The 144,179-nt window shown below is 35.4% G+C and overlaps 3 protein-coding genes and 1 long non-coding RNA gene across 4 annotated transcripts; 2 read left to right on the plus strand and 2 right to left on the minus strand.

Annotated features, from left to right (window-relative positions):
• Positions 1-48,745: 48,745 nt before the first annotated feature.
• Positions 48,746-58,822, minus strand: LOC145675980 (uncharacterized). The gene is made up of 7 exons (XM_081746807.1): positions 58,686-58,822; positions 57,301-57,443; positions 55,115-55,181; positions 54,010-54,172; positions 53,242-53,462; positions 52,210-52,369; positions 48,746-50,547 (listed from the first exon to the last, which is right to left on the minus strand). The coding sequence occupies exons 2-7, from the start codon at positions 57,318-57,320 to the stop codon at positions 50,405-50,407; spliced, it is 774 nt and encodes a 257-aa protein (XP_081602933.1). The 5' UTR covers positions 57,321-57,443; positions 58,686-58,822; the 3' UTR covers positions 48,746-50,404.
• On the minus strand, positions 57,470-64,130 carry LOC145675981 (uncharacterized). Its single transcript, XM_081746808.1, has 3 exons — positions 63,747-64,130; positions 59,122-59,288; positions 57,470-58,862 (listed from the first exon to the last, which is right to left on the minus strand). The coding sequence occupies exons 1-3, from the start codon at positions 63,883-63,885 to the stop codon at positions 58,647-58,649; spliced, it is 522 nt and encodes a 173-aa protein (XP_081602934.1). The 5' UTR covers positions 63,886-64,130; the 3' UTR covers positions 57,470-58,646.
• A 1,272-nt stretch (positions 64,131-65,402) lies between these two features.
• Positions 65,403-73,333, plus strand: LOC145675493 (uncharacterized). Its single transcript, XR_014129132.1, has 3 exons — positions 65,403-65,733; positions 69,775-69,913; positions 72,261-73,333. It is a non-coding gene; the product is annotated as an uncharacterized LOC145675493 (long non-coding RNA).
• A 10,416-nt stretch (positions 73,334-83,749) lies between these two features.
• On the plus strand, positions 83,750-102,461 carry LOC145674858 (uncharacterized). The gene is made up of 2 exons (XM_081745093.1): positions 83,750-84,198; positions 96,191-102,461. The coding sequence occupies exons 1-2, from the start codon at positions 83,834-83,836 to the stop codon at positions 97,017-97,019; spliced, it is 1,194 nt and encodes a 397-aa protein (XP_081601219.1). The 5' UTR covers positions 83,750-83,833; the 3' UTR covers positions 97,020-102,461.
• Positions 102,462-144,179: the final 41,718 nt, after the last annotated feature.

The following is a 144,179-nucleotide window of genomic DNA, read 5'->3' on the forward strand; positions in this document are numbered from 1 at the left end:
AGTTATTCATTAATAATTTTTGTTTTCTTCTTTTTGTATACGTATGCCCTTGAGAAAGGAAGAGTGGGCGAATATGTAGGTGGGTGACAAGGCCCTTGGATTGTTAAGTACCTAATTACTATTATTTAACTTTTATTATGTTCCATTTAAAACTGCCTTGAATCTCTCTTTGATATTCCATGTGTTTGTGTGTTACATTAAATCTTAGAACTGATAACTGATAAAAGACCGAAATCATGAGTGGTACATTCACCACTTTGCACTGCTCTTTTAAGCACACCTCTTTCTTTGCCACTCTTAATTTGAACATGAGGTTCATGTTCAATTATACCCGAAATAATGAAACTAATGAGAGGATAACGAAGGAGAGGAAGTTTATACTACTTATGACTGCTGATTCGCTATAAGTCCTTACGCAAACAGAGGATGTGAAGTGTGGGATCGAAATATACTGGCATTTGAACTGACAGTAGTTAACGACTGTAAAAGTCATTATATACTATTACCTCACACAGAACGGGTTCTTTTTGACCATATTCCTTTGACGTCACGAAAATTAGATTACACAACGCCACACAGGTTTCATATTCTGGCAAGTTAGTGTTACTATTATAGATTTATCAATGGTATTTCATTGTAAATGTAATAACTAATATAACATACTGGAATACTAGACTTCATATTTAATTTTCAAATACAAGGAATATTCGAGACATACATAAAGGGAAAAAACAGAAATAACCTGAACTGAGCTGACTAAGTTTTCTCTACTATATAAGCCGTGATTTAGTGCTTAACTTGGATCTGAACCACATAGACTCTTGCCGAGAATCAAGCTCGGGTCACCCACGCCAAAGACGTGTACGCTAACCATATACTCACGGGAAAGCTCTAAGCACTTCGAAATGTGAAATATAACGGGGGCTAGTACATTATTGTACTTATCGAATAAATGTTTCCGCAATATGCACATGCTTGTACTATCTTAAAACAAATTACGAGATACATGGGCTGTACTTGTGATGAATATTTAGAGTACAAGGTTACAAAGTTTTCATTCATAAAACATAACAACATACTTGAACAGGTAGTTTCTAAAACTCTATTATCTATACCTTTTACCTTCAATATATATATATATATATATATATATATATATATATATATATATAGTAATGGAAAAATTAATAAGGTTTAAGGTTTACAAGGTTTAAAAAGAAGTTCCTAGATAGGTAAGCATATATATATATATATATATATATATATATATATATACAATAAAATATATATATCAATTTAAAGAAAATTTTCATGCAGAATGCAATGGTAGTTACAGAAGCTACGTATATCTGCAACAATAGGTGATACTTTACAAAGTTCGAATCACAAATCAGCTTTTCCGAATGTTCATGTTTGACTCAGTCTAGTTACTGTGAAATCCGTGATCGACTGTTTAATCAAACTCTCAACCGTGCAATACCATTTTTCTGTCCATTCTCATAGTGCATGTGTTCAGAATTATCAAGATTGAGTGTTAAGTCGACAAACGTGTAGTGAAACTTTTTTCCAGTTCTGACATTCAACTTTAGACCCTAAAAATTCAACTGTTCTTTCATAAATGCTTGTACTGAGTACATTTTAGAAGACAATTCATCTACATCGGACATAGAATAGGGAAAAGGTGTGACATAACACACAGACAAAAGCCAGTAAAATTCGAAGATTAAGCGGGTGTGGCAAAATCAATTGTGAAATTGCGCGGATTGTAGAAGTGGGTGGGTAGATGGGTAAGATTCGGGAAGTGGACTCCATACCAAGCGGAAGAATTGGCAGATGTGGTCGAAAAGTGAAATCCTCTCCTAGACGGAAAAGTACATTGCTGCGGTTGTGTTTTGCAGACAAATTCCAGTCATAACAAGCTCTTACAGCGAGTTGGCGGGAAATATCTGGTGTAAATGTTTATTCACGTACAGTGAGAAACAAGTTCAAATTCATGGGTTGGCGTTCACACAAGGCTATCAAGAAAACATGCCTTACAAACAATACAATGCATGTGCAGTGGGTCAAGGTTCACAAGGATTGAAATAATGGTGCAAAGTACTGTTCAGTGATAAGACAAAACTAGGACATTTTTGGAAATGATTCACGTGCTATGTTGTATCGCATGTCTGGTGAAGCACTTAGTTCTGAGAGTACTGTTAAAACATCAAAGTCATGATTTAGAGATGTTCTTCTTCCAATGGAGTCGGCAGAATCCATATTTGTGATGGTTGTGTTAATGCATAAACATACAAACTGATTCTTCAGATTAATATGATACCTTCAGGAAAGGATTTATCAAACGGTGAACCCTTTATATTTTCAAGATGATTTCACCCCTTGCCTCCGTGCCAGAGTTATAAAAGGTTATATCCTGTCCTTATGGCCATGCTACATCACTTGCTTGGCCCGGTATTTAGCCAGACTTAAACCGTATTGAAAACTTATGGTGTGATTTGAACAAGAAATCAGTTAATTGAAGCAATTAATGACGTCTGACAACATTGCATTGAAGTAAGGAGACTGCAATATTTAGTTAACTCCATCCCAAAACGGTGCAATCTAGTTATCAAATCGCGTGGACCTCCAATTAAGTATTAGCAAATCTAAGTCATTTTTGTACAAACTTAATTTCCGTTAACATTCGCTGACACATTTTGTAAAGTATCACACATTGTTGCAGATATAGGTAACTTCTGTAACTTAATTTGCATTCTGCATATTATTTTCTTTAAGTAGATGTACATTTCATTGTATGTTTATACTTACTTATGTAGAAACGTCTTATTGAATATTGTAAACGCATAAAAGTATATGGCGTTTCTTATAATGTATACCTATTCAATATAAATCGCTTTAATAAATTTATCTCGTTTAACTTTTATTTCTACGTTAATTTAAAATAGAAAAAAGTATCACAGGTTAAACAATTACCTATGCCATTTAGACGTTGTTTTATATATATGTTTCGTAAAACCGCTACAGCCACTATAACGGCTTTAGTCGTATATAAAGAAGTACTAAGTTTTCGGCTTAGGCATCGAAACTGAGACTTCCACTGTCCAAATGCTCTTTCTATGATGTTTCTAGTGGATTTATGTGCCTGGTTATACCGTACCTGTGGTAAGGTGGCTGGATTTCGTACCGGGGTAAGGAGACGGGGTTCACATGGATATCCATTATCCCCTAACAGAAAACCTCTCCGTATCTCACCTCTATCTAATCTGGCCTTAATTCTAGATTCGCTCCATATGCGAGCATCATGGACACTTCCTTTCCATCGGGCCACAATATCAATTATAGTACAAGCAGCATCACATACAACCTTCAAGGAAAGAAAAAAAAGAAAGAACGAGATAAAATTTAATTTCACATTATGAAGCTAAGGTAAACTCCCAAAATAAAGAATTCCAATATTCTAACCAGACGTGGTAGACTTATCGATTCTGGTTTCCACACGCAGGCAAGGACGAAATGGAACCTACTCTTGAGATGCTAAATTTATATGAAAAGGTAATTTGCTTACTACCTCTTACAAGTCCTGATCCATGAAAATCCAATATTAAAACAGAAAGGAACATTTCTTTAACTTTGATTTCAATAAAGGGATTAGTCTAGATTCAACCTACTCTTGATAAACTAAATCCATGTCTGTCTTACTGTTCTTATATAGGGACCACAATTCACACCGGAAATGGTAGATCATTTCCGGTTGAAACATAAGAATGTAGATTAAATCTATTCTTGGAATAGAAAATTCGTTTACAAAACAAAGGTTTCTCGCTATTTGTTACGACTTTTAGTCTTTTAAATTTTTAACATCTCAGTTTATACAACCCAGGCTAACATAGACAGAGATGATGAGATAGATAACAACGGTGGAATCAAGAATGTGGGAAGAAACGGGAGAATCCCGAGGAAACCCACGCGCTTTCCCCTTTTGTTTTGTGACAATAAATATTAAATCAAAGTTGCAGTGGATTTCAAACTTCTAGTTTTATTAGTGGTAAGTGAAGAGAAAGGGGCTTATTCTTGGGATGACGTATCCATATTGAAAAAAGTTTGTCGTCACTTCTAACCGATTCGCTTTTTTTCGTACCGTCTTTACAGTGATACCCAATAGCCATTCTATAGAATTTCCACAATTTATGCACACCGAATTTTTGTAATACGTGTACTCCATCAGCTTAATGTATACCTAGGGGGAAAAAAACTGCTAATAGGATGCGAGCTCTTAGGCATTCCATTATTTTCTTTCTCTCTCTCTCCCTCTCCATATATATATATATATGTGTGTGTGTGCGTGTGTGTGTGTGTGCGAGCGCGCGTCGATGTTCGCGACTCTTTCCACGTCGATGTTCGACGCACTTAAATGGCATCGGAGGAATAACTATTCATTTCTGTGGCCTAGAAAACTACGGATTGGACACTGAAATTAACCATCATCAATTTTTACATGCCATCATTCGCAAAAACCCTTTCACCCTTTTATTTCCCGTTGTGAAAATGTGATAACATGAGTTAGGCCAAGAGTCTATTAACGAACCAAAACTCACCGACATCGATGCAGTCAGAGCTATTCGTGTAACATCGTTACATTCATTTCTAATTAGATACATATATCTAAAGTGGTTACTTTAAACTTAACCTGGACCTATGTCTACTTACAGTATGAAGAATTGTTTCCCCACCATCCTCTCCGCCATAAGGCCAAGTAATTGTTCACAACGCCTTTCTTGCAAACTAGGAGATTCCGTATCTTCGTTATTAGTATTATTGGTAACTTCTATTACAAGAATGGTAACATGACATGTTAGCTATCAACAACGTATCCTTTCCACTATATAAGAAGGAATCAATTATACACATACAAGAATATAGCGTCTCTACGTATGCATAGTTTTCCATTTTCACGAACACTCATCATCGCAAACATGTTTCTTAATACGGACTTGAGAATTCTCCAGTTTTTCCCTGCTGTAAACCGTACTGCACGTAAAACTAGCTTGTAAGGACTACCCTGTACACACTGATCCAATGGTCACATCAAATCATGTCAGACATTAACAAACGAGAACTGGTAAAGACAAGTCTACACATTTTTTAAATATCTAACAATTAACTTAAATAAACCTTAAAGAAGCTTACTAATCAATGCAAACCCAACAGAATCTAATCGATTCTAATCTAGTAATTCTAGTACAATTTACGCTTACGTACGGTATGCTACTTTCACCTAGTATACACGGTGAAACTTTACCCTATTATACGCTGCTTTTCCTTACTCCACTCTAGTGTTTCTATTTCTACCTTATATTAAGCTATTGTATGCTACTATAAACCATATTTTACACTGCCGTATTCTGTTATTCGACTTTATTCTCAACTCCTTATATGCAGCATATAGATACTACTTTTGTGTACGCTACACTAATCATTCTTCAATAATCTACTGTACTCTATGCTATTGTCAGCCTATTCTATTGTACGTTACGTCTACTATAATATTTATAATTGTTCAGGAAAGTCTTTTTAATTCTTAAAAACGTTTCAGACTGCTTAACTACTCTTAATATGCACGCCTTTCAGTACGGTACATAGATAAAGTTACAACATTAAAATTAACCCACGGTTTTCCGTTGAGTTGTCAAAAGAAACCTGATCATTTTGTACAACCTTCCTTTCTATAGGATTACACAATTAAGCTAACGGAGAGGCTAATTTGAAATACATACTTTTAATTCTTATAAACAGGTTTACTTCTCGTTGAAAAGTACCCCTTCGCATATATTCTTCTGTTATTACCGCACTTCCTATTAATATCAAGTAATTTGCGGAATTACAAACCAAAAGTTAAGAGCTATTTTATCATACCCCATATGTATCACTAGTGCACACTATTAATTTCTGCAAACAGTAAGGTAGTTCAATACGACCCAAAAAACTTTACTTTCCTTCTTTAAATAATACCCTATAACATTCTGCATTCTTATTTTCTCGACACATACCCAAAATACTGGGTACAAATTGCAAATATGGTGCAAATTGATGTGCTATAAAATTAATGGCCATGCAAAAAATACACATCACCCTTATTTTTGTTCAGTATATACAAGCAAATTGACTATATGCCTAAGTGTAGACTGATGTTTTAAAACGAATCTGAGCTACATTGCAATATTTATAATTTCTGTGTTTACTTCGCGTCAGAGAGGGTAAGCTGATGGACTATCGCAGATGTATCCGAAAGGGAGCAGACGCGAAGCGACAGTGAGTATACGCAAAAACGATTATTCATTAAGCAAACACCGATTATTCATGCCAAAAATACGCACCAATCAGTGTTAGCTGGCCACTACGACCAGAAGTTCGATCGTGCTTAAACATGTAGACACAGAAAATAAATCTCCTGACAGGAATGTCTGCTGTAAACATTGTAAGTATTGAGAATTATCTACAGTTTTACCATTTCCTATAGCACAACTAATGGATCTATCCCTTCTCTTGCAAACATAAAATAAAGGTTTTCTACACTGTGAAGAAATACTGTGCCGGTGGAAATTAATATCTAATACAATCTTCTTTCAGATGCATTCAATCACTTAAATTGTAGAATTCGGACTATTACAAACCCGCACCCAACGAACTACTTACTGCTTTAAACCTTATACAACAAATTCTTCCTTCCCATGTTAGGATAGATGTAGTAAAATGTAAACAATCACATGGTGATCATCCGTCAAATTTTACTATGCAACACCAAACATTACCGGGAATGAAAACTAGATCTGGTGCAAGGCGTGATAAGATTCTTGAATAGATAAATAACTAAACGTAACATACCCTCTAGGAAAAGTTACTCTCAATTTGCATCAAAGTCTAGTTTAGCAACTAAATCGACTGTTGGTTTTCTCAGTAGGGCCTACATGTAAACTGTGACAACTGGATTACTACTGTTCGAAGAAAGAAAAACGGAAGTGGTAGTCTCGCCTTTCAATCTCATACTTACATGTGCTATGTTTTTCATTGCTTGTATGAAATTTTCTAATATTGACATACTGGATACAGGTATCAGACTGATATTACATACTGGAGCGCGCACGTTAAATATAGGCATACCACTCGAAGTAATTGTTGAAACGTTGTAATAATTTCAAACATTTCCTATTATTGTCTTCCATAAGATTTGCGCTGGGCGACATAATATATATTACTTATTAGATGAAGGGGCCGACAGAAGTGAATTAAAAAAGGCATTTATTCCGAAGTTGGTTGTCCGCACGGTTTTCAACTTGTGTAATAAAAGGTACGAAAGTTTTAAAATCATCAATTTTTACGCTGGACGTATACCTTAAAAACTACAGTAGATAAAACACGAACCAATTTGTGCTAGGCTGTCATTAAAGAGCATAAATGCCATCTAACCGATTCAAGGTAGAAGTGCAGCACGGGGAGCCGAGTAACAATGAGGAGGTGCGTCCGTAGGGTAGGCATGTTAGCGCCGCTGGGTGGGCACTCCTTCAGAATATAAATGCTCGTTACTTTCGTACAATACAACCATGCCGTTATCTTGAGCCAAGTAGTTCCCTCCGCTTGCTAAATATTTCCATTTCTATAATCACTTATAAGAATAATAAACACAAGTTTCCACTCTATATATTATGAAGCACAAACAAATTGTACGTTCCTTCCCGGTAAGTTTTTTAGATTTTTTGCTAGAAAGCACGACCAACTTTGGAATTCAAACCGTTCAACATTACAATTATTACACGATTTGCATATACAGCTTCCGGACGTAGGCCATAAAAACACTCACGGGTACGGTGATCGTACTACGCTCGCGGAAAAGCGCTGGGGTGCATTTGTGAGGAGGCGCGACAGCGATGGTGGGTATGCGTGCAAGCAACGATAGTGAAAACACCTGGGTTTTCTCAATTCTTGAAATTTCGGTCAATGTTCCGTTAAGGGGGTCCAGTGCCTTTGACATCATTTCTTTCTATTGATTTTAGTTTGATTACATAATATAACGTTATATTAGGTTAGGTTAGGTCAGGCTAGAATAGGTTAGGTTAGGTTAGCTTAGGTCAGGTTAGACTAGGTTAGCTTAATGGGGTCCATTGTAGTTTTGGACTCCCTTAACGGAACATGGACCGAAATTTCTACGCCACTTCTAATGGTTCAACATAATAACGCTCACTTGCTAAATAAAAATCCGTCTTTTGTATACTGTGCAGAAATACTATACCGTCAGAAAATATCTACTTCAGTTCTTTTTATGTACTTACTTATTATAACCGTCCTATAGCACTTGCGATGATTTTACACCAGTAATGCTACATTTATAATAAATACATAAAATACAGCTGTGTTACTATTTAAATCAGTTGCCTGTAGAAATTGTTACTTAAAACATGTCTTTCCGTTCAGTGTTGAATTTAACACGTAAATTTTGCAAAATGTGGTGTACCTACACCTAATTTCTAAATTTTGCTACATGTGTTGTGCCTAATTTGATCACTACCTACTGGAGTACACTGTCTACCACTCCCAACAACCTCCGCAACTATTTCACAAACTTACCTGTACATTCAAAGAATGAAATCCTTTCCTGTTAATGTATTGTTCTCCTATTTCACCTCCAGGATTTTTGATAGGTATATGCGTACAATCAATAACGCCTATAACAGATGGGAAACCTGAAATTGCCCTGAATTCGTTCATCGTGTTAAGGATTTCTTGGTCTGATTCGGGAAAACGCACATATATATTACGCTTTGCCGCCAGCGCGATTGATACATTTTTAATAATTCTGGAGGCACTGGATTGCGAAAATCCGTGAAAATCTCCTATTTCGCTCTGGTCGGCACATCTTGCATAAAAACGAAGTGCAGCTAGCACTTGCAGTTCTGCCGGGATAGGCTTCCCTCTGTTATTTATGTGCTCTAAGTCTCGCCCTATCATTTCAATTATATCCATGGCTCCTCGTTTTGTGAACCTGTAGTTCATTTTGAAATCCCTGTCATTATACAGCTGAAAGGGATTTCGTCTTACCTCATAAACACGAAGCAATGGATTGTATAAACGTATCTCTTGAGCTTCCGCTATTTCACACAGCACTTCGTAACCCGCCATTTTCGATACAAGAAACCACGCTAAACTGTAGCTAAACTAGGGTTCAGGCAGCTCTAAATTAATTAGTCCCAGGTGATTAATTTCGTCTACTACTACGTCCTAATCAGAGACTCTGAATACACTTTTACTATCCACCCGTTAGTCAAACCCGTAGTATGGCCTTAGTCAGACGTCAAAACCACTCTGCATAAGGCCCAATGTACCCATGCTAAACTGTGGCTAGATTAGGGTCCTAGCTGATCTAAATTAATTAGTAACGAGTGACTAACTGAGTCCTCTACTATGTGCTAATCAGAGACTCTGAATACACTTTTGATTAAAATACCTTAGTCAAACACTTAGTATTGAGCTAATCATTGTTGAAAATGACTCTGCATACGGCCCAATAGCTTTTCTAAGAACTATGGCACTAACACAGCTCTGCAGAATGTACTAATACTCCACTTAAATTTACAATCGATAAGAAACAAGTTGGCTGAACTTGAAATTTTCTTAGATACATTTCCCTGTGATATCTTATGCATTAATGAACACTGGCTTGCAAATGAAGAAATACATTTGTATGTTCCAACAGGATATAGGTTAGCCGCTATATTCTGTAGAGATTCAATACTCCATGGTGGTGTAGGTATATATCTCAAAAATACGTTTAATATTGAATACACTGTTTTGAATTTAGAATGTTTTTGTATTGAACAGAGTTTTGAAGTAGTTGGGTTATTGCTAAAAAGCATAAAAGTAATAATTGTTTCCATATACCGAACCCCAAACTCAGATATCAATATTTTCATTGCTAATTGGGAAGTATTCTTTATTGGTGACATGAACATTGACGTTCTAACTAATTCACCGATACGAAGTCTATTCTGTGATATCCTCAGATCTCACAACTATTATTACGTTAATGATCAACCAACTAGAAAATCTGCATGCCTAGATAATGTACTTACTAACGAAGATAAGACCAGAATGACGTGTGGTGTCATACAGCCTTTGCTATCTGATCATGAAGGTTTGTGGCTTCTGATTCCTGTGACAGTATGCGTGGATTCTAACTATGTTATAACTAAAAAGTTTAGAATAATGGGGGAAGCTAACATACAAACATTACGAAGTAATCTAAGGGGAACTAACTGGGAAAACGTAGTTTTAAACGGTAAAAATATTTCTGAAGTCTTTCATAATTTCATGTGGACTTTGACTAAATATCTAGATGAATGTTGTCCTATAAAAGAAAGAACTACTTCCTACAAGCGCGTTAACAAATTGACCAGAGGAAATCCCAAATGGTTTACACCTCGCCTTCAACTGCTCCGGAATAAAGTAATGGCTCTTTATAACATAGGTAATGCTACAGGGTCAGCCAGTGACAAAGACAAATATAAAATATCAAGAAAATTGTACAGAAAAGAAATTAAAATAGCGAAAATTGCTGCGAATGAAAATTTCATAAATAATTCAAAAAATAAGTGCTCTGCGGCCTGGTCTATTATTAACAGGGAGCTAGGGAAAAAGGTTGTTGAAGACTCGATAAAGATATCCCCAAATGAATTCAATGAATATTTTGTAAATAGTGCTAAAAAACTAACTGGTAGGTACAAAAATGGCATTAGTTCACAAGTAGATTTCGCTTGCTTATTGACACAGACAAATATTAATCAACATAGTACTCATTTTCTATGGACCCCTATAAATATTAGAACTGTACTGTCAGTGGTCAATAAATTAAAAGGTTCGAATAGTGAGGATATATATATGGGTTTTCTAACAACATGCTAAAGAAGATAATAGACATAATAGTTGAACCTTTGACCTATTTATTCAATTGCGTACTTCTCGAAGGTGAATTTCCGGAGTGCCTTAAATTCACTGTTACAGTTCCGATTTACAAGAAAAATGATAAAACGGAGTTTAATAACTATCGCCCAATATCTTTGGTACCAATAGTATCTAAGGTTTTTGAGCAATGTATTATGATTCAATTGTCAAGATATTTTGAGGAAAATAAATTATTTCATAATATGCAATTTGGATTTAGACCTGGGTGTTCCACGACTAAAGCCGTGGAAAATATAGTATCAGAAGTGTTTGATAATTTGGAGAACAATCTTCATGTTGGGGTTACATTATTAGATTTGAGTAAGGCATTCGATACCGTGTCACATAGTATATTAATTGCGAAGTTACACTATTATGGTATTACTGGCTTGCAATTATCTTTAATTGCATCGTATCTTAGTAATAGAAAACAAGCTGTTCGCATTGGAAATGAACAGTCAAGTTTCATGTGTGTAAAACATGGTGTTCCACAAGGTAGTGTATTGGGCCCCTTTCTTTTTCTTGTATATATAAACGATTTTCCAAGTTTTTTGCCCAATAGTTGTGTTTTATATGCTGACGATATTACTGTTGTAAATTCAGACAAAAATATAATTGATATTCAAAGTAGGAATAGCGAAATGTTAGAGTTGTCTTCTATATGGTTTCAATGTAACGGACTTACAGTAAATCAGGATAAAACGGAAACTATGTACATTAATCTTAGTAATTCTACGAGTCATTCAGATACACGTAAATCTGTAAAACTGTTAGGAATGTACGTCGATTCAAAGTTAAATTGGAATGAACATACAGAAAATTTATGTAGAAAGTTATCCAGAGTATTGTTTTTATTGCGTAAATTAAAAACTGTAATTAGTGAGAAATCTCTTATAACATCGTACAATGCTTTTTTTCATTCACATTTGGAGTATGGAATAATATTCTGGGGTAATTCTTCTGGTGCACAGAATGTCTTCAAATGGCAAAAACAAGCAGTAAGAATAATTAAGGGATTGCCTAAAACAGCATCATGCAAGGAAGTGTTTAAGGAAATTCAAATTATGACAGTGCCTTCTTTATTTATTTATCGATGTCTCATGTATATAAAAGAAAATTTAGATAATTTTAATCACCGAAGTGATGTTCATTCCTACAATACTAGACATAAAGGCGACCTTAATATGTCCCAAGTTAGGTTAACCACTACTCAAAAGAGTTATAAGTATACAGGTATGAAATTATTTAATGTATTACCACAAAATGTACGCACAATGCCTCACGATAACTTCAAAAACTTTTGTAAATCCTTCCTTATAAGCAATTCTGTATATAGTATCTCTGAATTTGAAAAAAATCTGTTATCAAGAGTTGAAAGCAAGAAAAATGATACATAGATAAAACTTGCCTGATAGTGTGATAAAACTTGTAAATATATATAGATATATGTATGTTATATTTGACAATGTCTATTGCAACAAATGTTGTTTAATGGCAATAAAGCATATCTTATCTTATCTTATCTTATCTTATCTTCTACACAAAGTGCACTCTTACCTCGTGGATTTTAGTGGTCATCTACCACAAGTTGGTTCGTTTTATGCACTAGTTCTTGTCATACGTTCATACTTTCTGAGCCCTCCGGAAAACAATCTCCACGTACTAATGGAGTTTCTCATATACCTCATGCTTGGCTAAAAAAAAAAAAAAAAATACAAAGTTCAAACCTAACGTCAAAATGCACGAAATGTCAAAATTAGGTAGAACCGTCTGCTCGAGTAATGGCATCCTTTTTATATGCACTTACTTATTTAAACAGTCCTACAGCACTTTACGTGCAGTTTTATTATACCGATCTATACCGTAGTATAACTAGTAAAAGGAGTAAGAGTAGGAACGGGCTAGAAGCCCCGCAGGGGTTCTTTCGGTTCTGTTTTCGTCATAAAATGAGCAAGTTAAAGACCTCCTCAAATTTTTTCGTACATTTTACAATTTGTAGATTCGTATAGTAAAACTGCACCTCACTTTAATTTTACGGCCAATGTTCCGTTAAGGGGGTCCAGTGTCTTTGACACCAATTCTTTCTATTGATTTTCGTTTGATTGCATAATATAACGTTATATTAGATTCTATTAGGTTAGGTTAGGTCACTTTAGGTTAGCTTAAGAGGTCCAGTGTAGTTTTCGACCCCTTAACGGAACATGAACCAACTTTACACTAGTAATGCTACACTTCCGAACTTAAAATCAATGTATTATTTACATCAGTCATTTGCCGAATTTGATCCTCAGAAATATGTCTATTCATTCAGAGTGTTCAACATTAGATGTAAATTGGGAAAATGAGGTGTACCTGTGATAGGACACGCTGCCCCATCAGCTTTTGGGTACGTGTTGTTTTCGTAGTTTTGCATTTCGCTCACTTCGAGCGGTGTGACTGAGTGCTCCGCTCAGTCACCTTCTGAACTCCCCCAATGTTGTCTGAACTTCACTGGCAACATTGTCAACACATGATCAAGAGCAGCATTGTGAATCGACAGCAAGTGGGCAGGTTGAAGGAGAATAATAAAAGAAGAATGCAACTATGAAGAATTATTTGTAAGTGAATTAATAGAACAAGAATTGTTAAAGGACTTGTTTTGTTTTAACCTGCCGGTAAAGGTAAGAAAACTGAATGTGCTCGAAAAATAACAAGTAAGCAATATTCGTGAAGAAGCCAGCCACTGCAAGTAAACATCGCATGTCACGTACTAATGTCAACGAAAAGAATTAAAACAAATGATATGTGTATACGGTATACGACACACTAAAGCATGCTTAGCATTCGTGACATTATAGAATTCTTTTGATATTACCGTAGAAACATGCGCATATAAAAGGTAAATCTACAATATTGATACATTATTTATGTAAGCCGATATAATATTATTCATTTCAAATACCTCACTCATAACCTAATCTATTTTATTGGATACTACATATCAGTGCTACAAAAAGTAAATATAAAGTTTCTTCCGCCAGTCGATATTAGAAGAAATTAATAATTTGTAGACACTCTAAAGGATCAGTAAATATGGAACATTGTGTACGTAATGAGCGCACAATATGAACGCATTACTTTGCATTGAATTCTTTTAGTCTTAAGCTCAAATTTGGAACATATATCCCGGAAAAGAGCTTGAAATAAAATCAATCTATATTTGATATAGGCCTATATAATAGCGGAATATTACTTCAAATTATAGCTATAAAAATATCTAACAACCACGGTAGTGATATAACATCGTTACATAACTGCCTTATTTCTGAAAACTGTGCTAGCTAACATATTTGTCTGTGAAGAATGTTTGAAATATCAGTAATAAGTTGAATTCAATTTAAATAAAAGTTCGCCAGTCGCGACTATCAAGTGTCAGTCAGTTAGTCACTTTGCATTCAACTTAGTATTTCACTAGTGAATCATCTGTTCAGGCAAAGACAGAACTGAAGATAGAAACAATTACACCAAGCGGCAAGTATAATGTAATAGTTTAGTTCATCCGTAAAAAGGAAATAATTAAAAATAAATAATAAATATAAAAATAAATAAGAGATCAAGCTTCTCTAAAACAATTATTTCTGGACTTATGAAATAACATAATTTGCTACTGTCTGGACTATCATTTATTCTGAAAAGACTCAGAAATATAGTAGATTCGTAATAATAATATTCTAACTCGTAATAATAATAATTATATTATTATTATTATTATTATTATTATTATTATTATTATTATTATTATTATTATTATTATTGTGCTATAGTTTTCGTCTATTCTGCTGTACCAACCTCGAGAGTCTACGACATCCGACATTTTTAATAAGGTGTAGTCGCCCCACTTTTTGTTGTTTGGTTCGATGCTGGTTTCACTGTCCTTTTCTTACCTTTGAAATACATAAGCACGGCAGATCGCGAAAACTCGACAAGTCGCGCTGTTTCCGAAATGAAGCTCCCAGCCATTTACTCACCCTGATATATCGTCGTCCTTCCCCATTCAAGGCACAAGCACCACACTGACTAATCGAATGAGATTCTTGTCACGTTTCGCGCGCGGCTGTGTTATGCCTTGTAGCTCTTATCTCTGCACAATGATTTCGTTCAAAAAGTAGCGAGTGGTCATAATGTTTTCGCTGGTCAGTATAAGTTTTGTTGGCATCTAATTTACTAAATAATCGCTCAGGTGTTACCGTCTTCACAGGTAAAAATGAGATATAGTTGGAACATCACATAATTTTTAACATCCTAACATTATAAAGTTTAACTTCGAAACTGAAATGGGCCTCTTTCTGTTCTGGACCTCTCAATGTTGCGGGCCCTGCAGGCCCTTTAGTTGCGCCACAGCATTCTCTCTACTCAGAAGGATAGGGACAAATAGAAAAATCAAAATTCATTCTGTCCATTTTTCAAGCATCATACACTTCAGAAAAAAAAATCATATAATACTGATATGTAAGAAAATATTGGTATTGTTTGTTTTCTGTATACAAAGAACCATTTAGGTTTTTTATCTCATATTCTGGTAATAATCGAAAAAAAAATAAAAGAGCTTCATGTGATAAACGGACGAAAGAAAATTTGTCAACGCGATGCGAATGACGTTCTCTGCAACCTAATTCACGTTTTTCGTACAAAAACTCTATTCCTACCTGCAAAAAGAAAAGATTTCTGTTACCCGTCAATGGTTGAGATTTTGCCCTGCGGCTGAACAACACGGCTTGTAAAACTAGACTCTGACTGACTGCAGGTGCACGAAGAAAAAAACTGTTGGATTCCTCTCCCCGCCCACTTCAATTGTGGATATCCTGGACACATTTAAACTGAGCGGTACGATCTTTCAGTTCTTCCCAGTAGAGGTACCAGCAGTGATTGCTAAATGAAAAAGTGAGCATCTGGTGGCGAAAAGGCAAAGTGCTCGGACAAGGGGGTGGGCACAGTAACCTTAAGTTGTTCGGATTACTTCTTATAAATAGTTACAAATATTTCGTAATCACTGTTCTTCCGTTACGCATACAAGCTAAACGACTCTCACTTTATGTGTAACTCTCCTTCAAAATTAGCACCAAAAAAAAAAACTAAATGCACAAAACAGACTTATCACCATGCGGTTTCAACCATATATGAACAAAGTCTTAAGTTTAGTTATAGATCTTGTTTCATACGCATGCAAGCTAAACAACTCTCACTTCATTGTGTGCAACTTTTCTTCAACATAGCGCCCAACAAAAACTACAAACTCAAAACAGACTTATCACCACTTTTCGCCATCACTGTTCTTCCGTTGGAAACTGAAACTGTGCTACTGTGAGTGCCACCTCCAGATGAGGATGCTCTCTCATCCAGAGTAACTCCAATAGTGCTTCCGCTTTCCTCAAATGAAACTCGAGTAGCACTTCCGCTCTCATCCATTGAAACTCGAGTAGTGTTTCTGCTCTCATCCAAGGAAACTGGAGTGCTTCTGCTTCTGCCTTCTCTGAAATGAAAATTCAAAGAATTATGCATTTGTGCTATACCATTCGATTATCAACATGATATTAAGACGAGAGTCAATTTCTCACGTATTGAAAAGGAAATATCTGAGGACAACGGATGCTACAGTGCCAAGTGACATTGAAGAAAAAAACTATCCTCTGTTGCAGCAATGATACGGAAACACAACGTGAAGTGCACAATTCCCTCAACAGGTGGGAGAATAAATCACCTACGTTGTATTGCTTCCGATGATTTAATTTTGCTTCCGATACTTGTTGCTCATTTTACATTAAAAACGGTATCGTTTTGAAAATTTTGCAATTGTTTCATAAACTACTCTTCATGATACAGCAAATTTCTTTTCTCTAGCTCCAGCGCTTCAGCCTGTGCAGCTTTTTCATATACGTTTTCCGCCTATTTTGGATCATGTTTTTAACGTAACCTATACTTAATGATCTACTTTCGGTGGTCATCAATTCAAGACTGCGAATTGTTTAATACTTCGTAATTTTCCGCAAACTACTGTTCATGATATACCATGATAGCAAATTCCGTTTCTCCAGCCTTAGTGGTTCGCGCTAGGCACTTTCTAATCGGTATATTGACTGGCGGCCCTATTCCATTCAAGATGGTGACCTGGCCAAAAGTTTCTTTTTCTCCATAACTTGCTCTTCAAGACACACCTTCGCCACAAATTTCGTTTAAGTCCAACAGTTCGGCCTGCGATTTTATATCACTGAATTGTGATTCATTGGCCATAAGACTGGAATCCTCATACAACTGAAGCTAGCACATGGGAACCTCTAGATTGTTTGTTACCCCAATTTGTGATTTTAAATAAACAAACGTTGTATGTCAAATTTTCGAAAGATAATAAGACTTCCCTTGTACTTTTGGTTCATGATGACATGTATGTTGTACATTAAAATCATTTACTTTAATGCTAATTATTGCAGGAATTATAGAAAAACAAGCAAAGAGGGGCCGCGGTGGCTCAGTGGTAGAGCGTTCACCTCTGGTGCTTGGGGTCCCGGGTTCGATCACAACCTCCGCCAAGTGAACTTTGTGGTGGACAAACACCGTGCTCGTGGTTTTTCTCGGGGTACTCCCGTTTCCTCCCACTTTCTTCATTCCACCATTTCACTCATCTCTCATTATCACTGTCTCCTTTAGCCTAACCGGCATAACCGTGGAACGTAAAACTCAAAGATTTCATTTCATTTTCAACAAGCAAAGACTTGAATTGCTGCCTGACAAGAATCGAATTGTGAGGAGGACTGAACTTAGGTATCCGAATTTTAAAAGTGATTCCTGATTTGGTGAATAATCGAGCAAGCAATTATCCTAACCTTTCATAAGGAACAATATAGCTTTCAGTTTTTAAAAACATCATGCTTTTTTTTGAACATTTTCGAAAACAAAAATTTTTCTTGACGTTTTGTGAGGGACACTATTCGCTTTAAACATTTTTCATTTTTGTATAGTCTTGAAGAGCATTACTTTATTTCTCTTTTTTTCAACTATAGCACCTATGTTTTTAGGGTGTTTTGTGATAATGTATATATTCCCGAATCTCCTAAAATGTTTGTTTTATTACCACAAATACCAAAGTGGTCTTGAAAAGTGATGAAATATATAAAGAAGTTCCTGAAAATTGATTGGCTCCTCTGACCTTCGACGTTTCGGAATTTGTAATCTACGACTCCGTAATCCCAGGACGTTGGTCATAACTGCTCCAAATTTTTAAAACGTATTATCTGGGAAGTTGGAAAATGTGGCTTGGCCCTATATGCACCCGACGTCCTCTTTCGTTATAGAAAATGTACACCACGCAAAACTGAATGTTCTTTGTAAACATAATTGTTTTAGCATATTTTTATTTCCACACGTGGTTTAACAATACACTGTCGTTAGATGCAAAGGCGCACGATAAAATAATTCTAAATAATAACCGATTGGTAGCCGACTCATATATCCTCTCATGAGAAAATAGCTACCACATGATATGGAAAAATAAGCAAATTCCTTCTATTGTGGCGAGCTAGCAAAGATACAAGGCAAAATATTATTAAAACAAAAACGAATACATACTACTAAGAAACAAAAGCGAATAAAACTCACGAAGAAAGAACTAAAGCAACTAGCAGTGAACACGAAACAAAGGAGAACAAACAGAGTGCATATGGCGGCGTGGTATCTATGTAACGTCATTCTTGCAGCATTGACGAGACTTAATGTACGTAGCAGCATTTGCCTGAATCTAGATTTAAGGATGGTTCGTGATCATGAATAAAAGTTATTAAGTTGTTTATTGTTTTCCCTGAGCCTATTACATGACCTGTTTTATATTACTTGGATTTTGTTTAGAATAAACATCAACAAAATGTTCAACATGTCAAAGTAATAGGTTCGAAAAAAATGTTACTATAATGAAACATTTTTATCTATAAATAGAAACATCCTTCATTTTGAATTCAGGCAACATTCATAATGCTGCCACGTATTTGAAATGTGGCCGATCTGGCAAGGATGAAGGAGTATACACACCACGCCATATGGAATCTCTGTTCGTTCTTTTTTGTGTTCCTGTGTACTTTGCTACCTGCTTTAGTTCTACGGATATGCTTGTTTCTTGCGTTGCTTCTGCAGCGTAGTGGAATGTATTCCTTTATTTTCTACATATTTTGCCTACCAAACCCATCCTTACAACGTGGCTACAGAGAACGAACCCAGCTCATTATTCCATCACATGTGGCCATGGATCAAAGACTCCTCACGAGGATATTTTAATAAGCAACTTATCTTTCATTAATTACAACGCACCAAAACATTTGTTTTCGAAGGTCGAATGGCTTCCATACATTCCTGTATGAGACAGCTATTAACTCACAAGTGGCAACAGATATGTAGACTTTCCTTACAATTCCAGTGCTCTTTGATACCGCACATGACCCCATTCTCATTTACACTATGTTTGCAATTCAATATGGCGGCTATTAAGATGGTGACATTGCACTGGAGGTGCCATCAAACATAAGTTATCTACCCCGATTTCCAATAGTTGTGTTGGATCTGCCAATGTTTCCTTCATTAGGGATCCAAACAGCTATTCTTTACATTTTATTGCCTACCTGATTCCAAATGGTATGCATGTAGCAGTTCAATGGAATATTTGTGAAGCGAATGACCACTACTGTCCTGCTCAGCAACTAGAACTTAATTTTAACACAAAATTTCATAAAAAATCCAACTCTCATGATTTTTGTAATTTCCTCCTAAGTACACACTACAAAAATATAAAAAACAACGCCATTACACTCTCCATGTGGTTATAAAGTGCTTTCCCTGCAAATATGGATTTTCTTGCATTGGTTCAAACTTGTACGAGTATTTTTATTGTTTCATTATTTGTAAAGAATACTAGGGACGATATGAAGATTGTACTGCTTTTGAAGTGACAACTGGTTTCATTTCATAATGACTGCTGAATTTTTAACTGTTTCTTAGTGCTACTTTAAGAAAAAAAATCGCTGAATAACCGAAGCATTTGCTTCAACTGATGAGTAATCATGGAAGAAAAGTTATTTATTACCATCAAAAAGTGCTCTTTAAAACAGCCGTGTGCACCAACGCAGTTTAAACGAGCGTTCACTTAAACGCGTTCAACATTAAACTTTCAACTTTAAACGTTGCTCCCAGACTTTCGTTGCACCGTTGAAAATCGAAGTTCAGTAAACCTCGTTAGTAAAGTAAACTTCGGTCAATTTCTAAAATTGACTCTGATTGGTTGTCGTCTTTCGTCTCTAACCTTCGTTTGAACAAAGTAACAAATGAAGAAATCATACCGCGTGCACCTCGACTGAATATAACATCAAAGAATGGAATAATACTACCTGTAATAAAATAAATGAGTGATACCTGGTGTTGCAATATTGGTAGTAGATTTTAGATTAGATTGTAGCGTGTAGTTTTACTATACTCATCCATAGTTAAGTAGTAGTAATAGTAGTAGTAGGAAAGGGTTAGAAGTCCCGCAGGGGTTTGTTGGGTTTTGTTCTCGGTGCACTTTCACTATACGGATACTCAGATTGTAAAATGTATAAAAAAGTATGGGCAAGTCTTTAGTTTGCTCATTTTATGTCCAGAACAGAACCCAACTTAACCTCTGCGGGGATTCTAACCCGTTCCTACTACTACTACTTATACTATGGATACCTAGAGTAAAACTGCACGCTGTTCTCGACATAAAATGGGCAAATTCAAGACTTCTGCATTTTTTCCGTATACTTCACAATATGTGGATCCGTATAGTAAAATTGCACTATTAAGATTGCACTAAACTTATAACAAAGAACAAATATAATGTGGATCTATGTGGACCAGTGATGATTTCAGGAATTGGCCGGGGCAATTTCTCCCCGAGAACCATGAAATTCCATCGGCACCTATGCTCAATGCGGATTCCCAGTATTTTCATTACTAATACATTTCATCCCCCAGTATACTGAAATTCGCCACCACTAGAAAATATTTTTTTTAAAACCTTGTGGAATCCACTGATGGAGAAAATTGATTCAACAACATATTTCATCATGAAAATGTTATTCTAATGCCTTTTTGGCTTTTCCTTGTTGGCATTTCCGTACAATTCCCAGTTAGCATAGGTAAAGTTGAGGAGCACTACCATTTATTCTTTCCACTTATGATCTAACGTCTTCTGCATTCTTAGTTTCTCACCTGTCCACCAGCTGCATACACATTTTTAATATGCTTGCAAACTTATATGTTATAGATACAATAAGTGCAAATACCATGGAGTTTGTATTTATTCCGATTCCAAGCAGGGCACAATTTGAGGGATCGCTCGTGATTTTGTCCGAGAAAGCAGGCACATTAGCAATGGAGGTGTGTGGATAAGGAAAGAAAAGTGTGGAAAATATCTGCCTTCTGTTTTCCGGCGCAATTTCTCAAAATACATTCGTTACACGTGTAAGTAACATGCAATTATAGAAACAGCACTAAAATGTATGGTTCATAATTATACAATTATAATGCATAACAAGATTGTAGTTATCACCTACTACATATTGGTACATATCTTTTGTTCTGATTTGTTCATTACTCGAGCAGACGGTTCTACCAAATTTTGACACGTTCTTACATTTTCAGGTTAGGTTAGAGCTTTCGTTTAGCAGAGCATGCACTAAATGAAGAGCTCCATTACTGCTTGCGGATTGATTTCAGGATGGCTCAGTATCATATAAATCAAGTGTGCACGTACAGCATAAAAACTACTTATAGCGTATTCCAGAACCAAGTTGAATAATGATGGCGACAACGCATTTCCTTGTCTCAGGCCATTCTCCACCTTAAAGCTCGTGGTCAAATATTTTCCTTTACTTTGGGATTCATTTAAACATAACTTTATTAATCTAATGAGCTTTTCCGGTATTTCAAATTTTGTAAGGACGTTGTACAATATTTCTCATCTAACCGAGTCGTAGGCCTTTCTAAAATGAATAAATAGTTGCCGTATCGGGGTGTTGTATTCCTCCTTCTTTTCGAGTTTGTGGCGAATGTTAAATATTTGGTCGATGATTGAGCGATTTCGTACAAATCCGCACTGATAATTTCCAATAATTTCATCTGCGTATGGGGTCAATTTTGCTAATAGAATGTTTGATAGGATTTTATAAGACGTTGACAGAAGTGAAATGTCTCAGTCTTATTACAGTTAGTTTTGTCGTCTTTCTTGTGAATTGGAACAATAATTGATTCTTTCCACTCTTGTGGCAATTCTTCCTTGTTCCAGATAAGGAGAATTAGTTTGTGCATCTTGTTCTAAAAGTTTTCGCCTGCAGCCCTAATTAACTCAGCCGGATTTTCGTCTACACCCGATGATTTGTATTTCTTTAACTTCTTTATAGCGTCTTCTGTTCGGTTGGGTTCTGTAATATACGGTTCTGCGGTGTGTCTCCCTTACTCTACGCATTCAAGTTTTTGGCTGCATGTTAAGGAAATCATCAACGAAATCTTTAAATTTATTTAAGATGCTATATGTATCCGTGAGAAATGTCCGTCAGCTTTCTTTAATATATTAGCACGAGGTTGATAGCCTTTCTTAAATTCATTGATTCCCTTATAGATGCCCGAATATTTTATTTTATTTTTGCTATTATCTTCAAGTTTCTTAATTTAACTTTCAAAAAATTGTGTTTCTTTGTTCTAAAACTTGTGGAAGTTCCCCGTCTGATGCCTACGAAGTTTTGAGTAAGCTAGTTATTTTATTCGGGTTTTGTAGCCAACGTAATTTTGCCTGTTTTCTCTTCTCTGCCAGTTTAATACACTCCTGGACGAACCATGGTTTTTTCCTACGTATGTCTGCGTGTCCCGATTTTTCTTTTGCTGAAATTTTAATGCTATCTCTAATTTCAACCCAAGAATCCTCAAACACTAATGCACTCCGAATCTTCTAAAACCGAGAATCAATTCGAAATTTCAATCTGGTATTTCTCTCTTACCTGGTTCTCTATTTTTTTAAAATTAAATCTCTCAGTTTTCAGACATTGAATATTCGCTTTGTTCAACGGTAATCTCTTTCTTATTACCGCTGCTACCAGGAAGTGATCAGTGTCAAAATGAGCCCCTCTAAACGACTGGGCATCAATTATGTTAGATTATCTTGTTCTATCTACTAAAACGTGATCAATTTGATTGTTTCTTTTTTCTGTCTGGTAAGGTCCAAGTGTATTTATGAACGTCGCGATGTGGGAATTTAGTACTCTTCACGATTATTTTTTTGGATGTTGTAAAGTTCACGAATATAACACCGTTGTCATTACTTTCCTTATGCAGACTTTCGTTCCCTATAATCACTTTGAAAATATCAACTTGTCCTACCTTCGCATTGAAATCCCCTAATAGAATTTTCATATCGTATCGCGGGAGCTGGTCAAATATCCGTTCTATTTCTTTTATATAGTCACCCTTATCTTCTGTTGGGGCATGCACACCCATGTGCAAAATGTTTGTCGCATATCTATAACTGTCTTCTTGTAAGAATATAATTTGATAATCATTTTGCAGGGTACTTCTAATATTGATACTGTGTGTATAATCGGGAAATGTACCTTTGTGGTAAATTTCATAGGAAAAGAATTGTAAATACGAAAATTAGAATGAGTAAAACAAAATGTTGCTAAAAGGACAAGAAAGTTTTATTTTCGTTTTATTGTTTTTATTTACTGCTCTTTTGACATGAAATTTTCCACATTCATGTCTTTGCCGATTATACACATTCTAACACTATAAGAAATACCGGGCGAATTTTTTTATCAAATTATATTCCTACAAAAACATATTTATAGGCATCCGAAAATAATTTTGGACATGAATGTACATTTAAATAAATAATATCACACCACCGACCATTAAGAGTAATAAAAGAAAGTCTGTCAGTAACAAATTCAACGTGGTTAAACCCTATCTTCCCAAATTATTCTTTTCTTGATTTTTTTTAGTTTTTCGTTCACTTGGTCTATTTAGAATCCGAGTAACAGCAAGAAAGTGACAATTAACTTTTCTGGTCGTTTACCTGTGTGCAGTATACCGTCCCAAAATGGGGAAAAGGTGACATGAAAAGTACCAGTAAAGGCTAGCTACACTTTAGTACGTACTTAGAAGGAAAGAAATAGAGTGAATTTTGATGTTTGTTTTATTTAGCACTTTATATTTTATATTTTATATTTTATAGAGTGCAGGAAAGAAATATTAAGAATATGTAATTGACAAAGGAAAAAGCATTTCTAACTTACATAGAAACTGACACGCCTCATTAATAGAGGAGTAGGAACTGCAGTCATTCTGGGAGTATAATTTGTTGAAGTTGTTGGTTAGCATAACTTTATCTGATACTTGCAATCTGGATGTAAATAGAAAAGTATATTGCAATATTTGATTCTGTATCGGTATTACACACGTGTTAGATACCTTGAGTTACACACACAGAAATAAAATAAGGGACAACCTTCCATATAAGTCAACGCAAAAGTTGCGGATTTAAAAGCAATGCAATCAATGTAAGAAGTAACTATAGCTAGTATATCGATTACCGGAAACTAAAAAGGCAAAATTTGTATTGCATAGGCGCAAAAGCTACGGAGTGAGATCCACACAATATATAAAAAATACATTGCATATCATATCTAAGTATCAAATGAGTGAATGACGCCTACAGAATGAATACTGTTTACACGAAATCGAACCAAATTAATTAGAAGTTTAAATGATAAAAGTTCGTAACGAAATGAAACACTATTAGACAAATTGGTGGTCATTCAATAGCAGTGTTCGCTTTAGATTTTTGGTAACTGACGTAGACATTATAATACTTTTCGCAGTTGTTGCGTTGGCAAATACGAAATATTGCCCAATATTTCCTTGCTGTGTGTACATCTAAAATTATCCCGAACGTGGGTAATGCAAATATAAGAAGGAAATATTTTAAATATGGTTTTCTATTCACAACCGAATTGCAAGTATCATGTACAAATATGTAAATCAACAACTTCTGCAGATTATAATCCCACCATGCCTACAGTTCCCATTGCCCCATTATTGAGGCGTCTGAGTTTTATGTAAATTAAGAATATAAACTATAATATTCGTACAAATTGTATATTGTTTTTGAATATAAAAGGACCTTATATAATAAGCAAAAGAAATTAATCAAAGTTAAAACACAAAAAGGTAGAAAAAACAACTCACATTTTTGACTCGACATTTTGTTGAATTTACGCCAAATTCACCTCTTTCCATAAGCAGAAAATAAATAAATGACAGGCTGAGATACCAAAGACATCTACTAATAAAATAATTACTTTTAAATGACACAGTAGGTAAAAGAATAAAATGAAAGAGCAGACCGCTGTATTTTTGGGGCAGTGGAAAGATATGGGTTAATTGCTGATATTATTTGTTTGTGAACGAAAAGCCATTGTTCCTACTTGGTGCTTTTTATTTCCTTCCTCGTAAAAGAACGAAATATTTCCGGAATTGACAGTTCTATTCCTTGCCACCTAGCTTCATGAACTCCTGCAAGATCCATCAGTACCTGTCTAACTCACTCGTTACGAATTTTAACACGCCTGCCCTATAAAGACTTCTAATATTCCATGTTCCAAATCTCATATCCATTTTCTTTTGCTGAGGTCATACCAAGTTATCAGTCCTTGTTCGAGGTTTCTGCGAGTGTTTCTGAACAAGTGCCTTTTCTTTTTTGAAAGGATGAGATTGTTAGCCTTACCCAAACCCCCAAGCTGGAGGACCACTCCTTGCCGTCTGTCCGCGACTATTTGTTCAGTATATTCGCAAGTAGCCACTATATTTAGAGACCTCCTCGATCCACAACTAGATCCTCCTCGATCCACGTAACACAGTCAAACATATACAAAGTGATTAGAAACAATCGATTTGCGGTCCCCGGGTAAAATGTTACAAAGTACTTGTAGCATATCCCATGGGAAGGAATGCATCGAATTACCAGTCATCCTATATATATATATATATAATGATCGAAAATGACCAATGAGTGTCGAATCCAGTTTCCGGGGTCGCTGAGATGAACAATGACACATCCGATTCCATTCAAATTGAGTCCCTGCAACTTCGAGGAGTATATATACTGTGGATTCGACACTAACTTGGTCATTTTCGATCATTTACATGCATATAATATCCCTCTGCTACGTTGTACTGTCAAACTTAAATTATAAAAAGCATCTTGACCTCATCTATGTTGAAAATTTTATCAAGATCGCTTTTGAGATTCAGCAGTTGTTAAGTTACAAACATAGCCACTTTCATATATAAATATGAGTTGAGTTGATTTTGAGTTTAACGTACCGTTCTGCAGCGAGGCTATATGAGACGTGGACCTACTGATTAACGTGGAATCCGAAATACATGAGTTCCCGTCGGGAATCGAACCTGGGTCTCCTTCATTTATAATATATACAATTATTATTATTGTCCCAGATTCAAATCTAGTGAGTGATTATCCTGACTGAGGTTTTTCCATGTTCTTCTTAGATTTACCAGGCGAATACTAAGTGGAATCTTTGAACATAGAGCCTGGCCGACTTTGTCTCACGTCTGTCATTATTACTGTCTTCAACTGATAAAGCCTTCTGGTGAAAATTTGACGTAAGGATTCTATCTGGAATCTTGCAAAATTACCAGTAAGAATTGACTACACCACTATTACTGTGGTTAATTCTTACCTTTTAATTTATTACAGGAGGGAATTTAATTTAACAATGCGTTTTACAAGATGCTATTACCAACGGGCTCTATTCATAGAGAAACGTGACAATAACATGACACAACGAAACCGCGCAATTTTACAGAAATATGGTTTCCGTCAGATTGGTTATTTTCTGCTTTCTTTTCTTTGTCGAAGTGATGAAAGATTGCAGTGAACAGGATTTTTCAATTATTCCGGTTATTACTGATTTAGTTTGCTACAATATGCCAATCCGAAATTTTATAGAACATTTTCACGGTGATAGTATTGACGATAAAGAAAAAAAATATATAATGCATCCCATCAATACATTTAGATTCTGATGAAGAAAAAAAAGAGACTATGTAGTGCATTCTGCCACTGGTCTCTGTCTGTTCGAAACATCGAAAAACAGAGAGATAGAGAGAGAGAGGTACAAAAGTAGTTTTTCCATATATATACATCCTCACGGCATTGTCAAGGCTGTATATTTGTATTTTACATTTAAAGTTGCAACCGGGTGTTTCTGGCTGCCGTATACGGTAGCCCGATCATCACTCTTGTTCTTCGCGCGCAGAGTCATTCGAAGAACTGAAAACGTACTCTGTACACAAACAGTTTATGGTTGTGATCTCGGAAAGCCTAGTACTTCTGATTGTCAAGGTCAAAAAGTGGGAGAAAAAAGGATGTGTAGAATGTAAAGAGGGTGCAACAGTGACTGATACATGTAAGAAACATATTCATTTGTAGTTCGTGCACATTCCGCCTGTAGCGCTACTGTGACACAACGTATATACAACGTACCATCTCTTCTTTTACCCTGTAATCAAACGTAATAATTAGAAATCAACCACTTCCGGTGTTAACGTTCATCGTTGTTCAGTTTTGTTGAACAAATCTTGACCACTAACCCTGCTATGAAAGATGATATTCTTGCAACCGCAAAAGAAAATTATAATGCTGTGGCTCTAAATAAACTTTTTAATTGACCAAACAAAATTCACATTTATTTGATTTAATTCTGACTGTAGATAGGACCACAGGCCTTTTCAAAGAGAGGTGAGTGGCAAAGTTTTCTTGAACAAGACTGTATATGACAAACAGCAATAGATATGCACGGTTTGTATTCGATTAAGCGTCCTTAGAATATATTCTATCTCCACTCTAATCACTAGTAAATAACACTAAGTGGTAGATATCTACTACAACTTCTGGTTTCAATTTTAATTGAAAAATATTGGGTGGTCCTGTTTAGAAGTGTTTCCAATGTCACGAAGCCATCTGCAGACATGGCAGGTGGTTTGTCTTCTACTTGCATCTTTTTGGAGTACTGTTCGTACAGTCAGGAAAGAAAGTTTTCTTCAATTGACATTCTTCCCCTAATAACCCAACAAAAGAAAACTTATTACAGTACAGACTTTGACAGGTTGTCAAGTTCTAACTATTCTAAGGGTAGCAACAAAAAGATCCAAATTAAGTTATTTGTTCCTGAGTTATTTGACAAAATAAAATTTGCCAACTGTCAAATATTTTCTTTCCCATGTGTACAGCAAAAAGACTGTTTTATGATATCACGTGAATTATACCATCCACAGCTAAAGAAAAAAACTTTAAAAAAATGGGTGCTTCACAATAACGGAAAATTCACACATCTTCGCTTATCATTTACGTTTGGGCGAAGAATGCTGTGATCACATATGATCACCAGCGCTTCAGCTTAATTTATGTGCTCCATAGAAATGTTCTTGGTGGTAATGGTATAACTGTGTTAGTTTAACATGATCTTGAAGCACACAACTTCGTTTCATCACTATGACAAGGTTGTATATAAGAAAACAAAAAAACAAAAACAATTTGACCGAAGTGCGATGTATAGGCCTGTATATTAAATATTACTAAACAAAGCTTATAACGAAACACCGCATTTTGTGGACAAAAATTCCAGACTCAAGAAAAATATTTAACATTCGAGTATCTAAGATTTTTAGAACGAACGATTGAACTTTTAACTTCCACAAAGTTACAAAATCATAAAGTCAAGAGCAAGTATGGAGGTCTTGTGATCCGTGAAGAGTCGCAAGTCAGAATATATCATACCATTTTTGTCACTATTCGTTGCCAATTGCCACAGTTTTACTCCAACGAAACTTGTATTTTCAAGTTTTATAATAAAAAGTGATGGTAAATTTTGCCTATTTTATGGACTTCGTATTTGATTTTTTTTAATGGCAAATAATACTCTTGGATGAATTAACCGCAATAAAATTTTAAAATTTGCACAAGCACGATTCCCAAAATACAAGGAATCGAAAATGATTATTTCTAGCAGGATTGTGAAAAACCCACTTTTCTCTTTTAAAAAATGCACAACCGAATGTTTTTTTAAAGGCAATATTGGCTTTTATTAAATTCTGAACGTATATTTAAAGCAATATACCTACATAAAATACTATACAAGCGTTTGTGTTCTATATATAAAACTACGCGATTCGATTGTGGAGTCCAGATGATTCACCTTTTGCGCAGGTTTCTACTTAATTCTATCTTCCGCCAAGTGCACTTTGTAGTGGACAAACACACTCTGCATGCGTTTTCCCGAGGATCTTCTGTTTCTTCCTACTTTGATCGTGCCAGCATTATCATCCACTTCATAATCATTGTATTCGTTAGAATCTGTGCATAATCATTAGACATTGAATTAAACTTAAAAGTAACAGAAAGAAAGAAAAAAACACACAAGGAATCCGTAAAGAATTATCCTCATTTCCTGGGACACACTCTGCACCATTGACATTCGCTTATATTTCGATTCCCAGAAAGAAGGAAGTACACAATTTCCTAGAGTAACAAAGAGGTAGATAATTTTATGTAACACAGAATAGGAATAAAATCCTCTCTTACACTCAGGGTTAAAATCCCTGAACCAGTTCTTCTGACTGATGATTTTTTTTAGTTTCCCTGGAAACACGCGAGGCAAATACTGGGATAGTACCTCAAGTTCGGAAGTCAGATGTAAAGAATAAATTTTACTAAATGGGTCTTGTTTTTCTAAAAATAAAAGAATAAGTTTCTTGTTAAAAACTGAAAATGTTTTTTTTTTTAATTTCTAATAGGCTATTTTTTCTTACAATAAATTTTATGATAAAAAGAATTTCGTGACATTCAACAATTGTACGTCCTTTTACATACTTCGCCAGAAATGCGAGAAGAATAAGGTAGTTTCACGATCTGACTACCGTTAGTGTTGAGAAGATAGAAGTATTCTTTAGTAATTCCAATCTTCCCTCATGTCTTTCCACATGCTCATTTTGACATCTTCGCCAGTTTCTAATATTGTTTTCATTTGCTCTTAGATTACGTTTTCATTTTGTCTTTCTGTTGTAGTGGGCACAATTCAGCAGGGTGCAGTGTGTAAGTTGTGCCTTTGCATTAACCTATTATTTCAGGCATAGTATATTGTTTTGTTCACTCTTTATCTTGCCTTTCTGTTGCAGTGGGCCGAATTTAGCATGATAGAAGGTATACTACGCATGCATAATTTCCATATTTAGGTTATGTTAATTTATTACCTTTTAATTACAAGTCACGAGGTTTGGTGGATTAGTTGTACCTAAATACAAGAGAAAAATGCAAAATAGGACTTTATTTGGTGAGAGAGAAGTACAAAAACAGTTTGATCAAAGTGAAAACTTGAGTGAAATCAATCTTAGTGAACCTGAGCTTAGTGAGTGTGATAGTGAAGATGACTTCCAAAATGGACAAAGTGAAAAAAGAAATTGTGATTTCAGTTTTTTAAGGAGGAGAATGACTGTCAGTCCAGTAAAATACCCCAGTGCTTCAACAGCCAACGAGATCGTGTCGCCTGAGCAGACTATAGATTGTATCTCAGTTTCTCCCACAAACCCCACACACAGTGCATTGTGAGCCACCTTCCAATGCAAGTGGGTGCTCTGAACAAGGGCTAGTACAACCTCGTGATCCAAAGTTTGATATTGATCTTGAAGATATTTCATGGAATTGCGAAGAACAACAGGCAACATTCACATTTACTGGAAACTGTGGAAGGGATGCAACTATGAGTGGAATTCTTGCAACAGCTCCACCTGGTGACTATTAACAGTTATTTCTGACACCAGATATGATTCAGCTAATGGTGGACCAGACAAATCTTTACGCTCAGCAGTGTTTGGAATTCTTGTTGGATTCTCTTCCGCAATCTCGAGTACACAAGTGGTCTCCGACAGACTACAATGAAATGGAGAACTTCATTGCTCTTATCGGCTATATGGGAGTGGTGAATCTTCCATCGCTAGCAGACTATTGGAAAACATCCCAGCTCTACACTTTAAGTTTCCCTAGAAGCCTCATGAGTAGAAATAGATTCGAACTCTTATTGAAATTTTGGCATTTTGCTGATAATACAAATGCAGAAGAGGATAAGAGAATACATAAAATTGTGAACATATCAAACAAATTTATTAGGAACTTCAAAAATCATATACTTCTGGATAAAATATATGTATCGACGAAAGCATACCTTTCTGAGGAAGACTGAACGTTTGACAGTATATGCCTCCGAAAGCCCATAAATATGGAATTAAAGTTTCAAGCTATATAATGATAAATACTACATATGGAACTTTTCTGTCTGCACAATACAATTCAAAAATGTAGAGAAGTCTGTAGCAGAAAAAAATGTCATGCATCTTATTGAAGGTCTCTTAAACAAAGAATGGTGTCTCTTCACTGATAATTACTACACAAGCACGTCATTAGCATACCGACTACTTCAGAATAACACACACTTGGTTGGAACGTTCAGAAGTAACAGGAAATACATCCCTCAAGATATTGTGAAGCCAGATTTGAAGAAAGAGGACTTGACCAGAAAAGAAACGAACGAAGGTGTTACAATCAGCAAGTGCAAAGACAAGATGGGAAGTGTTGATACTTTCAACAAAGCACTCCACAACATCTGTCTCCGTCCAAACAAATAGGAAAGAGTAGTACTCGCAGCAATTGATCTAACTTTTGATTATCCAATTTGGGAACCCATGGTCCATAGCGAATGAATCAGGGATGCTTTGGCCAGGGATTGCGTCACTTATTGAAATTTTGCTTATGCTTATTCAGGGGCAATGCACGCTGGTGCGAATGAGTCAAAGGTATCTTGGTCATGCTATGACGTCATTGATTTGGGAGTTTTGGATCAGATGTTATGATGATTTGGTTTTTTTTTCATGGGTATAAAATTACTAAAAATTTGAATTTTATGACTTTATTACGTTATGAAATAGTACAGGTTTACGAATGCTTTTTCTTTTTCTTTCCCTTTTATGGCATAAAATTTGGATTTTGTTATCCCTTTGATGAGATGGACTAACACTGGTGCAAATGAAATCTTTACTTTACGTCCCACGTTATGCCGGTTAGGCTAAAGGAGACGGTGACGATGAGAAATGAATGAAAGTGTGGGAGAAAATTGGAGTATCCCGAGCATAATGTTGCCCACCACAAAATACTTTCGCGGGGTTTGAACCAGGGACCCCATTCAGCAGAGGTGAACGCTAGTAGTGATGGGTAAATTCCCGGGAAGATATTTTTCGGGAATATTCCCTGTGAATATTCCCGGGAAGATTCCCAAAATGGGAATTTATCCGGGAATTTATGTACAATCAGAAAGAAAATTGCATTATTTTACTATATTATGATTTTAAAGTTGAATTAATTTTTATATCACAGCATATTGTTACTGTTGTTCACAGAGGATTCTTTAAAATGTATATTCTGAACGGTACTATATTACTTTATTAACACTTTATTATATTTAGAGAGTACGCATAAATGTATATTTATTTACAATATGTTCTATCAATTAAATATGTGCAAAAAAATTATATTGTAACAGTTTAAATTTATATGTAAGTGTATTTGCTCAACTTGACTCTATTACTGATATTATAAACACATGAAATTTATAAATGTCATAAACCAATTAGATTGGATAAATGCTAGAAGATACATGTCTCACCAATTTATCAACATTTGCGCATACATATTTATGTTCACAAAAATTTGCAAGATACTTACTTATCTTTATATTTTAGCACGTAACATTGCCATACACGACCTTTCATTCTACCTATTTCTTGAAATTCCATACGTTAATTCACATGTAAAGGAAGATCGAGTACTTCTTCAGAAATTCGAGTCAGAGAGAGGAGACAGACAGACCTCTATTACTAATGGTGGTTCAGGGTTTATTAATAGTACTTCATCTCTATTTCTACATAATTCTAAATTACTTTACAAAATGATTTCTTTTTATCATTTGTAAATTAGTACTTTGCTAATTTTGGCCGTTCTTTAGCATTGGAGGCCAGCTTTTGCACCTACTTTTTTTGCGGTATTCTATTCCGATGCGGTTGTTTTATGGTTTCATACATTAAATTACGTTACCAGCATTACATTCAGACAGCATTGCGGAGCGCGCGTTAGTGAATGAAGACGGGTTAGAGTATTGTGACCAAATCGTCAACTAGGAAAAACGGGACACCTCTTATTTCTGGATGAATTGTTCTCCTAAATATATATTTTTGCTTTTCCGTTCCCTATCTCTCTCTCTCTTTCTGTATCCCCAAAAAAAGAGTAAATTTACACTTTTTAGTTTTAAAACCTATTTAAAAGGTTCTGGAATTAATTAAATAACAAGTAATTATCAGCAACTAAAAAATGAAATATTTGAAAACCATTACTAAAAATATATGAGCGCTCAAATCTATCACCGATAGGATTTACATTACTCTGAGCATCGGATTCCAACTCCTTTTATTTGCATTTTGTTACTTTTAAACATTATTTCACTTACAATTGATTTTCTTTTTACTTTTACTTACCATACCTTTCCATACTTTACATTTCCATACCTTTGTTACCCTTGAGTAGTATGTTACATCTTAATCAAATCACGGAAACACTGATGACAGCGCCTCAATGCGCCCAAACAGAGAGTAAAAACAGGTTATATTGTTCTTCATAAGACTTTCAGTCCCTTGCACTGTCGTCTGCGGAGTGGGGAGGCCTAGGAAGGAAAACAATGCAGCCACCACATCCCATATCGCAAACGTCGTAATGACGTTGCTCAGTAATTCGACATACTCCAATATAATCACATAGCTTAGAAAAAATAATATAAATTAGGAAGTTTTAGCGATTCGAAAGGTTTTTTGTACCGAATGTACGTAAATGCGGGACATTTTGGCGTCCCAGGAGAATTTTTCAGGACACAGGGAATGGTAGTGATAAACGGGACAATCCCGTTTTTACGGGACGGTTGGTCACCCTAGGTTAGAGCCCGCATGGCACGTTGTTTTCTATCTTCGTTACCAACAATTGACTTTCTTTTCTCACATAAATCACTTCCACTTACCTTTCTGTTTTGTATAAATCCACTACTAAGTTAAAAAAATATGTTCTATACTTTCTTGGCTACTTGAGCATCACTATCAACTCATTTCTTCCGTAAAACATCCTACTGTTTGCTAGTTTTGGCCTCCAATATTAAACAATTACCCTACTTTTTAGTGCAAATGGAAATGGAACTTTAAAAATTATATTATTACTTATATAAAGCACCGTCAAATAATTTTAAAATTTTTAACCTCCAAATTCTTTAAACCCTAGAAGTAAATCATAATAAATTAAAATAAAGTAATTACTCATATGGTTCTTATAATTTGGAGGATAAAGCAAAGAAATGAAAATAAATTCCTTCCCGGGAATTTATATGCCAGGGAAAAAACCCGGGAATATTCCCATTTTTAAATTCCTTCCCACCGGGAATATTCCCACTGCCCATCACTAAACGCTAGCACTGAGCAACCGCGCTCTCTACTGGTGCAAATGAATTAGAGGTATTTGGTTCGAGCTAATGTGTTCGTATGACGTTACTGAACTGGGATTTTTGCTTGGAGGGTATGATGGCTTGTTTCGTCCCGTTTTATGGGTATAAAATTATTAAAACAAGGTTTGATCTCTTTCTTGATGATCTATTACATTATGAATTAGAAGACCCCAGTAATAGTATAAATTATAATTAGTATTAATATGAAACTCCAAACCTTTGGAGTTCCTCCGTGGCTAACCGGTTAGCGTATGCGCCTATAACGTGGGGGACCAGGGTTCGATTCCCGGAATTAGCTCATGCGGTTTGAATTTCACGGTAATTAGTAGGTTTTATCCTCGCTGTTGAACGGGACGTTAAACTCAAAATCAACTTAACTCGAAAACTTTGGGAGGAATACTTGATTTTTGGTTAAGGTATATTTTCCATTTACGGGACCTATGGGACTTGGTTAACAATAATAATTTATATTGTATTCGTTTGTGGATTAAATAACACTGTTGGAGAGATTTGAAAAGCTTCTTTCTGCATTGAATTATAATCATGTTGAAAAGGAAACGTCAACTATATCGTGTTACATATGCTTACGTATTCGTTGTCACAGTATCGTTGGCATTGTTTTTTCGAACAAGTACGGAATTTAATTGTCAAATAGTGTGTAATGGTTTACTTTGGGAAGATATATTCATTCTTAGAGAAGGAGAAACCGAATGAGATGAGGTTATTTTGTACCTAGTTAGTACCTCTCCTTTTCGTCTGTGACGTCACATTTACTTTTTGCTTAAATCTGATTGGTTCATTGTAATAACGATTAACCATACTTATGTAACGAGATAATGTTGAGGAGTTATTTCATATGACAAAACAAGAACATATATGTGTAATGGTTTACTTTGTAAGAATATATTTATTCCTAGAGAAGATAAAAGGGGGAAGTGGTGAGCTGAACCTAGTTACTACGTTTCCTTTTGCGTTCGTGGATAAATAATAATGACGTCATGAGTAAAGGCTTTCATAGGGCATGAGTGCATGAACGAACACTAAAATTTCATGACTGGTGGGTTAATTTGGCAGAATCAAAGTCATGGTCTCCAGAACTAATTTTAGTATTTGATCACCTAAAATTGCTAAAGATATAATTTGGGAAGGATTCTAACCTCATGTATTCTCTTTATTACGTTATAGGCATGCACAGGCTAGATTTAGTTTCCGAAGGTCGTGAGTTTGATTCTAGATTATGGCTTATGTGACTGATATTAACAAATTTTTGTACTGTTTTGGATTTATGCTCTACATAGACGTTGTGTGAGCTCTTCAAAGTAGAGTTTACTGTCACTTTATTTACATATAATGAAGATATGCGTACCTTAATGCACTCCTCTTAAGCTTTTTGATAAGAGAGAAACACGATACTTTAAGGTTACTTTCTTGGTCTTGGTGTTAGTTCGTGTAATTTATATCTTAAATAACATTGACGGTTTAGTTAAAATCATCATCTCAAAATATTTTAGCCAATCTTTTTAATGAGTGCAAAGAGGGAATTGCTTCACAGTTAACCGTCAAACCGTATCCGGTTGTTAACTATTCGATTAAAAATAAATGGTTTTTAACTATTCGATTAACAAATAAAAAATGGTTTTTAAATATTCGATTAACAAATGAACGGTTTTTAACTATTCGATTAAATTTTAAGTCTTCACTAATTTCCAATTCTTACAAAAGTTCAAGTGAAAACTTGAAACTACAATTTCTAGAACTCAAAAGTTTAAAGTCAAAAAATTTGAATAGAAAATTTCGAATTAAATGTTTGAACCTGTGTCGAACTAAACATTTTATAACTTGAAATTTTCAAATCACAATTTTCGAGCTAGAAAGTTGAAACCAAATTTTAGAAGTAGAAAGTCGAAACTAATTTTTCGAAAAAATACTTGAAACAAAATCTTTCGAATTCGAAATTTCGAATCAAAGAAAAATTCAAACTGAAATTTTAGAATTAAAAGTTTTTGAAACAAATTTTGGATTAGTACAAATTTTCGAACAAAAACAAGATGCAATAGAAAATTTCGATTTCAAAATTTTCAAATCAAACAATTTCACACTGAAATTTTCGAACTAGCAATGTAAACTCAAATTTTTCGAAAAATGAAATCAAAATTTTCGAACCAAAAGAAGTTGAAACCAATTTTAGAACTAGAAAGTTGAAACTGAAATTTTTGAAGAGAAAATGAAATGAAGATTGTCAAACGTAACATTCGAACTGCAGCATTCGAATTAAAATTTCAACCTGTGTCAAACTAAAAATTCTATAGCTTGAAATTTTCAAATCACAATTTTTCGAACCAAAAAAGTTGAAACCAAATTTTAGATCTAGAAAGTTGAAACTAACATTTTCGACAAAAAAACTAAAATCAAGATTTTCCAAACGAAAAAAATCAAACTGAAATTTTGGAATTGAAAATTTCAACCTGTGTGAATGTAAAAAAACTATAACGAAATTTACAAATCAAATTATTGAACCTAAAATTTCAAACCAAAATTTTCGAACTAAAAGTTTAAAGTTTCGAACTAAAAATAATTCGAAATTTTCATACAAACTTTTTGAAAAAATAATTAAGCAGAGGTTTGAAAGTGATCACTTAATTAGATTACACCTTAGAAATAAACGGTTTGCAGCAAATGAAATAAACGGTTTACAACGTTTTCGACTACATTTGCAATCTTGAAATTCAAAATGTAAAATTAATGAAAGGATTTCAAGGGCGACTTGAAGTTAGAGGTAGGGATTATCATATTTTCGGCAAAGGTAACTTTTCATCAATAAATATCCTCTATTTAAGTTTCATAGTCATAAAAGTTTATCATTTCAGATGACGAGAAAACTCCATAAAATTAAAAAAGTAACAATGATCTGTTTGATCATAACCCATTTCATAGGGCATAACCATATCCGATTATTGATTTTAAAATTTTAATTGTCTTGAAGAAATATTTGGGACTAAGTTTTCGAGACGATGAACCGTTTCGTAAGCCATAGCCGAATCGAGACATTGATATTGCTTGAAATGAAGTTTAATCAAGCTTTATCTCATCAGCAGCTCTAACTTACGATCAGTTTTAGTGAACTGTAACCTTTTATTTGTTTCAGATCAACGTCGACGTTATGAGCTAGTTGGCCAGCCATTATCGGAGTTTTTTCGTATCATCTTGAAAACACGCAAAGCTTCTTAGAACGGTTATAGACGTTACGCTACGTGAAAACCCGAATCGGTACCACAGAACAAACATAATCACGTTTTCAACATCTTGAGTCGAACCCAGGACCATTTTGAGAGGTTACCACAGTGAACTTGTTAGCAGAACTAAACAATATGCTAAGATGTGCAAATTCTTTCAGGTTGACAGTAATGATCTACTGCTCTCTCTCTCTCTCTCTCTCTCTCTCTCTCTCTCTCTCTCTCTCTCCTGTGATAACAAACTACAACTCAAGCTAGGTTGAATGCTTTTATTTCGTAATGAAAACAAATGCGATTTCCTTTGGCAAGGTCGGTTAAGATAATTTCTGCACGTGTCAGCGTCAGCTGTACTTCCTTGAGAACGACAACGTTTGATGGAAAGACTGAGGAATGAAGTTTACGCCCTGTTGTGAAACAGCGACCCTTAATAGTAGACACTTATCGCGAACCGTAATTCAGAACCCAGAATTCAGAACACAATTTCAAGGAATTACTATTGCAGGAAGCACACTGAGTTAACAAAAATGCAAATTCTACATTCTTTATCTATGACGAAACTATGTGATTTCAAGTGCAAAATCAAGATATCTTTGAATGGAAAATCAATCAATTTACAGTGTGATGCCGATTCGAAAAGCTTGGCTGGGTCGATTGAACATATCGGGTTGGAAAGCGCTTTGGTAAGTAACTTTCTCTTAGAATGGTCCCAGGCTCGATTCAAGGTCTTGAAAATGTTGTTCTGTGGTAACGATTCGGGTTTTCACGTAGCGCAACGCCTATAATCGTTCTAAGAATCTTTGCGTGTTTTCAAGATGATACGAAAAAAAGTCCGATTATAGCTGGCTAACTAGCTCATCACGTCGACGTTGATCTGAAACAAATAAAAGGTTACAGTTCACTAAAACGGATCGTAAGCTAGAGCTGCTGATGAGATAAAGCTTAATTAAACTTCATTTCAAGCAATATCAATGTCTCGATTCGGCTATGGCTTACGAAACGGTTCATCGTCTCAAAACTTAGTCCCAAATATTTTTTCAAGACAAAATTTTAAAATCATTAAACGGCTATGGTTATGCCCTCCGAAATGAGTTATGACCAGAAAGATCATTGCTATTTTTTTTAAAGTTTATGGAGTTTTTTCGTCATCTGAAATGATAAACTTTTATGACTATGAAACTTGAATAGAGGATAGTTATTGATGAAAAGTTACCTTTGCCGAAAATATGTTAATCCCTACCTCTAACTTCTAGTTCGACCTTGAAATCCATTCATTAATTTTACACTGAATTTTAAGATTGCAAATGTTGTCGAAAACATTCATTTGTTGTAAACCGTTTGTTTCTAAGGTGTAATCTAATTAAGTGATCACTTTCAAACTTCTGCTTAATTTTTTTCAAATGTTTGTATGAAAATTTCGAATTATTTTTTGTTCGAAACTTTAAACTCTCAGTTCGAAAATTTAGGTTTGAAATTTTATGTTAAAAAATTTGATTTGTAAATTTCGTTATATTTTTTTAGTTTGACACAGGTTGCAGCTTTTAATTCGAAAATTTCAGTTTGATTTTTTCTCGTCTGAAAAATCTTGATTTCATTTTTTTTCGTCGAAAATGTTAGTTTCAACATTCTAGTTCAAAAATTTGTTTCAATTTTTTGGGTTCCAAAAATTGTGATTTGAAAATTTCAAGTTATAAAATTTTTAGTTTGACACAGGTTGACTTTTAATTCGAATATTGGAGTTCGAATGTTTCGTTTGAAAAATCTTCATTTAATTTTTTGTTCGAAAATTTTAGTTTCAACTTTCTAGTGCTAAAAATTGGTTTCAACTTCTTTTGGTTCGAAAGTTTTGATTTCGTGTTTCGAAAAATTTTAGTTTACATTTCTAGTTCGAAAATATCATTCACATAAGCCATAATCTAGAATCAAACTCACGACCTTCGGAAACTAAATCTAGCCTGTGCATGCCTATAACGTAATAAAGAGAATACATGAGGTTAGAATCCTTCCCAAATTATATCTTTAGCAATTTTAGGTGATCAAATACTAAAATTAGTTCTGGAGACCATGACTTTGATTCTGCCAAATTAACCCACCAGTCATGAAATTTTAGTGTTCGTTCATGCACTCATGCCCTATGAAAGCCTTTACTCATGACGTCATTATTATTTATCCACGAACGCAAAACGAAACGTAGTAACTAGGTTTAGCTCACCACTTCTCTCTTTTACCTTCTCTAGGAATAAACGTATGCTTTCAAAGTAAACCATTACACATATACGTTCTTGTTTTGTCATAAGAAATAACTCCTCAATATTATCTCGTTATATAAGTATGGTTAATCGTTATTACAATGAACCAATCAGATTTAAGCATAAAGTAATTGTCACGTCACAGACGAAAACGAGAGGTACTAACTAGGCCAAAAATAACCTAATCTCATTCGTTTTCTCCTTCTCTAAGAATGAGTATATATTTCCAAAGTAAACCATTACACACTATTTGACAATTAAATACCGTACTTGTTCGAACAAACAATTCCAACGGTACTGTGACAACGAATACATAAGCATATGTAACATGATATAGTTGTCGTTTCCTTTTCAACATGATTATAAGTCAATGCACAAAGAAGCTATTTAAATCTTACCAACAGTTTTATATAATCCACAAACGAATACAATAAAAATTATTATTGTTAACCAAGTCCGGGATCTCTCCTCCTCCTCCTTTATGCGTCTCAAATAAATGTATGCTTTCCTGGACACGCTTTTTGACAATTGAATATCGTGGCTCGAGTCCCATAGGTCCCGTAAATGAAAACGATACCTTAACCAAAAATCAACTATTCCTCCCAAAGTTTTCGAGTTAAGTTGATTTTGAGTTTAACGTCCTGTTCAACAGCGAGGATAAAACCTACTAATTGCCGTGAAATGCAAACCGCATGTGCTCTTTCCGGGAATCGAACCCTAGTCCCCCACGTTATAGGCGCATACAGTAACCGGTTAGCCACGGAGGAACTCCAAAGTTTTGGAGTTTCATATTAATACTAATTCTAATTTATACTATTACTGGGGTCTACTAATTCATAATGTAATAGATCATTAAGAAAGAGATCAAACCTTGTTTTAGTAATTTTATACCCATAAAACGGGACGAAACAAGCCATCATAAGCTCCAAGCTAAAAATCCCAGTTCAGTAACGTCATACGAACACATTAGCTCGAACCAAATACCGCTAATTCATTCCTACCAGTAGAGAGCGCGGTGGCTCAATGGTAGAGCATTAATCTCTGCTGTATGGGGTCCCTGGTTCAAACCCCGCGAAAGTATTTTGTGGTGGGCAACATTATGCGCCCCACACAGCAAGGAATATTTTCTCAACCAAAAGAAAATATTTTCCTTGGTTTCCAAAAGGTTTTCCTTCTCTGGAGATTTCCATGCTGGTTTCCCTAATGTATTCCGAATATTTCCGGAAAATATTTTCCCAAAAATGTTTAGAAAACATTTTAGAAATTACCGAAAGTACATTTTGAGAATGTTAGCCGGAAAGTATATCCAGGAAAATATTCACAAAATGTATTAGAAATATTTTATTGGATATAATCTAATATGTTTTCACTGTTGAGAAGGAAAATATTTTCGAAATGATAATAAAAATGTTTTTAATATATGATATGGGAAACAATGAAAGGAAATATATTCCATATATTTGAAAAATGTTTTCTAATAGGTTATTTGAAATATTTTCTATTTTTACAAGAAAACATATTGAACATATATTTTTGAAACGTTTAGAATGTTTTAAAAATAAATTCTTTCGTAATATAAGAAATATTTTTCAGAAATGTTTTAAAAAGGTTTACTTAATTTTAACAAAAGTATTTTGGTAACCTTCTGTTATAACTTAAACGGAATATTTTCGTACAATATTTTAGTCTTATTTCCAGAATATTTTATCGAATTTTGAATATAAAACTTTAAAACAGGGAAAAGAAAACATATTAAAAATGAATAGAAAATGTTTTCCGTTATGTTTTAGAAATTATTTTGTGTTTTTAGTGAACAACATTTTCTGATATATTATAGAAATATTTTTACATTGTTTTCAGAATATACTCTTCCGTTACTGGAGAAAATATATTCCTTGTTATATCTGAGTCATATCTTACTAAAAATAGACATATATTTTTTTTTAAAAGTTTGGAAAACATTTTATGAAGTACAATAAGTATATTTTTAGAACGTTAGAAGGAAAATAATCTAAGGAAAATTTTCACAAATTCTACTATTGTGTTGAATGTAATGTAATATGTTTTCAATGTTGAGAGAGAAAATGTTTTCAAAGTAATACTGAAAATGTTTTACATACATGATATATTAAAAAATAGGAAATATATTCCATAGATTTTACAAACGTTGTCCAACGTGTTACTTGCAATCTTTTCTATTGTTACGAGAAAACGTATGAAATATAATTTTAAAAATGTTTCGAATATTTTAAAAATAAATTCGTTCGTAATATGAGAAATATTTTCCAGAAATATTTTTAAAACACCTATTAATTTTGTATGGAAATGTTTTTGTTACCTTCTGTAACTTAACCCTAGGAAGTCCAAGAATGTTTTTTGTCTCAAGTAGGTCCAAGGGGAGGCTCCTCGAACCCACAGTATAACATAGTATAATTGACATAATGCCATCTAACAAAAATTAATATAGAATAAGCATTCAGAACTTACTCGTGGCTGATATGTTGTTTCCCAACATAAGAACACAATCCTTGTAAATAGAAACGAAAAAAATCTAAGTTCAGGAAATATACCTGTAGAAAATATGTCACATGGAAGTCCAAGGAGGGGGTTCGATGAGCCCACTACTTAGAAATAATTTTTAACTTACAAGTTACTAAATAAAAATGCACATTAATGATGTGGATTTATCAAAGAAGTAATAATACACAATAAATAAAATTCTCAATATTTTCACCAAGACAACGGCGGGGTTTTTTCAAGAAATACAAACGAGTGGGTTCGAGAAGGACTTCCTAGGGTTAAATAAAATATTTTCATATAGTATTTTAGAATTATTTTCAGAATGTTTTATCTAATATTTAATTAAAAAAGTTAAAACAGATATTAAAAATGAATAGAAACTGTTTACTATAATGTTTATGAAATATAGTTTGTGCTTTTAGCTGATAGTATTTTATTATATATCAAAGAAATACTTTTACATTATTCTCATAATATATGATTCAGTTACAATAAAAGTACATATTCCTTGTTATACCTAAAATGAATCTTCCCGGAAATGTTTCTGAGACATTTTTCTAATTTAAATATGTTGGAGATTATACATGCATACGTATATATATATATAAATATATATATATATATATATATATATATATATATATATATATATATATATATATATAGAGAGAGAGAGAGAGAGAGAGAGAGAGAGAGGAAAGTTACCAATATCAGCCCCCTATCCCTAATCCGGCGCCCCAGTCTCTAGCGTCTCTGTGAAGCGTAAACAGCCAAGTGTTGTGCTGGGCACATTACTTACTCCGATTAAGAAAAGGCGCTGATATTAGAAAGTAATCCTACACAGTTTGGGGGCTGAGAATCAGTAGGCATTGTGATTTGAGTGACTTGCAAGTTTTGGTAGTGTCAGAGAAATCTGAAGTTTCACGATAAATGAGTATGAGTAGGCAAAATTTTCATTATAGTAGCTAATTAAGGAACTACAAAGTAAGTAAATACGTGTTTAGTAATGCATTATAAGCTTTAATTGCGAAACTATTACGTTTGTTTCCGCCATGTGCTGAAACCCTAATCCGGCACCCCTTTTGGAGTCCCAAACCGGCACCCTCTTTAATGGCATATGTGTCATTAGTAGACCCTATAGCTTCTAATCTTTATAGGCTATAGTCCTATATAAAATGAAATAGAGTTGCTCGAGTTCTGAGAAAGTTTTTCATTGTTGCAGCGCCGAAAAGAAGCCGCCTTAATTAGGGAAACGGAAAGAGAACCACGCACAATAATCACAATTGGCCAAAAGAAAATATGACTGAGGCCATAACTGCTGTGAGATCGAAGGAAATGTGATGAAAGAACGCTCAGTATCTCAGAATTCAGCTCTCTTTTCAACACTTGAAATTCTCATTGAATACACTGCTTCACCAGAAAATGATGTTTCATGTATGTTCTGTTCAGACAATGATGAAATGTGAGTTATGCGTCTTATGTGTTCAGACTGGGCACATGCTGAATGTATTGGAGCTGAAAAAGACGATTACATATGTGACGTTTGCCGATGATTGTGATTGGTGCTTTTTGTTTATTTGTTTATTGAACAGTTTTCATAATTATATTGAACGTTTACGCAAGAAGCGCACACATACAATGAAAATACAAATGTTTATATTTCTTCAAAATTTTTATGTTTCATCAGTCAAATTATTTATATTTTGTGAAATAAAGTCATGGTACGCCATTATCTGGTCATATTTAATTTTCTTCAGTTTATTTGGTAATTTTTAGGTAACTCACTGCTAGTAATATACGAGGATGCTGATTTAGGCTACCTTTTTCAGACTCATGAATTTGATAGGTTTCAGAAAAACCTTTCTAGCTTCAACCACGTTAGGCTTATCAACTTTGTACTGCCAACTGAACATAAGAAACTTGTTTAACTTTTTATATTGAATACTTAAAAATGACAAATTCTAATTCTATCAATTATAGGACTGAAAAACAGACTGGGGTGCCGGATTTGGCTACTTTCCTCTATATATATTAGTGCACTGCATGGTTCGGGCTCAGGCGGTCCAGCTCTGCTGTTTCCTTAGCCCAGGCTGGGCTAGGGCAGGCCGGCGCTTCAAGTAGGGCTGGGTTCGGGCGATTATTTGTAGTTCTTAAATAATTATTGACTCTAGTTAATTAATTAAACTCAAAATTAATAATAAATTAAATGATAGTCCGTAGTAAAAAAAAAAGTAACAGCTATAAAAATGATTTATAATAAAATACTGATTAATATTAAAGAAACCCTGATAAGGACTGGAACCTCAAGGAGGTCCGGAGGTTACCAGTCGTAGTGCTAATAAAGGTAAAAGAAAAAATAAAATAATTTTATAGTTGTGGTGTGTGTATTAGAAGTGTTGCCACCAATATATATATGTATGTGTCTGTCTGTCTTTATGTATTTCATAGTATGTGTTTTAATGTTTTTTTGGCCTCGTGGAATACCGGAGGCCATCCGGCCATATAGACTGGTATGTAAACTAAGTTTTTTGTATAGGCCTGATACTAAGTCTCTGGAGTACCGGAGAATTTCCGGCCTTAAAATAGATATACTAATTGTGTGTGCAGTGTGTCTGTCCACTATGTCTGTATTGTTACTTGTATAAAATAAAAATAAAATAAAAAATAAAATAAATAAATAAAATATAACTGTTTTTAAAAAAAATACGTTATCTAAAAAAAAATTGATAATTGCAATAAAACTAACGAGGAGTGAAAGGTATTACAAACAATGCACGTTTACAGTTTGTATTGCTTAGCGGCTCAACTTTTTCTATATAGAGAATTAATTGTTCATTAATTGTTCACCGGGCTTGGGCGAGTTGGCTCCACTATTAATTTGGGCCGGGCCGGGCTTGGGACAAAAATTTCCAAAATTTTCCGAGCCTGCATGGGGCTGGGTCGGGCCTAGCTACATTCGAGCCGGATTAGGCTCGGGCCGAAAAATTTGGCTCTTGCAGATCTCTAATGTATATATATATATATATATATATATATATATATATATATATATATATATATATTTATAGGGTGCACTGTTCACAGCGTTTGGAAGGTGAATCTACTCATCGAAACATGAAAAACTGTTTATGAACATGTGGTCAAAAGCAGGGATGCCACATTTTGTAATTTCGTACTAGATTTAGTGATTTGCTATTGAACTAGTGATCTAGTACGTACTTCGGATAAATTTGCACATTCTAGTGATTTTTGGCGTTTCCTTTCTGATGCAGACAAATGGCAAGGAAATGGTTCTTAAAATAATAGGAGGAAGTATATCGCAGTTCGAACGAATATAGAAACTTCCAATTATTCTTATTTTTCCCCTCTGACTGAATGAAACCCCTGCTGTTAACGACCTTTAATAAACAGCAGCTATCTTTGGTCCGCTACCTCCTTTTGTTAGCAGATATGGGATAGACTAAAATTGTAGTTTTTATTTTAAGAAAGTAAAAAAATCCCTTAATTATACGGTACATTTACACACACACAGGCACAGTCTTTACTTGCTTCCCAATGAATTTGAGGAACATAAATAAATAAAACGTAAGTACCAGAAAATAGAGTCAATACAGACATTTTCATCTGTAACACATTTGTTGAGAACTATAATTGGATGTCACGTGCAAGTCCTCTAAACATGTTCCATCCTTTAATTTTATCCGTATAACAATTCCTGATTTCAGGAAAAATTCCGTTAACGATGTCATATGAAGTTCTACACTCTTGTACTTTATGTATGTGAGACCACATGAGAAACCAAGAGACAATACTAACAGGTTTTCTTCCAGGATCAAAGTCTAAATGTGAATGTGCTGAACTGGGACTTTAATTGCGTCCCTTGTACAAAAATAACAAGTAATCCCAATGTTTAACGATGTCATATGAAGTTCTACACTCTTGTACTTTATGTATGTGAGACCACATGAGAAACCAAGAAACAATACTAACAGGTTTTCTTCCAGGATCAAAGTCTAAGTGTGAATGTGCTGAACTGGTACTTTAATTGCGTCCCTTGTACAAAAATAACAAGTAATCCCAATGTTTATTTATTTTAGTCCTTGGGGGGAGGGGGAGATAGAATCTAACCCTCGGAAGGATTTCTAAAAAAAAAAAAAAAAAAAACACTGGATTCTAACTGCCACTGTTTGTTATATTTCACAAAATATGGCAGTGGTGATATGTAAATGATATTGCGTTTTCGTCAGGGCTTTCATTCTGCAGGAGAGGAGGATAATGATACTGGAGAATATTTTCTATTATCAGAGTATTGAAGGTGATTACATTTCCTCCATTCTAACTTGGCCAAGCTAGGTAACTTACATTATATATAAGGATTAACATAACCTAAAAAGCTTTTTCCATGGCAGTTTTATACTGTACTCATGCTTCTTACTTTTCGGTCTACGGAACTCTGTATTCCGAAATTTTCGACGGCTCCCAAGTAAGAACATAAGTGTACCAAACGTATAGCCTGAAAAGCCTTTATATGTGTGCGCATTTGAGACATGGGTCTACAGTTTAAAGTGGTATAACAACTACATGAGCTCCGAGCGGAAATCAAACCATGGGGTCCCGTGCTCAAGGCGTACACAGAAAAAAGAGCCTTGTTTGCAAGTAACAAAAAAACAATTGTTGGTAAACAAGCAAGTTTATTTAAATAGGGACCAAACAAATGATTGTTTCTGACACCCATATTAGTTTGTTTAAAAGTGCGTGTTTACCAGCAATAGGAAGCTTGTTTACAGAACCTAAAAATCGGTTTGTTTACTGTATGCAAACGAAGGACTTTGTATCTATTTAACAAACTGCTGTTTGTTTGTAGGTAACAAACGTTTGTGATGGGACACCAAATGCCATTTAAACAAATGTTTGTTTAAAAGTGACTTCTGTGATTTGTTTGTCAGAACAAAATGAATCAAAAATCACTGGAATCGTCGCAGATTCTACTCTAAGTGATAAATTATTTCAATATATTACTGATTTCCATTTTCCGTAAATGATACATTTTCTTAAGAAAATCTATGCATTAATTGTAATTTTTGGTTATATCTTTATTTATATTATTTATAGAAAATAAATAATCAGTAACATATTGAAGAAAATCATCACTTAAAGTAGAATCTGCGTGACATAATAATTAAGAACTATTTGTGCTATTGCCATTGTTTGTTACATAATACAATTTGTTCTATTATAGAAGGGGAATTTACCACCTGACAAGTCATAAACATAGATCAGTCACAAGCATACGTTGCTTCATTGTAGTATATCTATCTATCTATCTCTATACATATACAGGGATTCAGGCTTCAAACCCCTTCGGAAACTTCGTAAATCTTTTAAAATATTTTACCTTGTGTTTTGTCTTCACCAGATAAGCATTGACAGAAAGTTAACCAAATTCAGACCTAAATATTTCTGGATGTGCACTTTCTATGCAATCAAAATACTTTATTATGAAATACAATGGAAGCGAGTTTTGTGGTGCAGGAACACCGTGTGCGTGAGTTTTCTAAGTCCTCCAGTTTTTACTTCCTTCACGTCATCTTTTTTATCCATTTCATCATCGTCGTCTCGTTTGGCCTCAGTGCATAATCGTCGGCCGTTGAAAAAAAAAAAGTCAGTTTAACGTTCTTACCTGTCGAACACCAAGATGCGTATCACACCTAGAACTTACCGTTATTTTCAAGCAGCCACGAAGAACAAAATAATTTAAAATCAATTTCATAGCACTTAAAAACCTTAAAATATTGAAGGTCGGAGGAAAATGAGACCCTATTGAAAAAATGTTATAATTTCTGTTAATATTAATATATTTTCATGGCACAAAATGTATTTTACTTTATAAGTTGTAGAAAAATTTAACCACATTCTTATGTTTATTGTTAATAAATAGAAAAAATAAAAAGATAACGCTTCTCGAACTGGGGGCGAGCAAAGATAATAGAAGGTTTGTGCTAAATCAAAAACGCGGTCTTTTTACACATAGAGCAGGTTATTGAGTCAAAGTTTTAAAAAAGTAAATATAACTGAATGTCAACCAGGTTGAGTGCAATGAAAATACATATACCTTACTGAATATTCATTATAGAAATTCAACAATTTTCAATAGGAAATCTGATAGCAAATACTAAATAAAAAAATGTGAAAGTGATACATTTCAAGAACTTTATTTAGAACACTCAAAATATCAGTTACAGACACTTTTTTGAAGTTTTACAAAAAAAATTACTTAATCTTATTACAGAAGACCACAATGAAAGTAGCCACGTTTCTTCAGAACCCCGTAAATTCTCTTTTATTGTATTTGGTATTATCTACCTATCATTTGTGAAACAGAATTTTGAACTTATAAAAAATGCGTTTCACACACACAAAGGCTTCCATCTGGACAAGATATCTTCAACAAAGGATATGGAGATATAAGTTTATTCTGTAACTGGATAGTTTAAAAAAATCGGTAATTTTAAAAATACTTTCACAATTTTTTTAAATGTCGCCTAATTATTTTTCTTTAAAGTTAAAAAAAATTACTGAACACAGACATTTTTTAGTGAATAAATTTCTGAATCGGGTGAAAAATTTCTAATTATTCGAGAATAATATTGATCCTTTGTGAATTTCCTCAAAACCAATATTGGTTTAGAACTTGATTTTTACATAATTGTTGAAAATTGTAGCCTTGGAAAATTATAAATAAAAAATCCCAAGACCATATGAAATACAATACTGGTGAATTACCTGTAACTTCCGACTTCTAATTTTGAAAAGATCACCTTTAAACTTTATTGCAAGGCGTCCTATCTGAACAAGATGTAGCCGTGCCTTTTGAAGGAAGTCTTTTAATTTTTCTTATCTTCAAAACTTGTTTTTCAGTTCTAATTTACTAGTAATTAGCAGATCGCAATAGGGATAAATAATATGTAAATATCGATGTATTTATTTTCATATGTTATATGTACTAAAAGTAGATTCGTTACGTAAAGCAAGTGTTTTCGTTACAAAAATTACACTCAAAATCTTAGTCCGATTTGCACCATGCAAGGTTAAAATTCGTTGCTCTAGACATTTTAATGAATGTATCTAAAATGCAAAAGAAAACGTTAATTCTTTGATCTACCTCCTCCGGATCCGTAGTAGGGAGCTATGAGGCACTGTCACTAAGAAACCATATGTTACCTAAAAATATATTAGAAGGTACCACCTTATTTTCACGATATAATATATTGCAATTTCGATTTCTAAAATAAGATGCTAACTAGTGTGTATATTATGACATACCAGAGCACGTGTTGCCCTGAGTTTGCTTCATTGGTCTTCCGTGTTTGAATTATTGCCGGCTTGTATCTCATCATATAAAACACCGAAACATTTTTCATTCCCTAAGCAAAAAATCTCCAATTTTCTCTGATTTCCTGCTTAAGTATCACTCTCAGTCACTTTTTCATATCACCTCATTTTCTCTATCCAGGGTTTCCCTGATTTGCAAGAACCCTGCTAATATGTTTATAAAATGGGTAGCGTCCAATCTGTTATAAATGTTAAACAAGATGTTACGAGTAATGAAAATAATAATTATGACTACACAGACAATAAATGGCGAGAAATACATCAAAGCAGCAGGCCCTATCACATGATGTGGTATGTCAAGTTTTAATTTTATCAATGCAATACTATAGTATCAGTTAATTACCTTCACATAAGATATAAATCCGTCTACAGATTCTTGGCAAGACGGTTTCCACTTTTTATTTCCAGAACAGGAATGTATTGAAGGACGACATACAAATGGAAGCAGCGAAAATATACCAAAATTTCTTACATCTGCAAAGAAAATGTTTATAACTAGTTATAAATGTCGCATTACATATAATGTAAATGTTGTTTTAAAGAATTTCTTTCACTTCGAACGAAATAAGATAATGCGATTAATGTTTTTTCAGAGCTACAAACAGTATAATTATAAGAAAGAACGAAGAAGAAAATCCGAAAATTCTATTACTCACGTTTTTTTTTTTTTTTTTTTCAGTTGCTATGTACCGAGCTGTGTTATAACTAGACATCGGATGTTTAGAAAAATGATTACTTTTTATGGGTGGACATACAGAAAAATAGGAATGACGCGTATACGAATCATGAGAAAAGAAATTATTTGATGAAATTTTATGTTGCCTGTTTTCGTGTAAATGTCTTTTTCCGCATTTTTCGTGAGAAATTGTCCCTTTTTCACCATTTAGTGGATTTCAAAAGCTAATCTGCAGATGGAAGGGAACTGATATATAGTACTCTAAATTATTTTTTCATACCCTAACTCCCTCTATAAAAAGTAGTGCCCAAGTACAGCACAACTGTGAAACATGGATATTTGGATAGAGCATACTAGTTAGTAAACGATGTCCTGATCCGACTAAAATAGGTCCTATAGTATTGAAGCTATGGACCTTTATCATTTTTTCACGTTTTTACCAGCTTATAATCCCTAGATAACGTATTTCTTCACCCAGGTTGATGTATACTTCTTGTCTTAGTGTGAGGAATTATCTCCCAAACGTTATAGTATTGATTTGAAACATCTCTGGTGGCATATTTTGTTTCACAACTCGTGTTTCAGTGAAAAATTGTACTTCAATGAAAAATTGATCTAAAGCCTGGAATGTGAATATTATATTACATCTTCATTTAATTATATTTGTTAATTAAGGAAACAACCGACTTTTATGAAACCAGATGTTCTGTAGGCGCAAATATCATGAAGTACGAAGTGAAAAATCGCATAACTAGACCGGGATCCTACCTTGGAACCTCGACTTAAATGGTGAGAGGTAGGCCGAACGTCCCGGGTTAGAGCCGCGATCTAGCCATGCGTATTTTCACTCATTGTATTTCATACATTCATATATTTGAAGCAAATCAAACTTTTTCTACAATCAAAGAGTATGAGTGTTCAAGTTTCAAATATTATTTATCCTATTTTTGATCAAATAATTTTATGCGGGATGCCTATGTTTATAATACAAATTGTAAATATATATATATATATATATATATATATATATATATATATATATATATATATATATATGTATTGCGAACATGCGCTTTCCAAATTCTTACTTTGTTACTGTTTACGAGTGCTTTAAAGGAAATTTTAATGTCTTTTTCCCCCTATTTTCAAGATTTTGTCTTTTTTGGCGATTTTTTTCTAAGCTTGTAATATCTAGTTGCAACTTGTATTTTAGTTGATATATAAGTACATTCAGTTTCAGAAACGGTAAGAGAAGTAGATCGTACAACTTTTTTTCTTTTTTTATTTCCTTGGAATACAATGTTCTATATGGATTTTAAAGATACGATATTAGTTATGTAGGAGTTACCAGAAGCTATAGCTGTTTAGCTAAGCATCTATGAATATTTTCTTCAATTTCCTTTTGATTTAAAACGATTACACATAGACGTATAATGAACAGGTTTTTCACTTTAACTCACCTTCTTTAACTGACTCATCAACAAGTTTTAAATATGAAGCGACGTCTTTTTCATTCACCCTCGTTTTCATCAATTCATACAATTTGCCCGACAAATCAGGCCATTTCCTGAAGAGATTATTTGTTCGGTTTGGGAAAAGACTTTCGAAATCATCTTCCACCTAAGAATGAAAAAGAAGCATAGTTCATTTCCTGCATTAACATATGAAATGTTCTTGGAAACGACAAAGAAACTATCTTTAAGGGAATTCAGAAGTTCGAGCGACACTTCGTCACTGAATTTGAGAATATGGTGGTACTTTCTTCGAAATGCGAATGAGAGGACACGGCATTATTATAGTTTTAGTTTTCCTTTCATTAAAATTAAGATTCGCCATATAACGTTGTAACGGAAAGTGATTCCCTATATGTGAGACCCATTTCAAACACTCACGCCTTAAAATATTTCCTGCTACATTTTTCAGTACCAACTATTCATATGTCTGCTATAATAGAGACCGTTCAAAAAGAATAAGAAACATGTGTGTGAGGAAAGGGCACCATTTGGATGCAATATGTTTTCGAAAAATAAAGCGTTTTCGGTAACAGTAACCGAAAATTTCTCCAAGTGTCTTTCACCAATTAATTTCGGGAGACGTATACAAAAGTCAATTACAAATAAAATTCGAAGTGTAAAATAAAGTAACGAAAACACCAAGTATAAGAATTTCAGTTTGGAATATGGATGAAGCGATACAACTTGCATGTGAGCCTTGTACTATAATCCGCTTGAAATGCTTTCATAAAAATATCAAACTACAATACCTTCGAAGTTCCATTTTGTGCAAAGAGCAATGGGTTCTTTTAATGTTACTTTTTTGTTAAATTCTGAAAAAATAACATGCAAGATGTTTAGCAATAGGTTATGGGACATTGAGAGTCAAAAACGATGGTGTGACGAAGTGGCGTGTAGATATATTATTTTGTTGTACGGGCATATCCTCTATCTTGTAACATCAAGCGTTTGTAACAGTTTCACAAGTAATTAACTTACCAAATTGTACGATGTGGGCAGTTTCAAAATAGGCCATTCCTCAAAAAATGTAAAGACCTTCTCTCCTAATACTGCTCTTTGCCGAATGGCTCTACTATTCCTCCAATGGATTAAAATTTCTTCACTTGGTCCACAATTATACTTCAACCACTGTTTGCTTTCTTCTGTAGCCCGGTAATCACCTAATGGTTGATTTTCCTCTGTCACGTAAGCTTCAGTATCTGAATCGAAAAAAACGCAATCACATCATAAATTTTATACACCCTTCGTATTTTTAAAACATTTTCCAATTATCAATAGTGATAATTATCAAATTCTTCTGATTGATAGTAAATCTTACGAAAAACTAAATCTTAAAACTTCATAAGAGCAATCTTGGTATACGTCTGTCATACAGTAATTACCGAAACTTTCAATGTGATCTCCTATCTTCTTCAGCAGCCAATTCCAACATCAACAGCAATTGTTTTAGATCACATTACGTGTAAAGAATTTGCTGTTAATGTATAAGAAAGAGGCGCTGAGCAAGATGGGATTTCACCTTGAAAATTTAGACAATTATTATACGACAGACATATAACAAGACGAATCAATGTGAAAATTTTTAATCATGAGTCACTTAAGTTCTTTTAAGTTAATACAACAACATTATATCTACCTACACATATAACTATTGTAAAATATGTCTTCATATAATAACTCCTTCAAAAAAGGGAACAATGGTTATACAAAATCTGATTTAGAGTATGTTTTTCAACTTATTCTTACCTTTCTTAGTTTCTGTTTGATTCAAATTACGTGATGAACTGTAATGTTTTACAATCCCTGTCTCTCTCAAAATTTTCCTTCTGTTTCTATATTTGTCAACGAGCTTTCCTTTCGCAATACGCTGGTTACGTCCCTCAGTTTTCGGAGCCACAAAATATATTTCCTACGGAAAATACGATTATTATGGTAACTTATTAAAATTTGCGTTTTCTGGCTTTTAACAACTTTGAAGAATTTTCTGAACTCCCGAAATTACTATATTTCTGACAACTAAGCACTCTTTACGTGTCACTATAGGTACTATTACATCAGTTTACATTCAAAATTACTTTTTATTAATGATTTGTAAGTTATACAAATAAGAACAGCGTTGTATTGTACCTCTAAATATGTGTGTGATTTACTAGTATGGTCTTCGTTTTCTCTGTCACCTTTTTCAAAGACGGTTAAAAATTGCTGGCTGGCTAGGAATTTTGGGACGTCAGCGAACAAAGTGAAAAAGAACATTGAACCATACAAGTAAATTTCAAAAACGTAACACACAAGATAAGACTATTTCTATTTAAGTTATGTATTCCATAGCACGTATCAATAGATAACAATACACTTTCTATCGTAACAATGTTAAAACAGTTCAACAATTCGAATGGTATTGTACAAAATGGTTTATTCAAGGCTTCTGAATACACGCATCTGCCTCAATTTCAAAATTTATTCACAAATTTCCTGATTTTCATACTATATTCTATAGAAACTTTCAATACCTTAAAATTATTATTCTTACCAGACCAAACTCTGTAAGAAAACTTTACCCATTATGTGGCCTTTTCTCGTGGTTAAATAATTAATGTATATACCTTCGATGAAATCTTGGGTTCGTTTATCGGTGGGAGCTCATGTGATGCAGACCACACGTTGAGCTATAGGTACATGTCTCAGAAATGCTCGCCAGAGAAAGGGACATTACACTCTACTCACCAACCAACCAATTTACTCATTTTCTGTTTGAAAATTTGTAGTGTTAAAAAGGACTTATAAAAATAGTCAAACATGACCAATAATGAAAACCTTGTTTGAATTCAATCGTAGAATGATAAGAACTTACCTTGTTTTCTGTTGGAAAAATTTCCTGTAAGGTGTTTGCTATGGTTTCGAAAGCAGTATTTGATATCCTAATATGAATACAGAGAAAAATATATATATTAAATATATACAATTTCAGTACTCATATATAATTACTGGTTATGCAAAAATATTACTATCACTATAAATACTTGTATTACAAACAAAATTGCAGAGAAAGTGAACTTCTGTATACTGTAACCAAAAGCTACGTTATAGAAAGTGAGTTCATATTAGGTCCGTGTTCCCCACCTCTTTCTACTCGTGGGACAGTCTAAATTATGCATGACTACATGGCATACCAAAACGTTATTTCCCTTCAAAATTTATTATACGATACTATCAATACAAATTCATACTGTAATCAACGTATTATTATTATTATTATTATTATTAAAGAAATCGAACATTGCATATATTAATAAATTATAAAAATGAATGAAAATCTATTGAGACAGAAGAGGGCAATTGATTTGAGCTCTACATTCCTGACCGACGGATTTCAGCCTTTTCTCTTTGACGTTTTAATTTCAAAAGTCTCAAAGCCCACTTCACAGAAATATGTAGTTGAAAGTACTTTTTGCGATTGATTGTCGGCTGAAAGGACAGTTCATAAATTTCACTATTAGCTGAACCCAGGATTACTGTCTTTGTAAGCAACATTAATTACATTTCAGCTATTGCGTGGAGTTTCTTGACCTTTGCGATAAGCTCGGATACTTTACCTCCCTGTATTTTTTTTTCTCAGAAGCACGTATTTTAGCAGTCATTAACGTCTCCGTTTTTTTGATCCAAGAATCACTGCAGTTGATTTGGAAATTCTTAGTATATTTCCAGTATAATACGCTGAATTCAAAATTCAAAACAAAGTTGAGCGCCACATACGACTGCATACTTTGAAATTTAGCAGTCTGTAAACAAGGGCGCCGATTTCTCTGTAAATTTGGGGGCCCATTCAGATGCAGAAGGTATATATGAGGATTTTAAGACAAATTATGCATTCAAATTATGTCAAATATTCTATGTTCATAAGAACAGTGCTGGGGCTCACACGAGCTTTGGGAGGGCCCGGCCCTCCTAGAATCGGCGCCCTTGCCTGTAAAATATGTTGAAAAAGCTAAGTCTTCTTCACTAGTATAATGGAAAGAGTGCACAGAAACTAGTAGATTAAAATCGAAAGAAAGAAAGAAAAAAAAAAGTATAGGGTAAGTGTTTTCTGGACGTTATTTCATCCGGAACGCCTGTCGTAATCCACAATTACCTGTTTCTCTTACACTTTTTCGACCGAGTGACCCCAGCGGGAATCGAAGCCGGGACCGCTCGCACAAAAGGCGAGAGCGTTAGCGACCACGCCAAGCGTTGCCACTGTAGACTGAAGGAGATGGTGATGATGAGAATGAATGAAATGGGGGAATAAGAAAGTTGGCGGAAACGGGAGAACCTCGAAAAATCCTTGTGCACGGCGTTTCTCCAACACAAAACTCACTAGCGCAAGCTGAGATCAAACCAAGTGAGAACTCTGCACTGAGCCATTGCGGCCCCATAAAATACTACTGAAAATCAATTAGTGTACAAGTATATGAAGTACAGTAACTGGAACTATCAATAATAAATAATCGACAAAAAATTTCTAACAATGCGTAAACACTTGCGTCACACTGTTCGTGAACCATTGTAACAGGTAAATCCTTCCCTTGCACTCGATAAAGAACTCATGCCATATATCAGAAAGTTCACTTAAGATTACATGAATCTTAAGCATTTTCTTCAGACTGTCCTTACACAAGTTATATCTTTTGTCCATTAAGATGCATTAGACACCTGAAAACATCTTTCAATATTTACTAACACCATATTTGAGGCGCGTCATCAGTTTGAAATTCATATTAACATCAATCATGCGTCCCAAGTGTTTGGTTGGTGAACATAAATTAATCCTGTTTGGAGGCAAGCGTTAAATTCTACACCTCAAACTGCATTCCACAACAACCGCAAGCAATATGACTTGAATTTTCATACAAAAGTGACAAAACTAAAGCAGCCAATACAATGATAAATGGACAATGATCACAATAAATGATATTTATATACGATTTCCTGTAAAAAGGGTAAAATATGGCATATAGTATCACTTACTTGAATGTTGAAATAACTAAAAGATATACTTACAATCCACACCATAACTCCATATAATGATCTACTATAATGGATACAATATGTCTCCTTGCTTTTCCATCCAACTTATTTTTATCTTGTTAAGATTTTAAAATAGATCTTCCCAGAAGAGACTGGGCTAATATATCTCTTACAACCTATAATACAATTATACAGTTTTATGATTAGTCTTCTCTCAAATCTCTTAAAAGTAAATAGTACATTTCTATTTTTCTCAAAACGATGTACTAGTTTCTACAAACAAAGAGCTTAGGACCATATGCCTGATTTTTTTTTTTTTTTTTTAATTGCGATTTCACTATTGTTAGGATTCTTGTATAACTCGTTACCAGTTTCTGTTCACAAGTTTGCAAAAATCGAGATTAGACGGTAGTAAACATGATAGTGTTCTTACCTTGACTAATGTTTTTGTACTTTTTTTTTTTTTCGGAACAACACATATATTACCCCAAGCCATTCAAAGATAGTTTAATGAAAGCTTTTTATATGTTCCTCATTGTTTCAATGTGATGAAATATCTATAATTGTGAATGGAACATAAAGAACACGTATTAGTTTCTGTCACTTAGTAACCTGACATTATTCGTATTACTACCATAATTCTTCAAATATATCTAATATTTCGAGCACAAGTTTCGAATGTTTATCCTCAGGGAGGTTTTAAAGATCACGTTGTAGCTGGCTCATGATGTACTTCGGCCTAACCAAATACTTATGAGAACCTATGAATAATTACTTTGCTACTGCTGTAGTAAATCATAGCATGTAACGATCCAGGCACGTGAAGTGATGTAATTTTTAAAATTTTCCTAAGGATAAGCACTCGAGAATTGTATTCGAAGTATTGATGAATTGTAGCATCTGAGTCAATCCACATAAAGTGATACAACACTGGTTGCTCGACCATTAAAAAAAAAAAAAATCTTTTTGTGCAGTTGCCTTAACATTTTCGTAGTTCAAAATGAACATTATTTACATTCTAGTACTTTTGGTTTCCATATGGCAGCCATTTTTGTTTTAAAATGCACGCTGATTTTTGCATTGGTAAGGGTTTTTCGTTAACTTATATTACTCAGAATTTATCAAACCTAGGTTCGTGAACAGAAACCATTTTATTCAGAAATGAACGAAATGATGAATGTAGAAGGTGAGAGGAAACTGCAGAACACCGAGAAAACGCCCAATCTGCACGAGCTGGGATCGAACCACGGCAACGCGCTACAACGTAATCCCCGTGGCCCCCTGTTTTACGAGTTATCGTGGACTAGATACACGAAGAGACACATACATACAAATGCCTATGGAGTCTAATGATAGAAGCTACGCTACACTCTCTTCAACTACATGCTTTTCAGAGTTATAAACATAGCAATTCTCACCTGAACGTTAATTACTTTCTGGAAAGGATTGGTATCAACCTCTCTGGTTTCTTCTGACACTTGTTTTTCTTTGTTTTCAGGAGAACTAAGCGAACTCGTTTCACTTATCGCAAAAGACGTGATTGTACTGCTGCTTTCCTCAAAATTTTGTAAGCTACTGATATTCTCAAATATTTCCTGTGAAGAAAGTTCAATTTCTTAATAATTTCAATAATGTGAATACAAAACGAAATTTTAGATTCTTTAATATTTGGAAAATAATACAAAATACCAGGTGGTATAAGTTATAGTTATTTGTTTACAATTACTTGAATAATACAGGGTATTTAAATCAACCAATGTATATGCACCCATTTCATAGTCGTGTCTTGACTTGGTGCTACTACGAAATCGGCACTAATCATTTCTAAACAAAACATTTTATATACTACAGTACCTGGTCATTCTCAAGTCCTACACCTATTTCCACAGGTGAAACAGTCAGAGATCTCTTATAGTTTTCATATTTGTTGAGAAATTTCGCTCTTTGTCCAATCTTCGGAAACAAATTTTCTATCATCGTATATGTAAGCAAGGGAAATGCCTCATCATCAATTTCTTGTTCTGTAAAATGATAATTGCTTCAGTAAATTTCTCAGTAATCAATTAAACTAAACAAAGCAAATCCTTTGCATGAAACGTTCTGGAATGCACTTGGAAGATTGATTTGTTTTGGTTATTGAAGTTAAGCACCCCTTTTCAGCAGCAAGGCTATATGAGGTATGGGCCTACACTTTAAAGTCAAATCCGAGCCACCGCATGCCCTGAAATCGAACCCGGGATCCCATGCTCCAAAGGCGCGCGTCTAGCCACTCGACAAGCGGGGAGTACTGCAGCTGAAAAAAAAATGTCCCACCGGGAATTGAAGCCTGGACTCCTTGATTGCAAGGTGAAAACTAGATGCAATTAACACAAATCGTGTGAAATATGAGCAAAACATCACCATAAATATCAGCGAACTGGAGATTTTTTTTTTTTTTTTTTGCTTCAACCTTTTTTTGAACCTATCTAGTTTAAACCAGACAATCCTGCTGGGAAGGCACCCTATATTTAATGAAAACGCAACGTTGGCAGTACAGCATGCTGTTCCCTTGGGCTCTCATCCTATCAACAATGCAGCGTTATAATTTCATGTATTTTCTAAGTTTCCTCAAACAGCAATCTGCAAGTTGATTATGCCACTTATGCGTGTTCTTACTTTCTGTCCGAACAGCCTACTGGACTGGAAATGATGGTTTGTCATTTAACATAGAGGGCTCCTTACCAACGTAGCTCAAAGGGTTTGTGCGCTTGCAAAGATTCTACCACTTGATACTGCTTTTCATAGTTTATTTTATAAGAAATAAACTGCTGAAAACTTGAGTTGACTTGTTGAAACCAGCATGGTTTTAACTTTTTTCTACAAGAAAGAAAATGGTTTAACCCCTTCTCCACAAAATAATATGAATGGTTCAAAGAACGACTGAATTCAAACGAATAATATCGTTAATCACTTCTCTTATAGAAATGCAAGTTAAATTACATCGCTGTATTTGACTCGGTAATCTAATTTGGACTTAATTAGATGTTCCGTATTCTGTAGCGTTTTGACGTTCCCATTTATTTTAAAAATGTGCATAACTCTGTACACTAATGTCTCTGGTTTGGTTCTGTATTTTTATCTTTCTGAAATAACTCTTAAAATATTCACAAGTATGCAAGATCAATACAACGTATTTTTAAAAAATGTCCTATGTGGAAGAGATTGTGGCTGGTAGCCTTTGTAACCAAAAAAATCTGGGTTCAAAAATGAAATCTTTGAGTTTTATGTCCTAGGGGTATTCCTGGTAGACTAAAGGATGATGAAGAGAATGAATGAAATGGTGGAATGAAGAAAGTGGGAGCAAACGGGAGAATACCAAGAAAACCTACGCACCAGACGTGAAGTTCCAGCACTGAGCCCACTGTCACCCCAATCCTGGATTCGAGTCAAGGTGAAGGATGATTTGTTTGTGCAAAGAATAGTGGCTCATATCCCACTTTAAACTGCAGGTCTCGTCCTTCATTACCTCGCTGTTGCATGAGGGCGTTAAGGTTAAACGAAGGTATATCTATCAATGTGTAACATAAATGAATAAAACAAAAAATTCTATTTGAACAAAATAATATTGGCTGAAACAAAAAACTTTAAAAATTCTCTGGTCAACCTTAAAAAACAATCGATTATAATTAATTTATTATTGCCCCTAGGTACAATAGTTTCTGTTAGGCTACTTTGTACGTGCACATGATGTCGGCTTTTTTTTTTTTTTAATATATTACCAAAATGATTTGCTCGGTAAAAAATTGTAGTTGTATTCTCTCAGTAGCTGCAATATCACTGTAACTTTTACAATACGAAGCTGAAATACCGGTACTTAGGAACAAAATTTTCCATCAGCATAGTACAAACAGACAAAGTACAGTAAAGCAAAATATACAACGTGTTTCTGGGTATGTAACTTCCTATACCAACAGCATAACAACATAGACAAGTCTCAGCTTAATTGACTGCCCTAATCGCACAGTTTAAGAATAGGCCAGCACAAATATTATAAATTCCAAGGTGCCTTTCTTTATATATACTTTGAGGGAACTTTATTCTAATGTCGTATCAGGGTTCATTCGTGAGTTGGCATTACTCGAGCAGACGGTTCTAACAAATTTTTACACTTACTTTGCATTTTAAGATTTCTTTTTGCAGAACATGCACTTAATGAGGATCTAGTGCATAAACCACGAACCAACTTGTGCTAGGTGGCCATTAAAAAGTACGTATTAAAAAGCACTAACCGAGTCAGGGCAGGAGGTTAGCAGGCGGCCCAAGTGGAGCAAGCGAGTGCGTCCGTAGGGAGCAGGCGCGTCAGTGACTGGGGCATACTCATAAACGAGTATAGTGGAAAAATTCACAAAATATCCTCAACAATTTTTACGTTCAAAAACACTTAAATAATCACAATAATTCTTACCTTTAAAATGGCTTCACTGCTTTCTGGGGTACAAATAGCCCGTTGCGAGATGAATTTAGTTGAGAGTTGATTTTGAGTTTAACGTCCCTTTCAGCAGCGAGGCTATATGAGACGTGGACCTACTGATTAACGTGGAATCCAAACCACATGAGCCCCCGCTGGGAATCGAACCCGGGTCTTCCACGCCAAAGGCGTGTACGCTAACCGCTTAGCCACGAAGGAGCTCAACTGCGAGAAGAAATTCGTCTGTTCTGAATTTTTACTTCTTCTCCACACTTCGCACAGTAGATTTTATGCTTCAACATACCATGGCGCTCTTTACCGCACAATCCTTTGTAATAAAATCGTATATTTGCATTACATCCATCACAAACGTCCATTGCTAACACGAACAGAACATTCCAGCCGTTTATTTCCACGTTCTTCGCATTCTTGCATTCTTCCGCTTCAGTAAATAGTTACGCTTAGAATACGTTCACTGCCATTCAAAATGTATTTCAATACATCAGATGAAAAAATTGGTTTACTCGAGCAGACGGTTCTACCAAAAACAAAATATATAGGTAAAATACGATGTCAGTGGATAGCATACTGAAATACATTTTGGATCGTAGTGAACGTATACTAAGTATTACTATTTATTAAAGCGGAAGAATGCAAGAATGCGAAGAAGGTGGAAATAAACGGCGGGAATATTCTGTTCGAGTTAACAATGGACGTTTGTGATATATATACTGCGAACATATGCTTTTATTACAAAGAATTGTGTGATAAAGAACGTCATATTTTACTCTTTGCAGCGTCATGGTATGTTGAAACGTAAAATCAAATGTGCGAAGTGTGGAAAAGTAAAAATTCAGAACAGACTAACTTCTTCCTCGCAGCAGGCCATCAGTATCCTGGAAAGAGGAAGCCATCTCGTAGATAAGAATTATTACGATTACTTAAGTGTTTTTGTAGTAAAAATTATTGCGGATATTTTACGTATTCTTCCACTATCCTCGTTTATGCGTATGCCCCATGTCGCTGACGCGCCTGCTCCCTCCTGACACACTTCTTGCTCTACTCGGGCTCCCCTGCTGCGCTCCGGTTCTGACTCGGTTAGATATCATTCGTGCTTTTTAGTGTCCACCTAGCAGAAATTGGTTCGTGTTTCATGCACTAGCTCCTCATTTAGTGCATGTTCTGCAAAAACAAACCGGAAAATGTAATAAATGTGTGAAAATGCGGTAAAATCGTTTGCTCGAGTAATGCCACAGAAATTATATTCATGATCATGAACTCTTCGTGGGTATATAATTAACTGCGTGTCTTCAGCGAGGGAGACGTGTTTCGATTCCTAGTAGGGATTCCTGTGGTTCGGAACCCTCGTAAAGCTGCAGGTCAACATCTCAAATAGCATCACTGCTGGAAGTAACTTTTTTACCCCAAGATTTTTTGATAACTTGGTTTACAACCAGGAACTTGTTTACACATGAAACTTGTAGAGGTAAAGTTCCGTGTAGTTGCATGCTCCTTTCCAGAATGACTTTTTAATGGACTAGTGACCACTTTTATTTAGCAGAAAAGAACCTACACTAACCTATGCAAACTTAACCTAGTAATGAGATACAAAGAACATGTACACAATGTATGCATGACTGTCATATACATCGCACATTAGAGGCACCGTGTTTACCTATACACTAAATACTTTAACATCTCGTATTTATTCGTTTAAGGAATCCTACATTTCATGGTTTCAAATAGAGTCTGTCAATTGATCCTATCCTGTGGTGTTCTTAACTGAGGGTTTTGAAAGAAATTCCATCATATCATGTAGCTATAAAAAGCGGCAATCGTAGTAGACCTACTTTGCTGTTCCACATATAAGGACATATGAATTATATACCGTTCAGACGCAATAAAGTAATTGTACACGAGCTACCACATATAACACTTACACCAAACACTTTAATTAATTGTTTTCATAAAGCATTGAGTTACAGCATTTAATTTGTTTAAATACTTAATATTAAAAACATATTCCTCCTACCTGCAAATTCGGGTATAGCTTCTGCGAATCCCCAGGATAGTAGTTTTCTTGCTACCAAATTATTTGCTTCACTATTTGCTTCATTTTCTTGATTACATATTACGAGCTGATGAGTTTCTACTCCAGTCAAAGCCGCCATTTTTGTTTGTTTACAGAAACCAAATGAATGATTTATTAATGGTTAACAACTGGAATAACCAAATAGTACAATGAATTCTGTACTTTGTTTAAACTGAACAAAGTCGCGTTTAAACAAACCAGCTTTTTTGCGTGTTACAAAGCAGATTTGTTAATCGCAGACAAAGTTTGTTCTTCTGAAATAAAAAATAAGTTAAACAAATGAATTTTGTTACATGCAAACACGCATCTTGAGGCTGTTTTTTCAGTGTATATGCTAACCATACAAACGTGAACAAATTCACAAACACACACACACACACACACACACATATATATATATATATATATATATATATATATATATATATATATATATATATATATATATATATATATGTGTGTGTGTGTGTATATATTGTTGAGTTGATATTGAGTTTATCGTCCCTTTTAGCAGCGAGGCGTGGACCTACTGATTAACGTGGAATCCGAACTAAATGAGCTCCCGCTGGGAATCGAACCCGGCCCAAGTAGCACACTTATGCCATAACAACGTCAAATGTTGGTCCTTAAATTCCAAAAGACGTCAAGCGAAGAAATATGGCGTCATTTGTTACGTTAAATAATGGTAACAAATATAACGGAGATACGACATGTGGACGTCTTTTAGGCCGCGCCTCTATTACTTCCGAATGCGATTGCGAATGCGAATTTCCCAGCACGTGTAAATAAATTAGAGAGGCCTCGACTAGTTCTGAACAGCAAATTGCGAAAACCGACGAAAAGATTCGAATGATCCCAACCTTGGGATTGTTCGTCCGAATATGTGCGAAGGAGAGTTGTCTGTAGAGGACAGCGTTGCCAGGTCTATCATAATGATGCTAGACCTAGCATAATTTGTATGTCTTTAGCATCTAGCATCTTGCTTTTAGCATCCTGCCCAAATCTAGCATAATTTCCGCAAGTTTATCAAAAAACCGTAAAACCTGGAGATGAGAAAGAAGTTGGTCGTGGGGAGAAAAAGAACGGCAGAAATGCATCTTCTTCCATTGATTCATATAGTCGGTAAACCATACAGGCAGTCTTATTTTCCGAAGTAAGTTAGAAACGGCTTTTTTTTTTTTTTTTTTTTTTTTTTGTGGCTCCACCCAGGGTTTTCTAATCCTTTAACTGCGAGGCATGGGTGGAGCTATGGGGGCCATTCTCCCCTCAATTTTTTGACAACTTCACCATCTTTATTTCTGACTTCATTACCATCTTTATTCCTGAAATTAAAGGTTCGAGACCGACCAAAAATCTGCCCCCCCCCAGGCAGACAATTCCAAACTCCGCTTATGCTGCGAGGTAATTTTCTTTCAAAATATGTAAAAAAAAAAAAAAAAAAAAAAACACTTTGCATTCATTTATACGATATATACGCCATTGAGTCTGGCAACGACTGCACTAGTTTAGTTGAGTTAAAGCTTTGGTGCGTGAAGTATTGAGTTCTATCCACACATTCTTGCGCACTGCATGTTTTAAGTTACGTCATCGTATCTCAGCTTCGTTTTTTTTAAACTCCTGAATTAGTAATTATTAGGATCTAGCATAATTTGACCGAATCTAGCATAATTTCGATCAGGTTTTGGAATAATTCCGAGCTGTGAGTCTGGCAACGCTGGTAGAGGAATTGAAATCAATTTTGTTTTGCGTGAAACCAGACGACGTTGCAAGGTGCGGAGATAAAATAAAAATGAAGATGGAAGTAGATGCTTGTTCATGCTTTAATGAATTGTGCTTTTGATAAAGTTGTGGAATCAAGCTTATCCAGACAAACGACAGGTCTCGAACAAAGTATGGGCAGATGTAAGCAAGGAACTTGGCGTGGAAGGTATGTATATATTTCTTTGTTTTGTCTTGAAAATATGAAGATTTAATTAATACATGAACCCCAACTTTTTTTTCAATTTATATTTCCTTTTTGTACCTCAAGTGATGATTTTAGGAATATACGTAATTATTGACAAATATGTTTGAAATAGCAAAAACGGGTTTCTTTTACTCATGGAGAAAAGTTTCTTAGAAAGTTGATTGATTCTGTAATCTCTAATTAATTAGGTTATAGTTAAGGAGCCGTACTTCCCATTTAGGGGAGCACGAGAAACGTCATACTTTCAGGAATTATTCATTGACTATCTAGGATGTTAAAAAGTAGGTAATAGACTGAGTTCTTGCCCTTGTACTTAGGGTGTTTAGGTAGTGCAACAGTAAGATGTATCCTCGTGCACGGGAGATGAGAAATAGCTGTTCTTAACTATTACCTCTAATTTTATTTAGTTAATTTATTTTAAAGTGAAAATAGTAGCGGTTACCACGAAAGCACTACAAGACACGCTCCAACTGTGCATCGATAAGTAGGGCCCTTTGAAAAAATATAGTAGAGTAGGGTAAGATAAAGTAGAGTAAGATATAAATAAGTAGGGTAGGGTAGAGGTTAGCTTAAGGTTAGGTAAGTTTTGATCCATTTTCATAAAATTATTAATGTGTAATTTCTCCTTTCTGAGTGAGTATACCTGCTGGAGCGGGCGTTGTAAATTAACCCGTGCATAAAACACAAACCAGTTTGTGCTAGGTGGCCACTGAAAAGCACAAGTGCTATCTAACTGAGACAGGGCAGGAGTGCAGCACGAAAACCCGAGTGACAAGAGTGCGTCCGTAGGGAGCAGGCGCGTCAGCGACGGGGGTTATGCGCATAAACGATGATAGTGGAATAACACACTAACAGGCAGTTATTCCCAAGTTGGTCGTCCGCCTAGGTTTTGGCTAAAAGTGTAATAATTGGTTCCTTTCTTTACCAAAGTTTTACATTTAATTCACATAATAATGCCGAGTGACCGTTAGCGAGTGGAGACGGATTAGTGCCCCGCAGGGCACGTTGTTTTCTGTTTTTATTACAGTTAAATGGGAAAAGGGACCTGTGTTCTAGAAAATTGCTGCCTTGTTCGTTATGTCACTTACCGTTACAGTAAACAATATATCTTTCTCCACGTTTCTTTATAGTTATTTGCTTACCACATTCTCTACAATTTATTTTTAGGTTTATTGAGCCATGACTTACTTACTTTTAATGGCTTTTCCTGATTATCACCAGCAATGTTTTCAAAAACAAATGCTCATTACATTCCCATAATCCTACCATGAAGTAACCTTGTGCCAAGTAGTTCCCTCCGCTTGACAAATAGTTCCATGCTTAAAACCGTTTATATAAGAAAATAAACACAACTTTCGCTTTCCTTATACATTATGAAGCACACGAACAATCAAATTTATTTCTTGCCGGTAAATTTTCAAAATTTTACTAGATACGGACGACCAACTTTGGAACTTAACCCCACTAACACATACAATGCTTTCACTGTTACTCAAGATTCATTTCAATATGCTGTGCAGTGTGCACTGACAGTAATTACTTATATTCACACTGTCATTCCGTATGGAGCGGGCATGTCAGCGACGGTGGATATGCATGTAACCGAGGGTAGTCCAAAGATTTTATATCCCATACAACTATGCCTTACATCTAATATAGCTTTACTTCACTCCTGTGGTTATGAGAAATGAGTGAAATAGTGGAATGAAGAAAGTGGGAGGAAACGGGAGAAACCCTAGGAAACCCATGAGCACGGTGTTTGTCCACCACAAAGTCCACACGGCGCGAGCTGGGATCGAACCAAGGACCCCAAGCACCGGAGGTGAACGCTCTACCACTGAGCCACCGCGCCTCCTGGAAACACAAAGAACACTTCAATTTCATGTAATTTATGATTTATTGATAATATTTCTGCTATCCATCACTGGTTATCATATATGTATGTAACAAAAGTTCATTTTTGCAGATTTCTTAAATCTACACTTTGAATTGCAGCTCGATTTTGGGAAAAGCTTGAAGTTAGTCCATGATGACCCGTTACTGCAATAAAAGCCAAAGATGACTTCGGTAAATAACAGTTACCGGTCGCACACTTTCCCACTTTTTTTGGGGGGGGGTTAATTGTCGAATTCGGTTCTTGACAACAAGACGAGAGTAATACCCGGAGTTGGTACTTGCACTATACTCACGAATTCTTCTGCAGGTTTAGGGGCCGCGGTGGCTCAGTGGTAGAGCGTTCACCTCTGGTGCTTGGGGTCCTGGGTTCGATCCCAGCCCCCGCCAAGTGAACTTTGTGGTGGACAAACACCATGTGCGTGGGTTTTCTCGGGGTTCTCCCGTTTCCTCCCACTTTCTTCATTCCACCATTTCATTCATTAGTCATCATCACCGTCTCCTTTAGCCTAACCGGCATAAACATGGGACGTAAAACTCCAATATTTCATTTCATTTTTTTTCTTTGTTTTCACGTGGTTCTTCAACAGGGTACAGGTTTCCAGAAGAGAATAAGAGAAGTGAATATAAATGTTTTTTGACTATGGACAAGATTTCATTTCATTTTCATTTCTCTTCTGCAGGTTTAATACTGTGAATGTGTTTTTCGTTTTGCCATGTTGCCATATCCTTATCCCCCCTCTCCCCAATATGTCGCAGAGACCCTTACCACGGCCGGTTTCACTGAAAAGCCACTGCTTTATCGGACCTGTCTGCGTTTTGGACATCTGAAAGCAATTTTTAAATTGGAATGCAGCACCATCAGAAATCACTGAAACGGTTTGGTAAATTGTAGACACTTATTTTCACGTATTCGAACCTTTTTCTATAACTTATATTTTCGCTTTTCTTCGACTATTTTTAGAATCTTATTCATGGCTATGAGTACGGGCCGAATCGTGTGTTTTGTCGTCGCTTATTACAGCAAATTCTCAGTTGTTTCATAATAATATATCACTCCCGTAAAGAAGGAGATTTGCTCGTTTCTCCAGTGATCACTCTGAACTTCCCTTTGCAGAATAACAGTCCAGTTTAAGCGAAGTCCACATGCAGTAAAATAGAATTTGTATCTTGAAATTTTACACGATGCTTTGCGGTAGCATTTTTTTACACTTTCTTTTTTGCAGTTTCATTGTTTTCACTATTGCCAACTGTGACTTCAAAGTTAACGAAAGTTCGCTAACTTCAAATGGCAGTAGTTCGTTCATGAAGCATTGGTCGAGAATGCTATTTGGTGTGTTTATTATTCATGTACAGTTGAAGCATCTGACAAAATTTAAGAATTTTAAATTATGATGTTTTTGAGAAAATGGCGATTTTTGAAAATTTGCCGATTTCTCGAACTTTTTGCGATAAAACGGTTGCACACAGAAGCGATACTTTTTTTTTGGGGGGGAAAGCGGGTAACTACGTCTTACCAACCGTGAAAACGGAATTTAAAATTCGAACCGGAAGTGCTTAAATAAAAGCACAAACTTCGACTTTTCACATAAACTTACGTTCATTTGTTAATTTATGTACAAATAGATACGCATGCGCAAAACAAACTGAAATAAACTATAGTTTATTCATATCCCTATGTACATACCACAACAAGAATTATAGCTCTACATATCTCCATAGCTGAATTGTGGGGCTCCGAATTTGACCATTTTCCATGTTTTCTACAATTCATGAATTGTACTCCCCGTCCTTGATGGCCCATTACTTGGCGGGAATTTTTTTTCCGACAAAAAAAAAAGGTCCCAAAATTAAAACATGTTTAGTTCCTATAAATAAAAGTTTGAACAATATCTGAGATGGTGATGGTACAATTTTATTTTTTATTTATTTATTTATTTTTTTGCCTGAATTGAAATGGAAGGCACCAGATATCTAATAAGAACATCTAATTTAAGTTAAAAACAACTGAAGTTTCTCATTAATTTTTACTTACTATAAAGATGTGACTTAAAATTTGTAAAATACTGTACATATTTTAATTTTTTTCATTTTCTTTTTCTATAATAGATTATTAAAACACATGGTACAAAACATAAGAAATGTTTATTAAGTATTGACCTGTTCCGAGAGATCAGAAAAAATGTATACGAGCTGGTTTTGGAATGAAAATGGTGTACTTTATGCTATGTATTGGGTAGTTCAGGAAGTGAGTATTTATTGAATGTTTTATTATTATTATTATTATTCGATATGCCCATTAAACCATATAGTTGAGACTATTGTATTAATAGAAAGTTGAGATTATAATATTAATAAACTTTCATAGAAATAGGCACTAACTATACATTTAAATAGGAAGAATGGGTCAAATTAAATTTACTGTAGGCAGCCAATGACACCCCAAAATAAACAAACTTTTGTTCTTTATAATATATCGAACGTAAAGGAACGACATTGGTTGATTTGGCGCTTTATTGATGCATTTCGAAGGAAAAAAGAGAAGCAGGACACGAGGCAATGCTTCGAGAAGACGATCCGCCCAAGAAAAGGAGAAAATTCCCGACGAGAGTTCACGTCGTGGTTCGGATTCCCCGTTAATCAGTAGGTTCACGTTTTGCATAGCCTCGCTGTTTACGGGACGTTAAACTTAAAATCAACTGAACTGAAAGAAGAAAATATATTCAAGCTGATGAAAGAATTCGCCGTGCAGAATTTTGAAACTGTTGACATTGCAGAATAATGCTGGATTTGGCCCATAATTCCGTCATGGTAATTGTAACATAAGACAAAGTAAATTATTCAATAGGTATATTAGATTTCACTGTTTACTTCTTGTTTCACTGTTGTATCCTTTCCAATTATCTGTGTTGCAAATACGTAGTAATAAGCAGTAATGCAGTGTTATGAATTGCTATGAAGTTATGAATATCCTTTACGTTAGAGATATTGTAAAGATAACTTCACAGAAGTTTACTTTGGGGTGTTGTAGGATGCCTACAGCAAATTTTATTTTAGCCCAATACAGATTAATGCTGAAAAAAAGTTCTGCAGTCCATTATCTCCCATTTTCCTGAAATTACGATATATCATTCTAAAAACAAAATAATTAGACCCATTTTTTCTGCATTATACAAAAAAATAGAACTAAATTAAGCATTTGTTGCAACTGAGACTTTTAGTGACTGCCATAGGACTATAACGTAAGGAAAATTTAGAGTTTTGAAGATGACATTTTAAAGAAAATTTGCATCAAATTTAACCTTTCCGAACTACTTAATTTTAGGTTGTGCAGTTTTTTTTTTATAAGAGTTTTAGTGATATTAGTGCCTATTTTTAAGGCTTTTAGTACGTAATCATCCGGTTTCTATTTTTGAAATGCATTATAACCCATTTAAGTAGATTAACCTATTTAGATATACGGCTTTGCGTCCAAACGTCCTGCTCCGGTATCACAAGGTGGTATAGGAGCAGAGGGCTGGTGTTATTTATCACTAGCCTTTAAGATATATATATAAGTGAGCATAGTGAGAAGGACCACATATAGTTCTACCTTATTAATTTATACAGTATGGTGCTAAATTCGGTGTACAAAAGCAGAGGGGTGATTCCTTAGGATTCTAAAACATGTATTTTTAGATAGAGCACATACTAGTTCCTAAGTGAAGTCTTGACCCGACTTTGGTAGGTCCCATAGTTTTGGAGCTGTGGACCTTTAGAATTGATTTTTTTTCATGTTTTCGGCAGCCTATAACACATGAACGATGGGCTTTTCGCCCTAAGTTTATTGGAACTTTTTTGTTTGTTTTACTCTCAGGAAACACTCCTCTGCTTTTGTACGACGAATTTAGCGCCATACTGTAAGTATCGTTAAAAAAAATGTAAATATTAAGCTACCCTTAATCTGCACTTATCTCTATTATTTCATGGCAGGCATGCAAATAGCGGAGTTGGGATTAGGGCGCCAGAGTCCAGCGGGCAAGCTCTGTGTCGGTTTTCTACATTATTTATTTACAAATACTGAACATACATTCAGAATAAAATAAATCTTTTAAAAGTTTTTTTTTTCTTTTTAACTGTTTAAAGTGAGCTTATCTTCTTTATCTCTTAAGTCGAAGCTGGAAATATAAACCACCCAATGATTTCTGTGTATGAACTCTGTCAAACTCGTAACCCAGCTGAGTTACTTTCCTTCCTTCGCTCAGTAATACTCATGCATCTACAGTTTCCATTTTCATCCTAAGTTAAGTTTATTGTGTTCTGTAATATCATTATTTTAAGTTTGGATCATAGTTTCAATTCTATATCTACACTATAACTTTATTCAGCGTACCAAATTTGATTGACAGTTATTAAGATATTTAGTATATAACTTCCAAAAGTATAGGAAACAATGTTTTAGTATTTTGGATAGCCTGAGGTAAGATATATGTATATTAAAAAAAAACGCATAAAACGCTTCGTTTGACTTAACCTTGATTCTGAGATATCTTTCGTTTTTAAATTTTGCCACACATGCTACAAATAGTAATTTTACAACAATTGCTTTATTTTAGGAGTCCACTTCGTTTGGAGGCTATCAACCGAGATGATTTCAAGATACGCCACACACAGGTACTACATAGACGGTACCAAATTTGACTGTAAGTAAGGATGAATCCCAGAGAAAGGAAGAAAGTGTTGTGACTCACCTAGCATTTCAAAGTGTCTTCCTATGTGATGAACTATCATCAGCCTTCCATTATTAGCGCGCGGCTTGCTCAATTTGCAGATTCGACGAAAAACGTTTTATATATAGAGAGTTTGGCATAGAGACATTTAGTGTAGGAAGCCCAAAATTCATAGCGTCAACATAACACCAATTTAAAAATCTAGACTGAAGGTGTAATTAATTCTTATTGACTGTGATTTTTTTTATTGGCGTAGCTCGCTTCGTGTGATGCGTATGGTACTCATTTAAGTTAATTTGCGTGCATATTATGTTTAGTTTTAATTTATGGCAGTTAAATCACACTTCAGACTCTAAAGTAATGTATAATATACCTACTTCGTATCGTTAAATATATTCTTAGATGAAGGTGACAGAGAACTTTTCAAGAAATAGTTTAACTTATTTTGTATGTGTTGAGGGGAGGGGGGACGTAAGTAAACGCATGATTCTGCTGCTTGGTTTTCGGTGATTGGTACAGTCATCTTCTGAACTACAATACTAGGGTGTGGGGAAGAGTTTGTAAGGTGCAACTCTGTTCGAGCTTTTCTTACAAAGTAAGAGTTTTTTTTAATGTTATATAACACTTGTTAAAATTGATATACTGATGAGGTGTATATACTTTTCAAACTATTATAATGTACGGTATGCAATTAGTAGACTTAAATTAATATAGACTTTTTGTTTATGTATTCACATTAAATATATTGTGTACTACAAATGTATACTTAATGTAAAATTAAGTAATTATTACTGTAATTATTCTCAATAGATCTACAGGATTTTATTTTATGTATTCTCTTTTAAAGGTTCATTCCTTTATTTGGCTTTCGGTTTGTTATGTAATCATAAGTAATGTAGGATGGTGGGATTTAGATCATTTTAAGGATAATTTCTCTATTATATACGATAACTCAAGGAAATAATCGATTGTATATCGCATTAAATATTTACATGATATAAAATAAGTTATTTTCCCCATTTATCATCTATAAATCTTACCACCAGTGGGGTTCTGTAGTATAGACACTGGTTGCCCAAGTACTTCACAAGTTGCGGTATAGTCAATGCGGTCTGGTTGCTTGAGCACTGACTTCAGGAGTGGTAGAATGAATGACTATTCGGAAACAGTGAGTAGCCTAGTGGTTAATGCATCGACACGGTAAGTTGAAGTTACAGGTTCAAATCTTAGTCCATTCTTGCATTTTCTTTCCTTTTGTAATTATGTACTTAGTAGAGTTGATTTCTTTATATTCAAGTTATTTCATCATTACGTTTAACACAAGAACGACATGAACCACTCACATGTTGATACCTGGGATGTCTTTCTTGTGCTCTGTCATTTATTCTACGCACTACAATAGCTGTTTTAGTGTTGTGTAAAACATACAACGAAGAGCACAATTAAGACACCTCGACTGTGAACATCTGAGTGGTCCACGTCGTCCTTGTGTTAAGAGACATGGTGCAATAAATTGGTTTCATGGTGATATGATCACGTTTTATAGTGATTCTTTATAAGAAAAACTCACTATGTACACGTGTTTGTAAGTTTCGTATATTTTTAATACTTTTGTAAGAAACTGTACTATAGCATTTTTTTTAGGAGTTCCATTAAGAATACTTTTCACAAAATGCATGTGATTTGTTCCGATTGTTATTGTTTCTTCATATCATTTTTCAATGAATATTGGCATTGATATAATGTAGTGTGTCCGAGATAATTTATTTTTCTCCACTTATACAGCACAGTGCCCCCTGTGGTGTCGCCTTGTAATATTAAGGGATTCCGGGTACATGACAAAATATTTAGAAAATATTTTCTGTACATGATAGAACATATTCAGAGAATATAAGGTAGACATATCAAAAACATTTTCAAATTACTTTTCTTGGTGTTTTGTAGCGGTAGCAAATGTTAAGAAAATATTAAACTAGTTTCAGACGAATTTGTGCTAACAAAGAAAATATTTACGATTTATTTTTCAAAAATTGATATGTTTTTGATTTGTTATTGTATGTAGTTTCAGAACGTACTTAAAATATTTTTAACATATTCTGGTTTTCGCAGAGAAATATTTTAAATTCTTTCTGAATATTTTTTCGTCATTACCACCATAACACCTACAGTTTGAAATACATTTCTTTCTTCAACCTATAAATTAGAATACTAGAATTTATTTCCACAAATTTATGTGATGATAGAAGTTTCCGTGTGTTCTAAACCGGTTCCAACATACACAGACTTCTACCACCCCATTAATTTGTAAAAATGAAATCCAGATATTTTAACTCACAAGAGTTGGAAAACTGTTCAGTATGCAGTTCTGAAGAAAGAAATGTATTTCAAATTGTAGGTGTTATCGTGGTAATGACGAAAAAATATTCAGAAAAAATTTAAAATATTCTATGTGAAAACCAGAATTCGTTAGAAAGTATTTTAAGTACTTTCTGAAACTACGTACAATAACAAATCAAAAACATATCAATTGCTATTTGAAAAATGAATCGTAAATATTTTCTTTCTTAGCACAAATTCATATTTGAAACTAGCTTAATATTTTCTAAACATTTTCTACTGTTACAAAACACCAAGGAAACTAATTTGAAAATGTTTTTGATATGTCTACCTTATATTCTCTAAATATTTTCTGTCTTGTACAGAAAATATTCTCTAAATATTTTGTCATGTACAGAAAATGTTCTCTAAATATTTTCTGTCACGCACAGAAAATTTTCTCTAAATATTTTCTGCGATGTACAGAAAATATTCACTAAATATTTTTTGTCATGTATAGAAAATATTTTTTGATATGAGTGGAAAATATTTTAAAATTATTATTTTACAGAACATTAATTTTTGTTAAAAATGGATTAGAAATCTTCAGAAAACATTTCAACTAAGTACCCAATACATTGTAAAAATATTTAGAAAACATTTCTTTATTTTAGACAAATGATTTTCAGTGTTATTGGCAAATGATTTTAAAATATTCAATGCGAAACATTTTAAAAACCATCCCGTTAACATTGTATAAAACGTTTCAAATACATTTTCAGTAATGTGTGGAAATGGTACAGAAAACATTCTTTGGAAAACTTTTCTAACGGCGTATAAAATATTTCTACAACGTTTTTAAGTATATTGCGAAAATATTTTCAGTATTATTTGGAAAATGTTTTCAACAACATATGGAATATATTTCCTTAAGGGAAGTAGGATACATTTTCTGAAGGAAAATGATGGTACGTTTTAGAAACGTTTTGAAAATATTTCATTGCTGTGTGGGTCGGTATACTCCAATTTTCTCCTACACTTTCTCATCGTCACCATCTCCTTTAGCTTAACCGGCATAACTGTGGGACGTAAAGCTAACGATTTCATTTGCACCAGTGTTAGTACATCTCATCAAAGGGATAACGAACTCCAAATTTTATGCCATAAAAGGGAAAGAAAAATGAAAAGCATTCGTAAACCTGTACTATTTCATAACGTAATAAAATCATAAAATTAAAATTTTTAGTAATGTTATACCCATGAAAAAAAAAAAAACCAAATCATCATAACATCTGATCCAAAACTCCCAAATCAATGACGTCATAGCATGACCAAGATAGCTCTTACTCATTTGCACCAGCGTGCATGGCCCCTGAATAAGCATAAGCAACATTTCAATAGGTGACCCAATCCCGGGGCAAAGCATCCCTGATTCATTCGCTATGGACCATGGCCCTAAATTGGATAATCAAAAGTTAGGTCAGGTGCTGCGAGTACTACTGAGAGGAGAAGAGAAAGTGACACCTCAATGTATTGTCGACTGCAATGTATGGAAGTGTTCAATTGATCTAAGTGATCAAATGGCTTCCTACGATAGTGCTCTACGCCGCTGTAACAAGTGGTACAGAAAAACTTATTATGGATCTGCAGTGAGGAACAAATTTGGTAAACGCGCACTTTCTCTATAACAGGAATAAGATTGAGAAATCTCTTAGTATAAAATATTTTAGGGAGGAAATTATCTTGTCGTTGGCAACCGCAAGCAACCAACCTCGACGGCAAGAAAGAAGAACTCTCACCATTTGGTTGACAGAAATTATGGGGAAAAATCCAAAAAGAGGCGATGTGTTTTGTGTTTAAAAAGTATAGAAGAAGTGGTCAACTAATAAATGGCAAACTGAAGCGTGCACCTCATGTTGTGACCTATTGTGACACCCGCCCTGAGTCCATATATGTGTAGAGACTTCTTGAATGAGATTCGTTAGAATTGTGATATTTCCTTCTATTACCAGGAATTAGATATTAGAAGGAAATCATATTAGATATTAGTGATCATATCAGATGTTAGATATGAGAAGGAAATCTCTAATTCATATTTCTTTCTAATTACAATTCAGGAAAGCTTTAATTGATATTTGTCAGATTTATGTGCGTTTTCTCTATGTATTACAATGTAGGAAATAATGTTTTATGTACTGTAGTGCAAAAATACATAATATTTTATACATCGTTCAAACAGAATGTAAAAAGAAAAAGCATACCCATATATCTAAGTTAGTTTTTCTTGACGTTTTTTGTTTTTAAATGATACATATTGATATTGTACCAACAAGCAGGTTTCAAAATAAAATAAAATTATGAACTGGATTCAAAACTTCATCCCTCTCCCCCAGGAAACAAATTCCATAAACTGACAGCAAAATAAGAGACATTTAGGTCGCATGTGATACCTCTCCTAAGGGCAAAGTAGGATTTTCAATAGTTAAGAACACACATGACCGAGAAGGTAACCTAGTGTGTGTATACTGAAGTATACACGTGGCATAACGTGCAAATTGTTCTAGCTCGGTTGTGTTTACAATTTTGTGGTTTGTTTTAGGGAAACCTATATATATATACCAGTGGTGCCCACCCTCTCATATCCATGACGCACCCCCCTCAATTGCCTATCCGTAGGTGTTCTTCCATGGAAAAAAATATTTTCGATTAATTTTTTACACCCCATCAAACATTTTTATATAGATTTTTACTCCCCCAAATATTTCAATGACGCAGTTGCGTCATAGTTCCTCTTTGTGGCACAACTGTATATACACATTTTGCAACCCGCGCAACTGAACATTTTTATTAATTCTTGAAGCATTTCACCATAAAAATCAATAACAATCTTGTAAAGTTGTTTTTCTTGAGCTCTTGCTGTTTACACTAGCACAACCTCACACTCCATTCTGAATACAATTTACCCATGCTAGCTTTGGCTAGAGAAGGGTCCAGGCTAATTTAAATTAATTAGTAACAGTTTACTGAGTCCTCTACTATGTGCTAATCAGAGTTTCTGAATACACTTTTGATAACCATTCTTTAGTCAAACTCTTAGTATTAAGCTAATCAAATTTCAAAATTACTCTGCATACGGCCTATTACAAATTTGCAATGGTATTTGTTAGCTAGGGCATTATAGTTGTGAAGATGAAGAGGAACTATTTTTTCAATAAGCAATTATTCTGTATCATATTAAAACCTGATCGTATATTTGATTGCAAGTACCGTCTATAGTTGCCAGGAGAGTATCCTTGAAATATCGAGTAGAGTGGCCGTTATGGCGAGTGCATCGTGTTTTGTGTGCCCTGTGATGACGAGAGTTGTGTGAGCTTTTCTATATATATTTACTACACTTACTCTCTTTTTTCTCTTTAAACATTCATATATTCCATTCTTTTTTGTACACTTTTTCCCATTCATTTTACACTTCACACTTTTCTCTACATTTTGCCCTGTCGAAATTGGCCTTCAGCCCCCTTTAACTGTTCGAACTTTTCTCCTTATTTTGACCTTTCCCTATTATACCATACGTCTCTCCAAATTTTACTTTTTCCCGATTGCGAAAATACTTTTTTAACCTATTCTTTACTTTATCATACTTACTACTTTCTATCTGTTTTATGAGTTAACATCTTGTTAATTTTTATCATTTTTCAACTATTCAAATCTTTACATTTTACAAATTTAATTACCTTTCTGAATTGCCGATACTTTTGTTCAACACAGTGGATATTTTCACAACTTTTTGATGCTTAAAAACAAACAAACAATTGCCGAGTGAGCGATCGTGGCTGCGGAAATATGACACTGTAGAAGTTAATAATAAATTAATGTTAATTGTTCACGTTCTTGTAAATCATTTCATTAACGGTTCGTCAGTGGCCGTTACGGCGAATGTGTCGTGTTCAGGCCCGTGCTGGCCCACCGGGACACCGGGGCGTGTCCCGGTGCGCCCTTCGTAATATCACAGTATAAATAAAGATACAAATTTTTAGTAATAAATTCTTACAATTTTATTGGTAAAGAACCCGTGAAAGGTGCAGTGCGCCCTTTACATTAGGTGCCCTTCCGAGACCACATCAAAGATAAACGATGTTATTTACTCTTCTGTATAGCACAGTTCTGTACAATAAATACACACACTTACTGTTGGCGAAGAACCCGTGAAAGGTACAGTGCGTCCTTTACATAAGGCGCCTTACGAAACATCACATTATAGATAAGTGGTTTTAGTTATCCTGTATACCAGCTTTGTTTAATAAATTGAAATACTGACCGGTAGTACAGAACCTGTGAAGAATACAAGGCGCCCTTGTATAAGATGCTCTGCGAAATTTCACATTGTTTTTTATTTTATTTTTCTGTATTTCAGTTTTGTATTATAAATAAATACAGTTGCTATTGGCTGAGAACAGGTAAAAAGTATAATCTAACTCTATGGGCTATGGAACCCGGAGGTTCAATCCCGCTTTCACAAAAGCTCTCCATTGACTTCTATCCTTAGCTAACTGCATCCAGTTTCTACTTTGTATTCCAATTTTTGCGAGATCTATCTTAATATTGTCCTCCCATCTGTGCCCAGGCCTTCCTAATGGTCGTTTTCCGATTGGTCTTCCAGTCAATACTTCGAAAGTGTTTCTACTATCTTCCATTCTGGCTACATGACCTGACCATCTAAGCCTCCTAGACTTGACGACACTAACAATGTTGGGTAAACCGTATAAATTATGTAGTTTCTCGTTATGAAGTTTCCGCCATTCCCCATTCCCGTTCCTCTTGGGTCCAAATATTCGTCTCAGGATCTTGTTCTCAAATACTTTCAGAAAGTTATATAGCTATAAAACGAGACAATGTGATACATCAAGAATAGTTCGGATAGTCAAACGTACGATGCATTTATGTAATATTACACTCACACTAGTCTCTAATTTACGATTTTTACGGCATCAAAGCTTTCACAGTCTTAATATGCATCCATATATCCGAGCATATTGATTGTTCCTGTGCGTTTTAAAGCAGTGTTCGGATAATCAGTACCTGTTGTATTTCTGAAATAAAGCTATATTTATTTCCGTAAAATGTGGTCTTCCTGTCACCACGACGCGGCGCGTACTCAGGTTGTGGATCGAGGAGAAGGCCTCTGGTATATAGAGGTTAGCTGTGAATATACTGAGTAAGCAGTTGCGAACCGACAATGGGTGATAATCGAGCTTGAGAATTTGGTGTGAGGCTAACAACCTCATCCATTAAAAAAAAAAGATTTTTCATATTAGTTCGCAGAATCCTCGGATCAGAACTGATAACTTGGCAAGAACTCCGCAAAGTAAAATCGACATGAGATTTGGAACATAGAATATAAGAAGTCTCTGTAGGACAAGCGCGTTAAAATTTGTAAAAAAATGAGTTTAGAAATAGAGGTTGGACCTAGTGGGATATAAGGAAGTTAGATGAGAAGGAAATGGTGAAGTCAAGTCGGGAAATTTTATGTTCTTTTACGGGGAACAAATTAAAAATTACCAACTAGAAACAGGGCTTTCCGTTCACAAACGAATACGTAATATCAGCAATTACATAGGTTGAATTTGTTAATGATAGATTTTCTGTTACTTCTCTTAAAGGTCGGTGGTGTAATATTATTGTTTTAAATACACATGCCCCAACAGAAAATAAGGATGGCGATTAAAAAAAGACAATTGTTACGAAAAAATAGAACGGGTATTTGATCATCTCCTGCAATACCATATGAAAATTCTGTTAGGCGGTTTCAATGCGAAGGTAGGACCAGAGGGTATTTTGAAACCGATTACAGGGAATAAATATTTGCATAAGGAAGGTCGTGACAACGGCGTTAGACTCGTAAACTGTGCAATATCCAGAAACATTATCGTGAAGATTACAAAATTCCAACATTGCGACATTCATAAATATACTTGGACCTCATCAGATGGAAAAACATATATTCAAACTAATCATGTTTTAGTAGACAGAAAAGAACAGTCTAGCACAACTGATGTTCGGTCGTTGAGAGGAGTTGATTGTGATGGTAAGAGACTATCGTGGAATAAAGGAAATATTCAATATCTGAAAACGGAGCGGTATTTTTTTTTAAAATAGAGGAGAGTCAGGTGAGAGGGGAACCAGATTGAAGTGTCGAATAGATTCTCGGTTTTAGAAGGTTCGGAGTGCACTAGTGTTCAAGATACTTGGTTGAAATTAGAGATAACATTAAAATTTCAGCAAAAGAAATATTGGAGCTCGCAGAAATACATAGGAACAAACCATGGTTCAAGCAGGAATGTACTAAAGTAGCAGAGAAGAGAAAACAGAAGAGACTGCGATGGCTACAAAATCCGAACGAAATAACTACATACAATTTCATTGTCATCTTGCAGAAAACTTCTAAAACTTTTAGAACAAAGAAACGAGACTTTTGAAAGTTAAAATTAATTAACTTGAAGATAATAGTGAAAACAAAAACATTCGGGACATGTATAAATGCATCAACAAACCTAAGAAGGGCTATCAGCTTCGTGCTTATATATTAAAGAAACCTGAAGGAACAGTTCTCATTGATACAGGTAGCATCTTAAATAGATGGAAATATTTCTTTGACGATTTGCTTAACACATAGCCAAAAACTAATGCACGTGGAGAAAGTGAAATTCATGCAGCATAACCGTATATTCCAGAACCTTACCAGACAGAAATAGAAATCGCTATTAAAAAAAATAAATAAAAATAAACACACATCTCCGGTTGTAGACGAAATTCTGGTTGACTTAATTTTAGCTGGAGGGGAATTATTGTAGAACAAGATACACAAACTCATTCTCATTATCTGGAACAAGGAGGAATTACCACAAGAGTGAAGAGAATCAATCATTGTTTCAGTTCAGAAGAAAAGCAACAAAACAGATTTAATAATTATCGAGGCATTTCTCTTCTGTCAACATCCAATAAATCCTCTTAAACATTGTATTAGGAAGATTGACTCCATACGCAGATGAAATTATTGAAGATTACCAGAACGGATTTAGGGAAAATCGATCAACTATCGACCAGATATTTACCATTCGACTAATACTTGAAAAGAAATGAGAGAATACAACATCCTGGTACATCAATTATTGACTTTAGACTCTGGTAGGACGGAAACATTGTACAACATGCTTACAGAATTTGCAATACCGAAAATAATACTAAAACAAATTTGGTGGTGATTTTGATATAAAATGGCACCCATACTTTCTTTCAAAGTCTCTCTCTCTCTCTCTCTCTCTCTCTCTCTATATATATATATATATATATATATATATATATATATATATATATATATATATATAACTCTATGGCCTATGGAACCCGGAGGTTCAGTGCCGCGTTCACAAAAGCTCTCCACTGACTTCTATCCTTAGCTAATTGGATCCAGTTTCTACTTTGTATTCCTATCTCTGCGAGATCCATCTTAATATTATCCTCCCATCTGCGCCTAGGTCTTCCTAATGGTCGTTTTCCTATGGGTCTACCAGTCAAGACTTTGAAAGCGTTTCTACTTTCTTCCATTCTAGCTACATGACCTGCCCACCTAAGCCTCCTAGACTTGACGACCCTAACAATGTTGGGTAAAAGGTATAAACTATGTAGTTCCTCGTTATGAAGCTTCCGCCAATCCCCATTCTCGTTCCTCTTGGGTCCGAATATTCTTCTCAGGATCCTGTTCTCAAATACTTTCAGTCTATGTTCTTCCCTCAGAGTAAGCGACCATGTTTCGCAACCATACAGAACAACAGGCATGATTATCGTTTTATATATTTTAAGCTTCAAATTCCTCGACAGAATTCGCGACGACAAGAGATTTTGAACCGAATAGTAACACGAGTTCCCTGCTTTTAGTCGACATTTAATTTCTTCGTGAATATATATATATATATATATATATATATATATATATATATATATATATATATATATATATATATATATATATATATATATATATATATTCCCGTTTGTATGGGCGCCCTTTTAGTAGACTTGTCCACCGCCCTCATTAGTATCCCAGCACGGCCCTGGTCGTGTTTTATGTGCTCTGTGAGGACGAGAGTTGAGTGGGCCTTTCTATACATATACCTTACACTTACATTCTTTTTTCCCTTTACACGTTCATATATTCTTTTCTTTTTTTCACACTTTTTCCCATTCATTTTACACTCCCACTTTCTCTATCTTTTGCTCTTTCCATCTTGGCCTTCAGCCCTCTTTAAATGTTCGAACTTCTCTTCCGATTTTGACCATTAGCCTGTTGTGTCATACTTCTCTCCTGTTTTGACTTTTTCGCGATTGTTCCATTACTTTTTTCACGTATTTTTTACTTTCTCATACTTATTACTTTGTCCATGTTATATACCTTTGTACTCACCTTATTGCTTTTTCTCATTTTTCCACTAATCACATCCTTACATTTTACACGTTTAATTACCTTTGTAAATTGCCGATAGGTCTTTTTTCAGACAGTGGCAACGATCTTTGCGCAACTTATGTGACGCTTCTACAAACAAACATTTCGGATTTCGGCAGTGGCTTTTAGAGTAGGTGCCTCGTGTTTCGTGGTGCTCCGTGGGCAAGAAGATTAAGTGGGCCTCGCTGTACACCTACACTACACTTACACTTTCTGTTACATTTACACGTACATACATTACCTTCTTTTTTATACTCTTTCTTTTTCGTTCTACACTTTCCAATTTCCCTTAATTTTTGCCCTGTTCACCTTGGCTTTTCGCCCTCTTTCCCTGTCTGAACTTCTTTCCCGATTTTGACCTTTTCCTGATTTTGACTTTTTTTCCCTACTTGTGTCCTTTCTTCCCGATTGTGTCCTGTATTTTTTTTCTATTTTGACTCTGAATCATAAATCATGTGTTTGAGGTACACATTTCACTATTTTGCAATTGTAGCACATATGACGAGTGAGTTGGCGCACCTACTTATTTGACTGATAATAGTCATTATATAAAGACAAAGACAAACAAACATTTCAATAACACTGGCAACAAAATATAAGGGAGGTATAACATTGTTAAGTTCTTATTATATTTCAATTCACAATGGCTTTTGAGGCGTCTGTTAAGTTGGAATTGATGTGCAAAGGAGAAATTGCTTATGACTTACCTCAGGAAGATCCACTCGAAGGGAAAGGGTGGACATACGAACTGATGACTGACAACAAAGAGTTAATATTATCTACAACGGTAGGAGATGAAACAATGGACAAGGATACACCTATGTGTTCTTTGGATGTGAAACTAAACGTTGATAGGGTAAAATCAGAATTAGCAGTAGAAGAAGACCCTGCATTTGAAAGTACTATAGAAACGCTAAGAAAAAAAGTGGTTCAGGGGACTTGCGCGTCGTACTCTAATGACTCCCAAAAATTAACAACAAAAAGTATAAATTCAGTTCGGCCAGAAAGGTAATATTAAATTTTTCATATAGCAATTTGCTCAGATGGTAATAGTATACATGAATTGACCCTTGTTTTCGTTGCTCCAGGATACTTCTTACTCTTGCATTACGTAGGGAAATGATGTTATTTCATGTGGAAGTGGTAACAGAACACAAAGGAAACCCAGATCATGTTGTATTCACACTCCAATATAAAGTGTAAATACACCCTTATGTGTGTTTCTTCTGTGTTCTATTACCACTTCGACATGAAATACCACAATTTCCTTATGTAATGCAAGAGTAAGAAGTATCCTTCAGCACAAGACATGCGATATGCGTTAAATCCCCCCCCCACACTCATAGATAAAGTACAAGGGCACTACACATGCAGATATAAAGTACAAGGGGAAATGTGAGGAATGAAAGTAAAAAGACAATAAGGAGCAGAAAGCATTCATATCGAATCACAATCAAATACTAGGAGGATAAATTCGAGCTACTTCCAAGAGAAAGTTGTGAAACCGCGTTTCTAGGGAATACTTTTTCTTCATAAGAAAGGAGGCTACATGTGCGACGAAATTATGTCTGTTGTTCCCAAAACTCGCATACCTACCACATACAGAACACAACGTACCCATCCGAAGCAGCGAGCTTCACTAGTTTTTTATTTTGTACTTACTTCCAGTAGACGATGCACCTGTAACCAACATTGTTAACAACACGAGGTTACATAAGTTTTCCTCCCTCTTCCTTCTTCTGTCTTTCTCATACTACTACACCGTGCTACCTCGTACCAAAAGAACACCTACCGTCAATATGCCCAGACCCATAACTAGGAATGGCATCTGCACGGAGAACACACCTATAGTTAGAGTTCCAAGATGTAATACGATTAGCGAGGAATTTTCCTCAATTTATACACGTAATTCTAAGCATTATAGTTCGCATGGAAATTACCAAAACTAAAAGTAAACATGAAAAAGCAAAGTTTGCGTTGCATTCTCTTCAAGAAAACCTGTACGAAATGACCCCCAAACCTCCCGTTCTGTCTGCAAACACCGCTAAGCAATCACGCTTGACCTGGTAGTACTCGATACACCTCAGTCATTTGAACATCACAATCCGTCAACATAAATGAAGTCAGAACAACAACAAACAGATACGTTTTTTTTTTATTTTCGTATCAGTCGAGAATTAAATGAAATTCTCTTTGTTACCTCCTAGTTAAGTTCGTAGATACTCAATGAATAATCACTGAAAGTTTGAGCGTCCAGCTCCTTCGGGAACTGACCCGGTTTTACGTCTACTATATCGCTTTGGAGGTTAAAACCAATACTTCACGAGAAATATTTAGGTATGGGAGATATCTCGAACGTAAGTCAGTAACCTAAAATTTAGAAATGGGATGGCACACATAGACGAAATGTATACCAAATAAAAATAATAATAAGATCAATACCACCAATAGAAATCTTCCTAGTTCATATCTTAATAAAATAAGTATTTCTTTATTATTGATTACACATTTCTCACTAATTGTTGCACATATTTGAAATATGGGTGCTCGACAATAATATTTATATAGAGACTTATGTAAAATAACAAATGGTGAGAAGGGTATTTATCCTAGAATTTTCCAAATTTAAACGTAATGTATTATATTGGAACAAAAACTATGGACGTTTGTGATTTTACCTAGGATTAAGCTCAAATGGGTCTACCCTCATTTTCCGGAGGGCTTCTTCAAGCACATAAGACAAAGAATAGTTTAACCAACAATGGATGTTCATTAATTGTAGAGGTCCATACATCAATTCATTTGATAGCTGCACTCATTTCTTTCAAGGAAGTCGACTTTTTGCATTCCCAGCCATCATTTCTAGGGTATGTACCTCGATTTCTCAATATATGATCTCTTTAGGGGCTTAGTGAACATACATGATATATGAATTATTTTACAAACAACGCTAACCAGCATGTGCTACATGGTCGGAAAAATAATATTGCCATGCAGATTAGGGCATTACGCAGAATGTTCGTAAACGAGGATAGCGCAAATATCTGTATTTAGGATAAACTTACATGTCTTAAGCGTTGAATGTGTTTTTGTACGTTCCTAAGTATTTTATAGACAACATCCTGAAATGCTTTCTTTGCTTGTATATTTGTGTTCCAAAGTAACACAATATATTAGGGACGTAATTTCCTAATTATATGGATTCCTTCATTCCCAAACATTTTTCTGGTTCCGTATCATGATTTGCCACATTGAATTTTGATACCTCATTTCGCTTACAGTGGTTACTAGCTACCGTAACACGGGGTTACTTTGCATATCGGGGATTTCTTCCCAGAAAATATGAAAAGAGTTTCACAGTCCTCTGTCGTAAAGCCATGAACTGTAAACAGAATTACCCTGTAAGATAGAACATGTAACTGTATTTTGGCCATAATGTTGGGGGTTAGCATCAGTTCTAATTAGCGGGAGGGTTTGTTGTACTGGTATGGAAAGCAGTCACTGTAAAGACCGCCAAATTTTAAAAGAATTTCCGGCAAATTTAAGTCAGTTTCGTAGAATACTTGTGTGCATAATGTGACTGATGTAATAGTTGAAATTGAAATGTGAAACGTTTCATAGGGGGTGGGGTTACTTTGTCACAACATACGAAAACGTATGTTGAATATACGTTTCTGTGCAATGTTTTCCCTTCAGTATTTAAACATTTTTCTTTCTATACAAAAGTGCATGCATTTTATTAATACTGATATTAGAATGATGGTACCGGTATCAGTACTTAGTTTGAATTATCGATATTTGTAAAGAAAATTATGTGTTTTCTGATACCGAGCCAGGAACCATATTCTAATAGTTTAGCATACGTCCCACAAAAGTGCCAACTCACGAACAAAAAAATTGATCCTCGTGAACTGATTTGATTTGGTTATTCCTTTTGTCCAAGAATATCATCCGAACCGTCATCAGTGGAAGATTTACGGGGTTTGTAACTTTCAGACAGAAGCCCACCCAAAATTGCATGATTTTTTTTTAAAAAAAGGCAAGTACTTAATTAGACTCAAACAGTAACTTTAATCGGTTCTTATTTATTCAGTCACTTCTTGGAATTGTTTCTGCCTGAGTCACCTGTTGGAAGAGTTCGTTCCTTTTGTGTGACGTCCTTTTTGAAAGATTGGTTGTAGTTCATATTTTTCTCAGTAGGTGTCTCTGTACAGTCATATGCTAGTTTGTTAGAGTGACGTCACATGTTCTGTCTGTTTGTATGTGTAGAATGTTGTGAGCGGATAATTGAATTTTCGTTTCATGGCGACGATCGAGTTAGCAAGTGCGATTGAGAAACCGTAGCATGAATTTAACACAAAAAAAAATTGAACTTGCCGTTTTTAAACAAGTTTGTATTAGATTCGGATATGAACTCATTTGGCTTTGTAGCACTGTGTGCTTTAATTCAGTTAGAGAAAACCTGTCATGGTTGTGGTCGAAGGCTGAAGTTATTTCCGACGTATGGTAAAAGAGGGCCTTATTGGTTAGTCTTTTTTGTAATAATAATAAAATGTGCTCGTTTCAATAAATTGATGTCTGTGCTGAAAGGAAGATTTTTCAATAATATGAAATTGAGTATTGCGCATGTTTTCTTGCTATCTTATTTTTTCGTGAATGAGCAATTATGAGTTCATTGTTCATGAGAACGAATTTGCTCGTCCGTGCGTCTACAATTATCAGAGCAAACTGGTTAAAAAATATTGAGAAACGTTTTCTTGCAATTGGTTCAGCTTCCAGAGAATAGGTTTCTTCTTATTTAACTCTCTATTCAAATCTGAACTGGTTCAAGTTAACCATTTTGAACTTTAACGTTTATCGCTGCACAGTGAATATTGTAATATAGCGAGAAGTTTTTGTTTGTAAACGATTCAGCACCTTAACACAATTTTACTATTATCCAATGTATTTTACCGAAAACGAAGATGGTTCAAATTTACTATTGCATCCAATTTCAAAAGTAATTTTTTGTAGAATAAACGGTAAATGCTTTCATGATGCTGTTTCTTATAAATTTTTCAGCGTCCCTCGAGTAGATTCAATTTTCTCGATTAACCCAATAGTCAAACTGAAATTTCTTCAGACTAGCCATTAGTTTCAGACTTAGCTAATGAAACCGTAGAACGGAACGGTAAACGAAAACGATAAATGATTCTCCGAAATGATCCTGTGTCTATACACAACACATAATGACTGGGTAGACGCTCTGTCAAAATGGGCTCTTTTCCAAATTGTGTATTGCTGCCAGTTTCAATACCGGTATCACCGTTTATTGCTGTAAAACGAAGACGGTAACAGGAAAGGAGAAGCGGTTTTCTGTAAAGAATTAAGCGTCTCAAAACAACATATCGCTACTATCCTGGATATTACTAAAACTACTGGTTTCAAAATTCATCTCCGTAGAAAGAACACTGTAAAAGCTATCAGGAAGCGACTTTTTGCATAGGATGATGCATTGCAAGCATAGGCTCCATCTTCTTTATAAAAAATCTTAATCAAACCAAACCAGGTTATACTTCCAATTTGAACTTCTATCGCCAGAGTACGGAAACATAGCAACGAGAAATTCTTCAAAAAATAATTGAGCTTTGAACATAAAATGACTCTACAACACTCTACCAATAGAAGAAGTGGCTCAAATTTAATATTAATTTACGTTTCTATAATTATTTCTGTATGACAATCGCGGTAAGAGTTATGGGGGTGCGTTTTACAATAAGCTGAGCGTTCTATGATAAGGTTCCACATTTTCCACTAAGCCCTATTCAAAGCGGAGCTGTTTAAATTATGTAATAGCGTTTGCGGTGTTAGTATTTGTCATCGTAGGACGGAAACCATAACAGACATTAACAAACGGTTTGAGCAACTGATTGAGGGTCTGTAGTGGACATATTACAACCACAGTACGTTACAAAGTCGGAAGTTGTTGAAATTTTCTAAACTGGTAGTTTCAATAATGATTTCTTTAGAGTAAAAACGATAAGGAAAATTGAGATACGTTCTCGTACAATCGATTCAACTTCTCAAGTGTAGGTCCATCTCCTCCGTCCACTCTCTATTCAAACCGTGAGCGTTTCAAACTAGCCATTTCTGATTTCAACTTTTATAGCTACAGCGAAGTGCGGTTTTCTGGAAATATTTCAATTTTTAAATTGTACATATCGTGATTACCACAGAGCTCTCCCAAACACGAACGGTTTTCAAATTTACTGTTACATCCGATTCGATATATATTTTTCAACTTTCGTTGCCACAGAACAACAGATAACCAGAATCAGTTTTCTGCAAGCTGTTCAGCGTCCGAATTTAATATATAATGACTATTCACGACACTGTCATATACGAAAGTAGTTCAAATAAATCCAATTTCAATACTTATTTTCTTAGTGGTACAATGCTAAAATCTATCATGTTGCAGTTTCTTGTAATGGATTCTGCATTCAAATAGTATGTTTATTTTTTCCGTTGAAATTCAATTTAAACTGGACGTGGTTAAAATTATCCGTCTCCGGTTTCAACATTTATCGCTACAAAACGAAAATGGTAACAGGTATGTAGCAGCTTTTGTTCAGTAAGTGTTTAGTAATCCTGTTATCTAATTTTCATAGAGAAAAACTGTATAAGATGTCGAGCAGATCTTCTGCGATCAGATCAGCGTCCTAACGATACCTTCTATCTTCTTCCTTAACATTCTATTCAAGTTAGAAATGCCCGACGGGAGCTCATGTGGTTCGGATTCCACGTTAATCAGTGGGTCTACGCTGAACTTGACGTTAAACCCAAAATCAACTCAACTCAAATTAGAAATGCTACAAATTAACGTTTTTTTTCAATATTTATCTCTATAGAATTGAAAGAGTGAGGGATAACTAGTAATAGATTTTTGAGATGGATCCAGCGTCCAAGGAACAGATTCCTTGTTTGATTGTCTTACTATGTGGGAACAAATTGTTACAGAGGTACTACCTCAAGTTTTACTATTGAATTCGCATATTTTGGAAGTCTTAGATTCACATGTGAATCGATATTCACTTGTTTAATTTGGGTGTTGTATTACATGTTTAACACACCCCACCATGTTGAAACCTTTAGTCATGCAGAAAAAAGTTGTAGCTATGTAACAGATATTTGGCAGAAGTTATATGAATGGTTAATAAAAAATGTGTTGCCTTCACACTCTCTTTTTCACTGCCATGAATTTTAACCTTTATCCTGATTTGAAATATAATTTTAATACTAGCAATCCTGCCATTTTGTTCGTTTTTCAGGCAATGATGTATGTTTGAACCACTACAAGATTTTACCATTCCGACATTCACGTTGCTTATTTCTCACATTCAGCTAACACCGTATCAGTTGTTCATAAACGCAAAAATTTTACGAATTTTGTAACTTTTTGAACTTTTTCATTATAGTTACCTTAGTGTAAACATAATATTGCTGAGAGATTTTTGAACACTTCTTTATTTCTTTTTTCCATTTCTATGCAATATTATCCCGCTTCTTTCCCACTACTAACTAGCATATAAATAAAACCTCAAGATATTAGCTCTGAGGTAAAACCAGGACTTAGAACAAAACTGTAAGTTTATGAGTTTGATTCCCGTTTGAGTCATTTTTATGGTATGTGATGATATATACCTTAGTGCATGAATAATTATGTCAGTTAAGTTTCGTCCAGTTCAGCAGACTTCAGTTGACACTTATCACTTTGGAGGAGAAATTTGCTTTAGATGTATAATAATTTTTGTAATTTTTGCTTGTTGCTCTAATCAATGGAAGAAATTTAGTTGTTAGAATAGACGAATCAAGCAGCTAGTTTTACTTGCAATCGATCAGGAAGGAGAAAATATCTGTTGATCGGCTTTACAAAATCTCATCAGAACTATGAACAATTCTACAGAAAGTCCACATTGAGAAAAGGATGATCATCTCTTTTATCTCAAGAAATAGAAAGAAAGAATAGTGATTTCCATAATCTAGTTTGATCTACTAATCCTCATAAACATGATTTAATTTTTTTTAACTATTTGCTTCGGCCGCAATTCTATGTATTGGTGATACTATCTACCTGCACAATTGTGTAGGTCAGGGCAGAAAGTGTTAAAAATGGTTATTAACAATCAGCAAAAAGACGTTAAATTTTGAATAACTTACTTAGCGTGAGATGAAATAAAGAAAGTTTGCGTGCTATATATATAGTTTACATTTACAGTAGGAAGACATCACATATTTTTACACAAATAATGAAATCGATATATCTGTGGTAGGCGGGTCACGTCGCTTGCGTCAGCAATATGCATGTGAAGTGTGAAACTCTTGTGAAAGGTTGGTATGTCAAAAGCGATAAGATAATATTATACAATACTATACTCTAAGAATTGGCTATAATAATCCAAGTTGGCATGGTTTAGTGTAGGATGGTATCCAGTTGAGAAGTTAAATTTATGAGGTGTGGGAATTCGGGTTTGGTTAATCACTGGGTGAATGAAATTCGTATATTCTTGAATGTATACTAAAATTTAAAGTGAAGTATATATTTTACTTTTTAAGATTTTAATATTTGCTGCTAAAATTACACATTCAAAATTATTATGGAAACTTCAAATGAAGGTCACGTTTGTTGCAAATAATTGACTCTTTCGGCCTTCATTCTCAATTTCGCGAACGTATGCTCAGTATGTTGTACTTTCTTGTAACCAGCGAAACAAACATCTGATCACGAGGGTGCTACCTCTGCAAGAGAATGTGCAGAAAACAAATGCTTAATTTCAAATTTTGAATTTCACTGATAGTAAATACAACCAGGACCAGCACTAGTAATAATCTAAGAGTAACGAAGGTGCTAATGGTTGTCATTACCGTAACGTGGAATTCTGGAATCATTATGTTATGTGTTTCAAATGAATACACAAAGATTCCAAGAAATTGAAACCTCTATGCTTCTCAAAAATATTTATTTAATTAGGATGTATCAGACGTAGCTACATATCAATATACGCAAAATTTACTATCTCAAGGTATCAGACTTTATAAGAACGCAACTAGAAATTGGTATACTTAATGAAATCAATTACTTTGTGAAAAATTTAGAAAGTTGTTATATCGTCCCTTTGGTTCTTTGTAATCATAGTTACAGTTTCTTGTAGCTTCAATTGGAAAAAGCTCTTCCGATTTCTAAATTTTCTAACACAAAAAGTTATGATATATAAATAATGTTTGTGACAACGGGTCTCTATATTCACTTATAATAATGAAATGTTTATTTACCAGAGCACGAAATAAGTATTTTGGTATGTACCTGAGATAACTCTGATATCGTATGTATCGCGGCGGTCAAAAGTCTGTGACCAGGTAATGGCGACTGCTTTGAAACAAATGCAGAATATGATAATTAAATCTGTCATATATGTAGTTTTGTGTGCAGAAGATACACACTTCTAGGTCATGGTGAGTGGTTGGTGTTAGTGGGTCATGATGGTGGGTCGCAGTGGGTCGCGTGCTCTTGACCCACGATCGACTGACCCTCCGACTCAATGACCAACTCTAACTGTGGCACTTTTCGGAATATCCGTACAAATTTTGAAAAAGTTCCAAACGATGTGTAATGGTTACAATTTAGGTTAAGTTATTGCTAGTCTCCTCTTTAATTTTTGAATGGAATTACGATTCGCCATGACATTTTTCTGCATATTGTTTTTATGAGAAAACGTTAATGAGGAATAGAAAATAAAACTGTTTTTCGATTGAAATTTGTTTGCGTTAACAGCTTGAAAATGAAATCGCTTAATGTTCAACAATTATGCCTGTTAGGTTAAGGAAGACTATAATTGAAGCAAGTGAATTATGATGGACGGATTGGTGGAATGATGAATTGGGAGTGTCCCGAGAAAACCCACGAGCACTATGTTATCCGTCTGAACTTTACTTGACTTTGGAACAAACCAGGCACCCCTCCCACCAGATTGTTTAGTAGGGAGGTCTCACTTTCAATTCCCATAGGAAAAGCCTTTGAAATATAAAATACTTTCAGTGTATCTGTGTTCGTGTCCCTGTCGTTCAAGGTTATTGAAATTACCTTTAAAACGAGAATAACCGAATATAATAGAGATAAGTTACAGAGATACTTCCGTCTTTTTAAAATTTAACTTTGAATTTTCTGGACTGCGCTATTTTATCGTGACCAAAATCAATGATTCATGGTTGATAAATCATTGGAATCGTAAACGTTTGCAATTTCCTACATAGATGAGTGATTGTTGACTCTTACTTAAAAGAACGGTCTTAGGTTAGTGGCTTGAGCTTTCTCTTAGTGTGTTAGGGTTTTGCGGTTCGATTCTGCGAGGATATTCAGAAAATAATTATAATTTAGAATGTTCATATTTCTGATACATAATAAAATTAAGAATTGTCAATTTTTCTCGTTTTTACAAGTTAGAATTGAAATGTCTTCCTTCACAGGGAAAGAGTAATTAAATGACCTCACAATATACAATCTCGATTTCTACTGTCTGAAAACTTCGCTTGTTTCGCAAAAAATTCATGAATACAAACAGGTTACTGTTGAGGCCTAGGTGAGTCATAAATATGCCTGAAACGTCATTGTGTAATTTTTAGTAAGCTTTCTTCCACTCTTACTAGAAATAATAATAATGTTTTCGTTCGGCATTTACAACAAGTTCCATATATTCGTTCAAGAAAAATTGAAAATAATAACTATTCTTTTTTTGTATATTCTGATAATATATCAATATAACGCATACATAATCCAATGTCTCTTACCCAAACAAAGGGTGTTATTTCGAAAGGGTATTGTGATGAAGACAGATCATACTTAGCTTCTGTTAATGCATCCGAAGGTTCGATTTTCACATTATCCAGTAGCTGACACCTTTTTCTTATCTTTTCTTTGCACAGTATCTCTCATAACTCAATTCATCGTTATATAGGGTCCCAAGAATTTATCTTCATTTGCGTAACTTCAGTATGTTTATTTGCATTGCACTAGGACGTAATATTGAGGTATCAAATATTCAGTAATAACAATAATAATTACATTATAGACAAAAAAATCCGTATGAGGACACTTTGTATTAAAGCCTGACGTGTAAATCGCCCGTAGCGTAAGCCAGAGGTTACAAAATAGTCGGGATTAGAGAGAAGTGTCAGGACCAACAGCACATACCCTCTTCATACGTTCCTACAATTAGCTAAATGTTATAATGGGAAGTTTCCCTACCACTAGCTAAATATGACGCAAAGTTTCCTTACAACTAGTTAAATGTTATAACGGAAAGTCCCTACAAGTAGCTAAATGTTTTAGCGGAAAGTTTCGAGGGAAATTTCGTGTGGAAATTAGGGATTCTGAAATCACAAGAGCCGTAAGAAAATTTGTTTTTAAGTAATGGTTATGCCGGCTAAGCTACAAAAGACGTCGATGATGAGAATGAAAGAAATATTGGAATAAAGAAAGTGGGAGGAAGCGGAACCCAGAGATAACCTATGAACACATTGTTTGTTCAGCATTAGGCGGGAGTTGGGTGGAACACGTTGTACCATTAAATTAACAACACTTCAGTAATAATAATAATAATAATAATAATAATGCTATTAAAAGTTTTAAAGTTCGCAAAACTTACTTAAACTGAGGGGTTTCGGGGTAGGGGTTCCGCACCTTCATGAGACACCACTACAGCTACTCAAATTTAAACGAAAGCCTTCCGCTAATATTTCGTGTAGAAAATATTTTACTATACGTTTTCAGGAAAATATCCGTAATAAAGTGAACTGAATATAATTGAACACTAGAGCTTGTAATAAATTAACTTGTTGAGTTTGCAGATGTAATTATAAAAGCTTAGCTACAAGAATGTTTACACAGATCAAAATTGAGCTCTGACACAAAGTAACAAAATAATGGGAAAGATTCAGCCTACAGAGGAATTGTTGCTTAAAGAGTTGCTCACACAAATTCGAGAATCGAGATAAGGCGAGAAATGTTTACGATACTTTTCGTCTCGTCTCGATTCTCACCTCCAAAGCATGACGATAATGTGACTTAGCCTTGTCCCGTCTTGAATTACAATGTTAAGTCTCATCCCGATTTTGTTTGTTTGTTTTAGAATCGAGATAAGAATTTCGTCTTTTCATGGGCAACATTACACAAAACCGAAATGTTTTTTGCCTAATATCACGTTTCTGCTTGTAATGGTATGACCTGAGCGATTATAGGTTTTTCAATTTTTAAAAATTCTTTATGATAGTTATTATTCTTACTACTATTGTTCCTGAAGGTTTGACAGTTCAAGTGTTGAAACAAACTAGTATTCAAAAATTTGAATGTAATAAAGTGTGTGTTATCGCCATCAAAATTTCTAAAGTAAAAAAAGATATGCTCGACGTGTATTCGATCGAAGAACCTGCAGATTACTGGTTAAACGCCTAGACTACTGAACCGCGATCATTACGCTGTAAATGAATCGTCTTTAGTCTGGTTACGTTTCTGTAAGTTTCTCTACCTCAGTTTGTAAAGTTGTATGTTATTTTTTTTCTTCATATCAAAAACATTTCTTGTTCCTCTTACGGTGATATAAGTGAATGATCTTCGGTACAGTTTGTATTAAGAAGTTGAGTTGTTCTTAAACCTTTGGATCGTAAGTTTGTTTTTTTTTCTCACACGAAACTACAGATAAGACAGATTTCTGGTCAAAGACTTATAACCGCCACGATATAAATAATTGTTCAATTTGATATAGTGAAAGAAACTAAAACCTCTTATTTTGAGAGTAGAGAGATATGGAGACTTCTCAGTGGTACTTCATTTAATATTTCTAAAATATTTCATGTAATAAACCAAATTAAGCTTTATTTAATTATGAAATATAGCGATTGATTACCGTTTTTTGTAGTTACTTAATAATTATCTCCATTCACATTTCCCTGGTTGTTGAATTTGTTACAGGTGCGATAAGATATTAGCTTTGCACGGAGAAGAGGATACGTTTATTACAGTAAAGGGAGCCATTTCTCATTCAGATGAGGAATCACATATTTCGTTACAGTTTGGCAAAGAAATTCATCGATCACGTTTGTCAATACATATGCTGACACAGGGAAGTGAAGAGCGTCATACGTACGAAAAGAGAGATAAACGTTTTAGTCGAAGTTCAACTTTGTTAAGCGGTAAGCTAGTTTATGCAGGAGAAAAATCCAACAGATGCGAAGAGTGTGATAAGGCATTTACTCGACGTTCATATTTGGCCAGACACATGTTAACCCACACAGAAGAGAAACATTACACATGCCAAGAGTGTGGTGGGGCATTTACTCTACGCTCAAATTTGGCTAGTCACATGTTAACTCACACAGGGGAGAAACATTACACATGCGAAGAGTGTGATAAGGCATTTACTCGACGCTCAGATTTGGCCAGACACATGTTAACCCACACAGGAGAAAGACACCATACGTGCCAAGAGTGTGGTAGGGCGTTTACTCAACGTTCAAATTTGGCTAGGCACTTGTCAACCCACACAGGAGAAAAACACCACACGTGCCAAGAGTGTGGTAAGTCATTTTCTCAACGTTCAAATTTGGCTAGGCACTTGTTAACCCATACAGGAGAAAGACGTCACACGTGCCAAGAGTGTGGTGGGGCATTTACTCAACGTTCACATTTGGCTATGCACATGTTAACCCACACAGGAGAAAAGCACCACACGTGCCAAAAGTGTGGTAAGTCATTTTCACGACGTTCAAGTTTATCAACACACATGTCAATCCACACATGAGTAAAACATCACACATGCCAAGATTGTGGTGGGGGATTTAATCAACGCTAGACACCTATTAATCCACACAGGAGGAAAAATCTCACATATGCTAAAGGTGTTGTGAGACATTTAATCAACGTTCAAGTTTGGCTATACACATGTTAATCCACACAAGAGTATAATATCAGAGATGCTGAAAGTTTGGTATGGGATTTAGTCTAGGTTCAAGTTTGGCTACATACAAGTTAATCGAAACAAGAGCAAAACCTCACACATGCCAAGAGAGTGGTAAGTCATTTAAACGACGCTGAGAATTGGCTACTCATTAAATTAATTCATACAAGAGAAAAATCTGACACGTGCCAAGACCCTGGAATGGAATCTATTCAACGCTCATACGTGTTGATCCTAGTGATGTGAAGTGGGAATATTCCTGGGAAGAAATTTATTTCCATTACTTTATCTTCGAAATTATAAGAACAATACGACTAATTACTTTATTTTTATTTATTGTGACTTAGCTGTAGGTTTTAAAGAATTAGGAGTTTAAAAAATTTAAAATTATTTGACAATACTTTATATAACTAATAACATGATTTTTTAAGTTCCATTTTCTTTTGCACTAGAAAAGAATAATTGTTCGCAGTTCACATTTGGCCAAAACTACGAAAATGTAGGATGATTTACGGAAGAAACGAATTGATAGTAGCGTTCAAGTAGTCAAGAAAGTATCGAACCCATTTTTTTGGGAGCAGTAGTTGAGTTGTACAAACCGGAAAAGCAAGTCAGAATGATTTATGTGTGAAAAGAAAATGAATTGTCGTTAACTAAGATAGAAAAGAACGTGCCCTGCGGTTCTGTAACCCGCCTTCACTCGCTAATGCACGCTTGCCAATACTACCTAAAAATTTAATATTGGTAATGTAGTTTAACAGGAAACCATAAAACAACAACATCAGAATTGAATATCGCAAAAAAGTAGGTGCAAAGTCAGACCCGCTAAACAATCGCCAAAAGTAGCGAAGTACTAATTTATAAATGATGAAAAGAAAGCATTTTGTAAAGTAATGTAGAATTATGTACAAATACAAATGAACTACTATTAATAAGCCGTGAACCACCGTTAGTATTAGACATAAGTATTTCTCATTTCTCTGACTCGAATTTCTAAAGAAGTGCTCGGTCTTTTAGATATGAATTAACGCATGGAATTTCGAGAAATGGGCAGGAAGAAAAGTCGTGTGTGGCAATGTTACAAGACAAGAAAGTGTCTTGCAGATATTGTGAACATACATATTTATGCGCAAATGTTGACAAAATGTTGGGACATGTATGTTCTGGCAGTTACCCAACCTAATTTGTTTTTACCATTTAAAAATTTAATATGTTTATAATATCAGTAGTGGAAGTTTAGAAAATCCACTAACAGATAAATTTGAACTGTTTAGCGGTTTAAAAGTATGTGAACTTATTATACGATTTTTGAAACATATTTACTTTGATAGAACATATTGTAAATAAATATCCATTTTGCGTACTCTCTAAATATAATGAAATATTAATAAAATAACATCGTTCAGAATATATATTCTAAAGACTCTCTTGGGGACAGCAGTAATAATATACTGTGATATAAAAACGAATTTAACTTTGAAATCATAATTGAGTAACAGAATGCAATTTTCTTGATTGTACATAAATTCCCGGAAAAGTCCCACTTTTGGGAATCTTTCCGGGAATATTCCCGAAAAATATCTTCCTGAGAATTTACCCATCACTAGCTGAGCCACACAGTACTAAAAACCTCACACGTGAAAAGATGTGGAAAAGGATATAGTCTACGCTCAAAGGTTGAAAGGCATTTCAATACACACGTGAAAAACCAGAGATGCAAAGATCCTAGCATAGCATTTACTCAAGGTTCACATATAGCAAATTAAATGTTAATCCACAGAGGACAAAAATTTCACAGGCGCGGGGAGTGTAGAAAGGCATTCACTCGCAGTTCACATTTGGCAAATCGCATGTTAAAACACACAGTTCAATGACCAAACTTCAGTAGGATTAAGCTTGAAATCAGCTTTGTCAAGTCACTTAACTAAACATAGCATATAGAAAAGAATTTGACGCATTCACAGCTTATTAAGTCAAGTTTTCTAAGAAATGCTAACTGCACGATAAATACCCTGCTAAATAGGTCTACAATAGAATTAAATATTAAAGGAATCAGACCGCATGAAGCCTTTGAAATATCGTACTTGATCTTTGTAATGGAATGTAAGTTTTGGAAGACAAGTTGTTAAGTCTGTATTTTGGGGTCAGATGTTAGGGGAAATTGGTTCTGCATCTACTCTGCGAGCGGCGCTGCTGCTTTGCCGCCACAGGGATTACTGCATACTGAAAGGATGCTGACAACGAGGAAGATTCGGGTGACAATTCCACAAATGAATGTTTATATAAAGATAAAAACTCCAAATATACCAATTCTTGAGACTTCTTATATGTAAGGGAGTTATGAGCAACACGTTTAAGCGACATCGATAATGAGGATCTAGCGGGAAAACATGTTCCATTTGTATTCCAACATTAGGACTTTCTGGACCATCTACGTTTTGGGTGTACCTTACTGGCGGGTACATTTTTGCGCAGGTCCGGTTTCACCGCATATATTATTATTTCCCGTTTCCAGAACATTCTCTCATGCTCATTGACAGAAACTGAGTAAATTAGGGACAAGAAGCGATCAAAAAATCAGGTCCTCGTCCCATCCAAATGGATCAAATTCATCAGCCAAACTTTACGTTAAAATCGTATTAAGGTTGCATGTGTAAGAAAATGACTCACTAATAATAGGGATCACAATTGCAATCCAGTTGCTTACGTCTTTGATTTCAAAGCGGCATTAATGGCATTCTTATCCTAAGTCTTAAAGACTTTTCTGGAATATATGCTGTATGGTCGGAGAGAGAGTGTGTAAGAAAAGTTCGTCACACAGTATCTTCTACTCTTTCTCGTTCACAGTCGTTTCTGAAGCGCGGGATGATGAAAAAAGAATGTGCATGTGGGTTGTTAAAAATGAAGTTCGTAGTTATGTTTTGTATTCCTTACCTATTCTTTATTGTGTACTCAGAAGTTTTTGAGTATACTGACTTACCAACTTTTCACTCATTTTATAAGAAAAGTTGTTAAATCAGATTTTAAATTTTATTCAAAAACGTTTTGTTTATCTTATAAGTATGTGGTACTCTAAGACAACGTCACACCTCTCGAACTAACCAGCATACAAAATTTTAGTCCATATCATTAATATATCGGTATTACAAAATATTTCTATAAAATTTAAGGCGCGATCCTGCAAAATCTAGCAATAATGAGTTAGCAACTTTTGATTCTAGTGCGTCTTTTGATTCGCGTTCAAGCTTGGCAAGATAAATTTTAATATACACAATTGGAAAACTTCACACATACTTCGAGTGTGGAAAGGTATTTGGTGTATGTTCAAGTTTGGCAGGACATTTTAATACACAGATGAAACTCTCACACATGACAACACACAGGTGAAAACAAGATTTATATGGAGCTGACGTTTTGCAACGCACATCTTAAAACAAACGGGAGAAAACATATTATTAAATACTAAAAAAAAAAATAAAGCTTTCTAAGTGTGTAGAAATGACTTAAAGCTTATATTTCGCAACAGATATATTAATACAGATGGGGAGAAATTGCTCGTGGCAAGACTATGTAGAATGGTATAATCGAAGTTCAATTTTTGGGAAACATGCTATATCATACAGGTAAAAGATGGCTGTGCATAATTGTAAAAGGCTTTTACATGACGTCCATTCAAGTTACACACGTGATAAAATATACAAATGCGAGAAATCTTAGTTGTCAAAAATGCTATATAATTCGTTCAATATCGCGTATCAATCTCACGTACTGGTAATTCACGTTTCCGCTCGCGACGACGGCAATTCGGCCGTGATCGATTATTCAGTTTTTTTTTTTTTAGCATTGTGTATCATGAAAAGTGTATGTTTTGGAGAATTTAGGTTTAGTAAATTAAGGCAAATCATTGTTGACCAAAAGTGAACTTTTAGATTCAATTACAACACTGCTAAATATGAATGAACACGCTGAACAAAACACAAAAGTACAGAATCCCAACTAATCAACATCCATGTCACTGAGCTTCTTCTGGTAATGCTGATATCTATTGTAGGGAGGAGTAATGATTGAGTGCTTTTTCACATGTTTTTCCACAATATGTGGATTCAAGGAGGGTTCAAAGTTAATCATCATCCACGTCACTGCCCTCTTTCTGAGATTGCTGGCATGTATTGCAAGTAGTGGTAATTGTTGACTGCTTTGTGAACACGTTTTCTCCACAATCATTACATTCAAGGTGAGTTCTGTTGTTTTCCCTTGACCCGCAGATGTAGTAAATATATATCTTCGGATTACTTACACTGGTTCGTCATGGGTAGTTAGTTTTCTGTATTGTGCCAAACACACCAGCAATTTTTTGCAAAGTTGATATTTTGGGAGCAGTTTTTGGGTTTGCATTTATTAGTTCTAATGCTAACTCGTACATATATAGTCTTGTTGTCTTATTTTTGATGTTAGGACAGTTAAAACTGAAACAGCGACTGAAAAATAATACATATGAAGTAATGAAACTTTTAAATAATAAAATAATGAAATTTATATTTACATTTTTATGTAAACGTGAAACAAAAAAATCACGATTTGGCTCCCTCTGACGGCAGATAGGCCGCCCACCCTCCACTACCAACTTTGGAATTTTACTGAACGGGAGGTAATGTCTTTGATTGATGTTTCTCCTAGAGGATTGATGTTTCAGAGTAGCGAGATATTGCTTTAGGATAACACATAACTTTCTAATCCACATTTATAAATGGGAGAGAAACGGACTGTTTTTCAAGAACAGGAACTGAGATCTCGATTCCATGGTGGTCCCGGATTTTCTGGGACAAATGTCAACCCTATTCCCCAGTGATGAAAGTCACCTGCTGCAATACTAGCTGATGCTTCTAGATGTACGAATAGAAAATGTTTTTGTTTCTGCACAGAAAGGAGCTCCATGTACTTCGTGGGTAGAACTCTACGGATGCAGGTGGTTCACATGTATGAATGCAATACATCAATGTATCAAGTATTGTCAAATTAGATGAGAATCCTGAAATGTAGACCAGTCATGTTATCATTTAGGATATGTACACATAGAGCAAAAAGTGTCCATTCAATACCTAGATTCTAAATTCACTCACACGCAACCACATATGTATATTGTATATGGGGAATGTGCCAATTCTCAAAAAATATTGACAAATGATTTATTTGTGTAGTGAATCACTTCGAATGTGTTGTATGTGATACACGACATAGAAACGAAAATACTAGTTAAAGAAAAGAACGATTAATAAAGTTTTCTTTTTCAATCGAAAAGTTTCAATAAAAAATTTTTGTGTAAAGTTTGAAACAAAATTCTCTTTCCAAATTAAAAGAAAAAATAGCGAATTGCTCCAATTAGGTGAATCGATTCATTCTGATCAAAATTATGTTAGTGATGGTAACATTGTATATGAAGCATTTAAGTGTTTCATAAGCATAGCTAGAGTTTAACGTCCCTTTGAGCAGCGAGGCTATATGAGACAGGACCTACTGATTACTATGGACTCCGAACAAGATCTCCTTCCGGGAATCCAACCCAAGTCTCCCTCGCCAAAAGCGGGTACACTAACCGCTTAGCCATGGAGCAGCTCTTAAGTGTTCCATCAACAAAACGCGTTATTCTTTGAATAACGATTTTGTTATTTAGCTATTCTTTGAATAAATAGACGTAACCTAACAGCTTACGGGAATGGAAAGCAGTGCATTAATCGAACTCAACGTTCCAACACCAATAATAGCATTTGACAAACAATATAGAAAATAACTAGCAATAAGTATCTATTAAGCATATTCATATCAAACTTTGATATATTGTTATTTATTGTGGCTATTTACACTTTCTAATTAATAAGCTTTTCATTATTGTATTTTTAAGAAGGATTTAAAGGAAACTCCTAGAAAAATCGCGAACTACAATGTATGTTAAGACAGAGTAAGAAATAGTCGTATCTCCTGCATATGTCAGCAATCATGTCGTATCATGTTTACGATGGAATTTAGAAATACAATGTAAGAACTTGACTTTCTCAACAAGTGAATACAAAATTAATCGCAATCTCATAAGTAGCTTTTAAACTATCACGTGACCGTGATCTCATAAAAATAAATAAACAATCAGGATGTCACAATATTGCGCTGGATAATTTTACTCTTAAGAGAAAATAAGATAAAGCATCTAAATTCATGCAGATACATGTATCCTATTTTCTTTTATTTTGATAATTTCTGAAATTAAGGCTAACTTCTCCCGAGAATCCATATAACCCTGTCCTGTAAAAGAAAAGTAACTATTTACCCCTTCATACTGTACTAAAAGATTATTAAAGAGTTCGCATTAACTAAAGAAAGAAAATTGCCAACTTCACATTTTCGACATTTTATTTACCTTTAAAAGGATGAGCAAAAAGTTTCAAGGATATTTTTCATACCCCGGACCATAGTCCCTGATTCATAAATCCCGCGTCAATGACGCCATACCATGTCACGTACAGGGGGAATTTTCAACATCCCGCAGGGAGCAGGTCGACATAAGACCACGTGACCTATGGTACTATACCTTGTCCTTCATGGCGGATTTAATTAGATATTTCCTACGGGAGAGAGACCTAAGAACATGTGTCATCTAAGAACCAATCATAATCGTCACGTAATCCAAAACCACCAATCAATGTCAATTAAGACGAAAACCCTTCATAATTACTACGATATTCTAATTTCAGTACGTAAAGTTAAGAATTCAAAGTTCAGTATTTCAAGCCAGAACACTTTCCATTTACATTTGTATTCAACTTCCATCTTTCTTTAGTGAATAAACAAATTAACATTCTTCTCCCTCTTTATTTATGTTAACTCCTTTATAATGACTCCTTTAATCCTGTATCTAAGACTATTTAGTCTCAAAGTATTTCCATTAACTTAAGCTGTAGTACTTCTCCACAAGATCTTAATAACATTTCTTCCAATAATATATCTTTTTTGTTCCACACTCGTGAACTTTTGAATCTTTCTCTAATGAATATTATTGTACCTGAACAGTATTCTACAATTCTTATCCATAGATTTGCTTTCTCTCTCCTCTTCTACTTTACCCACGACACGAACAGCTTCTACTCCCTGTCGTGAGCTTTAATTTCTAGTTGTTTAGGTTTCTTTTTAAGCTTAGGCTTCCAGGAAATCGATGAACTATTTATTAGTAAATCTGTCTCCGGTAGCTCCATACTATTAGTATCACCAATGTGGTCCAAAACTAGTTAATTGTTTCATTATTCTTTTTAAATTCTTTTATCTTATGACGATACCGGGATTCTCTTCACGCATATAGTTATGAAATGGTTTAGCCAGAAACGCATCATCCCACAAACCGGATACTGATTTATAAACTGGAAAAGTCTGAACTTTTACATAGTTAACTTTATCTTTTCTCCCTTTTTCTGCTCCTCTTTACAATTATCCTCTTTCAAATGATATATTTGTTTCTACACATTTCTTATGTTTGTGAACTGTTATATTTAGTCCTTGTTCTCAATGTATCTCAGTTTTCCTCTATTGTTTGCATTAAGATGTAAGGACAGTACCTGTTCCTGTAACTATATGCTTTGTCTGTTTACCTCTTGCATCAACCACGATATGAGATTATACTTCTCGCTTACTACACGTATCCTAATTATTACATTTCTGTGCAACTGTAATTGTATCAACTCGATAATACATTGTGGGCCTTATGCAGATCGTTCTAACGCGTGATTACTGACATACAAAAGAGTTCTACTAATATATTTTTCTTCCAGTAGTCAGGTCTTTAGTATGACGCTAATCATACGTCATAATGACTCAGCATAACGCCTTGCTTGAGTAAGATTCTGCTAAGCCTAAGATTAGTATGTAATTTTAATCTTTTAATATTTCAAAGCACCTCTTTTAATTTGTACTAAATATCAACCAGATCAATAGACGACACATCACACAATTATTTGCTTACAATATACAATCAAGGTTGAAAATGCTCACAAACACACAATTATTTAGAACCTTATACCGGGCATTGTTATTTACACCACTAACGATAAACATGAAATTGCACCTGAACAATTATATTCTAATTTTACTACGTACAGTTAAGGACTCAAAGTTCAGTGTCTTTAGCTAAAACACTCTCCTAACCTACATTTTCTATCCAATAAAGAGACTTTTCGTTATTAGTAGAATTACACAACAATATGATACAATGAGTGGTTGCTACGAGACACATTTGCAGAGAAGGTTAGGTATAAGTGAAAAGGCATGTTTTGAGAGTTGTGGTGCGGCACTAATGTTGTATCCAAAACCCTTCTGCATGTTCCATTTTTCTAGGTATGGAATCTATTAGATGGACAACAACTCTTTCCCCTACCTTCAGTCATGCCTCGGAAACAAGACCCCATAGGTCATCATAAGTTCTTAGTAAATCTACCTCGGATCAACTGTCCCTTGAAGTACACTTCACCTCTGTCCTCATGTTTTCTATTTGATTGAGGTATGCACCATGGGGAGACCAGTCTATTAAATCAATCTCAGGCTGCCATGTGTACTCTTTCTGAAACATACCAGTGTGTATGTATTGTATACTGGTCTTACTGGAACTAAATGACATAATGAAGCTGCAGTACTCGGACTGATGGCACCATGATCATACACGTCATATGTAAGTACTGAACACTGTCCAGATGCCCTTCAATTCTGTGCAGTTATTCTCACTGCGACTGGAAATGGAACCTCAACATGAAATAGATACATGCAGGGGTGCCCATCCCCCCAAAGCTGATGGCGCACTCCCCCCAAAACTAATAATCTTTTTCCTCCTCAAGTCCTCTAAAAACAATTGCCCAGTGTAGCAGTAGTTTTTATAGTACTAATAATTGTTATTTTTGTTGTTGTTTTTACTTTCTTTAGTAGTATTATAGAATGCTTGTTGTAGTAGTATAGTAGGGGCAGTAGTAATTATAAAAATGGCATTACTTTTATTAGTAGACTTGGTAGTGTACAATACTAAATATGTTCTATAAGTATATTGAAGGGTATAAAAACTTCTACACACTGTGTATGGCACAGGTATTCTCTTTTTTACATTAAGTAGTATTATTTTTTTCTTTACAAGTTATTGAGTTTGATACCAAAAGAAAATGTTATCCTCGAAATTAGCCTACAAAAAGAAGTGATGTCCAACAAAAAACATTCCTGTAAAAGAGCCAAGTATGAGTGGCCTTAAAAAGAATTGAAATCACAAAAATAGGCGCCAAGTTCCGGTGGCAACAGTTACAAACACTTACTGGCTCACTTCAAATTTCGATTTGAAACTTGGCTGTTGTCTGTATGGTTACCACTAGCTCACAGTTATGTCAAACTACTTTATAATTTTCAACAGACAACATAGACAAGTTTAAAATCTAAATTTGAAAGTGATTTCTTGAGTGTTTGTAACTGTTGTTCTCCAGAACTTGGCGCTGATTTTTGTGATTTCACTTCTTTTTAAGGCCGCTCATACTTGTTTTTTTTTTACAGGAATAATTTTGTTGGATTAAATTACTACTGGTCGTGTTGGTGACATTAAACTACCCTTGATGTCCTTTATAGAGTAATAATTTTTTTCTTTAATCACTCGACATAGCAAATTTGTCTATAATATCGCTGTTGGGAATGCATTCTAAAATGTCTTTTTCGGAAGAGAGGACAAGCATGTCGGAGAGCCATACATCTCCCATTCTGCTTCTTAGTCTATTTTTTACAATCTTTACCTTACTCATAATCCTCTCTGCTGAGCAACTCGTTGCCGGTAATGACAAAAGTATCTGGTATAATATAGTTAGGTATGGAAAACCAGACATATTCAACAAACACCTGTAAGGCCTAATGAATCCTTTCTTCACCCACTGATCCAGACATATCCACAAAGCGATAAGCCGACCAGCCCATCATTTCATATAGCAACTTGTGAGGTACATCATTCATAGTTTGTAAGCAGGGGGTAGGGGGATTCATTCTCGAGATTAAAAAAAAATCGCATCGTGTTCTGACGACAGCAAAATTACTTATTCGACATTAAAGTAAAATTCTTCCCCAATTTTTTTATTCCCCCAATTTTTTTTCTCGATGACCCAACTTGCGCTATTCATCCCTAATGTGGGCGGCCCTTCTATCTTAAAACGAACCAACCTTTCCTTTCATACGGGTACTTCATTCATCGAGTACGAAGCAGGGGGTACGGAGATTCACCCCGGAAAATTTTTGAAAATTACCTTCTCAAAATCGTATTTTAATGCTATTCCGACAGTAAAATTGCTAGTTCGAAAGTAGAGTAAAATCCCCCCCAAAATTTTTCTCAATGGCGCAGCTTGCGCCATACACCCCCCCCATGTGGGCGGCCCTGGATACATGAACACTGCATATACTGTGACTGCCATACATCCAGCATAGTATCTGGTGACCCTCGGACGATACACAGAACATTGACCGTCATTCAATGTTTTGAGTATGGATTAATCTGAGAATATTGCCTTTGTCCGGAATTTATAAAATCAGGTTTCGTAGCAAAACCGTTTTCGCACCTACAACTGGTGTGTCGTCTCTCCTTTGTATGACTTAACACGTACATGCTGAAAGCAAAATTTGTACTCAATGCTTTTTATAATCAGAAAAAAAACAAGATTTACCATCTGCATGGGAGAGCGTGAGTTTTTTTTTTCGAGATAGTAGCTTTCAGCGAAAACGTTTTCATATTCAGAGCATGGGTATCACTTTTATCAGCATGATAAACCATATGGATTTTTAATGAATGTTCTTTTTAAAGAATTACTTTTTACACTCAGTACATGAGAGTGGTACTTTTTTGTATGTTTTAGCATGCGCCTATTAAGATTGCATTTCTTTTCAAGCTTTCTCCACACTCAATGCCTCTTTGAAATTTCTTTATAATGTAATATCCTATGTGATGTTATAAACAAACAATTCCACGCATAAGTGTTTACAAACACCACAGACAAGAGGATCTCCCACCAGATGGACCTATAATCACATGCAGACGACCGCTTCTGTCCCCTCCTACGGAGCAGAATACGACATCGGAGCAGCAGCGCCACCGCCACACAAAGGACCCTATAAATTGGATGGACGAAGGCAACTCGAGACATACTTTTCCAGAGGTTTGCCTCTGAAGCGCCACCTATTTAGAACGGTGACGATTTTTGAAAATCCTTTCTACTCCTGTTCCTGGGCTTTTTCCCGTGTTTTTACAGGACACTGTTCATCAGACTTATCTCAGCCAAGGGTGTACAGTGTCACTGCATTAATAGGGGAACTGTCTTACCTGGACTACTATCCAAACGCGTAGTCCGACCTTGTTATCATATCATTACTCTTCATCTCATCATATACGCACACACTATCGTATTGCTTTTGTTATCTGGGCATTGTCCCACCGGATAGACTTCAATATGGCGGATTGTGGCACGAAACCTGGAAAACGAAATATTGGTCGACATCAAAATCTACCTTCTGTGGTTGATGGACCTTCCGTTTGTCCCACCAAGGTGGGGCAACGGAAGGGGCCGTCAAAATCACAGCCCAGCTCTTCAGGCTCCCGCCAACGCCGAGATTCTCAGACTTCTGGAGCATCTATCGAGTCTTCCACCTCAGTTCGATCCAGGTCGCCCCAATCCAAGCGAAGTTACGCTGCCCGTGTACAGGATTCACCACCAAAGAAAAAGCAACATACTGAGCATTCTGATACTGATCCTATGGATACAGGCACACCAAAAGTTTCTGCTTCTTCATCTGTTCAGACATCATTTTCTATCCTCCTCCGCAATTACGATACTAAGTTCTCCAATGAGAAATTCGTTACTCTTCAGCTGAGAAAATATCTTCCACGTGCTTCCATCAAGGAAATCGTGCACACCAGAAGTGGATACATTCTAAAAACAACAGATCCTGATCGTTACAAGACTATCCGCAACAAAGTCCCTATGGATATTTTTGGGGCACAAGCAGAGATCACCCATCTCACACCTTCAACGCGCAAGCAACCCCCTCCACCTCGGAGGTCAGCTCTTCTCTCTGTTGTTATCCGTGGAGTAGACCCGTCTTACACAGACGAGGAAATTCTTGAAGAGCTAAAATTTGAAAGATACACCATCTCTAAGGCACTTAGAATCCGAAACGACCGTAGGCCCACCTTCATGGTTCGCATTCTTACACCCCATCAAGATGCAATAGACTATTTGCTTGCTCATGGGGCTCTCATCTACAATTCCAAACATAGAGTCGAACCCTCACGTTCAATGGCACCGCTTCCAGTTCGCTGCGAATGCTGTCAGGCCTACAATACTCATAGTACAACTGAGTGCAAAAATGAGTTCAAATGCGGTTACTGTGCAGGACAACACTCTACCAGATTATGCACAAATTTACATCAGCCAGCACAATGTTCTACATGTCCTGATAGCCATCCTACCTACAGCTATAAATGTAAAGCAAAACCGGAACCGACGCCGCAGCACCCTGAATTGGTCGTACCGCTACGTACAACATCCAATGTTCCCACCACCCCGCCCACAGTCGACACTCCAGTCACAGTAACTCAAATGCTTACCTTTCTTACTCTTGCACTGCAAAACATCCACCCTCTTATACGGCCACATATATTGCAGCAAATCACCCTTGCAGCAAAAGCAACCTTTCATATTCATTTCACGGCAATATATTCTGGGAACACAGTCCATTTTCATGCATCTCCAACAAATCAAACCGGTTAATTTCTACTTCATCATGGCCCTAAACTTTCTCTTTTTAAACATCCGATCGTTTTCGAAAAACAAACTCCTGTTTGAAGCCCTGCTCCTCGAGGAACATATTACCGTTTTTCTACTTAATGAAACATTCCTCACAAAATCAACTCCATGTCGCCTACCAGGCTATACAATGTTATGCGCAGACAATGTCCTGCCAGCACAGCGAGCTAATGGGGGAGTGGCAGTTGGTTTCTCTCCCCATTTACCCTATCGCCAACACAATTGTTTGATTACAGCTTTACCGGAACACATCATTGTCACTATGTATTTTAAATCTCTTATCATCACCCTAGCTACAGTCTACATCCGGCCTGGCCATCCTCTCCCATTACAACTTGTACAGCATATTTCCAACACCTATCGGCAGTATATTATTATGGCAGATTTCAATATGCACAGTCGTTCCCAACACGATCGTACTAACTTTGAAGCTTTTATCACCACAAACACCACTGGCACCATCCATCATCTGCCCAAACCTACGCGCCCAGAGTCTAACACAACACCAGACATCGTTATCACATATAGCAATCTCCTAACTCATAGCTCCATTGCAGTACTTGATACCCTAGGTAGTGATCATGCTCCTATTAAACTCACCATAAATCTCAACTCTTCTGCATCCCCTCGCTTGCAAATGCCTTCCCGGACCTCCTATCGTTTGGCAAAGCTAACTGGGTCTCTTATCGGTCTTACCTTACTCACCACACCGAGCAACTTTCATCCCCCACTACGGAAGACGATCTCTACAGCACTGTCAATACTGTCACACATACTATACAGGAAGCGAGCACTCTTTATATACCTACCAGTAAAAATTTCCTCTATCAACCTCACTTGCCCCCACATTATTTGACCATGATCTTACGTTCTCGCCAAGTTTATCGAGACTACATTCGTACTAGAAATCCGGAAGCTTTACGCCATCATCATCAGCTACAGAGAACTGTGCACAACTACATTCAAGCCTATAAACTTCGATGTTGGGTTAAATCCTGTAATAATCTGTCTACCACCTGGAATCTGTCTGTCTAAATACTGGAAAAAGTTTAATGCTTTATGCGGAAAGCTTACAAAAACTCCATATCCCATTCTGATCGGCAACTCCGCTGCTCACACTGATGCGGAGAAAGCAAATGCATTCGCAGATCATCTGCAGAGCATCTTCACGCCACAACCACCAGTAAATACATCCCATATTGCTGATAGAGCCGTCACTTCTCCACTTTTGCAAACTAATCATCTACATGAACTCTCTATGAATCAACCAGTCACTGCACCTATCACTGTACAAGAGATCACCGATACCATCAAATATAAACGAAACACAGCGCCTGGCCTTGACAACGTCACTTATCGCCAGATCAATGAGTGCCCGCCTACACTACTTATCCTTATCGCCAATATCTTCACGTTCGTACTACGTACAGGTTACTTCCCTCTGTCCTGGAAAACATCAAAGACACTTATGTTCCCAAAACCACGTAAGACTCCTCAAGAGATCTCTTCGTACAGACCGATCCAGCTCACAAGCATATTCAGTAAAATCCTCGAACGCATCCTCGTTAAACGTCTTCATATTTATCTAAATAGCAGAAACGTCATACCTCTCACTCAAGCAGGTTTTCGCCCTTCTTTCTCGATAAATGATCAACTTTTACGACTCACAAGCCTTATCACTACACACTATAACAAAATGAAACCATCATGTCTGGTGTTGTTCGATCTCGAGAAAGCTTTCGATAAGGTGTGGCATCTCGGACTTATTCACAAACTGTTCAGGCTCCAACTTCCTATAGCATACATAAGGCTTATCTTTAACTTTCTCTCTGGGCGTCTCACGTATGTTGCCATAAACGAACATCTGTCTCACCCGATCTTCTTACTCTCAGGAGTTCCACAATGATCCGCACTTTCACCTCTATTATACATTCTGTTCGTTGCTGACATGCCACGTCTTCCAGATAAAGTCTTCTTTCCAGTATGCAAATGACACCGCATTTCTTGCTCTAGGAACATCTATCCAGCATACCAACAACGTCTTACAAACAGCCATCACTGACTTCTGCCTCTGGTTTCGACATTGGAGACTTACCATAAATGCTACTAAAACTCAGGCCATCCTCTTTATTCCGCCAAAGAAAACTACCAAAGTCCGCCGAAATCCACGTTGCCTTTCTCTCTATGTGGACGACGTTCCATTGCTAGCTACTTACACAGTCACCTACTTAGGCATCACGTATGACAAACATCTTACCTGGACGCACCACCTTAAAACAATCTTAACTAAAGCTTACAATCGCCTGAATTTGCTTAAACGTCTCGCAGGAACGACATGGGGTCTACAAGCCCATACAGTCTTAAACACTTATAAAGTCTTTCTCCGCCCTACTCTAACATATGGTTTCACAGCCTGGATTGCCGCATCAGAAAAATTCTATAACAAACTTCTTATCCTAGAACGCCACGCCTTCCGCATAGCTTATCGTATCAAATTACCTAGCCCAACACAGGAACTTCCTGCCTTGCAGTACTACCTCGAAACTCTTCGACTGTCATACATACGTCGCCGTTTTCAAAGCCAACATCCTTTACTTTTCGAGACTATGCACTACATAGCACTACATCCCACACCTACTCGGTATTTTCACACTCCCTTATCTCTTCTGTTTACATTATATCATTACACGCTTCCCCCCGATGACCCCTCCCTGTTCTTGCTAAATGATTACGTCACTCACGCTCATTTACCACTCATTTTTCCATCATTTCACGCACAGTAAGTTCCTCATACTAACCTGGGTCCATTACGTCTCTCATCATAGCCTAGAGTCCCCCTAGGCAAGAAGATAACTGCATCTGTCTGCTAATATCACTAGCCTGCGATGATTTTATTGCATAAGTGCAATATATTTCTGTGATGTGGTGATTACCACCTAAGCCTAAAAGTGAAGTTAGTTTTGTCTCATCACATCACATTTTGTGACAAAATCGATATAATCATTTTACCTATTCATTCATATGCGTCTCAAGCCAGGAGGACTAAACATTCTGATTGGCTGAAATGCTATTACTCTCATGGTTTGAAATGTTGTAGCAGTAGCTAAACAGCAGCTTATCGTGTCCGCCTAGCGGTACGGTACGATAGTAATACCTAGCGGCATTGTTTTGTTTAGTATATTGCTTTTCCTGCGAATGATTCACACAGTTTCGTTGTAAACTACCTAATTGTGCTCAGTGCTTTTAAGTCCCTAATATCGTGGTGTGTGCTTAGTATTTATTGACGAAAGTGAAGTGCTTGTTCGCATTTTTCGAAATGCAGCGTCGTAATTGTAAGAATAATCCAGATATATTCTATTCTATATATGGGACATTTGTGCCCATGAAACAACGGCGCAATGTAACCTCCTTTGTGCGAAAGACTTATCTTGCGTATTTTGGTATAGCATTGGGAGATCAGGACAAGTCTTGGGCACCACAAGTTTTGTCGAACAACTGCAGCAATGGATGAAATGTGTCAGACGAGCATTGCCGTTTGGAATCTTTACTGTGTGGCGTGAGCCTACTGACCATAGCACCAATTGTTACTTTTGTTCTGTGAATGTGAAAGGTTTCAACAGTAGGAACAGGGCTAAAATTGCTTACCCAACTACAATTCCATCCGTCAGTCTACCAGTATCCCATGGTCCTGACATACTTGTCCCACAGCCACCAAACCAATTAATCGAAGCCTCTTCCGAATCTCCTATTGACAACAATGACGATTCGGACTTTGACCCACAAGAATCAACAGAGCCTATACTTTTCGGACAGAGCGGTTTAAATGATTTAGTTCGTGACCTTGGTCTCATAAAGGAATCTGTCGAACTACTGGGATCACAACTAAAGGAGAGAAACCTGTTTATGTCTGAGACGACGTACTATTGGTACAGGCATCGTGAACAAGAATTTGCTGCTTTCGTTTCTGAAGAAGATAATATAGTATTTTCCAACAACATTACGGAGTTAATACTAGAATTAGGATCGCCTGACTATGATCGATCCCAATGGAGACTTTTCATCGATGCTTCCAAGCGGAGTTTGAATTGTGTACTACCACACAACGGAAACAAGCCAGCATCCGTTCCAGAAGCTTATTCTGTTGTCATGAGGGAAAGCTACAACAACCTTGATTTGATATTGAGCAAGATAAAGTACCACGAACATCAATGGCAAATATGTGGGGATTTTAAAGTCATCGGCCTTCTGTTGGGTCAAAAGTCCCAAATTCCCAGGCTATACCAAATTCCCATGTTTTCTGTGTGAGTGGGACAGTCAGGCAGGGCAGTCCACTGGACTCAAAAGGAATGGCCAGATAGGCAGTGGAATGTTGGTTCGAAAAACTTACAACGCGCAAGTCTTGTTAATGCACATGATATACTGTTACCTCCCCTTCACATTAAGCTTGACTTGAAGCATTCGTAAAAGCTCTAGATACTGAAGGTGAGTGCCTCAAATATCTGTGTCAAAAATTTTCTGGCATCAGTAATGCAAAAATTAGAGGGCATCTTCGATGGTCCAAACTTTTTGGTGGCTCAAATTTTGAAAATGTCATGAACCAGGACGAGCGTTCATCATGGCAAGCTTTCCGAGATGTAGCGAAAAACTTTCTTGGCAACAGAAAGGATCCAAACTATAAAGACATGGTGGAGAGAATGCTACTGTGTTGTAAAGAATTGGTTTGTAACATGAGTTTGAAAGTGCATATGCTGTTTTCCCATTTGGACTATTTTCCAGACAATCTTGGAGTCGTGAGTGAGGAACAAGGAGAGAAATTTCATCAGGACCTCAAGGAACTCGAACGTCGTTATCAAGGAAAGTGAAATTGCAACATGCTTGCAGACTACTGATAGTTGTTGCAGAGATTGTGCCACTAGTCACAAGCGTGCCGCGACAAGACTCAGTTTCTCAGGGAAGAGGCGTAAAAACCCACTAGTGTGGATATTTGTGCTGCACGTCATGACCTATGGGTGTGTTATTTCCTCATTTAAAATGGCGCAGATGAGAGCACAAATTCAAAAACACTATGGAGTTTACATTTGCTTGCTTTAAGGGTCTTACTGTTTTATAGTGGATGCTTATCCATAAACATTGCTTCTTTTTCTCCCCATTTTCTTGCCTTGTGTTTCTAATATCGTGATTACGAGTTAACTTACTGTCGCATACAGCACTAGAAATACAAATAATAGATGTTGATCCATCTCCCTGTAACATAATATATATTCAAATTGCCTTTGCTCCTTAGAAATCATGTTTAAATTTCATTGTTGTTCTTGTTATAAAATATTAATATAAAATGAAGCATTAAAATGCAATTGTAGAGATCATCATATGTATTTTGACATTATTGTTTCCTGTATTTCCTGTTATTGTTTCGTTATTCATAAATATTTGTAAACTTAACTTGTGTGAATAAATTGGAAATTAGTTTAAAAAAATAGATGTTAATATTGTTTATATTAGTAAGTGTACCAGTATTCGCAGCAGTGTTATGAATAGCAATAAACCATTAGATGCATTGATATTGGCAATGTTAATATGCAATTTGCAAGAAAACCTGATGTGCAATAACTAGACCGACTTTTGTTCTGAATTCGGTACACCCGAAATATGAAACGTGGCATACTATACCTCATGCAATGATCCGAGAGTTAAAATTCGCAGGCTAGTGTATTTTCCTATGTGTTGTCCTGTGCTTGCACCTCATCTCATCACTCACCATCATTAATTATTATGCTATAATACCTCGAGCAATCACTTTATGCTTTCCTCATATTTATATATCGCGTATTGTTTATATAATGTTTCTCATTTATTGTTATTATTATTCTTTTCATATTTCTACTTTGACGTTCGTAACAGCTATATATGTTATTCTCTTGTGTCTATATATTTATGTGTACCTTTAAACCTAATGTTAAGGAGCGAAAAGTTTCTTAAATCTCTTACTACTATGAATAAAGTCTCTTAAATCACTTAGACCAACTACAACCCTTATACTCCTCTGTCTCTTAACGTCGTTTCCCTAAAAGAGGGCGTAACCCTCTCAGAGGTAGCTAGCTTTCGCTAGCAATGTAAAAAAATGCAACTCGAGACCAGTTTTCTGGTGACCCTCCTTTAGTCTGCTACGGGACTCTTGGAGTAACCTAACCCCAGGCCTCTAGTCTGCTACAGGACTACGCCTATCCTATCTCGTCGCTTAGCCTGATACGGGGCTCTGTCTGGGAACCCTAACCTCAGCCGCTTAGCCTCTACGTTCCTCTGTTGGCCACTTATTCCACCTCTGCTTGCTACGGAGCATTGGTTCCTTAAATCCACTTCTTTTAGCCTGCTACGGGGCTCTGTTGGAGATCCTATCTGCGACCTTACGGTCAAAGACCACCTATAACTAAACCTTGATTGTAGAGAGATTAATTTGTATAGTATTTTGTGAAAATACTTTTATAGAGGAAACTTATTATAATAAAACTGGTAGTGGGAGTCGATTCCGGACGCTCTTTATATTAAATGCTCTACCCAAAAATCCTATATGAGACAAAGTGTAACATGGTAGAGGCTTTGACCGACTCAGTATTGATCTGAATACTCCCCTATCGGATAGTATTTTTGTTAACTTGAAAGTGAACTATTTTTAAAGGTATGTGATTTTCTTAAGTGTACAATTAGTGAATCAGACTTGACTTTATTTTAGTGCATGCCTCAAACTAGAACTGGAAAAAGCACTTTCCGGGAGGATGGTACAAATATGGAGCAGAATTCGCGCCCTTCTTTTAATATACCACACCTCACTAAGTATTCGAGAGACGTTACGGAGGACCCCGATAGATTTTTTATGCTCTTCGACCATCTTGGATTGTTGCATTTGTGGAATGAACAGAAAAAAGAACTGTTATCTATGTACTTACAAGACGTAGCACTTGATTTAGTCTTACAGTTAAAGGCCCAGAACCAGTTAGATGCCCTTAATTATGAACAATTAAAAGATAAATTAGTTGAACTGAGTAGACCAAAAATACCGGCATATCGGGCTGAATTTGAAGTTTTTCAAGTCCAACAAGGTGAAAACGAACCAATAGACGTATTTTCTCAGAAAATTGAGGGTCATTAGACAAGTTCTGCCTCAGCCCACCGAGGAGCGGAAAATAAATTATTTATCCTTAGGTTAAAAGAAAACTTTTTTGGAAAAGATAGCGTTAGAAACATTTATAACTGTTCACCCCTTACAAACGCATTTACATAATCTCGAGAAAGCAAATGACCTAATGAAGAAACGTGATTACGTGGAATTACAACAGGCAATTTATTCACTCTGCGATCAGAGTACACCAGTCAGCAATTTACACTCATCAGCAATCGCTGGCGCTTCCTTCCCTGTGCATCAACAACAACTGACTTATCCATTATGTAAGCCAACACCTAATTGGAATCAGTACCAACAAACGATCCCAGTTTTTCCTACACCTTCAGCACCGTAGCTACAGGGTGCATCACAAAATCAGATAACTCCAAATCCTTCCCCCAATTTGCTAATCTCAATCCCCCTCCCAAACCCCCCGCGCCTAGCATATCTAGTAATTCCAGTGCATTATAATTCATTAGATTTCACTAAATTAGCAAATCAAATGGCTGAACTATCTCTTCTTGTAGCTCAAAAAGCTAGAAAGAACTCACAATTTAAGAGAGGTGGACGTAACAATTATAGGTCGCAAAATACAAATAATGGTAATCAAAATCGGCAGAGAAATGGAAATAAGAACAGTTCTAAAAATAATAATAGTAATCCTGGGCCGGAAACAGTTACAGTATGCGGTACATGCTATAAGAAAGGTCATTCTTCCAATACATGCTATAAGAACAATCAGCAGGGAAACGCCTAGGAGGGCCCCAGGACAAACCCTCCCAAGAACATGTTCTGGGAGCCGAGAAACAGGAAAGAAGTGAATAACAAAAATTGGCACATACATCTTTTTATGCAGTGGCTCCGTTATCAGATAGAAGGGAGAACATTAAAATGTTAAATCAGGAACATAAATTATTAATTAATGTAACAATTAATAAAGAAAAAATATTCTATAATCATTGATACTGGCAGTTCATTGAGTCTTTGGCCTAAACATTGGCTTCCACCAAACACAAAATTTATTCCTTTTAGCACAAATCTGCGAGGAATTGAGAGTTCCGTCCTAAATTTACGCTATATGGCTTTGATTACGTTCAGGATTGGCTGAACAACATTTTCTCATTATTTCAGAATTTTAGAGCATGGAGATTTTTTGCCTTTATTCGGTGAAGACATTCTAAATCGGTTACAGACCAAAATTGACTTAAAGAATAACATGTTGTCAGTATACAAGAAACCACGGACTCCGCAGTATCCAATTGAAATTGATACACAGGAGAGATTATCTGCTAGCGCTATGCACCGGATGAACTGTATATCCTCCTCTCTCTAGAGCCATCGCCCACGCCGGAGCCTCTGTTGACCTTTCTACAATAAAACAGCACAAGCCGGCTGATGTTTTTACAACTCGAAAGGTTACCGTACCAGCCAGGTTACATTTCTTTTTACCAAGTAATGTCAAGAAACGGCAAAAGAATAATGAATACTTTTTTATCTCTCCATTAGAAAATTTGCTGGACAAATACGGACTACAAATGTTGCCTACTAAAGTACCTAAGAATAATTTGATTTTATTGATATCAAATCCTACTAGTAGACCGGTAACGTTAGTAAAGAACACCCTAATTGCATATGTTGAAGAGAATGCTCAAGAAGTAGATTTAGAGGATAATTACAAAAAGATGAACAAAATGACGAAACATTTTATAGAACAGAACGAGAAATTCAGAATAGACTAGAGAAACCAAGTCACTTTTTGACGTTAAGTTATTTGACATCAATCCAAGTTTAACGAGTCAGCACACCTCTCATTCCATTTGCAGTAAGACCACAAATTGATTTAAAAATTAAACAAATTTTAGACGCCAATATTATTAAAGAGACTAGTGACAGTTCCTTTTCCTCGCCATTTCTCATAGTAAACAAGCCAAATACTTCAGATTTCCGCCTAGTTTTGAATGTACAGGCTTGTAATAAATTTACACAATATTTAAGCATTCCGTTCCAGTGCACAGAAGACATTTTACATGTACTTAGAGGCAAATCTTGTATTTCAACTATCGACATAAAAACAAGTTATTTCCAGCTATTTTTGATCCCAAAAGTCAAAAATACATGACTTTTGAGCTCAATCATACTAGAAAGGCGTATAAGTTTCAACGCTGCGTAATGGGACACACTTCGTCAGCCGCTGCCCTAAGTATAGCTGTACGAATGCTTTTAGAGGGTCTACCACCGCGCGTAACGGCTTTTGCGGATAACCTCGTTATAGGGAGAAAAAATTGGAAACAACAACTGTCAAGCTTGGAATTGCTCTTTAAAAGGTTAAGAAAACACGACTTTAGAGCAAACTCGAACAAGACCATCTATTATACTCGAAATTAGAAGTTTTAGGATTCACAGTTAATGGAAAGGAGATTAAAATATCACCTAAAATTGCCAACAAAATAAGAAATTTTAAGAAACCAACCTCTAAACGGACCTTGAAGAGTTTTCTCGGACTATGCTCTTATTTGAGGGCACATATTAAAGATTTCACGGAAAATTTGGAACCATTTCAAAGTCTTTTAGACAAAAATTCAAAATTTAAATGGACAACACAGCATGATGAGCTATTTGAAAAGCTTAAAACGGATATTATAAAGCTCCATCTTTGTTTCATTTTGATCCATCATTGGAAATCCGAGCATATTCTGATGCATCGTCAACCTCCGCAGGCGGCATATTGGCTTGTTATGATAATAAAACCAATCAGGAACGTGTTGTTTTTTAATGTAGTCAACGCTTTACCAAAACTGAGAGAAAAGCCTCAACATGGCAAAAAGAACTATATGCACTGATATATGTTCTACGAAAATTTCGTTATTTCTTACTGAATAGAAGATTTAAATTATTTATAGACGCTAAATGTTTGGCTTCACTCACTACCCAGCCGGACATAGTTGGGAAATTTTGTCGCTATAAAATATTCTTGGCGGATAACAATTTTGAAATTCAACACATTAAAAGTCAGCAGCATCCGCTATACATTTTTAGCCGCTTAGAGCACAAGCAAAATATACAAAAGGACGAGAACCAAGAAGTTGATAACTTCTCCGACACAGATGACGCTAAAGGTTTTGCTTCACATTCTTTAGAGCACACATTTCAAATTGACCAGTCCATTATGTTACCTAATTTAGCAGATGAACGAAGGAGGGACCTTTCATTTTCGGACATCATTACTGTATTGGAAAATAAAGAAGCTAGCAAATTATCTACATTCCGTGCGGCGAAATATTTTTCTCTTAAAAATGGATTATTATATAGGACTCAGAAACACCCTCAATTAAGAATGCTGTATTTACTTTGCGTACCGAAATCTTTACTAGGCAAATGGTTCGGGGCTATCCATAACAACCCAATGGCACCGCACTTTGGTTATACCAAGACAGACCAGTCGGCGCTTAGGAAATGCTATTTTCCTAACATGAAAGCTTACATAGCCAATAGAATAAAGACATGCAATCTTTGCCAAAAACTCAAGAAGTTACCAGCTAAACCATCGGTCCAATTGCTGCATCACCCATCTAAGCTCATTGCCAATGCCTGGCAGTACGATTCAATTGGGCAAATGCCCGTCGGAGATGGAAAATTCAAACACATACTAGTTGCTATAGGAATGTCCACGCGATACTATGTCACCAGAGTTGTAGACAACATCACAGCAGAAGAAATTAAACAATTAAACATATGATATTAACAATTAATTAAACATATAAACAATTAAACATATAAACAATTAAACATATGATATTATTCTTAAATACGGAGCTCTTTCATACCTGTATTTGGACAGACACCCTGTACATAACGCTAAGAGGCTGCAGAACTTAGCAAATTCTACAATTTTGAATTTAAATTTTGTCCAGCGTATGACCACAAAAATCTGGGTGTAGTGGAAACATTCCACAGAATAATACAAAACGCTCTTAAATTTTTCGTACAGGAAAATCAAAATCAATAGCCAAAACTAATTCCATACATAACATTCGCAATTAATACATTCGTGCAAGCCGGAACTAAATATTCAGGTTTTTTCCTTATGCATGGATATGAACCAAAGAACATCTCTGATATAGCATTAGCATCAACTCCGACGTTATGCGTCAACAAAGAACATTTGAATAAGATACGTGGAAACGTCCAGGATAATTTAATCTCAAGTTATGATAAACAGAAAATATATTTTGACCGCAGACATCAAAAAACTAATTTTGTTAAGGGCCAGAAAGTACTTGTATTTTTTCCCAATCGTCAAGTTGGGATACCAAAATCATTTTCATCCAAATACGTAGGACCTCTAGAAACTATCGAAAGAGTTAATCCTAATCTTTATAAGATCAAATTTCCAAACTCATATCGTCAAACAATACAGGAGGTTTCAGTAGACCGAATTAAGCCATTTTATGAAGATAGAGAAGGCATAGAACAAGAATAAATAACTTCTTTTATTTTGTACGCGAGCGAAAGAAAAATAATAAAGCACCCAAAGCTAGGAAGAAGGAAATACAAAACAAGACTTTACACAGATAAAAACGCTTTTCATTACAATACAAACATTTCCTCTTTGTTTTATAAAAACCTGACTCATAATTCTACAACTGAATGAAAGAATGCTGAGATCTGCATTTCCGCATTTAAAAGGCAACTGATCTTTACAAGGACAACTAACCTATAAATTTACAATTCCTTGATATATATTTTCTTTTTCCACTATGAACTACATAATGTGACTGACATTATGCAGTATAAATATACAACAGGACGTTCAAAAAGTTGACCACATTTACATTATACAGGATGACCAGGAATTCTGGACCATCATTATCAGCGTCACTGGCATTTAAAATTGGATTATTTAATTGAAATACATATGTTTAGTGCTAGTATTTTAGAAACTTTTACACCTTATAGAAGGTTTCCACGAAATCAAATTCATAAAGTATTATTATCTTTCAAGTTCTAAATTAAAATAATGATTAAATGTAGAAAAAATTGTATTACTTGACTGTTATTTAATATTATTTTTGCTACTCAGCATTTTTCTTCTCTTCTTTAAAGAAGTACACATATTCAGTAGCAGAATGCTGATCCTTTTAACTTATCACTTCCTAATACTGCTTGTGGACGGCATAAGTGGGAATGAACTTGTATTCGCACAATATGGGATATCTATAGCTAAGTTCAAGCCTATAATCAGTTATGACAATATAGAATTCTTACCTTATAGACTCCATTAATACTTTTCGGCAGTACACCTTCCGAATGATTCTTGTACTGGATATGAACAAATAGTATCGCTTATGCACGATAAAGAACGTCAATTCATTAATAAAGTCAAAGATATAACACTTTGTGATTTTAAAACAGGATGTTCTAAATGACCGCGACGGATGATCTTTAACCTATTACTTGGACTCGCAAATCTTGGACTTAGTGTATATATTCTATATGAGGTTCATAAATTAAAATCCGCTATTAGTTAAATGCACGCACAGGACGATTATCTAAATTCTCAAATACAAGAAATTAAGAAAAGTAATTTTGTACTCACACATTTAGTGACAAATTTTTCAGTAGCTGTCGAAAAATTGATGAGCGAAACTCATCATAGTATTTTGAAATTGATATGTACAACGGCCACATGAACGTTATCTGATCGCTCTTCTTAATTTTCAAAATGTAGAACAACACTTTGATATTATAATACAAAGTATTCTTCAAAATAAAGTTAACGGCGCTTTAATAAAATCTGCTTTAGCTAAAGAAATGATTAGACAGAATATAAATCTAAGAGGCACACTAATGGAAAGAGATCTTGGTTTATTTATAAGTGTTCAAAAGCATTCTTAATCTCATTCGACCCAGAATCTGCCAATTTAGACATTATAATACAAACACCAACTGTGCACACTAATGATTATCACATTTTATATAAAATTTATAACAATGGATTTCTAAGACAGCTCATATACGTATTCAAACACCTGAACATGCAATCTGAACGGACCAAGGAATCTATGAGTTCGACTTATCACTATGACAATCTCGTAATATGTTCTCTATATGTAAATTACAGGCACAGCCTCGCTCTCAAAAAGCAGGCTGTCTATATAATTTAGTTTTTCGAAATACAACTGATAGCTGCCATCTGAAACCTACTTTATCACGGACAGGAATTTTATCTGTACACACCCATGGGACTTCATCTTACTACATGTAAATCTGTTAAAAAAGCACTCCAAAGAAACCACATGTTAGTCGCTGATGCTTTTAATCGCTCATCAACTTACTTTTTTAAATATGAAGACTTTCAACGTATAATAACGAATACTTTAAATCTTCCCACTAGAACATCGGCGAACTTTACATTAATATATAGGAAATTACCAGAGAACTCAAATTTCACCTACAATTTTCAAAATCTACAACGTACTATTACTTCCATGAATTCCTTACTCCAGCATGAACAAAGCTCTTTGCTGGATAAAATGCCGGAATTTAATCTCTCCAATGCATTCCCATGGACCATATTTGCAATTGCTACCCTCATTATTATATTATTGATTGGACTTGGCATATTTTTTATATTTTGTTTATGAACGCCTTATTCATAGCAACGCTTCATAAACATTTTATTTTATAAAGGATTTAAGATAATAACCAATCGTAATTAGATTTTTTCTCTTCTTTTTCCAGTATGGAACATCTTTATATCTCATTGTCAATAGCAGCTTTTTAGTAGTTCTAACTCTTCTCATTTTATATATATTATATGTCCGTCTTTGCTCGATATCAAAAATATCCAAAACGCCTCGCTTAGAAATATCTCCTCCAATTCCGATGAACACATTTAATACCAATGATATGACTAAGGAGCAACCGACATTACAGGCTCCAACGCCACTCACTATAAGTGAACTAATATATGTGTATTAATCCTAAGCTTAAGACAGCCCTACCTCGAGGGAAATGAAGTGACATATACTATGCACCGATCCTGCCTTTGATTATGGACTAACTGTTTAATGCTTTCTTCCGCAACCTTAATACTGCTCCGAAAACTGATTTTTTAATAATAACCCTTATAAAGAATAATAACCCTTCTGCTTATTTTTTAAACAGGCCAGGGGGTGTAATATCCCATGTGATGTTATAAACAAACAATTCCACGCATGTGTTCACAAACACCACCACATGGTTCGACAAGAGGATCTCCCACCAGATGGACCTATAATCACATGCAGACGACGGTCCCTTGCCCCTCCCACGGAGCAGAAGACGACATCGGAGCAGCAGCGCCACCGCCACCCGAAGGACCCTATAAATTGGATGGACGAAGGCAGCTCGAGACCAGTTTTCTGGTGACCCTCCTTTAGTCTGCTACGGGACTCTTGGAGTAACATAACCCCAGGCCTCTAGTCTGATACGGGACTACGCCTATCCTATCTCCTCGCTTAGCCTGATACGGGGCTCTGTCTGGGAATCCTAACCTCAGCCGCTTAGCCTCTACGGGACTCTGTTGGCACTTAACGCGCCACTGCTTGCTACGGAGCATTGGTTCCTTAAATCCACTCCTCTTAGCCTGCTACGGGGCTCTGTTGGAGATCCTGTCTGCGACCTTACGGCCAAAGACCACCTATAACTAAACTTTGATTCTAGAGAGATTAATTTGTATAGTATTTTGTGAAAATACTTTTATAGAGGAAACTTTTTATAATAAAACTGGTAGTGGAAGTCGATTCCGGACGTTCTTTTTATTAAATGCTCTACCCAAAAATCCTATATGAGACCAGGTTTTACAATAATAATTAACGTGATCAAATACGAAGTAGGTTTTGCGAGTAACAACTTCTCACGCTCAGAACGACAATTTTTATAGTCTCCGCTAAGATTTTTCGTGTGTAGTTTAAAGTTGCTCTTAGTAAATCACTGTTTATTAAACACGAAAGATTATATTTGGTAACTTCTTTGACTTATGTTTATTTAATTTCAATTTAATTTTCTGAATAAATTCTTTGATACATGTAGAGACACAACCTGTTCCTGTACGTGAATAACTTGACACGCGGGGTATAAAATGAGGTTGTAGATTAAATGTTTTGACACACACCGACTCTTCAGTTGACATGATTGTATTCGTTACTGTTATGTTGGAAGAGTTATCAAGCAGTCTCACACGCCAATAAGATGACATGATCGGAGTCCTGAAAAGTAACATACTTTATAGTATTTAGAAAACTCCAATAAAATTATAAATCATCATAACCAAAAATGAAAATGAAATGAAATTGAAATCTTTGAGTTTAACGTCCAACGACTATGCCCTTTAGACCAAGGCGTACAATAGTTAAAGCAAGTGAATAATGATGGAAGAATTGGGGAATGAGGAAGTGGAAGGAAACTGGAGTACCTGGAGAATACCCAGGGGCACGATGTTGTTCACCACAAACTTGGACAGAGATGGAAACAGCGACTCCTCGCAGCACACAAAAGGGCTCTTCCACTAAGCCATCGTACCCGCCACCAATAGAAGATAAATAGATGTCAAGTCCATGTATAATTTCCTTGTATCTTTATTTATCTTTTACTTCTGTTCCTTATTCTGAGACATGTTCTCTAAGGGCCAATCCTACCATCTTCTGGTATATGTCTAACATAAATATCCTCCTGATATCTTTCCGATAAGTGTTCTACAATGTCCTGATAACAATCAGGTGGCTCATAAACTCTATCAGCTGATTGTTACCTAGATAGGAAGTTCAATTGCTTGTTAACAGCTATCAGCTACATGTCAGTTGTCGTGTATTGAATCATGGACGAAATCCAAGAATTGTTGATGCTGTCAGATGGCGATGAGGAGATTGTTCAATATATAGCGAGGCCTAGAAGACCAAAAATTATCAGACAACGAAACGATCACTTTGATAAATGGACTGAATAAGAGTTTTTTTTGTTCGATTTTGACTGACAAATAACAGTTGTTGCCAGCTGCATGAGAAAATTGCTGACGAGATAAGAACTTAAACTGATAGGTAAGTTTTAGTTCGAGTATATGCCAATTTTAGTATTGCTTCTTAGGTTGTAAGAACGAACATCAACATTTCCATGTATATAGTAGCAATGCATATGTAACTGTAGCCTAAAAGGTGTTTATTAATTAAGTTGTGTTTGCCTTTACGATAGTGTGCCCCTAGACTGCAGCAGACTTTCTTCACAAATCTATTCCTGTTTTGGTACTGGTTAAGAATAACCCATCAAACGTATAGTAATTTTACTGTTAAAATGTATGAGTGTGTATGAAGGAGAATTATCTGAGAATTAATAATTCCGTAATAATTCCCACTGTCGAAACATGCCTGCATAATGTAAGAAACAAGTATTTTATGTTTAAAAGTTTCAAACATACCAGTATCAAGTCATTACAAGAGCTATAGTTCAGTTCAAATGAGTGAATGCGATGTCAAGGATTTGTTGCACTATTGTAATTTATACGATTCTTATTCTTGTACTATAACCCCCGTCGATGACGCGCCTGATTCGTACGGATTACTCTCCCGTGCATTCCCTTCAATGCTCCTGTCTCGACACTATTAAATAGCAACTCGATTTTATTTATTTATTAATATTTTTGCAGTCTTGTATGTAGCATATGTTAGGATGCACATTTGTACCTTACGGGAAAGAACTAGTAAAATTATTCTGCACACGTGAAAGCAACCGCTACCTTAAGAAATAACTTCTCAAATACTACGTGTGGATTTCGTGATAAAATAATTAGATTACAGTAGGATAACATGTAATCATTTCCAGGATACTTCAGTTTGCGAGCATATTATCAATCTGTACGCAATTATTTGATATTGTCAGAGATTAATAACAGTACAAAACGTCTTATTAAATCAAGAAAAGTCAGTTATATATTTTTTATTTAATGGACTCTTCTTTCTTAATCTACACCCGGTATTCTTGTATATTAAATTCTCAAATTAATACTTATACTTTTCATTGCCTCAAAATTTAACAGAAGTTATGTGCATGCAAGCATTATAACTATATAAATCGTTAATATTATCAATAAAAAATATTAACAATATCTTCCGGCGCAAATATTAGCTTTGTTTATTATAATACACACTTGGAATATCAGATAATTATGGAAAAGAGTAACGAAAACATATTTATTCAACTGCAGCTCTGTCTCACGACGCCATCATACTTGTTTTGTATTTTCCTGCACTCAAACTCGAAAGCTGATTGGCTATTGAATGCTCTTGAATTGGATTGTTTAGAACAGGACCGAAAGGAAATTTCTTGAACGAAACTATTGAATTCAAGAGAAAAATGACGTCCGTGCTTTCGTCTTTTTCATCAAATTGTCTTCAATGGTCTTGAACAAAAGTCTTGTTCAAGCTTTCTTGGATCATCTACAAGCAGTATTAGTAAAGCTAATTTAACAAACGAATTAAGATAGAATAAGTGATATACCATAGTGTATAGACCTTGACGAGGAAAATATTCAACAGCCCTATCTGAGTATGCCTTAAATATGAAGATGTCTCGAAAGTTATTATCAGATATGTCCACAAACAACTACCAGGCAGTCAAAATTTCCCGGAATTTTGTTGCCGCAATATAAGTACACATTTAATTAATCGTTTTCAAAGTAGGTTTCTCTGGAACACACAGTGTTGCTCAACTGTTCCTGCCATTGCTGGAAACACATATGAAAGTACTCATTTAGTATCTTCCGCCGTTTAGACGTCAAGTTGATTTTAGTCGTCTTCTACGGTGGTGAAATGTCTTCTTTAATAGTAGATCCTGTTAATCGTTTTCAAAGTAGGCTTCTTTGGAACACACAGAGTTGCTCAACTGTTCCTGCCATTGCTGGAAACACATATGAAAGTACTCATTTAGTATCTTTCGCCGTTTAGACGTCAAGTTGATTTTAGTCGTCTTCTACGGTGGTGAAATGTCTTCTTTAATAGTAGATCCTGTTAATCGTTTTCAAAGTAGGCTCCTTTGGAACACACAGAGTTGCTCAACTGTTCCTGCCATTGCTGGAAACACATATGTAAGTCTTCATTTAGTATCTTCCGCCGTTTAGACGTCACGTTGATTTTAGTCGTCTTCTATGGTGGTGAAAAGGGTACTTTTGAGGCCAAGTTCTCATCAAAGCATTGTCACATAAAATTGTTTTCAGGCTATCGAAGTCTCTAAATATATTTCTCGAATTTGCACATGTACTTGATGTATGCGCGTTGCTTGAACTGCGATATTGCACTAACTGATCACTACCCACTCATCCGTTCTACTACACTACTCGTATACTGCCTGTTACCATCTGTTAGTACTTGGAAATTCATAATTAGACAACCAAAGGAGTGTGCTGCACAAACGTCATTGTGATTGTATCAGAAATGCCGAAAATACAACATTTCGGAAAATTATGGACTGTCTGGTAAGACTAAAATCTACACTACAATTACAACTAACAAATATTTAAAATGTAATTTTATTTTTTTTTTTGAATAATAACATATAAAATGTAATGCTCCTTTTAAAGCTATAGTAAGCGAAGCATAAACGCGATATTAAAACTCCGGGTTCCATAGGCAACTGAGTTAGTTAGTTTTTATTATTATTTTCTTTTACGTATATTTATCAGCAGGATAGGATTCCACCACATTTTCGATATTCGGTGCATTGTTTTCTGGAGACAGTGTTACGCGAATGATCATTTTAAAGATATTCAGGATTTCATGCCTGGCTTCCGCAGTCTCCTGATCTTTCTCACTTGATTACTCCGTTTGGAAATACCTTAAGGATTTCATGTGTTACACGTCTTTACAGAAGCTGTTTAATCTAAATACCAGAATTCGACAGATGATAAACAGTATCATATTTACCATCATGTCTTGCGTGTCGACGAAGTTAGAGTACCGATTCGTTATGTTGTCCTATTAAAAATGTATATATATATATATATATATATAAACAGTGGCGTATTTACGATTTTGTTTCGGGAGGGGCTTATAACACGATTAGATCGTGTTTGGTTCGATTCCTGTTCGGGCTAGCCATTTTTATGACACGAGTGTATCGTGTTTCTGTTCGGGCAAGTTGTTTTATGACTGTATATTGGTTCGATCCTTGACTGTCCTTGTTTGGGAGTCGTTTTCATAACATCAAGTATTCAATTTTCATTCGGTTCTTACCTGTTCTCCTTATAGGATAAGTAATTGTTATAACTCCACTGGATACAACCCTTATTCGGTTCGCCTTGCCTATGGTGGATTTTAGCAGTTGGTGGGAGAAGGACATTCGCTACACAAATGACAATACCAAAATGAAGAGTACGCAAACCCCTAAGTTAGATCTCGAACCAAAATGACTTCTAATTGAGGTTGCGACTGCGAGTGCCCACCGTCCTTGCCACGCCTGCTGGCATTAGCTGACTAAACACAAGTAATTAGGCATAACATCCACCATTTCGGTAGTAATTGTATAGAAAATACTTTAAAGGTGATAGCACACAAAATATATACAATATATAAATTTTATTCAATCAACACAGCTTATGTATGGTACTTACGTTTACAACATTACAACATTTTATTAAGAAATTTATTCAACATGTATTACCACTCTGTGAGCCCATATTCGTATTAATTTGGAATTTACACGAAGAAATTATTATATATGATTAATTACTTTCTTTCTTTAAATAGAATGATGCACAAGATGTCGGCTATAATTTACATTTCACGATGCACTATCATTTAACACCCGCTATTTATTCGGATCACATTTTACTGCACTGTGAATTGATGGATTTGGGGGGGTCATGTAGTTATTCTTGGCAATAAGATTTCTCCTTCTTGTTTTTCGTCGAATAGTCATGGTTTAGGCTCCGTTGCAGTTATTATTTTTCTGCTGTAAATACAATTAACCTTTTTACCTTTATGGATTCCTTACTTATGCATCGTGGAGTTCTGCTGCATATTAGGCGCTGTCTTAACACATGCACATAGATATTGTGAAACTTTTACGATTGAGCACTTATGTAAGTTTTACTTAATCTTCCCATAATCAAATTCACAACATATTTAACGATGCTAAAGGAAATCTTGGATATTTTTGATGGACACCAGATATGTAGAACACTTATACCGCCATCATCAGCAAGCACACCTTCGCGCCTTTCAGACTAAGCGTCAGTAAGTTTGTGCCAGTCACGCCAGAAAAATATTTTAAAAATATCCATAAAGAACGTGCTTTACGAAGAATACATACATTGAGCGTTTTTAGACGTGTTTTCTATTATAATAAAATGATTAAAATATTGTAAATAATAAAAATGCACTTCGATTGGTTTAGATTCAGTCGGACTATTTCTTTGTAGCATAACGGCCACATCACATCCCATTTGTTCTGTGAACAGAAAGCAGAAGTCACCACTCACGGGACTGCCAACTCATAGAAAAGATAAAACTAAAACACAGTTGGCGTCGAAATACAGTACATGGAGCCTTATTTCAATTCAGCCAAGAAATACTGGAAAAATTAAAATGGAATGGTAGTGAGGGGGGCTACACGCTCACAAATGGCGTGCGAAAGGGACGCTGATCTTCGAAGATTATCAGAATCCTGGAAACTTGAAATTATCCTCTTCCCAAAAGTTTATTTTTCCGGTTATTATTCCTCTTCTTTCTTCCACTAGTAATATTTAACTTATTATAGCTTACTAACACTCTCCACAAACGTAGATGGGCTATTTTATTTATATATTTTTTATGGGCTACATGTTTTAAATGGGCCCTTTTTTGTATGTGTAAATATAAGATTACATTTATCTTCATAATACAATTTTTCAATATAAATTGCATAATATATTGATTATTTATTATGTTTTCATGTTATATATAAGTTTCATATTCCTTTAACTAATATATTTCTTACACTATTACATAAAATTTCAATCTCTCTCTTTTTTTTTCTTTGTAAGTATCTGACTCGTATTATTACGTCTTACCCTAAATATTCTTATCGTACTAAACATATGCAATTTTCAATATTTTGAGAAAAATGACACACGGAATGCAAAAATAACCCTTTTTATGAATATATACTTCATTATAACTAATTTTCAAAGTAACTCTTGATAATGTACAACTTTTATCATTCAAACATTTAAAATACAACATTTAAACAGCACTATTAATTAATTAGTTAACTTCAAACACAATGCAATAATACAGTAACACGAAAATATGAAATGAATTCTTTCATTAGTAAACAGATTTTTAAAACATATTGCCTATTAGAAACTTTATTTTCACACAATATTAACTAACATACGTTTTTTGTCGAGATTTAATAAAATTTATCGGCGTCTTTAAGATCCACAGCTAAATTTTTACAACGTAATAATTCAGTTATGACTCTCTTTGATCACTCGACAAGATCTGCCTGGCTAAATTTTGAAGAAACCTACCCACAATGAATTATCTGTTTTACCACCCAGAGATGAGGCCGAATTAAAGAATACAAAATTAAAGATTTAAAATAATAAAGAATGGGATTTACCAAAATAGCTTACTCCGAGCGTTAAAGAAAAGTACTACATTACCCGACATATAAGGGGGGGAAACCTCATCTACATGACTTGGCATATATCATTCCTAGTTTTTCCATTACTTTGGAAAAGAAACATCAACGGCCATCTGGAAGTCGCATAGCTGTTCACAGATGCCTCCATATATCATATGAAACAACTTTCCTTTTTTTTACGTTCCCTGTACTTTTTCATTCAATAACAGATAAGGATTTTGTAAGTTTACCAACGCAAGTTCCAACACATCAAATGAACACAGATTTTTACAGTACAGAAAATTCAAATACTTGTCAACATCTAACAATTTCTCTAAAATTTTATGTATTCGTTGGTTATTACTTCTTGATTGAACACTTTGAGACAAACATACTGGTGTTGTACTTAATGCATTGCAAAGAAGAGTATCAACACTACTTTGAAAATCTGAATTTTTAAATTCGCTTGAAATCATGTCATGGTACTTTTGAGAACTATGTTTTACTGCTAGGTCTAACCAAATTTTACGAGTTTGTTTCGTAGGTTTCCACACCTTAAGTCTATCCACTGAATGCGAACCAATAGATTTACCAGTTAAAGGATCTAACAGTTTACCAATGTTCTTAATTTCTAATTTTTATACGGTTCAAAAAAATATTTAATTTTGCATTCATTTTTTTGTGATATTCAAGAATCTTAAACAACGCTAAGGTCAAATTTTCAAAATGTACACAGTCCAGTTTTCTCGCAAGCATATTTTTATCCAATTCCTACTCTTGGTTTCTCGAGTACAACAAGAATTTTGAATTTTATTCCAAAACATTTAATAAACGTATCTTCGCAATTGCCTGTGTGTTTTCTGCAACAAATATTTACTTTGATAATCACTGGCTTTCCATACGCGTTTAAATTTTCACTGTCAGTAATGACATCAAATTGCATATTGGCAGAAATTTTAACTTTTGACTTACCACACTGCTTCACTAACTTACGATTTCCACATATGTCGTAATTATGTTTACTGCACTTATTTTCCTTCACAATTTTGTTACGGGAAATTCTCTGCCTAATTTTGTATGAAACATTGAATTTACTTTTGTGATCAATCTGGTTTTTCATTTTCCCTGTGTGATTAAGCATAGGTGCTGTTACTGAATGCTCGGACCACCTAACACAGGTTCGTTTGACTAGCCTAACTTTTGCTTTTTTGTTAGATTTGTTTTGACTTTTTGACGCTTGGCTACAACACGGTTTTTTTCACCTGATTTCTAGATTTTTCACGGATATCATTATGATTTTTAACGACTAATTCCTGCATAGATTTTCTTTTTACATTGACTTTTGACTTTTTGAACAACTTACAATGCTTACTAAGTTTTGACTTTTCATTTCGGTTTTAACTAACATTTTCTAATTGTGCTTTCTCTGGAGTGACTACATTGACCGTTTCCTTAACATTAGCTACCATGGAATTGCCTTTATGCTTACATTGGGTTTTCTTAACAATCCTACGGACAAATCTTGACCTTTTCTCAAAAGATCGCAAAATTCTGTGCATGCCTTTTATTTTTCGTTTCAATTTACTCAACTTTTGTTTCCTACCGTACGTATGCTTATCACGCTGTGACCAATATTTTTACTTTCTAACGGATTTACTCAAAATGTACTGCAGCTTGCTAAAACCATTTTGACAACTTGTTTGCGCCATGATATTCCACTAACGTTATTTTCATTGATGCTACTAGTGCCTGAACTGGTTTCATCATTCATTACACATATTTGGGTGCATAGAAAACAATAAAAACTTACGCGCTTGAAGTTCGTAACATACACATTTGTCACTACTAAGTGAGAACTGTTACCACTGTTTTCCTTCTTGTCAATCTGAACCCTAACTATGTTCACGAAGTACGAACATATGTCATTACTTGGAATACATGCTAATCTATCTGTTTGTGACGTGCTTTGGACGCATCCTAGCTCCATTAAATTCAACATATGACTAATGAGTAAAGAGCGCACTCTCTTGCCTCTATTTATTAATATTACTACGTTAATACAATTACACGCACAAAACCTATCAATGCACTTTCCTCCGTAACATGACAAATATTTTATGTTCAACACATCTACCTGCTGTTTAGACTTCGAACAAACATTAGGCCTACTTGACGTAACAGTTTGACTAACTAAACCTTTACATTTGTTTAACACTGGCTGACTACTTATTTCTTTAACATTGCAAGCGCTAGCAACAACTGACTCATTTACAACCTTTTGGCACCCTTGTTCTACATCTGCACTAAACTTTTCAATTGGAGATTTGATTGATTCAATTTTTTCAAGTGCTTGGTCCCCCTTTTCTACATATTTCCCCCAAATTTCTTTCTTTACAACTTCTACTTGTGCCTGGAATTTATCGTTGATGTGCTTTTTCGTTATCTCTGATATTTCTAACATCTTATTTTCTATAGATTCGTTACTTTTTTCTATTTTGTTTTCTAAAGATGCATTACTTTTCTCTATTTTATTTTCTAATCACTCGTGCAAAGTTTGCATTTCAGCTTTAATTGCATCTAACAGTGACTTAACATTACTTGCATCCATTTTTCACAATTATGTAAAAATTCTAAATACGAGTCAGAAACTTACTTTGTACATTTACGTTTCTACACATGAATCACTACTTTTTGCATGTACGGTGCAGGAGTTCTGTTCCTGTTTCGGAGCGCCATTTTTATAACAGGATTGGATCGTGTTCCTGTTTGTCCCTGTGAGGGAAACCCTTTTTTATGACCGGTAGGGTTCGTATTCCTGTTCGGACAAATTATTCTTATGACAGTATATTGGTTCGATCCTTGACTGTCCTAATTTAGAAGACATTCTCATAACACAAAGGCTTCAATTTTAATTTAATTCTTACCTGTTCCCATTCGGAATAAGTAGTTCTTATAACACTACTGGGTACAACTCTTGTTCGGTACGCCTTACCTATGGTGGATTCCAGTAGTTGGTGGGAAAAGGACATTTGCTACACAACTTATAATACTAAAATGAAGACTCCGCAAACCTCCAAGTTGGATCTCGAACTAATATAACTTTCAATTGAGGTTGCGACTGCGGGTGCCCACTTTCCTCGCCACGCCTGCTGGCATCAACAGAGTAGACACAAATAGTCAGACAAAATATCCACCATTCCAGTAGTGATTTGTGCAGAAAATACTGCAAAGGTAATTGCACACAAAATATATACAATATGTAAATTTTATTCAATTAACACAGGTTATGTATAGTACTTACGTGTACAACATTACAACATTTTTATTAAGAAATTTATTTAACATGTACTAACACTCTGTGAGCCCATATTTATACTAATTTGGAATGTATACGAAGAAATAATTATATATAATTGATTTTTTTCTTTATTTAAAGAAAATGACACACTGTAGATGCCGGCTGGAATTTACATTACACGATGCACTAACATTTATCACACGCTATTTATTCGCATCACACTTTACTGCACTGTAAATTGATGGATTTGGGGGGGGGGTCATGTAGCTATTCTCAGCAACGAAATTTCTTATTGATTCTTGTTGTCCGTCGAATGGTCATGATTTAGGCTCCGTTCTGGTTATTGCTTTTCGACTGTGAATATAATCGACCTTTTACCTGCATAGATTCCTTACTAATACATCGTGGATTTTCATTGTTTTGCATATCAGGCGCTGTTTTAACACACGCACACAGATTTTGTGAAACTTTTACGTTTAAACACTTATGTAGGTTTTTCTTGGTCTTCACATGACTAAATTCACAGTATGTTCAACGATGGTAAAGGAAATCTTAGATTTTTCGATGGACGCCACATATGCAGGACAGTTTACACCGCCATCATCAGCAAGCACACCTTCGCGCCTTTCAGACTAAGCGTCAGTAAGTTTGCGCTAGTCACGACAGAAAAATATTTTTAAAATATCCATAAGAAGCATTCTTTACAAGGAATATATACATTAAACGGCTTTAGACGTATTTTCTATTATAATAAAATGATTAAAATATTGAAAATAGTAAAAATGTTCTTCGATTGATTTTGATTCAATCGTACTATTTCTTTATAACGTCACGACCACATCACATCCCTTTTGTTCGGTGATCACGAAGCACAAGTCACCACTCACAGGACTGCCAACTCATAGAAAAAGATAAAACTAAAACACAGTTTGCGTCGACGTACAGTACATGGAGCCTTATTCCAATTCAGCCATTTCAACGACGGGATTAGTTTTTGTATTTTTGAAAGTTAAATTCCGACTGTTTGACTAACGGTTGTAAGGAGCGCTACAGTTGCCATAATTATTATTAATTTTAGATTTTCATTTTTTTCCTCACGAAGAGGAAATTTGTATGTATGTACAAAGATCTCTATAGCATATACAGACGTGTTCAAACTATTAGATTCACGCTCGAAAAATGCAAAATTGATGTAGGAGTTCTAATTTCATAGTTCTAGAACATTTAATGGTTACACCACCAATATAGGACCCTTCACGTGTTTACTGTACAATTGAAGTGGTGATAACACCGTTGAATAGCAGATGGTATTAATGAAGGGGAGAAGTCTAAAAATGGTGTTTCAGTTGTAGATAGCAATTGTAGTTTCTATCAGCAAGTTACCGTCTGAAGTGTTGTGGTTGCTGTCGTAAGAAATTAACCACATTCAAAGCGTTCCGCAGTTTGAATGAGCCAGTTTAAAATGATCGTGATGCGTTTCCTGTATCAATCTCCCCATAAAATGGAAGTTAACAAAATTCTTCTGGTGGAGGTAAGAGATACACGGAAATACATTGCTAGTAGAGTTGGGATAGAACAAAAATCTGTGAGTAGAATGTACGTGAAATGAACAATAGCCAAAATAGGGTTGTCAAGTGTGGGCCAGAACCAAAACTATCGCTAAAAGTTATGGGAAAATAAAAAGTTTGCCCTGGGAAACAGAAGTGCAACTTCTAATAGGCTTAAGCATAACAATGGTTGAGTATGGCGCAGAAATTTGGTCTGAAAATTTTCGAAGAATTGTTTGTGCTGAGGAAATAAAAGCACAGGTGAAGAAAAATAACAAAAATTAGAGGTTACTTGTAGCGCCCCAGAGGGCCCTAATCCCTGGCAGGCTACCGCTAAGTTTGATGTTCAGTGCCGGGGCACTGAGTTGATAGATATATGAAAAGGGGTCGCCACCTGTGATCTACTTAGAACACAGGAGAGAATAGCAAAAGATGCTAACACTGCATAAGATTGCGCTAAATCAATGCGTTAATAAAAGAACGAGAAAAAAAAACAAACTTTTAGTACAACGGTAAAACGAATCCAACATGTGCGAGACTGCCCCCTGTACACTCTACGAATGCACAGAACACAGCCCTTCCCTTGTGCTGTGATTTCCTTACCTATTTGAAGCTTATGAAAATGCCAAACCTGAAATACAAGGTTGCAGAGTTAATTTCGCAAAACATAACACTTATGGTAGGGTGTTGCAACATTTTATTTGACTTAAAAACATTCACAGATTTAGAATACGGGATCTCACCAATTATTACACCAAAATCATACTGAAGTTACCATTGTGAATACTTTCTGAGATAACCCTGCAATGTTATACTTAGCGACTTGCCTAGTTACTTAATTGAATAAACTCACACCCATCATATCGCTATACTGTAATTGAAAATAATGATATGGGATTCGATACTCATATGAAACAAAATATTAAAACATGTACCTATATATATATAGTTTTATAAACTTGCATAAAGAGTAATATGACACTAACAAATAATAGGATAAATGGCTCGAGCAAACGTAGATTTACTTACCACGACTAGTCGGGTTTACACTAATTATGTAATACTCAGCAGTATAATATGATGCACTTACTAGTAACCACCATAGCAGTAAGGAACCCTAAAGAAACATCATGCTAGATAGGTTCTCACTACATTGTATGTAAACATAAGACAAGTGATTCATCTCAAATGAATGAGGACTTGAATGTAAATAAAAGGGTGGACAAATTAGACAAATGTAAATATTAGGCATTATAAGTAAAACGAACAATACATTGCTGAACGCCAGCGCTGGTCAGGATGCAAAGTACAAGCGAACGTCATAATTCTATAGATGTAATGCTCTGAATAACAAAACCCATGTAATCGTCAAGTAGTGGCGTATTTGGACAAAACTTAAAAGGAAACGACGGTAACGTGACCCATATAGACTGACAACAGTAAAAGTCACACCAGCTTTAAGTGAAGAAACAGAAGGACAACATATTGAATCAACTTGTGCTAGACGGCCAGGTGTCTCCTAAACACTGAAAGCACACTCCTGCTTCTGACAGTGATAAACTCAATACACAGCAGTTAACTAGACAATCATATGGGTAGTGGTGTTCCTATGGCTTACTTCAGCATTGATAAGTGCAAACAGACAATCGTCGAGATTACATTCTTAAGATTGGCATCAGCGAATCCACTTACGGGCGCTATGCAATATGATTCCAATTGATCAACAGCAGAAAAGATAATTCTGTACAAAGCAGAATTATGGTCGGCCTGCTACGAAGGCAGGCACACACAACACAGGGTACTTACCCTTCTGACAGGTGTAAACAAGCAGAGACTGCTATACCTTTCATAAATGCACTTGCACTATTAACGGAACACATTTCCAACTGGACACCAAGAAATACACACTAACTGCTATTCAAAATGCATACGATGCACAGAAACTGAGACAGAATAACTGATCACTGTAGTGGAGAACTTCCCTTAAGCTACGACGTCTAGAGGATGGGACATGAGGAGAATTCTTCATCTTGCACACAACTCGACCTGGGCAGGTGAAAGCTGGGGGGCACCGCTGCCAAAAGTAAACACACCGATCCTGATGCTAAAAATCCATGAAGTTCACTGGACAGTTTAACAGACAATGAAGATAAAGTATATATTATGAATATCAACGGAGATTTTGACTAATAAGTAGCGCTATCATAACATCGTACTGAGGACATATTAATTGAACGATTAGTAAGAGACACAAATAGTGTATTGATGAAACTTAAACGTGTAGATATTAACTCTTATGGATAGACACTTCAAATTGTAAGCCTATGTACAAAGTTCCATTCCAACTTCTTGGGAGAATACTGAATTCTTGACTTCTTAAATTGTCACTCGGGAGAACTGGATCACATAAGTCACCAGGTTACGTACGATTAAATGGCTAAACAACACAAGCAAAATTAGCAGGAACAAGTGATAAACCTGTATCCGTACTTGCCACTTGAATAAATCACAATGATGACAATGTTCTGGATTCCACTTCCGGAATGTCATAGTTTCACTGGCAAATTTACCATAAGCTCCTGATGCTTCCATATTACATGAAGACATGAATATTCCTGAATAAGACTTATAGGGAAGGTACTTACTTCTGATGCGCTTCACGGACATGGCTAATGAGTTGGGGGGCCCCGCTGCTAAAGATTTAGTTGTACATTGGACACATTATTTCTGACTGCAAGTAAAAATATGGCTCACTGGAAAGCATGATGAGCAGTCTGCTCTGAGAATGTTATTCACTAGATATTTGAATATGCAGAAGTAACCAAACGGAGCCAACTTAAAACATACACCTACACAAAGATGACTCACGTGGCAGCCTGGGCTAATATGTACTCCCCAACTATATTCGGAATCTCATGCTATGCTAGATAGTGGTACACTTGCCAAAACCTGTGTAAAAGTTCCTTGAAGCATAAAGTGAAGCAAACAGCCTGTCAACCTTGACGATGGAGGCTGTAGATTAGAGATTTGACATAGTTCTTCAACGCGCACCAAATTAATCATGCCATGATGCCTTAGTGCTTGACTTCGGGTACCCAGAATCCCTTGCGCGCACCCGCGAACATGATGCTTCGGCAGGGTTGCCAAATACCAGAGGATTACAAGAGGTAAGTAATAACTTGTACTAATAATACAACTGTAGAATCGTTTACAATGGGGCGTTACAACCTCGCCCTGGTTGAAAAAAAAAAACTTTGGCCAAATAGTTTTTTTTTTATAGGTATGTATTCACCAACAATTCCTGGCGCTTCTCCAGAGAACAGTTAAACAACTTAACATTATCTAAATTATAAGTGCCAATCCATTCATTGTTTAAATTAACCAAACTTACTGCGTTATTTTCTACACCTATGACCAAAAATGGACCCAAATACTTCAAGAAAAACTTGCTAATGGTCTTATCCATCATAGAGCTATGCTTCTGATTTTTTACGAAAACAAGATCACCAATTTTAATTTCGACACCTTTAGTTTTCACTTTAGAATCATTTTTCTTGAGACTTTTCTTTGTATTTAACAATACTGACTGATGTCTAAACTTATAGTCTACTTCACCAAACTCTGAAGGCCAATCTAATTCTTTCTTGAAATTATCTAGAGCTGAGAAATTAAGAAAAAGCTCTGAAGGAGCATAACCAGTAGTAAGAGATATAGAATTATTTAACAGTGACTGAATCTCTGATAATTTTTGACTCCATTGAGTATGGTCTTTGTTAATAAATACTCTTAACAAACGAGAAACTTCTGAATGATATCTTTCTACAGGATTAGATTTTGGATTATACGGGCTCAACAACAAATGTTGAATGCCATTTCTGCGACAGAAACGACGCCACAGGCCACAAACGAACTGTGCTCCCCTGTCCGTAATGAGTTCCTGGGGAATAGGATAATGGTAAAAATACCTTTTAGTAAAAATGGAAGTGATCTCTTTAGCATTAGCATTCCTTACTGGATACAACACAAGAAATTTACTATAGACATCTAAGACAGATAATATGTAAGAATAAGAGTTACTCTTTGGTAAACGCCCTATAAGATCTACACTTAATTTACAATGTGGGCGGTCAGCCTCCACATGGCAAATTTGATGTACCTTGGCCTGTGAACATGGTTTAGTTGTTGCACAAATTTCACAATCATTTATAAATTTAGCAATATCACGCTTCATATTCGGCCAATAGAAAAGTTTTCTACAATGTAAATAACATTTCCTGGAACCAAAATGGGCTTCCTTATGAATTTCATCTATTACTACATGAACTAGACTTTTAGGAATAATTAATTTCCAAACATTAGATTGCTTAACATACACTAAGTTTAAATGTTTACAATAATTTGAATTACCTTCTTCCCATTTAGTTAAACATTTACTAACAAAAGCATCATTCTGTTGTTCTTTAGACATTAGCTGTAAGAAAGAAGATTGAGTTAAATTTCTAAACACAACATTCACCATGTACATAGCACTACCAGACTCATCCTCCTCAGGGGGATTACGTGAAATAACATCAGCAATATAATTCTCATCAGAAGACAGGTGTTCAAATTGCAAGTTATAATCCTGAAGCTTTAGTAATAACCTCGTGGTTCTAGCATCTAGATTACGTATAGTTTTAAGATGCGTTATGGCCTTGTTGTCTGTATGAACAACCGTTTCTCTACCAAGAATATAGTCTTATTAATTTAAAGTTGCATTACATTGAGCATAAGGCTCAGAGACGGTTTGTGAATTTACACCCATACTTTCATGATTGTTCCTATAATTAGGACAATGATTACAATTACAACAAGAAGAAATAGGTTCAGCCTGTTCACAAGAATTTCCTGACTGATTATTAGCATTTCTACTAGCATTTCTATTTCCAACATTTACTCTTCTTACGTTGCGATTAGCCTGTCTGTTGTTAAAATTACTCTGTCTATTGTTAAAATTATTGCTACTGTTGTTATTATTACGGTTACCAAAACCAAACCTTCTTCGGTTATTACGCCTGAAATTAACATTATTGCCATTACTGTTGCTGTTACTATTACCAGGAGGATTATTACCTAAGTAATCCCTTACATTGGCATATCCTACTTGAGCCCATTTCTCTTTAGTAGTTACCTTATTTTCAGAACTGGAATTTACACTAGAGCTACCTTGTTCATTATTGTTTTCATTAATCATAGTAGTAGCAAGGTTAACATCAAAATGCACATTGCGTTTCTTACTCTTACTAGGAGTGTCATTGTCATTACCTGCTTTACGTTTGAAATTAAATGACTCTAAAGACACTAGAGGACTGTTTAATAACTTAGTTTTATCAGGTACTTCCAGCCGCATTAGGCGCTCAGCGAGCTCAGAAACAGAAGTGATTTCTACTTGACTTAAAGTAAACTGATACTCTGGAGGTAGGGTATCAATTAAATAATCCACTAATTCTATTTGTGACATGTTATTCTTGAGCATTCTTAAACCTTTAGAAAGTTTCCACACAAACTCAGAAGCTTTTCCGTGAATGCTGGGGTTATACTTGGTGGACAGCAAATATCTCCACTGAGCCCTACAAACTTTTGGATTGAGATACTGCGACAAGAAGAGACGTTTAAAGTCATGATATGAATGAATTTGATCTGAGACCTGTGAGATCCAACAAGCAGCAGAATCTTTCATAGCTCTCATAGCAACTAACACTTGGTATTCAGGATCAAGATTCAACAACTTAAAATTCTGTTCTAATTGTTGTAAGAAATCAAGTGGGGAGATTTCCAACACATTACCTGTAAACTCAGGGAAATGACTCAAATCTGACAAACGTAACGATTTTAGACCATGACCATTATTATTGTTACCATTGATGCTAGACAGTGGACAACCGTTTGACAAGAAAGAGGGGACATCTGGCTCCAACGTGGAAGTTCTAGGGTAGGCAGAGTCACCTCGACCAACACTAACCGATGAGACACAAGGCAAATCATTCCCATCTTTAGCATGCTGAGAGGAGAAAGGGTTAAATAAGTTATTTCGCTCATAACCAGGAAAACCATCAGCTTTCAGACCGTTCAAACCTTTATCATGACTAGGCTGAGAATGAGTACAATGACTATGCGGCATACCATGCGCAGAAGCAGTGGAAACACAACTAGCATTGTTAAAGAAATGCTGTACCTGGGACAGATTGACTTTGGCAGGGCGAAGACAAGAGGTAGTGGTTACTGAAGTAGTTCCAATCACAGGACTAGAAACAACCACTGGAATATCAGACTGACTACTGCCCTCACAAGTACTAGGATTAACAAGACCTAAAAATCTTTCAAAGTCTGTGAAGTGTCTACGCTCCACGTTAACAACATCAGAATTGAGCTGGTTACTTTGCTCTTCCACTTCTTCGTCGTAATCTTGATCAAAAAGGCTGTCGACCTTCTCCTTCAAGGCTTCAAGTTCGTCCCGTAGTCCTAGACAGGAGCTGCTGGTCTGATGAATTTCTTTCACTTGGGTAGACAGAGCTTCCAACTGACGCTTACACACACTATTGTCCCTTAAGCAATTAAGCAGGGTTTCTTCCTGAGAGGCTAAATTCTCGTTCACCACTTCCAATTGATGATTCAATTCCGACGTATTATTCTCCAATTGGGTGCTCAAGGCTGCAATACGAGCATCCTGCTCTTTAATATGACGATCCACGGTGTCCTTTAGCTCAGACATTTCCTTTCCTACAACTCCCGAGATTTCACTAATCACTGTCGCTTTAACCTGAGAGACTTCTTCCTTCAACTGGGAGGTTTCGCTGGCTACATCCAACCTTAACTGTGTAGTTTCTTCAATCACTTTTGATTTCAATTGTATGGCTTCTTCGGTTACAACCACCTTGATGGAGTCTATCTGGGCGGTGAGCTGCGCTAGTAGATCCGAAAAATTAGAAGCAACACCAACTTCACTACTACTTCCACTTTGACTCTTCTCTACTAAAGATCCAGCGTTTACATCGTCTATTTCAATAGTATTATCTGCTACTCCTGGGAATTGTACCAAACATGAATTACAATCCCACGAAACATTAGGTTTGCCTTTCTCGGCAAACAAACCGCTGTAGCGCCCCAGAGGGCCCTAATCCCTGGCAGGCTACCGCTAAGTTTGATGTTCAGTGCCGGGGCACTGAGTTGATAGATATATGAAAAGGGGTCGCCACCTGTGATCTACTTAGAACACAGGAGAGAATAGCAAAAGATGCTAACACTGCATAAGATTGCGCTAAATCAATGCGTTAATAAAAGAACGAGAAAAAAAAAACAAACTTTTAGTACAACGGTAAAACGAATCCAACATGTGCGAGACTGCCCCCTGTACACTCTACGAATGCACAGAACACAGCCCTTCCCTTGTGCTGTGATTTCCTTACCTATTTAAAGCTTATGAAAATGCCAAACCTGAAATACAAGGTTGCAGAGTTAATTTCGCAAAACATAACACTTATG

This window comes from Thermobia domestica, chromosome 18 (genome assembly GCF_964235325.1).
Source record: "Thermobia domestica chromosome 18, izTheDome1.hap1.1, whole genome shotgun sequence".
In the NCBI taxonomy this organism is placed as follows: domain Eukaryota; kingdom Metazoa; phylum Arthropoda; class Insecta; order Zygentoma; family Lepismatidae; genus Thermobia; species Thermobia domestica.

Coding starts and splice junctions, on each gene's coding strand:
- LOC145675980 (XM_081746807.1), bottom strand. CDS start 57,320: ATGGAGTTATGGTGTGGATT. Junction 54,173..55,114: donor TTTTTCCAACAGAAAACAAG/GTAAGTTCTTAT, acceptor TATTTTCCGTAG/GAAATATATTTTGTGGCTCC. Junction 50,548..52,209: donor TGATGAGTCAGTTAAAGAAG/GTGAGTTAAAGT, acceptor TTTTCTTTGCAG/ATGTAAGAAATTTTGGTATA.
- LOC145674858 (XM_081745093.1), top strand. CDS start 83,834: ATGGCTTTTGAGGCGTCTGTTAAGTTGGAATTGATGTGCAAAGGAGAA. Junction 84,199..96,190: donor AATTCAGTTCGGCCAGAAAG/GTAATATTAAAT, acceptor AATTTGTTACAG/GTGCGATAAGATATTAGCTT.
- LOC145675981 (XM_081746808.1), bottom strand. CDS start 63,885: ATGGCGGCTTTGACTGGAGTAGAAACTCATCAGCTCGTAATATGTAAT. Junction 59,289..63,746: donor AGCTATACCCGAATTTGCAG/GTAGGAGGAATA, acceptor ATCATTTTACAG/AACAAGAAATTGATGATGAG. Junction 58,863..59,121: donor TAGGACTTGAGAATGACCAG/GTACTGTAGTAT, acceptor CTTTCTTCACAG/GAAATATTTGAGAATATCAG.